Raw genomic sequence first — 121,896 nt, 5'->3', positions numbered from 1 at the left:
GATGATTTTAAATTCTTTATAGTATTTGTTACACACAGCTATTGTTTTCCTCAGGTTTATATGTGTTGCTTAACATTTTAAAAACAAAGGAAAAGTTAAATATTCTTTTTCAGTTTCCATTGAAAAGAAGATCTGGTGCAGGTGTTCATTTTGTGATAAAAGATGCTGGCTCATTTTTGTAAACTTACTTGTTTTAAAAGGTAAGGCACATAGAATTTCTACATCCTTTCCACTTTAATCTCAGGGTTAATAAATTACATGTTTAAAATTTTGACATAATTTTTATTGTCATTTGGAGAACTAAAACTATGGGAATTATTTTCATCCCATTAATTTTCATTTATTTATAGGGACCTGACTATTTTTTCTTCTATTCAGTAGTTGATTTCTTTTCTAAAGCTTTCCTTTATGTACATTACAGGTATTTATGTAATGGAGTCATGAATGCCTCAACACACACGTTGACTACCTTGGATGAATGTAAGTCATAGCCAATTAATGTCTTATGCTAAAGGAACTCTAGATTTTTTTTTGAAATGTAGAGTAAGCAGAATGGACTTCTGAATCTCAGGGCCCTGGGTTCCTAGCCTGGCTTGGCTCTTGACTAGAAAGCAGTTGACCTCTCTGGGCCTCTGCCTCCTTGGCCATAAAATGAGATTGAGAACATCATGCTCACAGCTCTATTAATATCAAATGAGATGAAGTATCTGCACGGTGATGCTTGATAAATGGCAGAAATATTGTTAATATAGTGAAGTCAACATAACTTAAGGTCTGTGATGGTCCACATAGTAGAACCGTGGAGATCATCTTGAGTGTGCTATCCCTAGTGTTAATATTCATCCTGACTTTAAGAATAAACTTGTAAAGTGCCCTCTTTTTTCTCATTTTAGAAACTTCCTCAATTTCTCCTATAACACAAGGCAAAAATGATCCCAGGAGAACCGAGAACTGCAGAATCTCATTGGTTATTGAAGTGAATGTGCCACTCCTCAATTTTTTAAATAAGATATGTTTGGAATGGGAGTTATTAAACCTAGTAGGAGGTTTTATAGTCAATCTAAAAGCCCCATTGCTTACATAATAAGCCAAGTATCTAGTTTTTAAAGTAAACAGGAAATTACACAATATCCATCACCCTTATAAGATCTCCTCCCCAGTTCTCTGTGTTAGGATAAATATTATTTTCACCCTTCTTTTTAAGTACAATCCCTTTTCAGAAGCCAGTGAAAAAAGAAGTTTGGTAGATTTAATAGTCTTTTAGGAGAAAGTTGGTGAGATTAGACAGCCAGGTTTTTTTTGTTCTTCCATATTACATATTATTTCTCAAGCAATTCATATGAAATAAGTTGGAGAAACATAAGGTAGATATTGTATGTACTACTAGTGATTAAACTTTATTACTTTTTTTTATTTCTAAGGAGTGAAGAATAGGGAATTTTCTTTTAAAGAGGACTTTGGCCAAGCAATGATTACATATGACTATAAAATAGGCTTCAAGGTCTTCGAATATGTGGCTCTGAAAGTTCAGTTTGAGATTTTGGTTAGAGTTCGGAGAATAGAAGTTTCTATTTGGGATACTGTATCATGTTTTTCTTTTGTATAATGGAGGATAGTGTTTTTTGTTTGTTTGTTTTTCCTCACCAGAGGAAATGCTTATTGATTTTAGAGAGAAGGGAAGAGAGGGAGAGAATCATCAGTTAGTTGCCTCTCATATGCATCCCAACCAGGGACCAAACCCGCAACCTGGGCATGTGCCCTGACTGGGATTCAAGCTTGTGACCTTTTGGTTTATGGAACAACCCTCCAACCAACTGAGCCACACTGGCCAGGGCAAGCATAGTGTTTTTTGTTTTGGAGTTTTGTTTTGTTTTTTTTGTTTTGTTTTAACTAGACAACTAGAACATGTAAACCCAATTTGTAGGTTTGTACATTGGATAGGATAAGCTTATAAAACATTCTTAGTCCCCACTTGCTAATAAAATATTTTGTGGGTATTTTAAAAGAAATCTTTTCAATGACCTAAATATTGGGAGCTAGCAAAGGGTCAAGAATCTATCACCCTTAAACATTTAAGAATTGAGATCCCAAATAATGTGTTTATAACCACATGTGCATTAGTTATCATTTGCAGACAGATGCACTCTTGGGAAAGTTGAGATGGGAAGCCCTAAAGTGGGAAAATCTTTGATATGTTTTCATTTATGACTATGGAGCTAATTTTTTATGATACACTTATCATGATGTTGCTGCTTAGAGAGGTTACCTATTTTTTAACTTGTACAAATTTTAAAAAAGTCACTAATTATAATACCTTAACTTTTCACATGAGGATTCTGAATACTGGACAGACTAGAAATTTTGTTACTAAAAAATTTGAATGGGATTGCAGAAAATGTTCCAAATTTGAAGGAGGAAAAAATACGTGAGTGCCGCAATGAACCTTTCCTGTACTAGGGCCAGATATTTAGTTTCTCTAAATATGCACGGTCCGGCAGAAGTAACGCCTGCTTGAGTGTGGTGGTAGGGTAATAATATGGGTATAATAATTTATAGTTTTAATTTGAACATTTCACCTAGAACATCATAGTGTGATTGACTGCAATATTGTTATGTTACAGAATTACATGCTTCTGATTTTGTAGTCAAAGTTTTTATAATAAAAAGGGGCATTATTTGTGCCATAGCTTGTATTTCTTCATGGGGATAATATCTTCCCCACGTTGTCAAAAGTCAAAATATTTAATGAACGTGAATGTTTTTAAAGTTTTAAAGCATAGACCATTGTTATTATATGTTGGATAAACGATGTATTTATGGCTATTTGATTAAAAGTTATTGAATTGACCGATACTGTCTAAACATACTCTGTCGTGTTCCTGGTATATAACCCTGGAAATGAATCATTTTTACTAATCCAAGACTTTATTAATGAATAACATATATCCAATTTTCCCAAAAGCATGAGATATATGATTTTTTATTTTAAGGTGCATAATTTTAATATATACACAATAGCCTTGGCTAAACTGGTTAGAGCATCATCCCGATAGGCCAAGTGTGTGGGTCGATCACAACCTTAGGGCACATACAAGTATCAACCAATGAATGCATAAATAAGTGGGGCAACAAATTGATGTATTTATGTATGTATATATCTATATACCTTTCTATCTCTCTCTCCTGCCCACTTCTTCTCTCTCTAAAAAATCAATAAATTTTTTAAAATTTAAAATATACACAATAGAGTCATTAAAGAATATTTTCACACTCATTTCCAAGTATGATCTTTCCACCATTTGATGATATCCACCAAGATATCATCACTGTATCTTGGACCTACCCATTTTATAGAAGATGGTGGCACTATTAAAATATCATTTTATTTTGTTTACATTATGGGTTCTGTTACTATGCTGAAAATAATATCAGCACAGGAGTTTTGTTAGTGGCGATGTGAGTAATGGAAGGAAAGGAGAAGGAAGGGATAAAGAAGGGAAAAAGTTAGTTTAAAGGAAGTCTATTCTAATAAATTTATACCATTGCATATGAAAGCTAAATATGGGCTTCCTCATGCATGTACTTGTCCAAACATGATTGACATGTATTGCATTCCATGTTTCTCTGTATACTTACCTTTTCCTGGAATGTCCTTTTCTCCAGCATGTCCCTAGGTTTTTCAGCCTGCAAGGCCTAGCTCAAATCCTTTATTCTTCACATAGTTTTCTGTTTAATGAGCTAATATGTGTTAAAGTGCCTCTCATGGAAAATACCTAAAACACTCAGAAAATAGTAACTATTATTAGTCAGAACTCATCTTCTAATGCTTATAAACATTTTTATCTCTAGCACAGCATTTTTCAAATGTTATGTATTGTTAAAAAGCTAAAACTTTCTGTAGTCTAAAAGTAAGTTATTAGAACATGGGCTAAACACAGTTAAAGTGATTCATGATATGTCAGACTTATCAGAATGATCAAAGACAGCAATATATTATACATCTTCACTGAGTATAGAATACTGTTTTCCAAACCCAATTCAAAAATACCTGGTGAGACTCAAGTTCCAAGGAATACATTTTCAGGAAACATGCCTCCACCATTCCAGATTTTGATCTGAGAAAGTCAATTAGCTATATATTTTTCTCCCCAACAGATTTTGAGCTTCTGGACAGAAGGATTGGGCTTTGTTTAGCTTTTTAGCCCCATAGGATATAGAAGATATATCACACAGAAGGTCATTATATGCTTTATTTTTCTTATTGAGAGAGAAAGTTTTGGGTTTTTTTCCACTAAAGGAACTGGATAGGAGTTGAAAGCAAGGAAGGTAAAGGGGGAGTATTTTATTATTTTTGAAGAATTACCTGAGCTGTGAGTGGTAGAATAGAAACCCTCTGTGCCTCTCCCACTCTGCAGGAAGTGTGGACCTGGAGAAGGAAATATTGGGCCAGCTTTTGGCACACCCACTGTGTTGCAACAAAATAAGTTAGCTGATATTGCAGGGTTAGGGTGTAGAGGAGAAGCTAGTCCTTTAATGGTCAAGTATGTTTCCAAGTTGGCTGTTCTCATTTGGAAAGTACTTGTACATGGACATAGTTTAGTATTCCAATAACCTACCGTCCCTCTAGCTCATTATATTTGATCAAACCCTGTTCATCTACTGTGAGTGTGACATGGTATCATTCCAAAAACAATACTAAATAAGTCTGAAAATTCTTAATTTTCTTTTTTTTAATTTTTAAGTATATTTTATTGATTATGCCATTAGAGTTTACCCATTTTTTCTCCCCTTTATCTGCCCTGCACTCTCATTCCCACCAGAATTCCACCCTCGCCTCAGTTCATGTCCATGGGTCATACATATAAGTTATTTTGTTTCTCCATTTCGTATACTATTCTTAACTTCTTCCTGTCTATTTTGTACCTATACCCCCATTCTCTCCCCTCCCCACTGATAATCCTCCATGTGGTCTCCATTTCCATCATTCTGTTCCTTTTCTAGTTGTTTGCTTTATTTGTTTTTTGTTTTTGTTTTTATGTTCAGTTGTTGATAGTTGTGAGCTTGTTGTCATTTTACTGTTCATAGTTTTGATCTTCTTTTTTTAGATAAGTCCCTTTAATATTTCATGTAATAAGAGCTAGGTGATGATGAACTCCTTTAACTTGGCCTTATCTGGGAAGCACTTTATCTGCCCTTCCATTCTAACTGATAGCTTTGCTGGATAGAGTCATCTTGGATGTAGGTCCTTGTCTTTCATGACTTCGAACACTTCTTCCTAGCCCCTTCTTGCCTGCAAGCTTTCTTTTGATAAATCAACTGATAGTCCTATGGGGACTCTTTTGTAGGTAACTCTCTCTTTTTCTCTCTTTTTGCTGCTTTTAAGATTCTCTCCTTATCTTTAATCTTGGGTAATGTAATTATGATGTGCCTTGGTGTGTGCTTCCTTGGGTCCAACTTCTTTGGGACCCTCTGAGCTTCCTGGACTTTCTGGAAGTCTATTTCCTTTGCCAGATTGGGGAAGTTCTCTTTCCTTACTTTTCAAATAAGTTTTCAATTTCTAGCTCTTCCTCTTCTTCTGGCAGCCCTATGATTTGGACGTTGGGACATTTAGAGTTGTCCTGGAGGTTCCTAAGCCTCTACTCATTTTTTTTGCATTCTTCTTTCTTCATTCTGTTGTGGTTGAATGTTTATCTCTTCCTTCTGCTCCAAATTGTTGATTTGAGTCCTGGTTTCCTTCCCTTCACTGTTGGTTCCCTATATAGTTGTCTTTATTTTGCTTTGTATTGCCTTTACCTTTTCCTCTGTTTTGCAACCATACCACCATTTCTGTGAGCATTGTAATTATATCACCAAGGTTTTGAACTCTGCATCTGATAGGTTAGCTCTCTCTTCATCGCTTAGTTGTATTTTTTCTGGAGTTTTGATCTGTTCTTTCATTTTGGCCATATTTCTTTGTCGTGGCACTCCTTTGATATTGTAAGGGGTAGAGCCTTAGATATTCATCAGGGCAGGGCAACCCAGGTCGCTGCTTTGTGGCACCATATGTGGGAGAGGGGTCAGAGAGAGAACAATACTGCTTGCTCAGCTCTCCTCCAGCCTTCAATCACTTCCCCGCTACCCATAAGCAAATTGGGCCCTTCTAGTGCAGATTCCTGGGTGAGTGGGTTTGTGTTCATTCTGGGACCCCATGGGTCTCTCCAACGAACTCTCCTGTGAGGCCAAGAGTTTCTCCTGCCACCACAACCCCCGCAGGTTTTTACGAGGTTTTGAGGCTTTTTTTTTCCCCCATGCTGGAACCCAGGGCTGCATGGTGTATCTCACTCCCCAGTTATTCCTCCCGGTTTATCCGCATGCAAATGTGGTACCACCCGGTCCGCCAGCCACTGCCTTGTCCAGTCCTCCAGCCACAGCCTTGTTGCATATCCTCTCTGCCCAGGCTGCCTGACTCCACCCCTCCTGCCAGTCTGGGTGAATGTTTCTTCTTTAACTCCTTGTTTGTCAGACTTCCATACAGTTCGATTTTCTGGTCGTTCTGGTTGTTTTTGTTTTTAAATTTATTATGGTCCTTCTTTTGGTTGTGTGAGGAAGCAAAGTGTATCTAAAGTCTCCTGATTTTAAATAGGATTTAAATTTTTAAGTTTGGAAACAATCTAACCCAATCCACTGAAATCGATGAGCCATCTTCAAAGTTACCAATAATCTCTGATAAAATTGGGAATAAAACTTTCATTTTCTGACAATGAGTGAGTCTTTTAATTTAACACAATTATTTGAAAGTGGTTTTCAAAAGAATTTAATACTTAAATAATTTATCATAGTAGTATCATACTATCTTAATCGAAGGAAATTAGCCATGGATTAATGTTGTACATTTGAAGTTGGGGTAAAGGAGATGCATGAATAATAGCTGATTGTTATCATTAACTTATTGGGCCTTACTCTAAAATGTTCAGGCATAAAATTATTAGAGATCATAGTCATCAGCATATACAAATTTCCAGCAGGAAGCTACCTGAAAGATCTATTAGATTCAACTTTTTCTTTGCTCAGCAAGTATTAATGTTTACTCTTTCTTAAATGGTATCTGTGAGTTGGATTAAAGTTTTATTTGCCCTCCTCATGGCATTATAAGGCAAATCTCCCTGTCAGTTTATTATCATCTCAGGTACTAAGTCTTCGGATAGTTACATAAAAACAAAATTAAACAAATTATATGAGGCCTGTTCAGAAGGTATCCAGCCATGTAATATGAAAAGTAGAGCCATGTTTTTAAAAATTTTATTTATTTTTAGAGAAAGAAGAAGAGAGGGAGAAAGAGAAGGACAGAAATATCACTGTGTAGTTGCTTCTCACCTGCCCTTATCTGGGAACCTGGCCTGCAACTCAGGCATGTGCCCTGACTAGGAATCGAACTCTGCCACCCTTTGGTTCACAGGCCGGCAATCAATCCACTGAGCCACACCAGCCAGCACTAGAGGCATTTATTAAAGAAGGTACAAGAAACGTGTACATAGGACAATGATACCTCAGTCCCCTTCAAAGTAGGCACCTTGAGATCACACACAGTTCTCCCAGTCACCATCACCTGCCCTGCCATATTTTCCTGAATCTCATTAAAGGTCTGACATCTCTTCCTTTTCAAAGCTGATTTTAGTTTTGGGAAAAGCCAGAGTCACAGCCAAATCTGGGCTGTAGCGGGGGTTAGTCACCTGGACAACTTGATGTTTCGGCAAAAAATTGCATGAGATGTGATGCATGAGTGGACATGTTGTCCTGATGAAGCTGTCAATCACTAGCTGCCCATAGTTGTGGCTTTCTGAATTACATGGATAGTTTCAACAGAGGAATGTTCAAGCTTAATGCAAAATTTGATGCAGATTCCTTGCTCTACTCACTCAGGCATTTTGAATACAGCAGACACACCATACACATTCTCACTCAACAGCATCTACTGTCCCCACTGACTAGTACACTGAAGTTGTCATTGTTCACACATGCATATTCCAATCCACTCTCCTTGGCTGCCAGTTTACATCAATGTCACGCATACCTTTCTCATTGTATTAACAATGGCTGGACTTTTTCCAGACCTCGTATTTTTACTACTACTATAGTTACTTTTTATTTATTTCAAATGTTTTTATTTTTCAATTACAGTTGGTGTACAGTATTATCATAGTTTGAGGTGTACAACAAAGTCATTAGACATTTCTATAACTTACCAAGTGATCATCCTGATAAGTCTAATACTTGTCTGGCACCATATATAGTTATTAGAATATTATTCACTATTTTTCCTTTGCTATACTTTACATCCCTGTGACTATTTTGTAACAACCAATTTGTGCTGGTTAATCTTAACCTATTTTACCCATTCGCACAAACACTCTCACTCCTCTAACAACCACCAAAATGTTTTCTGTATATGAGTCTGCTTCTGTTTTGTTCATTTATTTTGTTCCGCAGGTTCCATGTATAAGTGAAACTGTATGGCATTTGTCTTTGTCTGGCTTATTTCACTCAGTACAATACACTCTAGTTACACCCATGTTTTCAAAAATGGTAAGATTTAATTCTTTTATGGCCAAGTAACATTCCATTCTATATGTGTATTATATATTCTTTATCCATTCATGTATTGATATGCTTTTAGGTTGCCTCCAAATCTTGGCTATTGTTAGTAATGCTGCAATGAACTTATTAATACATATGTCTTTTCAAATTAGTGTTTTGGGTTTCATTGGATAAATACCCAGAACTGAAATGGCTGAGTCCTTCGTCTGTTGTTACAACCTTTCTTTTAAAGTCTATTTTGTCTGGTATAAGTATTTCTACTCCAGGTTGTTTGTTGCTCTTGTTTCCAGTCTCATGAAATAAAGATATTTTCTATCCTTTTACTTTCAGTCTGTGTGTGTCTTTCAATCTAAAGTAAGTTTCTTATAGACAGCATATATAGATGGGCCTTGTTTTCTTACCCATTCAGACACCATGTGTCTTTTGATTGGAACATTTAATCCATTTGCATCAAAAGTAATTGTGGGTAGATATCTATTTTTTACCACTTTATTAACCATATTTTTTATCTTTTTCCTACTTCTTCTTAAAGAAGACCCTTTAACACTTCTTGTAATACTGGTTTGGTGGTAACAAACTCCTTTATCTTTTTCTTGTCTGGAAAGTTCTTTATTTGTCCTTCAATTCTAAATGATAGCTTTTCTGGGTAGACTAATCTTGATTGTAGGTCATTACTCTTCATCACTTTGATTATTTCCTGTCAATTCCTTCTGGTCTACAAAGTTTCTGTTGAGAAATCAGCTGACAGTCTTATGGGAGCTCCCTTGTAGTTAACTGTCTTTTTCTTGCTGCTTTTAAAATTCTCACTGTCTTTAACTTTTGGCATTTTAATTATGAGGTGTCTTGAGGTGGGCCTCTTTGGGTTCATCTTGTTTGAGACCTTGTGAGCTTCTTGGACTTGTGTGTCTATTTCCTTTACCAAGTTAGAAGAGTTTTCAATCATAATTTTCAAAAATATATTTTCAGTTCTTTGCTCTGTCTTCTTACTCTGGTATCCCCATGATGCAAATATTGGTATGCTTGAAATTGTCCCAGAGGCTCATTAAACTTTCATCAATTTTTTTTTAATTCTTTTTTTTAGGAGGTGGGAGATGTTTTCTACTACCTTGTCTTCCAAATCGCTTATTTGATCCTCTGCTTCAGGTAATCTGTTGATTACATTTAGTATATTCATTTCACTTATTGTATCCTTCACTTCTGACCGATCCTTCTTTATGTTTTCTATGTTCATTTCTATGTTTTGTTTCTTTCTGTTGAAGCCCTCACTGAATTGATATATTCTTCCCCTAAGTTCATTGAGTATCCTTATTAACCAATGTTTTGATCTCTGCATCTGGCAGATTGCCTGTCGCTGTTTTATTTAGTTCATTTTCTGCAGTTTGTCTTGGTCTTTCATCTGGGACATGTTTCTTTGTCCCCTTACTTTGCCTGCATCCCTGTATTTGTTTCTATATATTAGGTAAAATTGCTATGTCACTTGGTAGTGTTAGAATGGCCTTATGCAGTAGGTGTCCTGTTGGGTCCAGTGGCACTGCCTCCCAGTCACTTGGGCTGAATGCTCCAAGTGCACCCCCTGTGTGGGCTGTGTGTACCTTTCTATTGTATTTGAACCTTTATTGCTGTTAGTACATCAGTGGGATGTGGGAAGGACTGACCCTCTAGGTCCACCAGCTATGAGTACTGACCACAGCTGCCGTGGAGGAGTTGCTGTGCAGAGCTCACTTCAGCAGGGTCCTGGTGCCTGCTGAGTCCACCCCTTGAGTGTGTCACTTTTGGAGGTGGCTGGGTGGTTCTTTGACATGGTCTGAAGCTGTCTGAGGGGTGTGCTGGCTCAGGGGCTTCCCAGGAGGTGCAGTCCGAGGTCAGCCACTGCCTCTGCCTTGCCCAGAGCCACATGGTATGAGCTACAAAATGATCTGCAGATGGTGTGGAGCTTGTTCTGGATTTGGAGGCGCCCAGGAGAAGCCCAAGCTGAAAACCAAGGCCGACTGTCACTGGTGCCAGGTTTGGGGCTGCTTTGCAAGAAGCTTAGAGCACACCAAAGGCAGATGCAGCTTGTTTGGGATTTGTGGACCTTTGAGAGATGTTAAGAAATTCGGTACCATGAAACAAGATAGCACTTTTGTATGGCAGAGCCACTGGAAGCGGATTGGGTGGGCCCTGCAAGTTGGGTAGGACCAGGTCTCGGAATCTCTAGGGTGGAGTGAACAGTGTTGGCCAGGCTGATGGAGACTTAGATGTGGGTCCTGCCTGTCAGTTCTGTCAGAGGAAGGCTCAGCAAGTGAACAGTGGCCTCTTTTCTGTCAGCAGTTGTCTGGAAGAAAGCTTCCCCTCCAGCTCTTACCCCTATGTCAGACAATTCAGCTTTTCCCTGTGTGTCCCCGGCACCTCCATAGCTGCTGCCCCAGTCCTAGAGCTCAGAGTGGGAGAGTGAGAGTAAGTCTGTGTGCGGGCCCTTTAAGAGGAACTGGATGGGATTTAAGAAGCCTCTATCACACGTAGCCACAATCCCAGCCAGTTTTCATAACCAGAAGTTATGGGAATGTTTTTTCCCTAACACTGGAACCCTGGGCTGGGGAGCTTGGTGTGGGATTGGGAATCTTCTCTCCTCAGGGTGCACCTCCGTAGCCTAGATAGCCCTCCGATATGTAACCGCCACACGTGGGTGTGAGACCAGCCCATTTTTAGACATCTCTGCCTCTTGTACCAGTCTGGACATGATTTTTTCTGTATATCCTTAGTTATGGGACTGCTGTTCAGCTAGACCTTGGATGTTTCTCAATGATGGTTGTTCCATATTTAGTTGTGATTTTGATGATTTTGGTGCCATCATGGGAAGAAGCAAGTATAGTATTTCCCTACTCCATAATCTTAACTAGAAACTTTTACTGTGGCTACTCTTGATACAAGTGCCCTACAAAAGCTTGATTAAATGTCTGTGTAGTAGTGATTGCCCTATCAGGTCATAAGACAGAACCATTTTTTGTGCAGTTTAAAAAGTGTTTGGGCATGTACAGTCAGTTGGAAAACTGTGATTATAAAGGACATTCAATAAATGGAAGTGTATTACAAATCGATAAATTTAGATTAGTAATGAACACTATTAAGATGTAGTGTAATTTTTTTAAAAGTACAAAGAGTAAATAAATTAGGGATTAGCCTACATTTTTGAGACTCAGTAAATAAATGTAACAGATGAAAGCACCTACACCCACATTAAAATACGTGGCTCACCCAGGCGCATCAGCCATTCAGTTTAGTTGTCAGCAACCAGGGCCGTTTCACTTATGCACATGCAATGCAACAGTGACACCACGGGGCCAGATTTATCTCACTGCTGGAGCTCCAAGGTCGAAAAAGGAAGTTAGATACTCATGAGAAGTAGAGGCAGCTGGAGGAAATATGTATATGGTTATAAAACTAAGCTACAGAATTTGGGGAGCTGGGAGGGGAGTTTCCAGTATTTTCATAGAGCTGTATCTGTATCTGGTTTGCTTCCTTAATGGCCTAAAAAAATAAAGGACCAAGTCATAATTATGAATGATGAAGTAAAATATAGCTGCGCCTGAAAATTTAGGAAACGTCGTCAATTGGTTAAAGACCTTTTCATTTAGTATAAACTCTCAAAGGGAAAATAAAGCCACCACAGAATAAAGGAAATCCATGAAACATTTTAATTTTCTCTGGAGTACAGCCACTAGAGGACAGTAGAGTCCACGAGACTTCACCTTTGTCCTACATTACCCACCCCTCTGCCCCCCACCCCCAGTCCATGCTTCTCATTCTGAGTGGCTGAATGAGAAAAGGGGCTGTTTTTTTATTTCCAAAATATAATACATTTTCTCATAAACATACTTGAGGTGCAGTACAGTAGAATGTGAGATACACTCTTTCCAAATTTGAGGATGTGATTATTTTTGTTTTGTTTTGACTAAAGATAGCTCTTTTCAAAGTAAATAGTTAAGGCATAGAGAAGGGTATGTCCACAAGCTTTCTTGTGGTTATTGAAAAAATTAATTATAATACCAAGCACTACGTCAGTTCATTCTAAAGTCAATTTTTAAGAAAATTTCCCTTTCCTGAAAATCTAACTTTAAGAAAATACAAAAGGGATAAAGCCAAGCTGTTTGTATTCTGAGAATAAATTTTATGTGAAGTACATAAAATAATAGCCTCAGAAAATATTTGATACTTAGAAGCCCGGCTTTCCATTGAATTACTGTTGCATATAATTTTTAGAATTTAGAAGGAAAAAATGACTTTTATTTCTGGTAAAGTGAAAGATTTCGCTGAAATTTTCTTTGACTCAAGTTGAAAATAGATTTTATGAGTGCTTAGTTTGTGTTTTATCCAATAAGGAACAGTTATGTTGTGATATAACACTAATAAAAGTAAAATCATTTTTCTAGTTTCTGCCTCCAGCACTATCAGTGATTGTCACTGCAGTCGTCAGCATTTTGTACATAAAATTTTCACTGCAGGGGGTAAAAAAGTAAACTTAGCTGGGATCATTGGCTTTGAAATACTTAGAATTATTTTTTTTTTATAAATATACTGAAAGTAGTAGTTTTACTTGCTAAAGATGGAATCCTATAGAGACATTTAAAGAAATATAAGCTTTCCTTAGGAAACTAGATTAGACATAGTTAGACATTCACCTATACTTTGGAGTATTTATTCCCCCAAACAGTACTGGGCATAGAACAGAGACTCAATTTGTTTGAACAAAAATTAGCATTTGTTCACTGATCCTAAATTCCAAACACTATGCTGAGAACTCTTATCCCTTCCTTATCGGAGCTAAAATTTCTAGATTAATAAATGTTTGCCATTGCTAATTTTAAGATAAATTAATTTTAACAGTCCTATTTGCTAATTTTTGTTAAAGTTTCTACTGTCCTCACAAAAGTTCTGCCTGCCACATATGTTTTCCAGTTAAAATTAACTGAATTATTTCAGTGGAGAATTTTTAAACACAGTGTAAAATTGTAAGCAAACTGAGTGTCTTAAAGACAATGTTGTCAATTACTGGGGTTGGTGATGAATATTCTCTGGATTCCCTATATGCTGTCACTAAAATTTCCTTTGGTAACTCCTACAGATAGTTTTGGCATGCTGCGCCTCCTGCACAAATTCACTTTGGAGATTTGCAAGGGATTTGATTCTGGATGTGGCCTAGGGCTTGACAAGCAACTTCCTGGAAAGGCTTTGCAATAAGAGCTTTTTTGACAAAAATCTTCCTGTCTCAGTTTAACCTTCTCCCTTGTGTGTAAGGCTGTTATTAGTCATGCGATGTTCAGTTATCATTGGCCTTAGAGAACTACAAGGACATGGTCTTAAAGAGACAGTGCGCTCATATCGAAGCAATCCAATAATATTTTAGAAGGAAACTCTTTTAAAAGACAGCCATAGAGAATTCTAACAATTATTTTTTAAAAACCCAAGTTAACCTCAGATGTGTCCCCTTTATCTCCTTAGAGCAGAATACAAATCCTTAGACCTTAAAGAGAGCATTGCTATTTTAAGTGAAGTGATTTTTCCAGAAATGGAAACCTGTTAGAACTTCTGTTTATCTCATGAATGTTGCCCAATTTGGAAAAGATGTTTATTTGGCAAGTTTTACTGAGGGAGGTTTTTTTAGGGGGAGACGGGTATCTTTTCTTCCTTTCTACTGATAAGATTATGCTTAAATGAGATACTTGATAACATTAAGCTGGAAAGAGGGTGACTTCAGTTAACACAGTGTTTAATCCAGTTTAACGTTCCAATTTGTATTACTTTGCCAAGATTCCCTCTGTTGAACTTGAGGGCCAGCCTGCCCTGGGGAGTAACAGTCGATTAATCCTCTTCTAGTGTAGTATAGTGCAGTACTCCAGTCACACTCTGTTAGCTGTAGCATTATTTCTGGGTGGCATCCAACATGTTAGCATTTTGCACAGGACTCTGATTTGCTATTCAACCATTACCTATGCTGGGTTTATGGTGACTTGATTCACTCATAGGAGTTATGAAACTGAATACTTAAAACACTCGTGTGGTGGGAACAGTGATCTCCATTTTACAGATAAGGAAAATAAAAATCATATAGGTAAATAATTGTTTAAAGGTCTCACAGTTTGAATAGGGGCAAAGTGAGAATCAAAGCCACATCTTTGACTTCATATTCACTCTTGCTTTTGCCAAAGCGGTAGCTGTAATTGCATCCCAAGTAGGGGAAATGGTGTATAACCTGGACTAAATCAGGGATTGAAAGCACAAAGCCAAAATAAAAAGGTCATTGTTATTAATGGGAAAAATTGCATAGTCTTTTTGCATCTATAAACTCTACCATTCCCTCAAACACATCATTAAAACTCAAAATGCAGCTGTTCTGCTAACGCCTTTAAACAGGAGGGTTACACCGATGTTCATGCCTAACAAGTGCCAATGATACTGCAGCTATTTAATAGAGCAGCAAAACAAGTTTCAGCAACCCAGATCTTTATCTTCTGCAGCTGAAAAGGCCAGTTATATTTCAATCTCAGTTATATAAATGATTGTTTTGAAAGCAAGCTGGCACATCTCTCAGATGGTTTTTTCTATTATTTCTTTGATGCCCATTAATTTTTTTTTTTAAGTAAAGGACAAATTGAGCTACATTAAGTACAGAAAATGATGTAGCCCTGGCTGGTGTAGCTCAGTGGATTGAGGGCGAGCCTGTGAACCAAGGGGTCACCGGTTGGATTCCCAGTCAGGGCACATGCCTGGGTTGCAGGCCAGGTCCCCAGAGAGGGTGCGTGAGAGACAACCGCACATTGCTATATCTCTCCCTCTCTTTCTCCTTCCCTTCCCCTCTCTCTAAAAATAAATAAATAAAAACTTTTTTTAAAAAAAAAAGAAAATTAGGTAGATCTCACTGTGGCATGGGTGCCATGGTCAGGAGTTAGAAAAACCACAGCCAAAATAATAAGGCATAATTTATATTCAATAAAATTGTGCCTGATTTAACTGTAGATCGTAGCATGTTCTGACAAATCTGTATGTCACTTACTTCCAATATCCCCTAAAGTTCAATTTTTTCCCTGTTCATCAAGTTACCCTCCCCTCAGTTACCATACCTCTTCACAGGCAGCCGTTGACCTTTTTTCTGTCACTACAGATTAATTTTTCTCTATTAAAATTTCATATGAATAAAAGTCACATAAAGTATATATTTTCTTTGTGTTGGTGCTTTTTGCTCAGCCCGGTTGTAAGATCATCTGCGTTGCATGGAGTAGTAGCTCATTTCTGAGATAGCCACAGTTGGTTTATTCATACCACTACAACAGACATTCGTTTCAGGTTTTCAACTATTATGCATGGAGATGCTAAGAAAATTCATGAAACAGTTTTGTGTACACATAACATTTTTATTTCTCGTGGTTAAAATCTACAGTAGAATTGTAGGATCATAAAGATATAAAAGTATATATATCTTTATATATATATATCTGACGTACATATGTGAAATTTCAAACTGTAACATACTATCAAATATGAGTTTCAGTTCCTTCATATCTGTAGTGACACTTGATATGGTCAGTCTTTTTAATTGTCATCCTAATAGGTATGTAGTGGTTTTACTTTGCATTTCTCTGATGAATAACCTTGTTAAGCAAAAGTTCATGTGCTTATTTACTATTTGTATGTTTTCTTAGGTCAAGTGTCAATCCAAATCTCTCGTGATCATTAAAAAAATTGGCTTGTTTATTTTTATTATTGAGTTTTGAGAGGCCTTTCTAACATATATTTTTAGATATAATTTATTTAATATCATATACATATGAAATAAATACATTTATATATGTATAAATTCTTCCTCCTATTTTGTGGTTTTTCTCTTTATTTTCTTCCCAGTATTTTTCAAAGAGTAGAAGTTTTAATTTTGATTAAGTTCAATTATCAATTTGTTCGTCTATGGATTATGAATTGGGTGTATATTTAAAAGTCTTAGCCTAACCCAAAGTCACAAAGATTTCCTTCTGTCTTATCTTCTAAATGCTTAATAGCTTTTAGTGTATATTTAGATCCTGATTTATTTTGAGTTTTTACCTATTGTGTGAAATATCCCAATGTATCCCAATTCATTTTAGAATATGGATATTCCACTGATCCACCTCCTTTGTTGAAATGACTATCCTTTTTTTCATGGAATTATTTTTACTCCTTTGTGAAAAACTGTTGTCCATATATGTGTGAGTTTATTTCTGTTCTATATTTACATTAATATAAATATATTAATTATAATATATTTACATAATGTTTACATTACATACTGTCTTGACTATTCTAGCTTTAAAATAAGCCTCGAAATGGGGGATCATCAATCCTCCAACTTTGTTCTTAATTTTCAAAATGCTTTTGACTATTCTAAGTACATTTTATTTTTATATGAGTTTTAAAATTAAACTTTCATTTTCTATAAAATACACCTTTGAAGATTTTGAATGGAATTATGTTGAATATATAAATCAATTTGGGTTGAAGTGACACCCTGACCACAGTGATTCTTTTGACTCAAGAACAAAGTATATTCCTTCCTTATCTACGTCTCTGGTTTCTCTGAGCAATCTTTGGTAATACTGTAGTTTTCAGAGTATAAGGCTTTTGCATCTTTTGTTAGATTAAGCTCTCCTAAATTTTTTGATACTTTTGTAATTGATGTTTTTTTTCTAAATTTGAATTTCTGGTTGTTGTTGCAGGTATATAGACACAAAATTGATTTTGTATATTGATCTTGTATCCTGCAAACTTACTAAATCACTTATTAGTTTTAGGAGCTTCTTTGTAGGTTACATTAGATTTTTTTGTATAATCATGTCATCTGTAAAGCAACAAGCTTTATTCTTTCCTTTTCAATCTGGATAATTTTTATTTCTTTTTCATGTCTCATAGCATTAGGTAGAATCTTCATTGTAATATTAAATGGAAGGTGAGAGCTTACATCCTTGTCTTGTCACAAAGTGTCTAGTTTTACACAATTTAGTATGAAATTGGATGTAAGTTTTTGTTTATGCTCTTTAACAGGTGGAGGAAGTTTCTTTTTTTTCCTCTAGTTTGCTGGGAATATTTATCAGTTATCTTAAGTTTGTTCCTTGATTTTTCTGAGTCAATTGAATTGATCTTTTTAATAATTTTATCAATATGGTGAAGTAACTTTATTTTCAAATGTTCAACTAACCTTGAATTCTTGGAGTAAACCCAACTTGGTTATAATGTATTATGCTTTTTATATATTGTTCAGTTAAACTTGCTAAACTTTTGTTCAGAATTTTTACATTCATGTTCATAAGGTATATGAGTCTGTACTTTTCTTCTCTTGCAGTGTCTTTACGTTTTCATATTAGAGTTTTGATATCAGAGTAAAATTGCTCTCATAAAATAAATTAGATTTCACGTAGCATAATAGACTGTCAGTTGTAGGAGCAAGCGGGGGAGGAGGCAAAGGTGGAAGGAAGGGAAGGAACTAGTCAAAGAACATGTATGAATGACCCACAGACATGCACAACGGAGAGGGGATTGACTTTGGGAGAGAGAGTGGGCTGGGTGGAGAGGGGCAAAACGGATAAAAATTGGGACAACTATAATAGAATAAACAATAAAAAAATAAAGAACTCTCTAAAAATTTTTGGTCTTGTTTTCTATTTAAGGCTAAGAATCATTTTTTGAGAACGCTTGGCTAAAGATATGGAATTTTAATGTATAATATTACCAATATCTTTAATTTTAACATGTGATTTCTGGTGTGATTTATTAACCCAAGAGATCATGAGAGATTTCCATTAAATTTGTATTTGGATAGAAAAAATAAATAAGTAAATTGGAGAATATTCTCTCCTCTCAAGTTTCTGAAAGTGTTTATGTAGAATTTGTATTCTTTCTTTCTTAAAAGTTAAATAGAATCTACCAGTGAAGTCATGTAGGCCTGGATTGTGTGTGTGTGTGTGTGTGTGTGTGTGTGTGTGTGTGTGTGTTCCATGGAAAGGATGTTAAGGACGACTTAATGAGCATTCCATCCTTACAGAGTGGGGTGGTCTGTAAATCTCAATTAGGTCAAGTTGGTTGATAATGCTTTTCTGGTCTTCTGTACTCTTAGGGATGTTCTGTTTACATTTTCATTTAATTTTTAATAGCATGATATTTCAGTCTTTTACTGAAATTTTAGATTTGTCTGTGTTTTCTTTGTGGATCTATCAGCTTTTGATTCTTGTATTTTGAAGCCATGTTATTAGGTGTAAGAAAATTTAAGATTGCTGTATCCTCTTGATGAATTAGCCCCTTTGTCATTCTTAAATGACTCCTTTTCTCTAGTGATATTCTTTGCTCTGACATCTGTAATGTCTGATATTAATATAGCCACTTTGGATTTTTTTGATTAGTGCTAGCATTATATCTTTCTTTATCATGTTACTTTTAACCTGTCTTCCCCCCCCCCAAACTTTAAGAGAAAGTTTATTGAGAAAGTCACAGAGGTAGAAGTGAGGGGTAAAAGAAATGGACTCAGAAAACAACTTATGGAGGCAAAAAGAAGGGGGACCTTGGAGCTTAGGAGAGAGCTTAGGTAGAGGTAAAGCTCCTTGGGGTTGGGGGGAGAGGGAGGGAGGGGAAAGGCCAAGTGTGCCCTTGGGAGGGAGAGCTCCCTGGGTCCTCTGGCCTGGGGCTTTTAAGGGTGGGGATTCTAGGAGAGATCTCAGGAGAGGACCTCAATAAAATATTCATTAGCGTTCCAGGTGTGTCCATTCAGGGTCTAATTGTCTTTTTTAGTGTAGTTCTTGTAGACAGCATATGGTTGGTATTAATTTTATGTCAAATCTGACAATTCCTTCCTTTAAATTGGGATATTTAGGCCATTTATTTGGTTTTCCATACATCATCTTGCTTCCCTGTGATCATCCCCTTGGTTGTTAAACTTGTCTATCTCATGTATGATCACATTACCAAAAAGTAATTTTTTTTGCCATTTTATAATCATAAAAAATAGTAGACAAATTGCTTAATGATTGGGTTTTTCCCACAATTTTCAACATTAGGGATTTTTTAAAAATTCTGTTTGCAAATTAAAAGGTTTGTTATTATTTCTTTAAAAAAAAATACTGTACCATATCCCTATGCATAAAGGGCTTCTTCTATTTATAAGGTTGAAAATTCTGGATAATCCTTTTAGAATTGTTTGTTTATACTTCTTTTTGTATTAGTTAAATATTTCTTATAATTATATTTTATTTCCTTGTTAGTGATATGCTATAACTATCTATATTGTTATCATGGTGATTTATAGTATTCATCCTTATTATACTTTATCTTCAAATTTCATTATACCATTTTATTTTTAGTATAAAAATTAAACAATAATATACTTTCATTTTTCCCCTTCTGATCTTTGTGCTAACATTCTCGTATAATTTTCTTTTACATATGCTATGAACTTCCCACTGCATTATTATTTTTAAGCAGTTATGTTTTGAAAAAAATAAATACAAATAAACCTAAAATATTTATACATGTAGTATAATTATAAACCTTTGTTAATCATAAATATAGAAGTATAATAAATATAAGTATATATTTATATGTTTATTCATGTAACTATCCTTTCCATCTTTAGTTTTTTTTAAATAAATCCATACTTCCATCTAGTATCATTTTTCTCCTGTTTGAAGGACTTCCTTTAACATTTCTTTTAATGTGGGTTTGCTCTGATAATTCAGCTTTTGTAGTATTTTTAATGTTCATTTTGCCTTTACTTTTGAAAGATATTTGTACTGGATATAAAATTCTAAGTTTGTTGGGGGGGCGGTTCTTTTACTATTTAAAAGAATTTATTCCACTGTTTCTTTCATTTACACAGCTTTGATCAGATATATGAGTCATCTTTATCTCTGTTCCAGTGTATAGAATGTGTTTTTTTCTTCTTCCTAGATTTTTTTCTTTACTATTGGTGTTGAGCAATATTTTTAATATTTCTTATACTAGGGGCTCATGGATCTATAAGTTTATCATTTTAATACAATTTAAATAATGTTTTAGCCATTATTTTTCCAAAAATGTTTCCTCCCTTACCCTCTCCTCCAGGGACTCCAGTTAGACTATTGATTTTGGGTGCTTGAATTCATCCCTTTGTTTGCTCTGGTGCTCTTTTAATTTAAAATTCTCTCTTCTCTAAGTCAGTTCTGGACAGTTTTTACTCATTGATTAATGTTCTCGTTAAAGGTCATCTTTTTCTACCTTTCTATGTGCCTGGTAATTTTGGTTGGATGTCAAATATTGTGAATTTTACTTTGTGAGGTGCTGGATTTTTTTTTAATTGACATGAATATTTTTGAGTTTTTGTGGGGGACACAGTTAATTTACTTGAAAACAATTAGATCCTTCCAGAGGTCTTGCTTTTTAAGATCTGTTAGATGATAATGGAACAGTGCTCAGTTCAGAGCTAATTATTCTTTCTTTGTGCTTTACCCAATGCCTCATGAATCATGAGGGTTTCCATGTGGCTTGTGGGAACATGAACTCTTTCTGTCTTTGAGGGAATCCCAGGCATTATTACCTTAATTCTTCTAAGTAATTCCACCATCTCAAGTAGTTTCTCACACACATACACTGATAAGTACTCAGCTAAATACTTGAAGGTAACTGCAGATTCCAGAGTTTTCTCTCTGTGTAGCTCCCTCTTCTCAGGTATTCTGTCCTGAAAATTCTAACCACTTCGGTCTCAACTAGACTATCACCTCTATCGTCTGAATCAGACAACCCACTGGGCTATGCCTGGGTTTCCCTCCCTCCATCGCAGCATGGAAACTCAGCTCATTTGATTCCTACCTCTCAGGGTTATTGACCTTTGTTACCTCAGGTACAATGTCTTACAAATCTTTTTTTTTTTTTTAATGTATTTCATCCGCTTCATATAGTTTCATGTGGGAGAATAAATCTGATCTGTTACTGCATCTTTGATGGAAGCACAATTCCTTCATTTTGTATATCTGAATTTTTATCTCATATTGTTTTCTTTACATTTGAAGAACTTCTTGTAGCACAGGCCTAATGAATCCTCTTAGTTTTTCTTTGTATGGTATGTTTTTATTTTCTCTTTGTATTTAAATCATACTTTCACTGGTTTCACAATTATAGATTAAAAGTTTTAATTTACATTTACCATTTCAAAGATGTCATTTCATTATTGAAGCCCTAACCTCCAGTACCTCAGAACGCAGCTCTATTTGAAGATCGGGTCTTTAAAGAGGTGATTAAGGGAATATGAGCTCCCGTGGGCCTTAATCCAATATGACTGGCGTCCTTATAAGAGGAGATTTATACATAGACATAGATAGAAGACCTTCTAAGTACACTAGAAGGAGATGGCATCTATGAGCCAAGGAGAGAGACCTCAGAAGAAACTAACCTGTCAACACCCTGCTTTTGGGCCTCTCGACACCAGAATGGTGAGGAAATAAATTTCTGTTGTTTAAGCCACACAGTCTGTGGTATTTTGGTGTGATAGCCATAGCAAACTAACACATCTGGCTCGCACATTTTCTGTCTAGAAATATGGAAGTATTTTCATCTTCATTGCTTAATATGTAGTGTGACCACTTTTCTCTAGTTGAATTTGAGAATTTCTCTTCATGGCTGTTTTCTGCAAGTTTATTAGGATTTGCTGCCGTGACGTTTTCTTTTGGTTTATGTGCTTGGTATGTCTTACATTTATAGATTTCATCAAATTTGAAAAAATGTTGATCATTATTAGTGAAATATTTTTTCACCACCCTCCTTCTGGGACTCCACTTAACATGTATATCAGATCACTTAATATTATACCACAGGTCCTTCGATCTCAGTTTATTTTCCCATTTTTTTTTCCTATTTGTGCTTCTGTCAGTCAGTTTCTATTGCTGTACATTTAATTTTAGTGGTCCTTTCTTTTGCTGTGTCTGTTATTCACCATGTTTAGTGACTTTTTAAGTTTCAGATATTTTTCAATTCTAAAAGCAATATTTTCACATCTCCCATTTCTTTTTTTATGAGATTAAATCATCTTTTAAATCTTGAGTAGATTTATATTCATTTAAAGTCTTTGCTAATTCTACCATTATTTTTGTTTCTGCATTTGTTTTCTCCTAGATAACGGCTATATTGTTTTGCTGCTTTGCATGCTTAGTAAAGTTTGATTATATGCTAGTCTTCTCAACATTGTTGTTTTCATTTCCAGAAGTTCGATACATATTTTTTTTTACATATAAAGATTTCATTATCTTTTTTAAACACTAGTGAAGTTGGTTCTGATAGGTAGTTAAGTGACTTACCATCGGCCTGATACTTTAGAATCTTGCATTTAAGCCCTTTTAGGGCAGGTCTACAATAGCTTTTACTCTGTAGCTAGTTTGACTCTATTACTAAGGCATACATTTATTAGGGTCAACACTGAATAGCCTAGAGCTTCCACAGGGACTGTACTCCGGCAGACTATGTTGCCGGCCTGCCCCACGGGAGCTCTGAGAAGCTTTCGTTTTACAGGACTCCCGTGGTTCCCTTGTGGAGTTTTAGCCTATGCAACATGCGATGTTACATTCAGGAACAGATTCAAGAGGACCCCTGTTCAGTTTCCTGGAGATATTTTCTGCATAGCCCCCATCTCTCTGCGTAAAATTCAAGTTGTTCTAATCTCCCCAAACCCCAAATTTGTTGTCTGCACTCTGCTTGAGCTCTGTTTTCCTGTACTATGGTCCATAAAAAATTCTTAAGGCTTTTATCATCAGGGTGAGTATAGGAATCATCACAATTGTTTTTTGCCTCCCAGATCAGTCCAGTACTGCCTGTTCTCTAGTACCTGACTATAGCTGTGGCTTGTATTTTGTTCAGTTTATAGGTTATTTTTCCTTGAACAGCAGAAGGGCAAGTCTAATCCCAGTTACTTTAACATGGCCAGAAATTGAAAGCCTACAACTGTGATTTCATTTTTAAAAATGTATGTGTAAGTTGTATTATGGAAAGGCAACAGTTCTAGAAAAACTCTGTTTTAGGTCTTTCTTAGATTTTTTTTTATTTCCAGATACACTCACACATGTGTTGAAATATGAATCAATGCTGAAATTTAAAAATACACCTAAGTATTCATTTAGATAGGGTATATAAAAATTCTAAAAATTCACATGATTATGTACTATAATAATTATCTTCACACATAGCTGAACATGTGACTAAAGAATACAGTGAATAGCGCAAGATATTAATATGAGAAGATTTGTAATAATCTTGGAGAAAATAAAAAGAGAAAGGCAGTTTATTTTGTTATAGTTTTAAAATTGATTTTAAGACAAGAATAATACTTTTAAGGAGGAAAAGGAGAAACAGAACAAATTTACATCCTGTACCACATATGCTTTTGAAAATATTTACTTAGGCTTAAAGGAAATCTATGTAAAACTTAAAAAAAATTCAATTAAACATTTCTATAGCACATAATATGTTTAAATAAGTGTGGTACTATGAGCCAAAAGTAGAAGATACATATTTCCTGACTTTAAGAAATTTACTATTTAGTTGGGGAAATAAGACAGGAAAAAGCTCAGGTAGTGCCAAATGAGTGTAAGCATTAGTTGTATATTTAGGTCTCTGTGCTTTGTGGGGAATTCAGAATTATTAATATACATTATATCCCCAAGATTCCAATGGAATTCAGTTATGATAAGATACTTTGTTAGGACCTTAAGCAGCAAAGCCATAATGCCCTAAAACCTCCATGGCTGAATGCCATTTTCATTCTTCAAAAGGCGTGTTGTTGTTCTCAGTGGCATCCTTTCTCCTCTCCGTGGGCAAAGAGACTAAGTTATTCAGACAGAAGTTGCATTCTGAACTCTCTGTTCTAGCTTGTGCTTCAGACAGCCACAGGCATGCACTAGATAACTAACACTCATTGTTTGAGTAATCCATTTCTAAATCACTTATCTGAAGTTTTTCTGTGTAAAGACTTAAGAGACACTCTAGGGTGAATTTAAGTACAGAAGGTGTGGCTGTATGTGAGCAGAATCCATGAGAAAGGAGTTTTGTGAACAAAGGATATGTAAGCTTGGACTTCAGACCACACTAAGCAACAGAGATGATCACCGCAGAATTGTTTTACACATGAAGTTTATAGCAGAGTATCATTTTTATTCTATGGGAAAATGATGTTAGCATGACTATAATACATTTAATTTTAACCTAGTTCTAACACTATTTATTTCACCAGGAATAAGGTGCCTTACAAATAAACAGGTATTACTTCCCTACCCCTTCTGTCTACTATTATCCAGCGCATTTCTTCTGTTTTCACCTTGTCCCTTCTGTCAGATTCCTGTTTCCTGGCGCATCATCTCTCAACCATTCTTTCTTTTAATGTGTGCATCAGGGAAGGGTTAATATTTCTGAAAGATTTAATTAAAATCAATATTTGACCATCTAAATGAAGGCATTCTTCCACATAGTTATCTTGGGAAACTGCAATATGCTAATAACATTGTCATTGCTCATAACCTTTTAAGATTCCATCTTTCACAAATAGGTTACCATTCGCATAGTGACGAACTTCTTGATTTCTTCCAGTTTTTGATGACTATGAACAAATCTGCATAACACACATGTACAATTTTGTATGTGGGCATAAGTTTTTAACTCAAATGAGTAAATACCTAGGAGTACAAATGCTAGGTCATGTTTTAAGACTGTTTAATTTTTGTAAGAAACTGCCAAACTTTCTTGCGCTAGGCTTGTTCCATTTTGTTTTGCCGCCAGGAATGGATGAGAGTCCCTGTTGCTCTCTACCCTGACTAGCACTTGCTGTTCTCAGTATTTTGGATTTTAGCCATTCTGATAAACATATAGTAGTATCTCATTGATTTAATTTGCAGGTTTTCTGATGAGATATGATGTTAAGAGTATTTTCATCAGTTTGTTTTGCATCAGTATATCTTCTTTGGTGAGATGCCTGTTTGGATCTTTTGCCCATTTTTAAATTGAGTTGTTTTCTTTTTTGTTTAAGATTTTATTTATTTATTTATTTTTATTTATTTATTTTTTATTTTATTTGTTTTAGATCAATGAAATATATTGAGCATTCTATAGACAAATGTATATATCTGTCTAACAATGTAATATATGATTCAGTTGATATTTCAAATCAATGGGTAAATAAGGCTTATTCAACAAATAAGGTGCATAGACCACTATTACTTGAAATAAAACAAATATAGAGCCCTATTTCACACATTAAACAACAAATATTCAGGTGAGTTAAAAATCAATATCTAGAATCTAAGGAGTTTTGGGGGAAAATACAAACTAATATTTTTCTTACCCTGAAATAAAATATTGAAACCCACAAGCTATAAAGTAAAATATTGACAATATGACTATATTAAACATTTAAGGCTGTACAGTAATATACCTATAAAAAAGTTAAAGGACAAGTAATAGAATAGGAAAGTATTTGCAACACATCTAAGAAAAGGTCAATGGTTTGTTTTTAGGGAAAAAAATTCTACAAACATTTAATCAAAAAATGGATAAAGAAAATCAAATAGTCATTTAAAGCTTTTTAAAAATAATAGAACTAGGCAAGAAATATACAAAAACAGGTTTAGTTTCAACAAATAATAAAGGAACAATTAAGATAATACATCATTGTCAAAATCAGATTAATATGTATTAAAAATATTGGTAATATCAAGTATTGGCAACTATGAAAGGAACAGGGTATTTGTAGACTCTTTTTTTCCTCATCTTAAAGCAGTCCCTTTAGAATATTTTGCAGTGCTGGTTTGGTGGAGGTGTATTTTTTCAGCCTTCTTTTGCCTGGGAAACTCCTTATTTTGCCTTCCATTTTAATTGAGAGCCTTGCTGGGTAGAGCAGTTTTGGTTGCAGTCCTTTGTTTTTCATGACTTGGAATATTTCTTGCCACTCCTTTCTGGCTTGCAGGGTTTCTGTTGAGAAGTCAGCTGCTAGCCAGATTGGGGCTCCCTTACATGTTACTTCCTTTTTCTCCCTTGCTGCCTTTAGGAATTGCGTTTGTATTTGGTATTTGTCATTTTAACGATGATGTGTCTTGGAGTGGGCCTCATTTGGTTCCTCTTAAATGGGACCCTCTGTGCTTCCTGGACTTGTGTGACTTTTTCTCTCCTCCAATTAGGGAAGTTTTCCATCATTACTTTTTCAAACAGGATCTCTATCCCTTCCTCATCCTCTTCTCCTTCTGGTATCCCTATTATACGGATATTACTACGTTTCAGGTTGTCCTGCATTTCCCTCAATGCCTCTTCATTCTTTTTGAGTCTTTTTTCATCTTTTTGCTCTTTCTGGGAGCTCTTTTCTACCTTGTACTCGAGCTCACTGATACAATCCTCGGCTTCATCTAGCCTGCCTTTGATTCCTTCCACTGTGTTCTTCAGTTCAGAAATTGTATTCTTCATTTCCTCTTGTTTCTTATTGATTGTTTCTATGCCCTTTTTCATGCTGATATAGTTTGCAGTAATTTCTTGATAGTTTCCCTGTAGTTTTTTGTAATTCTGAGTTCACTGAGCTCGTTGAGCTCCCTTAGAACTGTTGTTTGGAACTCAGTATCTGATAATTTACTTGCCTCCATTTCATTTAGTTCTCTTTCTGGGGATTCCTCCTTTCCCTTCGAGTGAGGGGTATTTCTTTGTCTTCTCATTATTTGTGAGACTCTTCTTTTTTGCTTCTGCTTCTTAAACTGATCTGTCTTGATTTCCTGACTTTGTGGTGTGAACCTCCGTGGTAGGAGACCGCTGTTTTTACTTTCTGGATCTCCCTCAGATGTCGTCCTTCTCTGACCTTAGGCAGTCTGTTCGAGACTTCCAGGAGTCTATTGTTTGTGGCTGTCTCCTTCAGCTGTTAATCTAGTCACTCTGCACTCAGCAGGCAGGCTCCAACAGCTCAAGGCGGGGTAGAGTCTTTGCTGGGGACAGGGTTGTTGGGTCCTCTCACGCTGCCATATGGGGGAGGAGTAGGCACTGGGATCCCACCAGCTATTCTCTACATTCTCTCCTCAAAGCCTCTGTCCACAGTCCGTCCTCAAGTATCCTCAGACCTCTTGGTGTCCCCTTTAGCTAGGGATCTATTATCTGTGGCCGCCACTCTGCACTCAGCAGGCATCTTAGAGAGCACAAGGCTGGGTGGAATCCCACCTGGAGGCGGGGCTATTGGGTCTTCTGATGCTGCTGCATCTCAAGGGGAGTGGTCTCTGCCTGAGCAAGATGGCTGCTGTCGCATGGGGGATGAGTCAGCACCAAGATCCCACCGGCTACTCTCTCAGTTCTCTCCCCAAAGCCTCCTTCCCCAGTCTCTCCTCAGGCGTCTCTAGCCCACTCTGCCCCCACCTTTGGTGGAGATCAGGGTAAGTGGCTGCAAATAAACATTTATGCATTGGCCCTTTAAATGGTTCTTTGCGTCTCCAGCTGCCTGTGTCTGGCAGAGAGCAGCCCTGCCGCTTTTCGCTGCTGGCTGTTTTCTGTGTACTTTTTGGGCTCTGGTGCTGTGGGCTAGAGATCCCCGCTTTTGGTTTAGACCCCGCTCTTGTCAGGGGGACCCAACTGGCTGTTCAATATCCTTCTGGTGCTGCCGCCCAGGGGCACCCCCTCCCCCACCTTCTCCAGTCTCTACCGCACTCCTTACCAGTTAGATTGCGCTAAAGCCGATTCTTCTGTCTCTGAGGGTGCAAGGGTCCTCTCTCACTATTGTTCAGTTGTCTGTTCCAGGTGATTTCTCCACAATTTAGTTGTAATTCCAGGTTGGTCCTGGGAGGAGGTCAGTGTGACTTCCACTCACTCCTCTGCCATCTTGATTCTCTATTTATTTATTTTTAGAGAGAGGTAAAGGGCGGGAGAAAGATTGGTTGCCTCTCACATGCCTCCAACTGGGGACCTGGACTGCAACCCAGGCCTGTGCCCTCACTGGGAATCAAACTGGTAACCTTTTGGTTCACAGGCCCACACTCAATCCAATGAGCCATACCAGCCAGGGCCAATTTGATTTCTTATGGTTGAATTTCAAGGGTTCTTTGTCTAGTTTGGGTATAAGTCACTTATCAGATAAGCGTTTTGCACATATTTTCTCAGAGTCTGTGCCTTGTCTTTCATTCACTTAACAATATCTTCCAGAAAGCAAAAGTTTTTAATTTTAGTAAAATCCACTCATCAATTTTTTTTCTTCTATTTTTCTCATATTTTTAGTGTTCCATGTAAAAACTCATTCTCAAACTCAAGGTCACCTATAAGTGACCTACACTATCTTCTAGGAGTTTTATAGCTTTGCATTTTACATTTAGGATCACAATCCATATTGAGGGTTTTGTGTGTGTGTGTGTGTGCGTGTGCACGCGCGCGCGCCTGTGTGAAAGATATAATATCTGTTTAGATTCATACTTTTGCATATGACTGTCCGATTATTTCAGTTCCATTTGTTGAAAAGACAATACTATTTCTATTGAATTGCCTTTGCGTTTTTTTTTAAATAAAAATCATTTGGCTGTATTTGAGTGTGTCTGGTGTTTTTTTCTGTATTTAATAAATAATACTAGATTTTTAAAAAGGAAATATAAATAAGAAAACACAGGTGGGTTATAAAGAGAAGGCTTCCACTTGGTAGATGATTGAATAAAGCTGGCTTTGCTCCCTTGTTTCAGCAGTCACTCCAAAACAACAATGATAATGGCAGATGCAGACACAAGTTATAACTTTGATGACAGTAGGAGATTTTTCTTTTTACTTTAAATTACAGTATCTAAGAAAAGGGTTGCCAGATGTAGTGCTGGTTAAATGAGGATGCCAGGATACACCTAGATTTTTTTATGTGGGGCTGTGAATCTCTAAACAGCTGGAATTCCCCAGAGTCTGCACAACCTCCTAGGAACAATGCATTCTTTGGAACAAGAGAAATGGGTAATTGGGTTAGTGGCAGAAACTTTTCTGCAATCTATTATATTCCACAAAGAGATACACACACACACACTCCATCCTGTGCCATTAAGCAGCTCCGTATAAACTGGAAAGACTTTCTCCAGTTTGGAATGCTGGCCTCTCGTGTGTGAACTTCTTTAATTAACTGGTAGAGGATAAATTCACCTTATTCAAAGATGACTAATAATTATTTTAAAATTTGAGATATGGCAAAAAGTCAGAAAAGCAACAGAGAAAGTAGCAGCCAAAGAGCAGTAATAAAAATATTGCCCCAAATATATGAAAATAGTGATCAAACATAAGCATGCATTTTAAAAATTTAATAAAACATTTGCCTTTTTACATAAAAGTCAAAGCAGAACTATGAAGGCTCAGGTAGATTGCCATTTTCATAACTTTGATCTAAGTGGCCTCAAGGAAATGGGAATACTATGAGCCACCGATGATAGAAGCACATCCCAACTCCTTCGCAGATTAGGTACAATAATCACTTAAATATGATTTAAGAAGTATCAAAATCAAAGCCATCCTCCTCTGATTTCTCCTCCACCTGCCAACCATGGCGTTATCTTTTCCTTCCACTTAACACAAGTCAGAAGTAAGGATGCTCCTCTAGGTCAGATGGGCACCTGTGTATCAGCATAGACAGGGCCACATGGAAGCGGCTGCTCGGATGACCCGAAGTCTTCTTGGGAAGGCAATACCTTTTGTTCCAGCAACTCCAAATTTGAGTATGAGACTCTGCTGGAGATCAGTTGTGTGACCATAGGTAAAGTACTCAGCCTCTGGAGCTAGCTTCCCTCTCTGACATGTGTGAAATGTTTGCACTGTAGGTTGTTAGCTGTTTTCGTTGTCATGATGTTTGGAAAGTACTTACATATAGTGTCTAGCCCACAGTAGGCAGCATTCAGCCTGGGATGCGCAGTTCCACAGTGAACCATTCTCGGTGTGGACGGCACTCGAGGCTGTGGAATGGGGAGGCCCTCGGCAGCCAATTAGGGCAACTGCTGTTATTACTGGCTTCTCATTTGAACTAGCATATGGAAATAAACTCTGCTCCTTCTGTTTGGTTACTGTCACTGTATAGCCTCCATAGGCAGCATGATGCATTTAAAAAATGCCTAAGCTGATAGAAGAGGTTCCCTGGTCAAAGTTCCCATTTTTTTTCTTCACTAATTTGGGGAGGCAAATTAATCACGGGTTCGGGTCCCCAGTTTCCTGTCGGTCAAATGAGAGAGACCAGATGATCTGTATTGCTCTTTCCAGGATTCTCTGACTGACAGCCTGGGTCCCCTTTAATCCTTTTATCACAGTACAATTGCCCACAGAAAATCTTCTTCTCAAAATGGCAGTGAAATTCCTTGAATATGAATTCCCAGGGGATAGAGGAAACGGGCCAGACTTCTGCAAATATGTGGCATGTAGTCCTTGGCAAGAAAAGGAAGCTGTCAGACTCAGCTTAAAATATTCCTCTTCCTTCATAAAGTATTAATTAAATCTGCTTAATCATTACTGCAACTGTTTCACAGAGAAAACTTAGGTACAAAGAGCTCAGGGAGCTAGCAGGTCAGGGAAAAGCATGAGAAGTCACGGGCAAAGTCATGTTCATACTTAAAGTAGAACCTCTTCCTCCTCTTTCTGTCCTCTATCTCATCTTCCTCCTCCTCCTCTTTTTAACTATAAGGAGTTGACCAGTTGCTTAAAGAACTTGGAGAGCAGGCTGGAGCTCTGTCCGCTTGGAGTGCCGCCCCCTTCCCATCTCCCCCAGCAGTTACCCGCGGGAACTGATGGAGAATGTGAGCACACATAAGTCCCTTTGAAAGGAAAACCATCATATCTACTCCCACTTTCCTAACAGGTTTTCTAAATCTTCAGTAAGTTTGTATTAGCTGGGAATGAATGTCTGAATTTAGGCTTCAAAAATGTTTCTCCCCCACCCCAATCTGTATAATTACTGTTGTTTTCCTGAAGCCTTTCAAAATACTATAATTAACAGATTGGCAGATAACCCATATAACTGCAGTTAAGGCAAATATAGTATGCAGCTGTCTTTGCATTAAGTGATTAAATCAAATAACATAGTTTTGAAGTACATTTATAAAGCATAAATTTACCTCCTGGCAAAACTGTCTTAAGTAACACACCCTACACCATCTGTTCACTCAGTATTAATACCATATTTCCCAGGACTATAGCTACAGAGAGCAGAGCTACCAGCTGTGCAGAACCAAGAGGCGCTGAGGGACCCTTTCGAATACTCAGCAAGTTTTGGATGCTCTTAAGGATGCTCACAGTGATTGTGCATCTGAAACACACACACACACACACACACAACTACAACATGCATACAGACACATAGGCATGCGCATACACCCAGGCGCGAGCACACACATGCTTATGTGTGCACATGCACGCACATATATACACCACCTCAGGATACAGATGACTGTACAGTCATCCTTCCATGAACAAATCGGTACACTGGTATGAGTTTGAATGTATTTATCCAATGACTCATTCCTTCATTCAATTATTTATTCAACAATGACTGACTCATTTTCTCCACTGGCCTAAGTGCTGGGTGGTAGGGATACAAAGGCGAACACTGATGGCCCGCACTGCGATGGAGCTCCCAGCCTGGGACAGGACAGGATTCTCATTAGTAGACTACAGCAAATGGCGGTGGTTTTAAGACAGGATAGAAACCCAAACAAACCCTTACATCATTTGGAGTTTATGAAATCAACAACTATATGTATTTTGCCATTCAAGAATATGTGCAATAAAAAGATCTTCAGAAATTTTTCCAGAACCTGCCTTGAGCAGTGGTAGACTCAGTCATCAACACAGAAAAAGGCATTTACAATCTGGTAAGGAAAACTGAAGTAAGCAGTAAAAAGAAATGCTAAATTGGATGATTCAGAATATTGTGCAGGGTTTTAGAGGCCTGAGCAAGTACTGAGAAATGGGAGCCTGAGCAGGTTCATGGAGCAGTGGTTATCAGCCCTGGCTACACATGAGAATCATCTGGGAGTCTTTTAAAAATATACTTGGCCAGGTCGCTCCCTAGATATAGCGGATTAGAAAATCTAGGGACAGGGCTTGGACATGTCTCTCTCATTTTTACATTCTTGAGGTAATTTTAATGCGCCTTGGAAGTGCAAGGATAGAGCTTACAAAGTCATAACTTAACAGTTTGGAGGGAATGCACAAAACATCCAGGCCAATAGTCTCACATGCAGAGACGTAAGTGAATCCCCATGGTCTCACAGCTCACTCAGGGCAGATATTTAACCAGCTTTCCAGGCTCCAAACTGGGGCCCTTTTATTACATAGCACTTTCCAGATTTTCAGCATACAGTGCAAATCAAAGCCAATTGCAAGAGGTTAGCTTTTTCATCGAAGTTTTCAAAATGAGAGTACTTTGGGGATGAGAGAAAAGAGCAAGTGTACAAATAATCATATGGAAATAAAAAATCAGATACTATTATGTGAAGGAAAGCAGAAGTAGACAAATTTTTTGGTTTTCATAAAACCATGAATGCAAGCATCTAAGGTCATCTTTTATTGCAGTTATTATCTGATAGTTTCTTTAGCAGTACCAGTAATTTGACCTTTTGGAGGACAGCATTACAAAATCTTGTCTCCCCCAGAATCCATTTTTCTCATGTGAACTGTAATGCATTTTTATTATATAGACATGGGCTTTCTGTTGTTGCTTTTTAATCTAAAAAGATAAAGACTTTCCCCTTGATTAAAGTCTGAGTAACAGAGCTTCCAGAATGAACTGAAAGTTGCAGGTTGCAAAACAAGATATTTTGAGTTTTGTTTTACATCAACATTTATTACTGGATAAGCAAGCTACATTTGATGTGTGTGTAATTTATCAGTAGTCTTTATCTGGAGGCCAAAATAGAGTCCATAATTCTTATGAATCACATATCCTCTGGGCATTTTTTTAATCTAACTTTTGTTTACTATCACTTGTAAAGAACATTCCACCTTGCGATTCATAAAGAAGACGTTCACAGAAGACTAGTATCTGGTCTACCCCAATATTGTTCATTTTATTAGTCAATGGGAGTTGGCTTTATACTATCCAGCTTATAATTTATGACCGGAACAGACAATTTAATCATTTTAGGATGTGTTCAAGCACAGCTCAAAGTTTTAACAAGGCCGCTCCCTTTCTCTCAGAGCTCCTCCCTGTCAACAAGGCTCTTGCATTTTAACAAAGCCAACAGTCCTTCTTTTCAATTGTCCTTTGAGTTAAAATGTGTGTATTGAAACACTTTATTAGACCAGTAATGTGAGAAGTAAAGTGAGTCTCCAAGAGGCAGGGCAAAAAAATGGGAGTCCCTTGAGGTCACATAAAAATTAAGTGAAAAGATGGCACAATTATTTTGACAGCAGGTGGGATCTCTAAGCTGTTAATTAAGAAACTAACCATTAAGAACATGAAGACTCAAGTTTCTAGAGGTTTACTGATTCTTTCCTGGTATTTTGAGAAGCTTTGATTGTATGGTACTATTTTTAAATGTCATGTTATAACTTTTAAAAAATGGCAGAGGAAGCTAACAAAATGATCATCCCTGAGGGGACAAGTATAAAACCACTGTATGCCGGATTTTCATTTTACATAACTCAGAACTATTTACCCTATGGACAAAAGACCATTTATTATGAGAAATAGGTGATAAAATTAAACATGCCTATGCTAGGCCAACTAATAAATCAGGCAATTTGCTGCCCTCGGCGGCAGAATGGTGGGATGAATAGCTGGATGGACAGACTTAGGAATCAAGAGATGGCAGGCAATATTAGTACTCATGTAAACAAATGCAACCTAATCTGAGCTGGATTGTGTCCATCAAATAGAAGGAGGCCAGAAGAACCAAGAGAGCCGCAAGCCGGTGGATGGGCTTTGCCCTCACTACTGACAGTAGGAGCACCTCAGGCAGCACCCTGAGTCCTTCCGGCAGGAGCTTTGTCTTACTCTTTATGTCCTCAGCATCTTTCATCGTTCCTCTCACTCAGTAGCAGTAGTTCAATATTGTTAGAAAAATAGAGGTAAAGAAAAGGAATAAGGAAGGACTCTCAAGTGCAAATGCTATCCATAAGAGTGAACAAGAATGTGATTTTTTCATTAGAGTTGAAAAGATCTTGATATAGCAGAAGGAAAACAATTAGATTAGAAACAAGTGCTTTAAGGTGTTATTCTGGAAAGCAGAGGCCTGCAGAGGCCGTAATGAAGGAGAGGCACGCTGGAGACAAGGCTGAGGAATGGGGGGAATGCACAGGCCCTGTAGCTCATGACCAGCCTGTGGGCTTCAGTTTCTTAGATGTAAAATGGAGAGGTGAACTAATTTACCCCTTAGATCCTTTCAAAGGTCTGAAGGACATTTTTCTAATGCCTGTGTGCCATTCTTGAAATCCCATGTCTGACTCCTTGAAAATAAAGATGAGTATTTTCTCCTCTGGGCAAAGGGGGCAGAGAGCAGAAATATTGGTTATTATATTATTTTTCCAATGATGTTATGGTTTGAAAAGCTTTTCATGTTTCTCAATGTGATTTTATTATATGCAACTCTAAAATGCTAAGTCTCTGTAGGATTTCTTAAAAATAGCGCCTGGAAAAATGTATTTGAGACAGAAATTGCTTAAAAAGAAACTTCTCTAAAAACGTCTGTATTTTGGTATGTATTTGCAACCATGTATGTCAAGTGCCAAAACCTTTGTATTCTTTCTTTTTTAATGAAAATCATTCGGCAATATTCAGCCTGGGGCTACACAGCAGAGCCTTGTGTTTCCTTGTCCTAAGCTTTGAGATGAGGAATTTCCACCTCCTCACTGAAGAATCTGGTGAAGCCCCTCCTTCATCCCCGGACTTGGCATTCTGCAGTTTCCAAATGCAATCCATGCCTTCGCAACCATAGATTTCTTTCCAGATGTTTACATTGATGCACACAGTGCAGAGTACTGGGTACCTGTGCTGCGTACTTGTTTCTATTCTGTAAAAGGCTGACAACAAACGTTTCTGTTGGTAGAAAATGACAATTATAAATTGATATTTTAGGAGAGGAAATGAAGACTAAGGGAGACATACCAAAAGTCAACAAGAGGCATGGTAAAGGAAAACAGGGCAGATTTATCCCACTGTAGGAAAGCTTTGAAGAGAAATAGAACGAAGTGAAATCTGCTAACTCAGCACTGGGAGGGGGGCCTGGAGGAAGGGAAAAGCCTGAGGTGAAAGGGCTCCCTGAGGGTTCACCATAAAAAGGCTGCAGTGGAATCGGGTTTGCCCTGGAGTTGGTCCTCAGTAGATCACGTTATGGGGCAGTGACATTAACTTGCAGAAATAGAAGAATGGAACACTTTATCTTCTTAAGGAGAATCAATCTATAGGCTTGCAAGAGTGTTTCCCATGGATCATTGAGCTAGGAGCTTGCTAGATGCACTCAAAACAAACAAACAAACAAACAAAACAGGAATCTTCTGAATAGAGACATTTCAGGTCCAATAAAGCTGCTATTGGTTTTATTAGTATTTTTAATCATAACTACTAGTTTATCATGTGACCAAGGATGTTTATCTCTGCTTTCCAGATAAAGACACTGAAAAAGAAGGAAGTAAAATAACATTTCTGAAGTTATGCATCTGGTACGTTACAGGATAAAGGTTTCAAATCATGATATTAATGTGAATGTTTTAAATTTTTGCATTTTTATACATAGTGTATATTTTTATTTTTATTTTTGGATTTTTCCCAATATTATTTAAAACCCATATTGACAAAGCTAGAACCAGAGTTTTAATAAGAAGATCCCAGTGTTTTTGTCTGAGACAGAACCTAATAAAACTGATTAAAAGCTGGAATGTCTCACTTCAAGAGTTGGGGGTGATGGTGGCTGCTTTGGGCGCCAGAATCTGTTCATCTCAAGGGGACTTAAACTCACTGGGACTGATTGGTGGGCCATTTCTTAAAATTACTCATTAGAAAATAATTTGAAACTTACAGAAAAGTTGCAAGAGTAGTAAAGGATGCTCTAACGCCCTTTACCCACATTTACTTAATGTTTATCATTTCTCCTATTTGCTCTCTTTCTGTCTTATGAAAATTTTTCTTTGTCCCAGACTTTTGAAATTCAGTTGCATACATCATGACCTTTGCTTCTAAATACTTTGTGTGTATTTCCTAAGGAAAAGAATATTTCACACACAGTTATCAACTTGAGTAAGTTTGACATGACATTCTATTTTTAACTTACCTACCATCTCTACTTTAATTTTGTCAGCCCACCCAGAATGTCCTTTACAGCATGTTTTTTTCTCTAGTATGGGATCCACTCAGGCTTACATATTGTACTTATGTACTGTGTTCCTTTACTTTCCTCTAAATTGTGTCCCTTTAGTCTCCTCAGATGTATCTGTCTTTTAAAGAGGATCAACAGATGGTGACTTTTTAAAAAATGCGGCCAGCGGGCCATTTTTAGAGCCTCTTCTTCTCATCTGGACATAATTTTCCTGGAGTTCATTTTTGCTGAAACCTCGAAGGGTATTTTTAGATATGGGAGTCTTCTGGCCTTTAAGATCAGTCAGGGATATAGTTAGGACACAAATGATAATGCCAGAGATAATGCCAGGATGTGTGGAGGGAACGCTGAAGGGAGAGCCGATAAGGGGAAGCAGAGCCTGAAACCTAAGTCCATTCTGGGTAGGTGACTCTGGCGGTATTAATGGTATAGAAGCAAACCGTTCATATCAATATTTCAATGCCTATATCAATTTCACTATTCAAAATCTATCAATTTCACTATTGATACAGTGAAAAAGAGGAGCTGTCAACTTTGCTGAAGCTTCACCCTGGAATGGGAAAGATTTGAGAATCCTGGGCAAGGTGACTGGTTAGCATTAACAAAGGAATTGAAAAAAGTCAAAGGAAATGATAGAGTGCTTGAATTTTCCACTTAAAATCTTAAGAATTAAGACCATAAGTAGTATGAATTTCTTAAATGTCTGGCTAACATGGGTAGATAAAACAGACATGTACACCATGATATAAAGGACCCCATCAGCTGTTTTTAACGTATTTAATATATACAATTTGATAGGTTTGAGCATATGCATACACTTGTGAAACTATAACCACAGTTGCGATAATAAACATATTCATCACCTGGAAGGTAGTGCTGAGTCCCTGAAAACCTCTGATCAGCCGCTATCCATCTGCGCTCAAGGCACCAAATCCCATTGAATGGAGCATATATGTTCCTAACGATCTGAAGATTGTGTCCTTCAGCAAAGGACTTCCTGGTGGAAATACCAGCTGAAAACCTCATGCAGGAAAGCCTTCGTTACTTGAGTTTTCAGGGAAGAAACAATGGCAAGTTGTTTTTACCCACTTTAAAAATGAATAGCAGAGATAGAAAAATGATCAATAATTCTGTCCAGAAAAGCATATCATTCATGAATAATGAAAGTCTGCAGCCTGCCTGGAGAGGAGTGAGCATTACGTCACAGATTCATTCTTGTCTTTCAGCATCAACCCAGAGCCAGGAAGAGGATCCAAGGTGGGACACTGACAGGTAAGGTTCTGCTCATTCAACTCCGCGCCTTCCCCTGAGGACCTAGGTCCTCAGTCTGTGTGCTGTCAGTTTTTAGAGGGAGCCCTTCTCAGAAACAAAGCCGTTAGAAGGGACCTCCAAAGGAAGGACACCGGAACCTGGGACGCTCTCCGATTCCCTGCTCTGACCGCGGGAATGGGAGGATGATGGAGCTGGGCCGCGGGGCTGCCCGCTCGGTGATGGTGTGAGATTCATTGTGCATTAGTCAGGGCGGTCAGACAGACAGAACCAAAAGCACGCCTACGCACAGAGAACTCTATTTAAGGAAGGGGCTCACAGGATTGTGAAGATGGCAAGCACAGAAGCTGCAGGGTGGGCTAGAAGGCTAGAGACCCAAGAAAGAACTGATGCTGTGGCTCAAGTCCGCCGGCCAGGTGCTGGGAAATTTCTTCTTGCTTGAGGGGATCGGTCTTTTGTTCTATTCAGGTCCTTTAAGGGAATGAATGAAGGTCACCAGCATTTTGGATGGCCGTATTCTTTCTCAAATGCGCTGATTTAAATGTTAATCTTATCCAAAAGCACCTTCCCTAAAACATCCACTCTGTATAGGCAGCCACGGTTCCATAGTCATATATCTTAATTGTTTTTATTTTATACAACTATTTTGTTTTGCCCCAACAAATTTCAGTTTCCACTTAATATATTTGTGACCAGTCTTTTTATTTTTCCTCTTTATTGCTCCAGTCATGTTACTAACTTTATCTCTGCTTTGGTCTTTATTTTAAATTATAAATTTTTTTCATACTTATGTAGTTGAACTAGAAAAATAGTTAATATTATCATTGTAAAAGCATTCATTTTAATTTATCAATTTAACATACACAGATATGATAACCTATAATGTTTTCTTAAGATACACAAATAAACACGTTACAGTATTGAGTTGATGCATAGAAAACAAAAGGCATTTGAGCCCTGGCTGGTGTAGCTCAGTGGACTGAGTGTCGGCCTGTGAACCAAAGGGTTTCTGGTTTGATTCCCAGTCAGAGCACATGCCTGAGGGTTGCAGGCCAGGTCCCCCAGTAGGGGATGCATGAGAGGCAATCACACATTGATGCTTCTCTCCCTCCCTTTTCCCCTCCCTTCCCTTCTCTAAAAATAATAAATAAAAAAAGTTTTTTTAAAAAGGCACTTAAACTGAATCCATTGGCGCTGGCTATATCAACAATGTGTTTATATATAATACTAGAAAACATGCACCAGCACCTCACACACAGTGCAATACATTACAAGATACAACAGAGCACAATGAAAGACTAGCATTGTACTAAATTAAAAAATAGTTTACACTGTCTATTGATGGACACTTTGCTTCCATGGCTCTGTGAACAATGCTGCCAAGATAATGGGAAAGCAGGCTTCTCTTCAAGACCCTGATTTCAGTTCCCTTGGATATGTATATATTCCCAGAGATAGGATTGCTGGATCATATGGTAGTTTTATTTTTAATGTTTTGAGGATCCTCTATACTGTTTTTCTAAGGTGACTACATCTGTTTCTATTCTCATCAACAGTGCACAACAGTTCTCTTTACTCCACGTTCTCTCCAAAGCGTGCTGTCTTTTGGAGGGGTTTTTTTGTGTATTTGTTTGTTTGTTTTTTGTTTTGATAATAGCCATTCTTCTCTAAGGAAGACATACAGATGGACAACAGATAGATGGAAAGATGCTCAGCATCACTATTCATTAGGGGAAAGCCAATCAGAACCATCCTGAGATATCCCCACCTCAGCTTTGGGACAAGGCCACACACTCTCTGGGAAGTCCCCAGCCAATGTATTAAGCATGCGGAGGGACTCTTGGACTGGGCCATTTTGGTGGGATGTGTGCAATCAACAATCTTCTAACCCCAGTCCCGTGTTGGGTTAGCTGAGAGTTTGTCCCCTACTCCTCTGCCCCATCCTTCCCCCTCCCTGCTCTCTGCCTGCTTCCCTGTCACAAGGGTCAGCCTGCGCTGTCGTCTAATGGGTCCCCTTGCCCAAGCCGGCTTCCTCCTCCTTCTGTCTCCCACAGGCATCACCACGCCTTCTGCCCCAGCAGACCTCCTGCTGTCTCAACTCCATTTGCACGTCTGCTTGCAAGGAACACAATTCCGTAGATTATTTCCCTGTTCTTCCTCTCTGTGCTTGAAAATTTTAGTGTCTCCCATCCATTCTTGGGGACATGTGTATGCTTCTGGCAGTAGAATCCCACATATTTTTATACATAACTGAACTCTACTTTTCTGAAGTCTATTCTATATGGTCAGGACTCTAAGATGTCTTTTATCCTTTTTTGCTAGTCATCACAAATTTTAAATGTAACTTAAATAATTCTAGAGTTGTAGCCTCCTGGCCCAACCTCATTCTTTTATAGATGCTATGATTTAGCTGAGGGCCAGAGCAGTTAAGTGATTCATCTCAAATTGCTAGAACTATAAAATGAATTTCCTTTACAAGTTAATTGTCTCAAGAGAATTTCTTCACTCTCATGACATTTCTAATCAGAAAGTGTCAGATCCTAGCACTAAGCTGCTCATTTACTCATCTTATTAAATTACTTTCTAATATATTTAAATAAGATTATTTTACTCACTGAGGTCTGATAGATTAGCTTCCTCTACATGATGAATACTTTGCCTTGAGAGTTCATGTTCCCTGTATTCCAGGGAAAGCTTTGTCATTGGCTGCATTAGCAAGGAACAAGATGACCATGGAAAGCCCACTCCTATATATATATAATATATTATATATATATATTATTTAATGAGGCTAGGCCAGCAAAGTAATATAGAGTTCAGTAACAAAAGACATGAAAGTACTAATATTGCGAAATGAGTTTATATCATCTACGGAACGTTTTCTGAAAGTGTCCTTTGTTTCTTTGTTCTCTCCACAGGCCCTGCCTCCTTTGTCTTCATCCAAATGGCTACTGCTCTGATTGTCCATTATTCGATCAACAATTAACCCCAGGGAACAGAATCCAGAATTTCCTAGCAAGGCATTATTAGCCTCCTTTCCTGCAGACATTGTGGTGCATCTTGGGAAAAGAAACTCAAATTAGTTCCCAAAAGGTAAGATAGAACTGGGGGGGTGCCTAGTCAGACTTGGGTAGGAGGCAAGGGGGTTGGCAGTTTATAACAATTATACTTTATAGTCTTGAAAGGATTAAACACATACACACCCAGTTAATTTGCCCCCAGGAGGCATGCAAGCGATTATCTTCCCTTAAGTAATTCTGTCAAATGTATCCATGTTTTCATTAACTGCTGAAATAATTTTTTTTGTATTCATTGTAGGGTTATACTGTACTTTTTTTTCTTAATAAGTATTTATCCTCTTACCTTATACTATTACAATCATTAACTGTGGTGTGTAAATGTACTAGTTATTACTGTCTAACTTTTGTTGAAAAAAAGCACAGTAAGAGAGTGAAGGTGAAAAAAACATTACATGAAAAGCTTGCAGCTGAGTTTGCTGCCAAGTAGCAGGGCACTGAATTCATGACATTTAGTTTCTGTGCCCAACAGCTATGTCCTGTGGTTTCATTGAAAGGGAATACTCATCAGACCAGGGGACATAATATTCTTGAGAAATGCACATCTTGGAACTGAAAAAAATGAGAAAGTGGAGGGAAAATATCCATGAGTTTCTTTCTTTCTCTATTCCCTTCCTTTCTCCTGTCCTTCCTCCCTCCTTTCCTTCCTTTCTTAATGGAAAATTTTTCACTGTGAACCAGGAAGGCATCAGATGTAAAATACAGGTAAGATATGGTAGCTTCTGGTCAGCAGTATCTATCTGTAAAATTGGTTATCACACAGAAAAAAACAAAAAAAGTACAATGTAAGAACTAACCATAACCATAAGGAAAAGTGAAATTTAATGCTGCTAAGCGATACCAAAAAGGGGGTAGTGATGGTAATGCATATATACATGGCTCAGTTACTAAAAAAAAAAGTCTTATAGCTGTCAAAGCACTTCAGGGATGTTGTGGATAAGCAATATCTTGAATATGACTTTTTTTGTACACAATATTTTAAATGAAACAAAATCTGGGGAAAATGTAGCAAGTGCCGCCTTTTCACTATGCAGTATGTTAATGTGTCAGATTGGTTGTGTAGTTGAACAGCTTGAGGGAATGACAGTATTTTAATAATATTATATGTTAGCCTGGCCTTTATAAATAATCTGTTTACCTGCAAGATGTTATTAGCTTAAGTACCTGAAATGTAACTTCAATAGAGAGATTTATCCCCTGTTGTTTATTATTTGAATGAGCAGAGTAGCATTGGTCCTTTTCAAGCAGAGGAATTCAGTTAGATTTGGAAGAGGGAGATGTTGATTATGGAAGAATAAAAACAGTGTGACTGTAGAGTTGTCAGGGTTGATCCAGTAATTATTTATCATTTCATATTTTGTGACCATAAAAATGAAAAAGTTGTTGGCTCAGTTTCTTAATATTTGCAAACTAAAGGCAACAATAATGGAGCATCTTGGAAATATATATGTCATATGTGGTCCTGTTTCTTTGCCTTTTGTTGTGTTAAAGCCATTTCACACACACTGGTCAAGAAGGGCCATTGGCACCTACCAAGAACCTGCAGCACAGGACGGTGTCTGTGCTGAGCTCTAAGCTGCATTTATCTATGCTGCTTGTACATGCTCTATTCAAAAACCTACATGTTCTTATGACAGTTTGGTGTTTCTTTTTTCTTTTTTTTTTTTCCATCAAAGGATTTGTCTATATAGGAACAATCTACGTTGATTGATTTAAAAATGCTCTAATCCAAATGTCATTGGGAAGCGACTCTGCCCCTCCCTTACCTCTCAACAGCATTTCCTCTAAAACTGATGTAGGTCTTGTCCACTACAATAAATTATGCATAACTGGAGGGCTATTTCTTGGCATGAAGAAAAAGTGACGTAGTCGATTAAAATTAAATATTGAGTAGGCTTTCTCCTAGAGACATGAATTAAAGAAAGATGCTTCTTTTTCAAGAGTGAAGTATGGGGGCCTTCAGTCGTATGTGCTCAAAGGAATTTAGCTGTCACAACGTGGTGCTGAGTACGTCAGGCCCAGCTCAGCCCAGCCCTCCGCTGCTGGTTGGTTTCAGAAGGAAGTCCCAGCAGTTCTCAGAAATGACTGAGTGATCAGTCTGTTCTGATGGCTTTGCTACTTTTTCACTCACCTCTTCTGGCCTTTTGCTCAGTGGGCTTGCATTTAACCCACAGGCTGTCATTAGGGGCAGTTCTCATGAAAGTTACAACAATAATGATGTCGACCACAAAAGTGAGACTAAAACTCCCCTCAAAAAACCTCTTTCCCTCCTCCCTCAGGGAAATCCAGGGAGCAGGCCCCCCAAAGAGCAGTGGCCTGGGAGGGTCCATGCAGGGAGAGCCAGGAACCATGCTGTGGGCAATTAGCAAACCTCAGAAATTGTCAACTCCAAATTTAATGTGCATTTATAGCTTTATATCCATATTCATTTTGCTTCCCTCTTTTTAGTGACACGTTGGAAGAAAATTAAACTATGGTCTCTACTTTTCGAAATGAAATAAGCCAAACATCAAAAGGGAGTTTATTAGGGAGCGCCCACTGCAAACTGGACTCTTCCAAATGGAGTCAGTCTTTGCAAGACCCTGGATTAGAATCTCCCAGATCCTTCTCAGGATGCGGTAGCTGACGTTAAATCCTGAGACGGAGATCATTTCTGTTGCAGGGGTGGGCATGTGCCTACCTGGGGGTCATTGCTCAGCCAACGCGTTTTTCTGCACACACAGGACTGCTGTCTCTGGGGCGTTCCAGTGCCCCCTGACGGCTTCTCAGTGTAAGAAGAGCAAACAAAAATGCGGCCACACATGAAACATTTCACTCTACACAGCAAAGATGGGGATGTGGCTCAAAGGATCTCTGAAGTAAAGATTAGCTGCCAGTCATCAGGAAATCCAAAGTCATTTAAAGTAAGAGGTGCCACAAGCCAAAAGATAGAAGCCGTAAACACATACAATATTAATAAAGCAATTACAGTAAGTGCTATAACATTCTGCTTTGCAAATCTCTTGCCACTTCAAGAAACATCTGTCTCCGCCACTAGAAATTACTGTCTAAAAAACCAAACAAAACAAAACAAGCTGTGCTTTGTGTTTTAGCTTTTCATTCAGTATCCTGATCAGTCAGTCTGCTGCCAAAGCTTCAATACCAATTTCATAGTCTATTCCCTGGGTTGGTTTTCCAACCAGTGTAGTCATTTGTGCTTATAGTGAGCAGAGGAGCAATTAGTGGATCCACTACATTGTGCAAACTGCCTGAATCCAATCACACATAATGTCTCGGGAGGGTGAGAAGGAAATTCAAGTGACCAGATGAATTCTTATTTAACAGAAACTGGCTTGAGCCTTAGCTTCTCCAGATCCTGAAATTTGTTGGCCCCTTATTGTTTAAACAAGAAATTCTCATGCTTAGTTCCAGTGCGCATCAGTGACTTTGTTACTGTCAATATAATTCAGATCTGGCTGGGAAACGGAAGAGCCAGAGACACCAATGAACATGTTTTCAGAAAAGCTGGGGGCTGTCCCTGTTTGAAGGGAAATGGCACAAACCCTTGAAAGTTCCTTTGTCTTCATTTGGGGATAAGGAGTTTAATTTTTCTCCAGCTGTCTCGGGGTCAAATGGAAATGTTTGTGGAAATGCTGTGTACACTGTAGAGACCTGTAACAATGTAAAGACTTTCTACATGGAGAGACTGGGACACTTTATCCTGGAGTAGCACCTGGTTTCTTGGAGAAGAATTGACAAAAAAGGAAGGCATACCTATAAGTTGTTATTGAACTAAAGCAGGCCTTCCATTAAAAAGGAAACAACAACAAAATAATGTGATTCTGAAGAGAAAGGATAAAGGTTTGCTTCAATTATAAAGAAAACAATAAGGCAGTTATGATTTCTTACATGAAAGATTATAACAAGATAAAATTTTAAAAGTCCACTTGGGGTTGTAGATCTGAGGAAGCAACTAGGTTAAAAAACCATTTATTCAAATATTTAAGTTAGAAACCCTTAGAGTCTGCTTAGATTCCTTTCCACACATCAAGAAATTCTGATTTAATTGGACATCAAATCTCTCTTCTTGCTATGTCTTATCTCTTAAAATGGGCTTCCTCTTTTCATTCTCCTTCCTGCTGACTTTGATTCAGGCTAACTTTATTGTTTGCCTAGACTACAGCGGCCTGCTGAATGATCTTTCTGCCTGTGGTCTCTTTCTCCTTTAATCTGTTCTCTCCAAATTGGTAGCAGATGTCTTTTTAAAATTCACCTGATATGTCATTTCCCACTTAAGTTCTCTCAGCGGACCCCCTCATCACCTACTGAAAAAAGGCCAAGCTCTTTATGTGGCCTGCAAAGCCCTTATGATACATGGCTCTTTCCCTACCTTTTTGGCTCCATGTGTTACTGTTCCATTCCCTGTCTGTTCCTTCCACACTACTTGCAGTTCCTAGAAAATGATATTCTTTAGAGTCTGGCAGTACCTTCCCTTCACTCCTGTCCACAAGGCCAGTCACTTTGTAACTTCTTCTGTCTAGCTTATTAGATGACCTGGAATAGGGTTGGCTAGTTACTTCTCTTGCTACATACTAGCATTAAAGCGCCATTCTTGATGTATATGAGACACAGCCTTGTAACATAGTGCAAAGAACAGAGGCTTTGGAATCTCTTGGGTTTAAGTGCTAGCTTGCATTCTTGGAACCCTGTTTTTCAATTTGTCAAATAGGAACAGGAATGCCAAACTTTCTTTTGAATATTGTATTTTTTTATGTTATTACAGTTGTTCCAATTTTCCGCCTTTGCCCCCTTCCCCCAGCACGCCCCCCATTCCCACAGTCAATCCCTGCACACTTGTCCATGTCCCTGGGTTCAGCCTCTGTGTTCTCTGTCTAATCCCTTCACCTTCTTTCAACCAGCCCCTGCCTCCCCGCTCCCTGCCCACTTTTCCCAGGGATTAGCAGTAACACATATGAGATACCCAGTGCAGTACCTGACTCACTATAGGGGCCCAGCACATGATGGTCACAAGATACTATGTTCTCACTCCTTCGTTAACCAAATTGTCTTCATCTCCTTTAAACTATCATTTCCTTGTAAAAAGGAATTGTATCTTTTTAAAAAAAATCTTGTTCATCTTTCTGGCCACAGCCCCTAGCAAAGTACCTGACACATACAAGTGTACAATAAAAATTTGCTCAAAGGATTACCAAACAAACAAAATAATGAAAACAAATATGAATGATGAAATCTCTAAATCTGTGCTACTTGAGAATTTGTACTATAGTAGGATTGGAAATAATACCATTGGTAGTGTCTACAAATCTCAAGCAGATTTAAAACATCACTTGATTTGCTGCTTCTTGAACTTTCCTGTGCTGACACATTAACACGTGTGCTAGCTGTGTGTCTTCTAGAAGGGCAGATGCCTACCACGTGAAAGGAAGGCTCTGTGAATAGCATGGTCCAGTGTTGTCTTTCCTACTCTCTCCGGTTTTTGAAGATTCCATCTGTGGTACAGAAATGGCATTGCACTTTGACATTGAGGTGGAGCATAGCACGTGGAGCCGGAAGGGGGAAGGTTGCCATAACCAGCCAGTTGTAAGCCGGATAAAGGAGTGCCGTGAAGTTCCTGTGCGGAACTGGGACATCATCCTGTAGGGGATTTATTAAAGGGCTTAAACAGGGATGTAACAGAACCATGTGTCTGCTTAGGAACATTTCGTATGGAGGCTGTACATAGGATGATTCCAAAGGGAGCAGATCTAAAGAAAAACACATTGTTTAGGAGGTGGTTGAGTAACAAGCAAGGTGACGAAGACCTGAACTAAGCAGCTGCCTGGGCTGTGACCTGCCCAGCCACAGATGGGCTCGTACTTAGAAAGGCCCTGTGCTTGATTTCATGCTCTGTTGTCACCTTTTGAAACTTCTAACGATTTCTGAAAAAGGGACCCTGCATTTCCACGTTGGCCTGGCCCTGCAAATTTTTTATCCGGTCCTGGCAGACGTTGTAGGAGAGAAATCGTGAGAGATGGACGTAGGGACGTAAGGGCTCCACTCACCTCTGCTCTCTGTGCGCCTTGTTTGCTGGGTCCCTCGGATTAGCCCCTGCCTGACCCGAGTGAGCTGGGGGTGTTGGGGCGAGAGGAGGGGAGAAAACTTAAAAACTCTTCTAGTGACATAAAACGAGAGTTAACATTTAGCCGTGCTCCTTCAACTAGGAAGTTTCGAGGCCTCATTCAGGCAAAGGGAAGTCAAAATTTATTGAGAATGGAAAAAATTATCCATGTTCTTTTTAACTTTCCCTGATTAAAACGCAGATTTTTACTTCACGCTTCAAATAGGAGTAAAATGATGTAAAGGATGAGAAGCCCAAAACCAACCTTCCAGCCTGAAGGATTGTGACTGGAAGATACCAAAGAGGGGCTGCAAGGGGAAAGCGGCCCCCTGGCAGTGAGGTTCCCACGCCGGGCGGCAGTCCGCCTGCCCCGCGAGCACCGCAGACTCAGCGGTGACTGTGAGAGCCCCAGTCGCAGCGTCTGCGTGGCCGCCCGGTGCGTGGTGCCCGCGCTGCTCAACAACCCCCGACCCCCGCCCCCGCCCCGCCCCGCCCCACCCCGCTTCTCTCACCAGCCAAAGCTCCAGGCTCTGTGGCAGCATTTGACCTTGGAGCAGATGAGAGAAAGTCCCAATCCCAATGGCATTTCCTGACAGCCTTTTGGGACGAGTGCTTGGAGTCAAATTTAATTTAAAAAAAAAAAAAGGTGTTATTTCTTTTACCTGAATATGAAATTGAAAATTCCTACCTGCTGCATGTGCAGAAGCCGCTGTTTGGCACTAAGAAAACAGAAATATGGAGACAGACTTCATCGGAAGCAGTTCTGGGCTCCCTGAAAATGCCAGCAGGTGGCACCTCCACGTGGACGCTATGGGGCAAACTCTGGTGAGACCTGCAGGTCTCTTTGAACCACTGTGATGCTGTAAACAATAATTCTTTAATTTTGCAGCTCTCATCACTTTGGATTTGAAAAGATAAAACCCTGTTTTGTTCTAATTCAGGTATTTTATGCATTGAACACTTGGGAGAGGTTGGGATAAAGTGACAAGTACTTTCTGGGAAGGTCTGGCTGTTGGCTGAATTGCTTTCTTCAAAGCATGTCACTACCATGGGACAAGATGTTGGAAAGAAATGTAAAGGTAGGACAACAATTAAGGGTTTATTTTCAGGTTTTTACTTCCTGGACACTGAGTATTTCATGTGGAAAGAAGCACAAAGATGACTGAGAATCACCCAGAACTGAAAGCATTTGAAAAGTAAAATGTGCGAGGTGCTTCCTTCCGCATGGTTCACTTTTCAAACATTTTGTGTATGTACATTGCAAATGTATAATTAGACTGGATCAGGGAATGAGAGTAATGTGCTTAAAAATAGATTTGTTTTTAATTTTATTAATTTGAATACACTGGATTAAAATAACCAGATAGTATTTTTTTTATCAGAGCTAGTCTAACATGACTATTTAGAAGCTAACAGTTAAATGAATGTGAGAATTAATTTTCTAAAGCTCCTAAAACATTATTGAAGTTATGCTTTTACTTATCATAAGTATGGACATTTTTTCTAATGTCAGAAAAATTCTTTCCCAGACTTGAATTATTAAAAAGTTGGGTTTTTTTTTTTTCCCCAAGGAAGAGGAGCTTAAAATGGATTGGATGATTTCCAAGATTTTCAAAATAAAATTTTATCTGGCTTAAGTATGTTACATGTATTTTTTCAAACTTAAGGCAATTTGGAGAAAATTTAAAAGGTTAGCAAGAAATGAATTTTGCAAATTAATTATTTAAAGAGCTAGTTAGTACATGTTCAATTCAGCCACCAATAAAATTCACATATTATTTTCTTTTTTGGTAGAAGTTAAAAAACTAATTCTGAAATGTATAGGGAAAAGAAATGGATCTAGAATAGCAAAACTATGCTAAAGAGGAACAAAGTTAGAAGACTTATACTACCTGATTTCAAGACTTACTAGAAAACAACAGTAATTAAAACAATGTGGCAAGAATAGGTAAAATCGTTGGAATAGGACATGCACCATCAATTAATTTTCAGGTATAACTGAATAATGGTATAAGAAGAGGCTTCTCAGCAACAGGGCCAATGTGAACTAGATGAATGTGGGAGAAAACATGAACATTGACTCTTATTTAACTCTACATACAGAAATTCATTCAAGATGGGCCATAGACCTAAACATAAAAGCTAAAACCACAAAGCTTCTAGAAGAAAACGTAACATCTTCACAGCCTTGGGTCAGGTAGATTTTGGGGGGGCAGGGGACACAAAAACACTAAACATAAAAGTTAAAAATTAGATTTTATGAGAATTAAACTTCAGTTTCTCAAAAGACATGAAAAACAGAGAAAATAAAAAGATAAAAAGTAAAGTCACAGCCTGGGAGAAAATATTTGACAATACACATATCTGACAAATGATTCACACCCAGATTATATAAATAATTCCTACAAATCAACAACAACAACAAAAAAGGACAAGCCAATTTTAAATGGGGAGTTATCTTAGACAACTTTACAGAGGAAGATACCTAAATGGCCAGTAATTATGTGAAGAGATGCTCAACATCAAGACATAATGGAATTGCAAACTAAAACCAAAGTGAGCCCTGGCCTGTGGCTCAGTTGGTTGGAGCATCATCCAATACACCAAAAGGCTGCAGGTTCAATCCCAGATTAAGGCACATACCTAGGTTCTGGGTTTGATCCCTGGGTGGTCAGAGCACGTAAAGGAGGAAACCGATCAATGTCTGTCTGTCTGCCCCTCTCTTCCCTTCTTCTTTCTCTAAAATCACTATATATATCCTCAGGTGAGGATTTTTGAAAATGAGATTATGCTACACACATATGAGAATGGCTAAAACTTTAAAAAGTGACCATAACTAGGATTGTCAAGAATGTGGAACAACTACTCCCGTAAACATTGATGGGAGGTGTAGAATTGTTCAACCACTCTCCTTGGTTGCATAGTGTTCCCACCCCCACATTCATGTCACCTTGGAACCTCCGCATCTTTACAGGTGTATTCAAATTGAAATGAGGTCATAGTGGATTAGGATGGGCCCTACATCCAATGACTGATGTCCTTAAGAGAAGAGAGAAATTGAAACACAGACACAGGAGACAAACAGGAAGGAAGCCATGTGGAGATGGTGGCAGAGGTTGAAATTTCGCTGCCACAGCCAAGGATTGCCAGCAGCAGCAGAAACTGGAAGAGGCAAGGAAGGGTTCTTCCCTAGAGCCTTCAGAGGGAGCTTGGCCGTGACATCTTGACATCATATGACTGGATGCCTGAACCCTGAGAGAATACATTTGTGTTGTTTTAATCCACCCAGTTTGTAGTACTTTGTTTTGGCAGTCCTAGGAAACTACTATTACCACTTTAGAAAAATGGCAATTTCTTTTAACCTCAAACATATATATCTGCTTAGTGCCCAGCAAATCTGCTCCTAGGTATTAACCAAAAGAAATGAAAGCATATGGCCACAAGTACTTGTATAAAGATGTTCATAGCAGCAGCTTTACTTCCAATAGCCAAAACCGGTAATAAATCCAGTGTCTAAGAAGGGAATGAATAAAAAGTGTTATGCTCTTATAGTCAAATGCTATTTTGCAATAAAAAAGAATGAACTGCTGATATACTCCATAGCATGGATGAGCATCAAAAACAAAACCAAACACAAACAGCAGAAGAAACCAGACACAATGAGTTTTTATATTGTATGAGTTTATTTATATAAAAGTCAAAGTCAGGCAAAATTTTGTTCAGATAATAAAAGCCAGAGGAATGAGGGGCAGGGTTGATTGGAAAGGACCTGAAGGGACTATGTCAGGTGTTGCAGAAGTTCTGGGTCCTGACTGGTGGTGTTTACATTGGTGTATAGACCTTTGTCACAACTTACTGGACTTTTTACCTAAGTGCATGCATTTATTAAATGTCAATTTTATCAATGAAATTATTAATAAAAACAAATCTTGGAGCATTTTACCATATATAATGTTTCTATTAAAAAAGAAAAGGAAATCCTAGTTTGATTTAATGAAAATATTATCCCTTTTCTGTTTTTGAAAATTACATTAGCTATCTGCTTTCTGAATTCACTTTTAATTCTTAACAAGGAGGTTATTGTCATGTAATTTATTTTTGTTCTCTCAGTTTTCCAATCTACCTTAAATGTGGGCATCCACATGCCTTACTCTCTGCAAGAGTACACTTCTTTTTATATCTTAGCAAAGCTTTGGGTCTCAATTTCCTTAATTGGAAAGATTTTAGTAACTCATTGGGACATAATTTGCTCTGTGGCCTCCTTTGTTTAGGAAGGAATAGGTGACTTGCAAGAGCCAATCAAGTGCAAAATAAAAAGACCGATACCTCAAACTAAGAGCGCACAGCTTTAAACAGCGTTCAAAATGTTCCTGGATACTTTTTCAGATTGGAGGAATATGCAGAATTTAGTCTGTTGGAGAACAAAGAAAAGACCAACTTCAGGTGGGCAGTACCCAGTTCCGGTCTGACAGCTTCTTGGCAAGTATTGTGAGTATGAAGGAGGACTTGAAGGGAAACACAGCCAGAGTGGGGGCAGGGAAAGGAGGCCGGGAGGCACCTGGAGGGACCTAAGGAATCCACACTGCCCAACTGCTTCTGTATTTATGGTGCAGTGCCAGCGCCATCATGTGGTCATCGCTGGAACTTTAGAGGAAGAAACCAGTTGTTTCCCTACTGGGCTTAAAAAAATGGAATAATAAACTGAAGTCATCCAAAGGGCCTGAAAAACCTCAAGAAGGGTATCTCCCTGTAATTCTTTTTCATCTAAAAGCAGAAGGGATTCCTGACATCTTAATTAGTAATGCATCTGGAATCATGTTTGCTATCCGGGTACCTATTATTTGTTCCTTTACTCATCAAATATTGATAGAACTCTCTGTGCCAGACACTGTGCTAAGCAGGAGAAAAGGAGGCATTGTGTTCTAGTGGGGAAGAAAAAAAACCCTGTAAACTAAACATTAGAGCAACGTTGTCAATTCTCTAAAGCAAGAATGATGGGGACAAACTGTTCCAGGAGCCCAAGGGGAGCACTTCAGATTTGTCAAAGATGCCACCCTGCCCCTTCCTCACCTGGTGCTGCAATCGCTTGTTGCCTTGAAAGCCTGTGTTGGTCCTATTACTTGCATCACTTTCCCATGCCCTTTGTAAAACCTGGCTATAATTGTTAATGAATTGATTGGTTTGATTCAATAATTATTCATTGAGAATGCACTGTGTCAGGCACTTTTATAAGTGCCAGAGCATACAAACACGGGGGGAAAGACGGACCATGTTTCCTCTGTCATTAAGCTTATGTGTGCGAAGTGAACCATCAAGGAAAAAAATATTATGTATGCTATGTATAAAACAAGCTTTTTTACATTTTTGCCTGTTTATGTTTTTTCATTTTTCATTTTTCATTATTAGATTGTAAACATTTATTTGGAACTATTTCAAATTAGCTTGAGATTTGAAGTCAACCTAACTTCCTCAAGGGTTTTGGTAAATTAACTTCCCTTTGCTCTGAAGGACGCTTGGGTTTTATTTATCACTTTAGCCACAAAGTGGGAATTTAGGATGAGACTACTAACTTTGGCTCTATTAATGTTTCATTTGTCAGATTTCCCTCCCAATCTCAGTCTCTCCTGGCTGCTTCATGGTCATGCAAATGAGAAACATGAACTGTCTGAGAATTTGATAATCAAGTGAGCAGATTCCAGGCAGTGGGGAGTAAATGCATGTCCTTACGGGCCTCAGTGGCCACAGGCATCAGGAGGGGACGAAGCCTCAGCAGAGAGGGGGTTCGCGCTCTTTCTTGCTGCTGCTCCGACCGTGGGGAATCAGAGCAAGAAAGAGGGACTCTTCTCGTAGCCTAAAGTTGAGAGAAAATGTGAATAATCTGACTGAACCCACGACCAAGCTAGAAAAAGATATGGTGTGCATGAACAGAGTATGTATATGTGTTAAAATTATTGGACAAAGAAACCTATTGTATGGTCCGCTCTAAAGGAGTTGAGACTCTTTAGGAAACCATGAGTGCCTCTCGTGTTAGGGTTTTTTCACTACGTCTTGTTCTCCCATGCTCAGCCTTTATAATTGGTGTTTATAAAGACCGTCCCTACTAAAAAACTTTGGAAATATTCCTTCACTCCTGCTTGTGCTAAATCACTGTGGACTTCACATCAAGAAAGAGGGCACAAGGAAGCCCAGGCTCTCCCCTTCAGACTCAGTGACACCGCCCCGCCCCTCCCCCCAAATTAACCAGCCCAGTGCCCCATGTCTGTAAGCTTGTCAGTTTCCTGGAAGATTCTGAACAGAATCTTCCATTCAAATTTGCAAGGAGATTTTTATTAAACTGAAGGGAGAGGTTATTTGTTATTTCATGTAAAATATAAATTTTATACTGTGGCAACTTTCTTTTTTAGCTCCAGGTGTTTCAGACATTAAACACCAAACCATCTTTATGGTCTTTATGAATTTAAAGAGAAAACACCTTCAAATGCACAGTTCTATGTAAGTGGGAAAAAAAAACCATAATCTTTAAAAAAAAAGCCACAAAGTAAAAACTTAGGATAAACAATGGGAAATATTTCTGCCTAAATATTTCTTTTTCTTTTCCTTTTTTTAAAGATTTTATTTATTTATTTTTAGAGAGGGGAAGAGAGGGAAACATCCATGTGTGGTTGCCTCTCGTGCGCCACCTGCTGGGGACCAAGCCAGGTGCCTTAGACTGGAAATCGAACCCACCGAGATGAAGGCTGGCACTCACTGCACTGAGCCTCAGCAGCCAGGGCATCTTTCTATATTTATCTGAGCTGGTTGCCGTTACTAAAAAATGTACAGTCTACATACGTTTGATAACAAAATTGAGATTTAAAAAAAATTCTTCCATGTATCTCTGTTTTAAACACTTTGAGACATAAATCTGATCTGTAAATGTACATAGGGTAGAACAGTCATGTATCACTGGAATTTTAAACAGATGTCATTAGTCACTATTAGGAAAAGTTCAGTAAAAGAACTGGGTGTTCATTTAAAATATGGATTAAAAATATTTTTTCAGACACTAAAAAGTCACCTGAAAGCATGTCTTGCAATTTTATTTTTGAGGTTTTTGCATATAAAACTCATTCACAAACCAACCGTTTTCCCTTTTGAAAGAGAAACTGTGCTGTTCTCACATGAGCTTAGGCCTCTTCAGGGTAATAACTGCTTCCAGAAAACCATCCTCAACTGAACTCATGAAGCTTCACAACAGAACTGGATATACTGACGAGATAATCCTTTCCTTTGTGAAGGGCCACCCTGAAAGACTGTCTGGATTAACAGGCATGAATTTCTTAAGTGGCAGTTCACAGTCAGCTTTGCAGTTTTACTGCAACAGTAACTGGTGTATATTCCAATGTAAAATAAATAGGCTTTTCTATTAAAAATAGTTAATATTCTCATAGTCATGTATTTTGGGAGAACTTACTGCTTTAAAATTTCCCTCACCTAAACCCTAACTCTAATGTGTCTGAGCTGAGTCTGATGAAGATCATCAATAATGTAAACAGCTGAAATAGAATCGTCAGAAATAAAGTGATTTTTTTTCCGTCCACTCATTTCTTTGAGACTCTGTGTGTTACAACAATGGTCTAATTAATCAACTGTCACGAAGAAAGAAACATTGTTTTGTCCACAAGGCAACAATATAGTGTATCATGGGTTTAACATGCTTTTTTTTTCTGAGTTTGGGTTTGAAAATCAAAGTGTAAACTCCATAGCAATATGCATTATTTCCTCATTCTCATGAAGTATAAAATGGCTTTTATAATTAAATACTGAGAGTAGGAAGAGTCATTGCAGATTATTACTTCAGCTCATTGCTTTAGAAGTCCCTCATCCATATCATTTAATAACAATGATTACAACAATAAAAACAATAATGTAACCATGGTCCTAGAAAATACTGTATGTTAGCCTGCTGTTTTCAATGTCTCACATATATTAATTTATTTCACCCTTGCAACAATGTTACGAGGTCGGTATTATCCCTGTTTTATACAAGAGGAAGGAAAGTTGCAGAAAGGTAAAGTAACTTGCAGAGTTACACAGAGGTCGCAGAGGAAAGACAGAGTTTTGTCAGACACTTAACTTCTATGCTAAACTCATCCTCGCTTTCATTTTTATCTCCAGGACTGAAATGTCCCTTCCACTTCAGACGGGGCTGCAGAGCATCTCTCCTGAATAACCCACCAGAGAGTCAAACACAGCGTGTTTCACACTGACTGGAGACTCTGCCCCAGGTACCTGCTGCCTCCACCCTTAACTTTAAATTAACTCTCTCCTACCTTCCCAGTTCTGATAACGAGTCCATCGTATCTGTCTCTTCTTTCTCTACCAGTGTCTGCTCCACAGCCTGGTCCCAATCTCTTCCCGGACTCTACCCGTGAACATAGCTTCAGCCTCTCTTTCCTCTTTCCTATTCCCACATTCCTTTCTCTCTCGGACGCTGCTTATCTTTCGGCTGGCCTTGGGAATTTACCTTGATGGCTCTTTCTCTCTCCATTCCCCCTGATTCATCCTGTACACTAGCGCCCGATGCAACTCACTAAAACATACTTCAAATTTTTCCTACTAAGAGGACCTTAGAAGCTTGCCTGTATAAAATGAATAGTGAACACCTAAGGGGTGCCTCCTGGCCATTCCTATCATACTTTGTTTCAATCTTCATTGCAATTTCATCTCTCTATCCTTGCCTATACTTTGTTTGTGTGTACAATGTTATCTAATTTTCTTGTTTTTTTCTGATCCACCATCTCAATACCAACACACTGCTTCCAACTCACTAGTTAGCATTTCCCCCATATTCCAGATGAGGGATCCACTTCCTTGGCAAGGTCTTTTTCCTGATTTTTCACGTCTCCCCCTTTATCTTCACCCGCTTTGCTGTTTCTTGGTTCCAGCACTCCTGGTTAAGCTAGAATAGTAGTTTTCTGACTAGTTTTCCTAGTTCTATGTCCTCCTTCATTAAACCCCACTCAGCATTATCATTGTCAGGGTAACAGTTTCAACACACATAATTTTTCCTTGTGAATTTCCTGTTCAACAATTAAAATAGTTCCCGTTTGCTATAGATCAAACTCCAAACAGGCTGCCGTATGGTTCAGCTACAGGGAGCCACATTCAGGTTTCAGTCTAGCAGAGTCCTCAAACTCGGTTTGTCTTAAGCAGTATTTTGAGAACCAATAGTAGAAATGTTATTCTATCACAGCCTGCCCCTCCACCCCCTCCACCCCACACACAGATCCACTCCACCCACGCGAACACGGTCGTCATGTTCAGGCATATTGGAGAACATCGTGTTAAACAGGTTCTCTTTACTGTAGGGCTTTCGAAGGTCTTTAATGAGCTGTGTGTTATGAATCCCCAAAAAGTGGATTCCACAAAAAATGTGGAGCAGTAGTTATGTGGACCAGAAGCAGGGGGAAGAAGGCTTCATTCTGTCCTGCAGAAAAGGAATCGAAGGAGTATGATCTGCCATGGAAGGAGGGGATGTGGATCTTTAAGGGGAGCAAAGGAAAAGTTGCCTCTTCTCAGTCTCCATATAGGTATTTGGCACTTAAGTAGCAATTTTGTTAAATGTATGGGATGTACTGTCTAATGAACATGTTTCTTTACAAAATGATTTATTTACACTATTTTTAAATGTTTCTACACACAGTATTGCATATACAGTATAACGGGGGAAATATGAGAGACATAACAGATCAAGTAGTTCTGATGGCCGAGAGATTTCACAAATTAAATATAATACAATGGATTCTGTGTGAGTGCTGATGCTACACATTCCCACCTGTAAAATTTTTCTTACTTTCAGAAGAAGTAGCCACAATTGGAAGGAGTTGGGGCAAGATTATATAATGAAGAAGTATGGGGAAAGGGGAATTTGGGGTCAGGTAATACAGTGTGATTGAAAAATCTCATTTCACGTAAACATAGTCTTAAATTCAGCAGAAACAACATAACCGCTCTGACATCAGGGACCTTGGATTGAGATGATACTTCCTGTAACAAATCAATAACCATGTGCATTTTTATTTAAGTTACTTAAATGTTAATCCATCTTTAAAATCATCGCAGCAATTTCATTTCTTCCTTTTATTTAGAAATGAGATGTTCTTTGTTGAGACAGGTTAAAGTATTGGCCCTCCATCCAAATGATGTGGATTAGGAACATCTGGAGAATCTACCCTTGTTTTTATTCGTGGAACGCTTGGAAGGCTTAGTGATTTATAACTTCTGTGCATTTTTACACACTGTCCAATTTCTTCAGTTGAATTTTATTTCATTTGGAACATTTATGTGATGATGTAATATGCCACATATGAAACTTGTCTAATGAAAAAAGCCAATATATCTGCTACATGTCAGATCCCATTGCCGGCAGGAGCGTGATTTGGAGCAGACTCCACCTCTTCTGGAAAGTCTTGTCGGGGTGCTCAGTTCAGCCTGTCCCAGACCCTCTCAGCCTTGCCTGGGACCTTAGGATTGAAACTTCCCACAGGTGGGCTCTGCAGAGCTCTAGCGCTTTGAGATACTCTCTGGAAAAGGTGCTGGATCATCAAGCCATTTGAGGAATTGTGAAATTTGAAACCTTTTGGAAACTCACAGGATTATTAGTGCATTAAGGCTTTGAAAAGTTTCTAGGGCTCTGCAGATTTGGGTCTATCCTGTTCCCTCTACTGCCCTGACCTCACTTCCCTCGTTTCTCTTTTGCTCTCTGGCCTTTCACCGCACTGGCCTTCTTGTCACTCCTCAGACAGCCCACCCCAAGCTGCCTCTGCACACCTCATCTGCCCCATCTGCGGCTCTCCCCCTTCCCGCCTGGATACCTACTTGGGTCCCTCTCTTACCTTCTTTGTCTTTTGTGAAATATCATCTTTTTAGTGAAGACTTCCTTGATTACCTCATTTAATTTTGCATATTATTCCCTGCTGGCACTTCCTGTTGACCTTTTCAGCTTTCTATTTCTCCATCACACTAGTCAGCATTACTGCAATGGTGCTGCATAACACGCAACCTCAAATTCTCATGGTATGCAATCGTAAACGTTGATTTAGCTTCACATGGATAGCATTTATCTAATCTGTTCCGTGTGCATGCCTGTGTCTGTGGCCAACCGTGGATCATGCAAGCAGTTCTACTGATACGGGCTAGGCTTGTTCACAGGTCTCCCAGATGTTGGCTAACGTAGAAGGGCCCCCATGAGATGACGGGCACATCTTGGCTCTGCAGCATATAATTCTCATCCTTCAATTTGCTCATGTCTTATTGGCCAAAGCAGGTCACATGGCCAAGCACAGAATCAGAGTGAGCATTCACTACAGTGGCACATAGTTAAGGATGTGGAGAGAGGAAGAGAGAAACAAGTTTAGTCATTTTTGCAAACTATCATACTCAATGGAACTTTCACTTAAATTTATTTTGTTTCCCTCTACTAGAATATAAGCTCTATGAAAGCAGAGATTGTTTTTAATCTATTTTGTTTACTACTTTATCTGTATTCTACTTACCTAGATCTGTGACCAGCACATAGGATGCACTCAATACGTATTTGTTGAATGAATGGATACCTCAAAATAAACCCATTTAAGTTTATTTAACATTTTCTAATGTGTTTTACTAGATTCCATTTTTAGTGTAAAGATATACAGAATCTCATTTGAAGCCAATAACTCTTCAAATATCTTATGCCTTTCTTACTGAGAATGTAAATTCCAGTCATTAATGACAAATTATGACTTTTATTAATAGGAAAAATCTATCAGTATTTATTTTGCCTTCTTTCATTCAACTAAGTCTTAGTAAGTGACTTTTATGTACAGGTTGTGTACTGATGCTAGTGATGATGGAAAGAAGGAACCCAGCCCCAGCCTCTGGGAAATCTCAGTTGAGTTCAAGAACAAATCAATAAATAATATTGAGTAATATGATATGCTCCATTATAATATTATTGAAATAGTTCCCATGTACACAAAGGAAGAAATATCAGGTAATAATGTGCCATTATATATTAGACAGAGTGCCTAACTTTGACCTCCCTAACTCTTTAGTCTGATAAAGTTACTCTTTTAATACGTTCTTATTTCCAACATTTCTGTTCACACCATTTAGTCTCTTCATTCATTCACATATTTACCTTTATCCTCTGTTCTCTCTGAATCCTCCCCATCCTTTAAGTCTGACCAGCAATGGAACGTTCTCTGACTGAGTTTACTTACAGTTTTCTCTGAATTTATCTAAATGTCTTTATATTTATGGCCTGTATCATATTAATGTATGATTCCTAGAAACATCACTTCTACTCTTTTTTAATAGGCTACTTTTTAAGCCCTCACTAGGGATATATTTTTATTTTTATTGATTTTAGAGAAAGAGGAAAGCAGGGAGGAGGGAGAGAAATGCTGATGTGAGAGGGAAACATCAGTTGGTTGCTTCCCATACACCTCTGACTGGGGATCAAACCTACAACCTAGGTATGTGCCCCGGCCAGGCATTGAACCAGCAGCGTTTTTGGTTTATGGGATGATGCTCCAATCAGCTGAGCCACCCGGCCAGAGCTAGTAAGCTATTTAATTCTTCTCTTGTTCATCTTTTCACATGTGGATGTCTTTTTAAAGAATTCATAACCATCTTGAGTGTAGAGATTTGGTTTCTTTCTTGGGATTACTAAATATAATGCTCACCATACTAGGTACTCCAATCATTAAGTGGAAGAATATACTGAAAACTGAAAGTTTTAACCATCATCACCATTGCCAGGTTTTGGTGAGTTCTGATAATGCACATGTGAACTGTTGACTGGTGGTATAGAAATATTTCTATTTAAGACTGGTGTTTTATATACCATCCTTATCTATGTTGAAAACCAGTGACTGCTTTATATAAAGCTATATCCACAACCAATATTTTTAACAGACTAAAATAAAACTGGCAATTTTAATAGAGTTTGGAAAGGAATAAGGGAAAATTTTAAAATGCCAAACTATAAATGGACAAGAAATAAAGAGATTTCTCTACTGGCAAAGAAAATGTTGGAAAAAGGAATAAAGAAAAGGAAAGATGAATTACCTGATGTTCTATGGCCCCAGGGCAAAGCGGCAAAGCATTTATTTTTCAATTAGTTTTAAAATTTCTACACACCTGCATTACCTATCCATCATCCCCATAAAATTGCCCTTTAGGGGTAAATTCTGCTTAACATGGCACTTGATGTGTGGGAAACCCCCCACATAAACCACAAAACTAACAAGTCAATTCATTTAGAAGAATTTAAATCTTAACATTTGACTTGGATGCCTTTAAAAAGGCGGAAAGCAATTCCATGAAATATTTTGAGTATTTACTGATAAGAACTATGCCAAAAGTCATGGTAATGATGACAAGAGAAGGGAAATTATTAATTTATTCATATTCACAGTAATTAAGACATGATCATCTATTCAGGTCCTATTAAGGGCTGTATCTCACTCAATACATCTCTGGGCAGGTATGAGGCTATAGACATTACAAACTCCTTTTTATCTAATTCTGTGTTCTCTAAGGAACTTCTTACACTCATTCATGGCAATCATATATTAGGGAGGGGATGCTGTGTACAGCTGACAGATTAAATGATTGTTTATGAACTTATTTCCCAGTTTAAATGAATGTATTTGATTGGAAGTCTCATTGGCACTTGCATGGTATGAGTCATTCATCTTTTATTCCTTTTAGAATGCACTGACTACAGATGTTTCCCACTTGCATGATTGAGAAAACTGCTGCTGGACTCAGAGTGATTTCACAAACATCAGAGTGCAAACCTAAAATTATTTCTTTACTTCAAGAACTGGTGTCAGCTATAAACGTAAGTGAAAACACACATTTGCTAGAACACATAAAATTTTAAAAAGAGGTTATTTTTGCCATATTTTATAAACTTGAACCTCTTTCATGCTTTTCTTTCTTTTACCGTATATGTAGATATTATAAGGAAAAAATTGAGTTACCTGATTGCGTTAAAATAAGTTCAGTTCCAGCTAATACAGTAAGACAAAAAAAAGGAAACAAAAGGTATATAGAATGGGAAAGAAGAAATAAAATTATTATGGTTCACAGGCAAAATAGCCATTTATGTAGAAAATCCAGAGAATTAACAAAATACTCCTGGATCTAACGAGCAATTATAGCAAGGTTGTAGTATTCAAGGTTAATGAACAGAAGCCAATCTTTTCCCTATATACTAGTGATGCAAAAGTGGAATTTGAAGTTGATGACAATACCATTTACATTAGCACCCCCAAAAGTGAAATACTTACATTATACATCTAACAAATATGTAAAAGGTCTATATGAGAAAGCTACAAAACTCTGTTGAATGAAATCAGAAGAAGAACTAAATAATGGAGAAATAGTTAATGCTCATGGATATGAAAACCCAATATTGTCAAAATGTCATTTATTCCCAAGATGATAAATAGAGTCAGTGCAATCCCAATCAAAATCTCTCACTGGTATTTTGTGGGTATTGACAAACTGATCCTAAAGTTTGTATAAAAAGGTAAAAGACCCCATGCAGCCAACACAGTATTGAGGGGGAAGAATGAAGTTGGAGCCCTCACACTACCTGATTTCAGGATTTCCTACAATTACTGCAGTCCAATCAAGACAGTGTGGTATTAGTAAAAGGATAGACTAATAGATCCAGAGAAACAAAGAGAGGCTAGAAAGGGGCCCATGGAGCAAAGATAATCTTTTCAACAAATTGTTCTAGAACAACTGGGCATCCGCATGTGGAAAAATGAATCTATACACAAATCTTACAACCTTCATTAAATTAAAATTGCTCATGGACCTATGAATGTAAATGTAAAGCACGAAACTATAAAACTAGAAGAAAATAACAGGAGAAAACCAAGATGACTGAAAGAACTAATCAATAAACTGGAACTTCATTAAGATTAAAAACTTCTGATTCATGACAAAATGATGACAGGAGAATAAGATGAGCCAGGGACTAGAAGCAAATATTTGCAAAAACGCGTATCTGGTAAAGGACTGTCATACAAAGTATACAAAGAGCTCTTAAAACTCACCAATAAGAAAAGAAACAGCCCAGTTAAAACATAGGCCAAAGACCTTAGCAGACTCCCCACCAAAGAAGATATACAGATGGCAAATAAGCATATGAAAAGACGTTCCACATCAGCTGTCATCAGGGAAATGCAAATTCAAACAACAATGAGATACCACTGCACACCTATTTGAATGGCGAAAATCCAGAACACTGACTTCAAATGCTGGTGAACATGTGGTGGGGATGCAAAGTGGTACAGCCATTTTATAAGACATTTTGCCAGCTTCTTACAAAACTAAATACACTCTTCGCATATGATACAGTAATCATGCTCCTAGGTATTTACTCAAAGGAGTTGAACAGTCATGTTTGTCCAAAACCTGCACACGGATGTTTATAGCAGCTTTATTCATTATTGCCTAAACTTGGAAGCAACTAAAATGTCGCTCAGTAGGTGAATAGATAAACAGCTGTACATTTAGGCAGTCAAATGTTATTCAGTGCTAAAAAGAAATGAGTTTTCAGGCTGTGAGAAGACATGGAGGCACCCGACATGCATATTACTAAGTGAAAAAGGCCAACCTGAAAAGTCTGTATGCTTCAGTCATGACATTCAGCAAAAGGTAAAACTATGGAGACAGTACCAAGTTCAGTGGTTTCTGTGTTGTGGGGTGGGGGGAGGTACTTAGGAAGGGTTGCCTAATAGGAACACAGAATTTTTAGGGCTCTGTTTGATATCATATTTTGGAGAGCATTTTTATACCATATTTTATTTTTATTAATTTCTGCAAACTTATTATGAAACATTCAGTTTGAGATTTTTAAGACGGAATGGAGAAGTACAACTTAATCCTTTCATCTCTCTCTCTCCTCTATAAAAATAGAAGGTATTAAAGTCATTTAAGACCAGTGTAGGAAAAAATATATGTATACACATCGTCTATAGTAAATATTTAGATACATGAAGAAATTTATTTTATGTATTATTTTATCTTGCCAAATGGCAAGGAGCTCCTCGAGGAACTCCAAAATATTCCTGCTGTGTGCTCTTGGTTTACTGTACCTCCAAGTTTCTGGCATAAACCATTGAAGGAAATTAAAAGAAAATATGCTCTAATCTGATAGGAACATTGCATTTTACAGAAAGGTGATTTACATATTATATATTTGACTTTAAGCTTTCAGACTCCTTTGAACTTTTCACTAATATCACAGGGCAACTTGAGGGCCATTTGGTTACTCGGCCGAGTCAGGTAAACTTGGCAGTCCCGGGGAGAGGGGTGTTCTAGTGGGACAAAATAGACACGTGGGCGTGAACTGGACTGTCGGGACTGATGTGCATGTGGCCCAGCCGGATGTGTCAAGCAGTGAAGCATCCTGGATCCCACTTGCCAAAGGCACATTTTGAAGGCCATGGATTATCATTCTTTAGATGTATTATTTCCTAACAGCAACCTTGTAGCCAGCTTTGAAAAGAAAACATGGGGGAAAAGTTGCGGGGAATAAGAAGCATAGTTGGTGGGTACAGAACAGACGGGGGGATGTTGGGAATAGTATAGGAAATGGAGAAGCCAAAGAACTTATATGCATGACCCATGGACATGAACCAAGGCAGGGGGTTGCTGGAGAGAATCGGGGTACTGGGCAGAGGAGGGCAATGGGGGAAAAACGGGACAAGTGTAACAGCATAATCGATAAAATATGCGTACTAAAAAAACATGACACATAAAAAAGAAAACAAACTTAGGAACTTGGAATTTGCAAAACAGGATAAAAGGTATCTGTTCCCTAATCCAGACTTTCTTCCCCTTAGAATTCTTAAACTATAATCTTTCTTTGTCTCTTTCTTACATCAGTCTTTGTTGGTGAAGTTTCTAAATTGGAGAGGACAGTGAAAATATTGCCTGGAAAACACTGTTTCCTCAAAGAATTTGTGGTGCTTTCCTCATAAAGTAAATTTATAACTGACATATAAATGTCCTAATTTAATGATAAGTGCTGTCTTTCATAAGAGGAAGTTAGCATGCTTAATTAATTAACAATAATTAAGCTTGAGGTGACATATATTTTATGTTCAATTTAGAGGTGGGCAACCAGAGACACTGAAGTCAGACAGACACTCAGGCTTGGCATCATCTCACCTGGAAGGCAGGTATTCTGTGATGAGTGCCCCAGACAACTCTCACCCACAGAAACCTAACGAACTTCCCTAAAATTAGTGTCTGCTCTCAGGGAGCCTAAGAAAGTCCTGGGAAATTTGGAGAGGAATTACACAAAAGGGATGAAAGCATTTTAAGGAAGAGGCTTATGAGTCTCTGGGGAAAACAAAGATTTACAAAGTCCAAACTGTAAAATAGCAGACAGAAACATGTATAAAATGTTAAGAGGAAATTCCATAAACATTTTCACTTAATTACTGATTCAATATATGTGAGATTAATGTCCTTCCTCTCTTGGCTACACCCCTTTGAAAACAGGGGAGGAGGTGGGGGTGTGGTGCTCAGCAGGCGCAGATCAGAGGTATTTTCCTGAAGATTCTGAAGAAAAAAAGCTTGTCTGAAGCCAAGTACCTATGATCTTTGCTTTACTTAGAAATAAGAAAGCAATTTTTCTAAAAATCACTTTGCTGATAGGCCCACTCTTCATTTCTTCTTAAAAGACATTATTAAAAATCTGCAAATGTCAGTCTACAAGGAATGCCGAAGTATTTTGGAATATCTAAATGCTTCCAGCTGCTATCTTAATTTTAAAATATTTCTTCAAGGGGATTTCCAGCTTGTTGGCAGCAACAAAATAGAATTTCTCTGTCTTTTTAAATTCTTGTTTCTGTTTCTATTATTGGATTTCACAGAGCATCATATGATTCACTTTGGAGTGACAATAAAATGCATTCATGTAGAAATTTATAGTACTTCTTAATTACTCATTAAAAGTATATTTGTACATTAGAGTTGCTCATGTTAGTGGAGAATGATGCATTAAGATACAATGCTCCCCAACTGAAGCTAGAAAAGTCAGAAGCAGGAGGAATGTATTTTGCCAAAAGGTGTCACATACGGATATAAAGATAGAGATTAAACTGGGGATAGAAATCAGACATCTTGCCCTGAGCCCAGAGATACTCCAAGGTTCAATCCTTTTGATGCCCAGCAAAGAGTGCCCAGAACAGAACGAGTTCCCAGATTCCTGGAGATGATGTGTAGAAAACAAAGCAAAGTTGTGTGACTCAGGAAATTTCCTCTGATGTGGGTCCTAAAACTCTGATTAGCAAACCTATAGACTGAAGTTAGCACTGCATCTCAAAAATCAGAGGAGTGTCTGTCTCTCTGCCACAGTTGAAGCACAGTTCTCTCTCCTTCCCACTCCACTTTCTTAGGAGAGGATCTGAAAAATCTATAATCCTGAGATTTTTCTTCTGGTTTAAGCTGTCTGCATAAATAGTAAATACCAGGCAAAAAGGATGGGTAAGTGGTCTGTCTCATGAATTTTGAAATATGACCAGTAAAAGAATGAATTAGTAATTTATGGAGAACTGAGGAGGAAAATTATGTAGTTCCTAGGATGAAGGCTGCCATATTTGGTTGGCATTGATAGTGAACAAAGCAGTCAAGCCACAGAAGCAGAAATAACCCAGGAGAAGTAGAGGTAAGAGACATACTGTTCTCAAGATGTTCCTGAGTGCTGACTGTGTTCCAAGGTCTGTGCTCCAAGGTGGGCAATGGTTGAGGTCTGGAGTAGGCTGGTTCGGCTCCCAACAATATGTCTGTGTCCTAATCCCTGGAACTGGCAAATGCTACCTGGTTTGGATAAAGGGTCTTTACAGATGTGATGAGAATCTTGAGATGGAGAGGTCATGTTGGATTATCTGGGTGGTTCCTAAATGTCATCATAAGCATGCTTATAAGAGAGAAGCAGAGGGAGATTAGACCCACAGAGAAGAGAATAAGGCAGGGTTACCATGAGGGCAGAGATTGGAGTGATCCGGCCACAAATCAAGGAATGCTGACAGCCACCAGAAGCTGAAGGGTCAAGGAACAAATCCTTCCCCAGAGGCTGTGGTGGAGGGGCAGCCCTACTGACACTTCAGTTTTGTCTCAGTGAAACTGATTTTAAACTTCTGGCCTCCAGAACTTTGAGATAATAGGTTTCTGATGGTTTAAGCCACATGGTTTGCGGTGCTTTGTTACAGCAGTCATAGGAAACTAATATAGTGGGGGTTTTTTTAAGCATGAAGTAAAATATATTTTCTGCTCCCAGGTACTTCAAAATCAATTAGATGAGGACAGCCAGTTAATTAAAAGAAGTAATAATTTCCTTATTAAAGGGGTTGGTTAACAAATGACACAAATTGACAGGAGAATGAACAAACAACATCTTCCTCTGAATTCGAAGACATGGTCAAGATGGAGGTAGAACTGAGCATGGCATCAAACATATTTCGTTTGAACTGAGAATACTTTTTTCTCTTTCTATTTTTTTAATCCTCACCCAAGGGTATGTTTATTGACTTATAGAGATGGGGGGATGGGGGGAGAGAGAGAGAGATTGCCTGATGTATGAGCCTTGACCGGGATCAAACCTAGGTATGTGCCCTGGCCAGGGCTTGAACCATAAGCCCTTTGTGCATGGGATGACTCTCCAACCAGCTTAGCCACCTCGGCGACAAAGCCCGTAAGTGCCTGATTAATTGGTTATGTCTTTTCCTCTCCTCCAATAAAAATATGTGTGAAAAACAGACTGAAATTAAACTGAAATATCACTAGATGCTAAGCAGGGCTATGGGCAGTGATTACTGTGTCCAGTGATAGAGCTATGAATGTCCGTCAAATCTCTCCATTTACAAAATGCAAAGTAACAGTCCTCAGAATGAATAGAATAGATCAAAAAACAGATTCTCTTAAAATTTGGTTTTAGCTTTCTTTTTTTTCCTCCCAAAGGTGTGAAAATTCACATTTGACATTATTAAACCTGAAAATGACTTTTCCTACCTCATATATCTTTTGGATTATCTCAACTTTTCTTGTGGCTGATTAATTGCTTCCTCTTTACATGAAAGAAGAAAGGGTTATACATTTATTAAAAAGTAAAATCAAATGCAAAAAACACATTAGTGGAGGAGGAATAGAGCTCAAATTCATAGTAAATTTAAATACATTACTTTCTGATCTTGAAGGCTGTGAAACTCGTGTGCTGTTGGAAGGCCAGGACTGGAATTTGTAAGGCATAAGCTTACAAATGTCATGGCCATGGAGCACTCCCTGCCTGCAACCTTCCAGGGCTGCCTTCTACTTATGTTGTCAGTTATGTTGCTAGTACGCTAATCCTGTCCTGAAAGGAATTAGTAAGTAATATGCTTTAGATTAAAAAAATGCCAACATGAAACTACACGTGGAAATTCCCAGCGATTCTGAGACAAGTCTGGGTTGCGTAAGATAACAAGATGCAAGGCCAAATTCCTTAGAAACTATTACAAGAATAAACGCCACCACTCCAAGATAAAAAAGAAAATAAAGCATACTGATTCTGATGAACATTATAATGTTTACCAATATTCAATTATCTTTTCTTCCTGTACATATGGAGGACTACCCTTCCCAGACCCCTTGCAATTGGTGGGTGGGAGGGGGCACAGAACATTGACTACATTTTGTCCATGAATGTGAGCAGAAAAGCCTTAGTGCAATTTTCTATTTCTACTTTTTCACTGAAAGGAGTTCTTAAACCACATTTTTGATAGTGAGCTTTTCCATTCAGAGTTAACAAAAAAATAAATCTTTGTTATATAGTAAGACACTCAGATATCAGTAGTCATTTTTTTACTGCAGCATAACCTGCAACATTCCCTGACTAATATACCACTCAACCAAATATATAGAGAAACAAAATTTTATGTTTAAAAAAGACTGGAAAAAATGTATTTCCCCTTTAGTAGTGTGACTTTGCATATACTTTCTCAGTCTTATATTTCAATATATATCTACATATTATATACTTCTTTTGTGAATGGACAAATCATACTTTAAAAAGTCATTATCTCCAAAGTCCTCCTGAGCACAAAGGGAAGACAACCACCTTTTTCTGTTAGAGGTCTTTGTATTCAGCCTTCTAATCATGTTCCTAGATGTCTGCAAACAGGTCCGACTCTGGAGGTAGGCTGGCTTTTGTCTAATGCCAGATTCAGATTTCTTATTGGTGTTCTCCATGTGCTTCTTTAAATGGCTCCAGTCTTTTCTTTAAAAACACATGATATTTCTTGGCATGTTGGCACTCAGGTTGTTTCATTAGCTCTAAAGTAATGTTTTACATAAAAAATAGAGGAAATTGCTGAAAATAGTTAGTTGAAGCTTGGCTTGGACTTCCCTTTACTCTTGTCCTTAGTCATGGAAGATCCCTCTGGGTCCTCTACTGAGGGACTTGGCATCACGTGAACCTTTTCTGCTTGTCTGGAAGTGGCAATTTCACCTTGGAAGTAAGAATACTTAATCAATGTAGAGATGTTTGTGTGTGCGTGAACCAGTTCTATTCTCAGGTTCACACCATAGTTGACAAATACTACTACGCATTACTTCTCCATCTCCGTCTTCTCACCTCTGCCTATTTTGTGTTAATAGAGTAGGTCAGTTGCATTAAAGATTAAGTTTAAATTGTTAAGTATGAAAAATATAGCAGACATTTAGGTCACCACCATTAGTATCCGGAAACTATTAAGACCTCCTGCTAATCAATTAAACATGATCAACAACCCAATAGAAAAATAGACAAAGGACATGAACAAGCAAAACAAACAAAACAAAAGACATGGACAAACAAAAGAGGAAACTAGAATGCCCATATGCATATAAAATGATGTTCACTTTCATTAGTAATCAAGAGAATGCAACAGAGAAGTGCCGTTTTGTTGTCATAAATTTAAACATATTTATAAAATCTAATATTTAGCATTTGGAACATTGAATTATAATACACTGTTACTGGAAGTGAACATTGGTACAACCAAGTTAAAGCACAATTTGAAATTATTTAGTGCTGTGGGTTGAATTGTGTCCATACTCAAAAGGTTATGTTGAAGTGTTTATCCCCAATACCTCCGAATGTGATGTTATTTGGAAATATGGTTATCGCAGATGTAATTAGTTAATTTAAGAGGATGTCATACTAGAGTAAGGTGGGCCCCTCATTCAACATGACTGATATCCTTACAAGAATATGGCCAAATGAAAACACAAGAAAAAGTCATGTCAAAGTGAAGGACAAACGTCACGATACAATGGAGGCAGAGCTTAGATTTATGCTACCAGAATTTGAAAGAGGCAAGAAATGATCCTGCCAACACCTTTTTAAAAAAGTATTTATGGTAGCTCTTATTTTACTAAATTTTTGTTTCTTGTCTATTGTTTAATATCATTCTCCATCTTAACATACAGGTTCTGTTAGACAGGAATTATCCTTCTTATTAGTGGTTGTATCCCCAAAATCTAGTAAAATGTCTGGCAAATAATAGCTGACTAAATGAAAGAATGAAAAACTTAAATCCTTATCTGCTCATTAGGGAACATCTACTTTGATTGAAATTATGTCCACCTCTCATAATTCTCAAGTTACCGCAGAGACAGAAGCAGCCGGTGACCATGGCGCCAGTTCCCTCACCACGGTTCACTGGCTCGTGGACCGGTTGCCACCCTAACTGCCCAAAAAGCCTGTGCCTCTAGAGTTTATACTTGGCTCAAGAGAGAGTTGGTCTGCTCTTTTTCTGTATGGCTGAAGCTGTGAAATGTAAACCTTGAGGGTTCCCAATGACCTTATTTTTTACTTTTTGTTACTTTGGAGGGATCAAAAAAAGCCTACACTGAAAAAACTTTTCAAGGGAAAAGTAGGAAAAGGAGACTTCTGGGGCTGAGGATAGTAGGGGCAGCTGAGAGTATGCAGTTGGCAAGTCAAGGCTAAAGAGGAATGATATTTAGGAAGTAGTTTTTCATATTCCCTTATTTTCACTCATGTTACCCATAGTTGGTGGGGTCTGAGGACAACTGGGTTATCTATCTGAGCATTGCCCTGACATAGACTTTGTTCTGGTTCTTAGACATGAAATTATAGTTTAAGTCCTGTAATCACAGTTACTTCTGGTTGAGGAAAACAAAAGGTCACGCATGCTTCACACTGTCACTCTCCCTTATTGAAGGCCTAGTTCATCAACAGGTGCCAAAAATTGCTCACAGCACTGGGGTGTTAACAGAATAAAGTTTTAACAAGCGAGCGACCCTATATTATAATGAAGTCCCTAAGCATTCTTTTGTGGTGGTGTTTTAAATACACTGTTGGTAGCCACGGAACACAAGATATTTGTCTCAAGATAAGAAAACAACATTTACAATCTTTCCAACTCAAAGGTGCAGTGTAAGTGTGTTAGAAGAACACCATCAATAAATAAAGCAAGCATGTTATTCAATTAAAAGTTAGCAGGCTTAAGAAAACGACAAACTCGTTAAGAACATTCTCCAAGAAATCCAGACCTCAGTGACAGGGACCTGACCCTGGCCCCCAGGCTGTGATGCTGCTGTTTTTTTACCATTCAGCTTCCTGGAGTCTGCACATCTCCAGGCGCAGAGCACAGCCCTTTGAAGGTTCTCTGTGCTCAGGTTATCAGTGTTTGCAAATCAATGCCTGTGGGAGTCACTCGGACCAGCGCACAGCCAGGCTCCCACGTCAGGTGCCAGGTGAGGGCCAGCCCGGAACACCCTGCTGTATGCCGAACAGGATGACATTGCCTCTGGGAAGATTATTTCTGCTTTTATTCAGGATAAATTCACATATATTTTTCCCCAAATAGTCCTACAAGCACATATCTGTAGAAAGATGCAGGTCATGTCATGAAAAGTAGGAATCCTTATATATCAGCTGCAATTTTATTTTCTTAGGGGGAAAAGTGGCATGAAAAATTCAGAATAATAGGTTAATATTATCATCTAAAACTCCAGATCTCTCATTCACAAACATTCCCTCTTTTCTCTTTCCATACTTTCCCCCCGAACCTTTGCTTCTCTCTGTCTCTTTCTTAAAAGTCTGTTGCAAATGATGTTACAAATAAAAGAAATGACAGAAGAAGATAGGGTCCATTGCTGAGAAAAGAAGTAGTGTGCAAGCAGCTTTTTATTCAAACAAATTCCTGTTAAAGAAAATACCAAGTAAATCTTGTGTATTCCTAGTGTTCTGCCTTTAGAATCCTTGATTGATATTGAAATGAGGGTCCCTATGACTTTGATTACATTGAGCTGTAAGTCCTAGCTCTAGAAATCATACCCCCACCCCTCACCTTTCTCTAACCAGCAGAGACCTAGCCTTTACCCTGGATAATCAGCAGTTCCTGAGGCAGAAGACAGTAGTCTGGACCTGAGTAACAGTCACATGGTTGGGACCTCCGGCAGGCTCAAGATAACATCTTGACCTAAAGTTATTCAGCTCCGAGCCCTAAGGTGGAATGATCCCCTGGCTCTTTTCCCATGAGAATGAACAGAGGGATGCCAGAAAGACCTCAGAACTGTCCTCGAGACCTGAAGAAATGATTCATTACCCTGACCTCACCTTCAGCCCATCAGCTCCCAGCAGCACCTTGAACCCCTAACCCACAGTGCCTTGTGATTTTGCCCAATGTAATCTGTAACCTACACACCACTGAGGAGGAATTTGGTCTTTTGAGCATTAGCTTCCTGTTTTCCTGGGTTCTCCACTGCAATGCTGTGTTTAGTGTTTGGCTCTGCTAACATTGTATGGATGAACCCTTTCTGTTCTGAAAGAGTATTTCAATTTAGATTATAATTCAAATAAACTTACTAGTAGGTAATAGAATATTAAATGAGATTTTCCTGCTGTCTTGGAATTTCAGCTAAGCCTAAAATTTAGGATAATAAATAGTAATAAGTCCGCATTCCAGAAAGCGCTCGCTCCTAGATGCATACATGCAGGACTCATGAACAAGAGAAGAACTGGTCCAGTGACTGTTATCCACCTCTGGAAATCCAAGAGGGGGATCCTTGAAAGGCATTTTTGTAGGAGTAGAGAGAGCTTTGACTTTTCGCTTTACAGGGGCAGAGAACTGGAGAGTTGTCTACCTGATTTCCACTCCCATTCAGGCCAAAATCTGGGAAGGCCTAAGAGAATCCAGTGTAGAAGATGGAGCTGCCTAGAAAAACTAGGACCTGACCCCTCCCAGATGAGAAGGAGCAAGATTAGCCACTCAGTCCAATCTCTGTGGAGCTGGGTGACAGGAGATTGCTGGAGAATCTGACGTGTCCCCAGGAATATGGGAGTGTAATTGTACATCAGTGCCTCCTTTTAGCTAGAGAAGTGGTAACTGACTGAAATAGACACGTGGAGAGAGAGGGGCTCCTGGTAGGGTACGTTGTAGATCCAGGTTTGGTGGGGCAAAAAATGCAGTGGGTGTTAGAGCCATCAAGTAGGTCCTGCCTGCAGGTCCCTTGCTGTAAGTGGTTGAAGATGTGCCCAAACTAAAGAAGGATTTAAAGAGGTCAGCCAGTGAGTGCACTGTCTACATCGGGGACTCTAAAGAGCCCGCCTGGTGCCCCATTATGCCATTGTCCCTTTCTGTCATCCCCTGTCCTCTTGCGTTGATGACAGCAGATGGAAAATAAATGTATGAACAGAACCCATTTTGAATAAAATTGGGCCAGACTTGACATTTTAATATCTGAATGTGGCCAGAAAGTGAGGGGGTATCTGTAAGGGGTGGAAAAGGGGTGCCCACAGCATTCTGAAGACAGTGATGGGAGAAAATCAAGTCTCCTGTGTATACCCTAGACGGGTCCAAATATTGTCACTGTTCATTTGTGGCCACTGAGTATCACAGCAAAAATACACAGGCTGAAAAACTGTGAGTTAACATTTTGACCTCAGGAATTAAATGGTGATTTGATGACATTGTTTTCACTATTTGAACTCATTGGAACAGAAGATAAAGTCTGCTGTTTATCCCCATTTATGTCTTCTAGTTATCAGTTTGTGCGAGGCTGCACACAAATACGTGGAGGGACCGAGGCTGAGGACATGAGGAGTGGACAGCCTTCACTTCCATCTGTCCTGAGGTAAGCACCTGCCCCACATTTCTGGCAGGCCCTGGTGGACTTGGCTTCTCTGTCTACAGTTTGCCTGTTGTCCCACGGACTAATCCTTTACTGTATTTCCTGCACGAGCTCTTGTGTGTGCCTCAGCCTCAAGGCTGCCGTTTCTGCCCCACAAACCAGTGCTGGTGATTTATTTCCACAGTTTTACACACAGTGCCTGGAGTGAGGTTGATGTCTCTGTTTCTGTGGCAGAGACGAGAAAGGCAGCAACAGCAGAAAGCAGCCCCTGTTGTGTTATTGCTGTCTCAGACCTCATTTTTAAGAGAGAAAAGAGACATCCTGTTGGGTTATTTATGTATTAATTTTTTGTCTTGCTCTCTGGAATGTAAGCTCTGTATTTCATGACCTAGAAAGGGGGTATCTCTAATCTTTGATGATGAATGAATAAAATCTCTTCATGGTAAATATAATCATAATCACAGATATCATTTATTGAAAACCTAGTAGCACCCAGGCACTGAGCTAGCCACTTTACATGTAGGAGGGTCTTAATTCACACTCACTCTTCAAAGTATGTGTGTGGGGTATATTATACTCCTTTTTATAGCTGAGATAAGTGGGGCTTGGCAAGAATAAGTAATTTGCCGCAAACTACTCAGCAAGGAGGAGGACTAGTTGGATGAACCCAGCTAGGCTTTCCCCACAGATCATGCTGCTCTCGTATTGCAAACAATGGCTCATTTATTTGTTTTCCTTATTTAAAAAATCCCAAGAAGTCCAGAAGTTGTAAGGAATGACAAATGAAAAATTCCAGTGATGGCATAGAATTTGGGACCATATGTTACATGCTAGCTAGATTCTTAACAATAATGACAAAAGAAGAAAATACTAGCATTCTTATGCACAATTTAATTTTCTGCCAATTGGTTTAATGAAGTTTAATCTCTCAGTTATATTCTGCTCAAGATGAATCAACTGTTTGAAGCACTAACGTAACTATGTATGACGCATACATCTTAGAAGGTGGCTAGTAAAGATCGTGCACGTATTCACCTGACATACAATTGAAATTTTTGTCCAAGTCTTCAAAAAGTTTAATGATAAGATAGTAGAGGCATGGCAGATAGCTATTTGATAGCGGCATTATTTTGCAGTAAGCAGAGGCATTTATTGCCCTATGAAAATCATCAGTTCAGTAAGTTCTTACTTAATACCTTCATGAGAAGAGATATGGTCTCAGACTTTAAAAAATATAAAATACATGGAAAATGAAGATAATAGTTAAACACATGAGGCAAACAGGGTGTAGCGTTCCCCTGTGTACGTGCTCTGAGAAATGTTCTCTGCCTTGACCTAGGAAGTGAAGACTGTGCAGGTCAGTCCTGTGGAAATGGCAGAGCTCCCCAGTGTAAAGCGCACTATGAGTACAAAACTGGAGCCCTTATGAAAACTGAGGAGTTATTTTAGGGAACGAAATATTGCTTCCATGTAGCCCATTTAGCCAGTCTTTTTATAAAACAATAGGCCTCTTTTCATGTAAGTACTGAATAGGAAAATCTAAGGTACATTTAACCTTTGTTTTATTTCAGAATTATTCCCTGTGATATTTTAAGAGGGATACTTAAAAAAAAGACAAATGCAATAAATAGACTTAAGCAGAGCAGTTTCTAGTAAATTGAATAAAAGCTGGATAAATAGCTTTTGAAGTGAGTAAAATAAACATACTAGGAAAAATTTTGTATACAAAAAGTTCTTCATGGTATCTTTAATTCATGTTACTCTTTTAGAGACTTTAAGTCTTTAGATGCTATGTTATAGATTGGTGATCAATAAAATATATGTTTCTGTTGCATGAAAAATAAATAGCATTTTAGCAAAAAGAAAAAAAATGAAAAGGTAATGCTGCTGGTCAAGTGTTTTGGTTTATTTTCTTTGATGAAGATTTTACTAGTAATCTACTCCACTGCCTTTCCTCACCGGCTCTTAAGCTTTCATTTCAAATCTAAAATCATACTCAGAGAGAGAAAGAGAGAGAGAAAGAATATGTCATGTATCATCTGAACATTTTCTAATTAAGCCAAAACTTCCTATGTTGTAGAAACCCTTTCATGTAGAGCCTAAATGGGGGTGAGGGTGTAGCACTGTTTTATGTGCAGTCAGTGCTGTGATAAACAGTGAGAATCATCTTTTTAATAGAATAAAACAGTAAAAATTGATTCTATATACCCTGGTACCTACTGATTTATTCTGCACTCATATTGTGAAATGCAGGCTCAGATTAGCTTTTAGCACTATTATGAAGCAACATTAGTAGAGTAACACAAAGTCACTGGGAATCCATTTGATACAGATAATGATAGGGTCAGTCTGCCTTACCTTCAAAGCACAATAAAAAATCTGGCCAGATTAAATGGGACAATCTCAGGAGACTACAATTCTTATCCTATTTATCTAGCCACCTTCTTCTAGTACTCTTTACCTGTATCGTTTCTCTGCTCAAAAATTCCACTTTGCACTGTCTTTAGGATGAACTCCAAACCTCCCACTTGTCACTGAACCCTACAGTGTCTGACTTCAATTCACCTATTATTTTAGGGTAACAAGGACTCACATCACATGTGTTATTTATGCAATATGACTTTGACATTTCCCTCATGGAGGGGTGAGATCTGTGTCCCCTTTCCTAGACACTGTGTGGCCCTTTGTGACTACTTCAGCCATTAGAGCATAGTAGAAGTGATGTTATATGACTCCTGAGGTTAGATCACAAACATGCCATGCACTTCCTTGTTCTTTGGGAATGTTCCAGCTATGCTTTGTGCAAACCCAACCAGCCCGTGTGGCTAGGCCACACAGGAAGGCCGTGTTAACAGGCAGCCAATAGTCAGTCTTTTTCACCAGAAAAATAAGTGGTGGCATCTCAAAACGATTTGAGCCTCCAGCTGTTGATTCACTTCTAACTTTCAAGTCTTCCCAGTAGAGACCCCAGGTGTTGTGAAGAAGAGATAAGCAGTCCCCAATGTGCCCTGTCTAAATTCCTGACTCACAGAATCTGTATCATAAGATGGTTGTTCTATGCTACTGGGTTTTTGGATGGTTTATTATATAACAACAATAACTAGAATAGTCTTTTTCATTCCAAGTAGTGAAACCACATTTCAAACTAGCTGAATTCAAGGGGAGGAAATTCTTGTAAGGACACAAGTACACCTTATCATTAGGGCTTGGACACAGAAACTGAAAATTCATCAGGAACAAAGGTAAGCATTAATTCCATTTTGTCCATGGGACAGCATATCTGTGTGATATCTCATGGTCTCTGATCTATTTTTCTCTTAGCAGTCCAACTTTCTTTGCCTTTCAGTGTCCATGGTTCTCTCTATCATCTCTACTCTGGCTTCAGGGAGACAGAGATTAGTTTATTAGCCTTTTTTTTTTTAAATTTCTGGGACAGTGGTATTCTCTGAATGTCCACCCAATAGATCAAATTGTCTTATAAACACACTACAGTCCACCTCTGTGACGGGGACAGTTGTAAAAGGAATGTTCTTAGTCAATCTCCTCTGGGAAGTAGGGCCTGTGGCAAGGATTGAAGGGCTAATATTCTATCTAGGAGATGCAAGCCCAGTGTAGAGGGTATAATAAAAGGAGGAGAAAAAAAATATGAAGTTAATAAAAACGTGAAGCAATGTGATGTGATCCCATGCTGTTACCACGTCACAGTACATAGAGACCAAGGGGTCACTTATCAGGGAGGTCAGCTCACGCTGGTGACTTCCCTGGAACTATTCACCCAATGGGAAACATACCTCCTCACATTTCAAGTTGTATCAGATGGGACCTCAGTAGTCACTCAGGGAACGTGATGTCAACGCCCTTAGAGTAGTGTCCCAATTTAGTCCTAACATGAAAAGGCAACCTAAATGACAAAGAGAGAGAAAGAAGGAGGCTGACAAGAGAATCTGCAAAGGTGCTTGTGGTAGAATAATGGCATTCTAAAGATGGCCGTGGCCAAACCTCTGACACCTGTGAGTATATTATGTTACATGGTAAAGGGACCTTACATATGACATTAAGGCTGTGAATCTAAAAAAAGGGGTGGGGTATCCTGGATTATCTGAGTCCACCCAATCTAATCACATGAGCTCTTAAAAATAATGTGGCAGAAGAGGGAGTCAGAGAGATCGGAAGTGTGAGAAGGTCTGTTGCCATTGTTGGAGGAACCATGTGGAAAGCATGAGAAGAAATGTGAGCATATTCTAGGAGCTAAGGCAAGCTCCTGTCTGAGAGCCAGCAGGGAACGGGCACTTCCGTTCTGCAACTGCAAGGAACTAATTCAGTCAATGACCTGAATGAGCTTACAAATAGATTGATCCCCAGAGTCTCCAAAAAAGAACACAGCCTTCAAACGCCTTGATTTCAGCATTTGAGACTCTAAGCCAGGGACTAATCCACACTGTATGTGGACTTCGGACCTATAAAAGTGTGAGAAAAATAAATGGCTGGTGTTTTAGGCCACTGAATTTGTGGTCATTCACTACCACAGCAGTGGAAAGCTAATACTTTGCATGAAGTTTAAATCCCCATGCAGAAGTCAGATACACTAAAAATTGTCTCCTATCTACCTAATGTAACTTCCTACCATTGTTTTGCCTGAATCAATATGGTTTTCTATTGCTCACCAGATAGAAAGTTTGCTGTTACACCCCTGCTCTTGTTCCTTTGCCCACATTCATCTCCTTTTTATTTTTGTGTTGATGAAAGAACTTCCAGCCTATAGAAAATTTTTATAAGAGTTTACTTGAGCCAAAATGTTGAGGACATGCCCAGAAGCAAAATCTTCATGGACTGGGAACATGAAATTCATTCATGGTAGATTAACGGGCAAGAGAAAACAGAGTGGGGAAATCTCTAGGACTGGATAAAAAGCAAAATGGAAAAACACAGGCTGCCTTTACGTTGGTGGGTACGAGAGAGTGAACACTTAACCTTCACAGCACACAGAGACGGTATGTGGGCAACGAGATAACAGTGAGGAGTTTTGTGGTCTCAGGAATGTTCTTATGATCTGGTGCCGGGGGTTATGACTTCAAAAGGCCTGGAAAGGAAACTACTCTGACATTTCAAAAGTATGTTATCCTAGGTGCTTAAGAACCACAAGCAGGGCTCACGTAAGGTAGAAATTGACCTTTGCTAAGGACGCTGTAGGTGAGGGACGTGACTACCCGCCATGGACTGACCAGTTAGGAATTTATGATAAGACTGTCCTGTGTGGTTACTTTTGGCCACTGCCATGCGCCCCCCTGAGCTTGTTGGGTTTATTACATTTGACCCTTTTTCATCCGCAGTTGTTTCTTTTTCCTTTCATTATTTTCTCTCCTTTACCTTCCCTTCCTCTAAAGAAACAAACAAACAAAAACCACAAAAAAAAACCCTCATGGAAGTATGATATTAACTATCCTGAGTTGACATGCCAACTCACTATGGAAATTTTTGACTAATAAAACTACCAGGATACCAGATTTCTCCCTTTATAGATATTTTCTTAGTATACATTTGAATAAATGCATAATAAATTAATAAGGTTAAAATAGTTTAGTTGATAAGTATCATAACTGGAGCATAAGAAACTCAGCTAAGTTCTTTAAAATGACGCTTGCCTAGTGCCTTCTCTACTTCCTGCTGTTGAAAAGGCCCTGAGGTAAATCACCTGCAAAGTAAAATGAAGAGAACAGCACACATGCTCATGGGCCTCTATTAATTCTCAATTGTTAGTCCCATTGTTATTCTGCTCAAGACAGGCTTACACTTGGAAATATTTTTTAGCCTTCCGACTAAAGGTCTTATGTAATCCTCGGGCAGAGTTAATACTTAAATGATTCATCCAAATTGTACTCCTACATATCTGAATATTGTCAAGCATCAAATTAGTATCTTTGAGGATTAAAACGCCCTTATCAGTTAGTTGCCTATCATTGTAATTGTTCAGTTCTTGTTCTTGGACAGGGTTTGACTCCATATTTTTTCAGAAGTTTGTAATAATCCAAGGGAAACTGGTTGATGTCAAAGGACAGTGTCAAAATTATGGACAGTGTCAAAATTATGGCATCCAAGCTTTAAAAAGCAACTTTATGTATGTGTTAGTTTGACACTGTATCTGGAAGAACAGAGAAATTATAATGAAAGGTTTTTTGTTTGTTTGTTTTTTACAAATATTCAAACCAGATACATCAGATTGGGAACAGAGGTAAAAAGTGACTCCCGTGTCATCTGATAAGAAACATTTCTTACACTTGTCACATGAAACATTCTGTTATGCTTTAGTCTGTTGAAAATAATTTCATGTACTGGATCATAGTCACTAGAGGCAATTTTATTTGGCAACAGCCTTAGGACAAACGCCCAGCTTGGAGGTGGAGAATTTGGGTTGTTGTGTAATTGTAGTCATTACTCAGATTGAAGGAGTGAGTCAGCATTGAGAACTATACAGCAATGGAGTTAACCTACTTTTACTTTTAATGACTATTCCTCCCACCCTAAAGATCAAAGAGTATTTGTCATTGAGAAAATTTCAAATCTTTAAAAAACACATTTCTTTTAAAAAAGTTGTTCTCTTCTATATTTATTACACAAGATTTTCAAATATAAGTATTCTGTTTTATCAACAGATTTTCTCAGTCATCTCAGGGAAAGGCTATCAAAGAATTCAAGGACTTCAACTGCTCTTATATAGAAAAGAAAAAGAAAAGCTCAAGTCATCTATGTGTTGGAGTAAAGATTTCTTATGAATCACTAGCCCTAAGTACTCCCTTCAATACTGACCTTGAGAAAGGGGGTGGAATTGAAGGCACACATAGAAGAAGGCACACAGAGAAAAAAATAGGCTGTATCTCTTATTCCCTGATTTTGTATTTTACCCATAGAGAACTAGCAATTCTGATTCTGAGGCTTTTATCCAGACCTAGATTAGTTGAAATTAGTGGCTGAAATATGTTCAGAATCAACAATTGGTTATAACAAGTTTGGATGTAAATAGAAACAGGGAGAAACTGGTTGAGCTGCTACATTTTCCCAACCCTTTCTTCTGTTTGTACCGACCGGAGAACTTACTCACGCATGGCCAGAAAATGTAAGATTGATAAGGGGAATGCAGACTCAGGCGTTTATCACCCCAACTATTATATCCAGAACACTGACAGAATATTTATCAGAATCCATTAGCTAAATAATACTATAAAAATTTGGTGCTGGGACATTACAAACCATGAAATGTTCAAAAGGCAATATACCAAAATTATTTTGAATTTCTGCAGATTATTAAATATGTTTTTTTCACAAAGACTAAAAAAATTAAGGTAATTAATAAGAAGAGGATCCATGTATTTATAAATTATGTCTTTGAGCCTTTTAAGTAGCTCAGTTACTTAAATCAGCGTTGCTATTGGTGCCTGGATTTTACAGGGGCGAGACTTTACCTTGCTAACACTTTTAATCATTAGTCAGACTTGGTCTGTAACATGAATTCCAGTAAAAAATGAGTAGGATTAATTAGACTGTTACTGAGTGTTAGTCAATTTCAAGACTTTCTCTTACAGGCAGAGGGCGTGGTGGGACCTTTTTTTCCTCTTCTCTTGGGTTCAGTGAAAAGACCAGAAATATGGGAGAAAGGTCTATGAGAGAATTCATTGTAGCTTCTCCAAAGGAGACATGGGAGAGACCATTTTCTTCTTTCTTCCAGTTACTCTGTTTGTTAAGAATATTTCATTAATTCACAGGGTTTGCAATGCATCTCCTAAGGAATAGAAAGTAGAAAATACCCAGGGAAGTTGTGGGCAGCATGGAAACCTTGCAGGAGACCGTCTAGCCTTGGAAATGCAAGCTCCATGAGGGCCTGGGTGACCCTGGGCAGGGAGAGCACTGGGAACTAGCATAGGAGCTTCCATGAACCAGCACATGAGATTCTTTAATAGGGGTCTGAAATTATGGACAGTCCACTGAAATCATTTTCTACTATCAATACATGTTACATATTCATGTGGATATCATTTTCTGTTACACGTCTGGGTTGCAGGTCTGGTTCCCAGTAAGGGGCATGAGAGAAGCAACCCATCGATGTTTCTCACATGGATATTTCTCTCCCTCTCTTTCTCTCTCCTTTCCCCTCTTTCTAAAAATAAATAAAATTATTGGTAGTTAAGAACAGACCCTAGCTACCTAAAGGAATTGGTATATAGTGAATCACTAAACAAGTGCTTTTATAATTACACTTACATACTTTATAAGTTTGTGTTTCATGTTAGGAGTTGTACCTTATTTTTAAACAGCAGATAGCCCCAGCATTGTTAGGAAGGAAGAGTCAACTCAATGGTAATGTTCTGTGAATATTTCTGTGAAACTACACAGAAAATTTATGGAGTGTTGACCTTATGCTAATATAGGCATTAAACTACCTTGTTATTCCAGCCAACATATTTATTGTGCCAAATTCTGGAATTTACATTTAGTTATACTAAACAATTCCTTGATAAACCATTCAGCATGTATGTAGAACTTACAGATTAAAAATATGAATTTCTGTATTTATTTTAAATATGTGTTGGCTTTGTTTAATTTCTTTTGCCTGAGAATCTAACTTGAAAGTTTTAATGAGTTTTAGATACTTGTTTTGATTTCACAAGTATTTCAGGTTTACCATAAAAATGAGAAAATAATAAGTAAATGAAAAACTATTGCCTAGAATGCAACCAAATGGTGACCACTGTTAACAACTTGATGTTTGTTCTTTGAAATATTGCACTGCATTCCTTCACCCTTGTGTGCAAACAATGCATCGTTTCTTTCTCCTAAAATTTTATTTCGGTGTACATATTATTATATAACTGTAATGTCTCACTTTGCAATTCATCATGAACATATATGCCCATATCTTTATAGGCTTATGGAATCCTTTTGTAATATTCTATTTTGTGGATATACCATGATCTTTTTAAAGTACTCTCTTATGTCGGGCACTTAATCTGTTTTTAATGTTGCACATAATAAAGCTGACAAACATCAAAAAAAAAAGGTAGAATATTTTATGAAGAACCCCACAATGTCTGATTTCAGAGAATGAAATATAACATAATCTAAGGCTTTTTCAAATATGGATGAGTTAAATGCCCCCCTTACCATTTTGCTTGTTAAAAACAAGGTTCTCAGAGATGGTAAGTCACTTTAGAATATCTGGTAACATTGATAAAAATAGCCATGCCTATTAGTTATGACTTTGAGACGTAAATTCTGATATAGTAAGTTCCTTTTCTGATCACGGCTCATTCAATGCTAAAATTAAGGACTACCAAAGAAAAGAAAAAGAAACACGGACAACTTGTGATTAAACAGACATGTCATTACAAAATATAATCAGATATATATTTTTTTGACAAGCAAAAAAATAGCTTGTGTGACCTAAATAGAACATCAACCATGTATAAATCTCAAGTGATCATTTTTTTCAAGATGATATAAAACTTCATTTCATATACATTCTGGATTTTTTAAATAGTTTAAAAGTTCACTTTTATTTAGTTCAGAAAAATTTGCTCTTAATACTTTGGCTTGTTTACATACCTGCTTAGTGAATACATTTATTTTAATAAAGCATATTTGATGTTCATGGATCTTAGAGCTGGAAGGAGGCTCTTTGCTTTGAGTTTTACTTTACATTAAAGTCAACAAGAAATACATATAATAAAATATTTGCAAATGAAAAAGCACATCAAAGATTTGAGAAGCTGGGAGGTATGTTAAAGGAGAACTGGAAATTAACTCTGGGATGTAGTAAAGCATCTCTAAACTCAAATCAACATTTCATAGCAAGTGATATACATAGTTTATCAGGTTTTCCTAGAAGGGAGTTCACAATTAAGGACGCACGTAATAAATCCTGCCACCTCAGCATTGTTGGCAGCCATGTTCAGCCACATCAAGTCTCCAGATAAATGTGTTCTGCCTGAACCAACCCTGACAGAACCCAGGCAGCTCACCTGTTATGTGCTTTTGTAATTAGAAAGCCATCCTCCTCCTCAGAGAACCATAACAAGTGTAACTCAGAGCTCCTCCTCCCACTTTCGATCTTGGACCCGGCCCCATGCTGCGGCCAACATAAGGGTAAGAGCTTATCTTATATACCTACTTTATACCTTTTATTATAAATGAAAAAAAAAATCAAAGACCTATTCTTTTGGGTCAACTTGTCTTTCCATTTTTAGGGATTTTGCAGAAAGTGAAAGCACAGACTTGAAATTTTGTTTTGCTAAAACCTTTAAGGAAACACACATAACACCAAATTAGGCTTGGCTGAATTTATGAGGATGCAGGGTAGTATGAAAGAACAAAGCTAAGGAAGTTTACTTCTATCCTAAACTTTGTTTATTATTTCTCTCTGAGAGCCTCATCCACCAACCTCCGATGTTCCTCTGCCAACCTGTGTTCTTATAGTTTTACTAAGCAATTACATATCCTGTAGCGACAATTGCCTTCATTAATCCTTTTGGGCAAAAGTAATATAAGATAAGTTACACCTGCTTCCCTGAGTTAAAAGTCAGGATGAACCTGGTCCATCTCCAACGATAATCCGTGGCCAAGAAATTTCAGATTCAATGAGACAGTCGGTAACCCCTACTCATACACAAATGCAACAGTGTTTGCTAGGCTGTTGCGGTGTTTCATAACCCTGGGTAAAGAGGGTTGTATATTGTAGGTTTTAATTTTTTTCTTTCTTGTTATCGAGACAAAATTCACATATAAAAAGTCCACCTACAAGTTTGACAAATGTATACAGTTGTATAATGTTGACTGCAGTCAAGATAACGGAATTTTCGTCACTCCAGTAGGGTTCCTCATGCCTCTCTTCAGTCAGTGCCCTTTTTCCATCTCCAGCCACTAGAAACCACTGATTTGTTGTTTCTGTAGTTCTGATGATTCTAGAATGTCATATAATGGAATCATACAGTATATGTCTTTTGTGCCTACCTTTTTAACTCAGTGTAAGACTTTCAAGAATCATCCATTTTGTTGCATATATTAGTAGTTTGTTTCTTTTTATTACTGAATAGTATTCCATTGGTGGAGAAATCACAACTTTTTTAACTCACCAGCTAAAGGACATTTGAATTGTTTACAGTTTGGGGCATTTAGGACTTAAGCTGCTGCAACAATTTACGTATAGGTCGTTCCTTTTGGGACACATGTTTACTTCGCTTGGCTATATATCTGGCTTATTCAGTAAATGTATGTTTGCCTTTAGATTAAAAATGACCAGGTTGTTTTTCAAAGTGATTGTATCATTTTGCATTGCCCTGGCAGTGAATGAAAGTTTGTGTTTCTACACCCTTAACAAGATTTGGTATGATCAGCCTTTTTATATTAATAATTCTAGTGTTTGGATAGTAGTTTCTTGTAATGGCTTTAAAAATTGCCTTTTCCTAGTGATTAAGGATGAGGGAAGTCTTTTATGGGCTTATTTGCCATTCTTATATCTTTGCATTATTTGCCTTCTTACTGAATTTCAAAAATTCATGTGACTTGTCCTTGCCCCTCTACAAGGCCAGCACTCACACTGGTGCACTGAACTGTACCTCCACTTTCCCACTTAGAATATTACTCTTAACATTTTCCCTATCTCTATAATTTTTTTCTTTTCCTTTGCATTATTTCCATTTGCAGATATGCTACACTATCTCCCATGTTGAAGCAAGCAAAAACAAAAAATGACCAAAAAAAAAAAGCCCTTGCTGTATCAGCTTGGTTTCACTGCACCCCAAAAATTCAGTGACTCAAAACAGCCTTGTTTTTAGCTCGCAATTCTGTGGGTTGGCAATTTCGATTGGGCTGAGCTGGTCAGCTCAGCTCTGCACTGGACTCACTCATGCATCGTGGTGAACTGTCACTTGGCTAGTGGTTCTGCCTCTGGGCCGTGGGTGCCTGGGGTCCAAGTGGCAGAGAATGTATAATATGAAATGTAAAATATCTTAATAACTTCTTATATTGATTACAAAATGAAATCATAATATAGCAGATTAATATAATATTTTGTTATATAATGTGATGTGAGATAATATATGACATATTAGTGGGATAATATGGTAAAATATATGATTTAAATCAATTTCACCTTTTTAAAAAAATTTTACAAAAGTGGCTACTAGAAAAACCTTATTACATACATGGCTCACATTGTATTTCTATTAAACCATGCTAATCGAGGGCTTGCTTCTCACAGTGTTCTTTTGGAATAGCAGATTAGACAACACCTACGAGCTTGTTAGAAATGCAGAATATCAGTGCTTCTCAGGTCAGAATCCACATTGTAACAGGATCCCCAAGGATGTATCTTATATGCAAATTAAAAATTAGGAAGCAGTGATCTAAGGGACATACAAGATGATAGTTATGTGACAAGGGAGATAGGAGAGTGGAATATAATCTACTCTCAGGGAATTAAGTGAATGGGGTTGTTACTCTTGCTTGAGCACTCTTCTAAGTGCTTTATGTCTATTAGGTTGTTTGATAGGGTACAATGGAGAAATACATTTGTGATGATCAGTAAGCATGCAGAAAAATTTACATGAAAATTCACATTTAGAGAATAAATATTGTAAATTTTAAAAATTCTTTTTAAAGTTGTTGATCATAATTAAAACACTGAATGATACATCTGACATAATGCAATGCAGATGACATAAGGATTAATGGAAAGGAAAGTGATTATTAAACAAAAATGGCAGGAAAGAAATGCATATTTCAAAATAACAAACCATTTCCTAGATTTTTCAGAAAAGGGGCTTTGGAAGTCCTATAAAGTATCACAAATGTGCAATTATTTAAATTGCTATTTCCCCCAGGCAGTGCTATAATGCTGGATAAAAACAGTCTTCAAAATAGAAATTAGGAAGTTTGAATTTCCTCCTGTAGCTCTAGTCCAAAGGCAAATATGAAGCATATGAAGCACACATATATCCTTGGAAAAGAGGACCAGGTGATATAAAAATTCCAGAGGAGGGCAGCAAAGATAGAACTCAGGTGGAAAGAACACATTCTTGTTTTACAAATTCCAAATTATTCACAATAGTAAGCATGATTATGACAGATCACTTATTAGCTTCAAATTATTAATTTGTTTCCTAAAATAAGAAAAAATTGAAAGCACACATAGTTAATCTGTCTCTCTTGGGCCGTCTGTTTCATGCCTTTGAAAGTCCTGTACTTGTTCATACTTCTGGAGAGTATTACAATAGACTTATCCCAGCTGAAAATTATGCTATTTCAGTTCTTTATTCAGTAGATATTATTGACTGTTTATACTAAATGCTTACATTGTGTTAGGTGGTAGGTATAGGATGCACAATTTCATTGGAAAAAAGTAATGTCTAATTTCATAAAGTTTACAGCTGGTTAGTGAATTATTTATTTTATCTATAAATTGAAATGGACTGATCATTATATCCATAACAGCACCATCTTTGTTCCTGTATGCCCTGATATGAGCATGGAGGGAAGCTATGGCTGGCAAACGAGACTCGGATTTAACTCAATATATCCATGGGAAAAATGGCTTGGGGACCATTTTATAATGGTAAAAACATTTAAAAAGTTTAAAAACAGGGTATTATAAAAGATTTAAATTTGTATCAGTGTCATTAGACAGCAGATTGGTTATGGTAAATAACACTAAACTGAAAACTTTGGTAAGAGAGGTTGAATTTTAACTTGATTCCCAACTCTTAGCAAGTTTGATACTCTGAGATATGTCATAGTTTCTTCTGAGCCTTAAGATTATAAGCTTATATAAAATTAAAAGGCTCTTTGGTTCTACTTCAAATTCCAGACTAAAGCATGCATTTTCCCCACTGTGAATGGCTGCTTTGTTTGGGTGGTGATATCTGTATTTTGCTGTCAAACCATAGAATCCAATGGAGTACATCTATGTAATACTGGATGCTCATAAGGCCTGGAAAACATGTTAGTATGATGTTATTTAATACATGTATTGTAACACCAATAAACCTACATAGGTGGGTATACCATTGTATATATTCAACTGTCTCCAAACTTTATGTCCATTCTGTATTATGGTTCAAATTTAATCATTCTGTATTTGATTGACTATGCTTTTTTCTAATGAAGACTGATAGAAGTAGAGTCAAAATCTACTTTTTTTAAGGGAAGTTTGTAAAATACAAAACAACATACATTATTTTCAAAATAAAGAACAGGGAATACAGTACAAGTTTCTTACTATGGTGTTCAATCCTTTCAAGAATGAGGTTGATTCCTGAATCTCCAAACTTATCTCCCACTTTACCCCCCGTTTACCTCACTCACTCGCCTTCTTGGGCTACCTGCTTTGAGCCTCAAATAGTATACTCCCTTTTTTCCCATAATTTACCTCAAGCTCTTCTTATGGGCCTGAAATAACCTTGTCCCTCTTTTTTTTTTTTTTACCCTTTGAAATCCTTTGTATCCTTCATGGCTAAGACTAGATGTCACTCCTTCCAATGTGGGTCATGGTAAAACATTTTTTCCAAAATTCTAATCGATCTGTCAGTCAGTCCTTCTCTGTGCCCCCAGGTCACTTGCCTGGTCCTTTCATCATGAGATTTATTTAAAAGATTTTAGCTTCTTGGTGGAAGAGTGTTTATGTTCTTCATCAAGGTGCCTAAAAGTGTCTTGAACAAATGAATAGAGAAACACATGAGACATTTATCCTAGATTCTTTAACCTGTGGTCTGGACACCTATTTAGAGAATGCTTAGGAAAATGGTAGTCACCTATTTTATAGGGCAATCTCAGAGACAGGGCAGAAAAAGCAAGGAGCAATTTAGGCGTTGAGTCAGAGGGACCTGAGGTCACACCCTGGCACTGTCACTTCCTGGCAATAAGGCCCAGCAAGATACTTTACCTGTTTGAGCCTTGGTTTTCTCAAAATGGGGATCATACATCCTGCATGTAAGGCTTATTGTGAATATTAGAAATAAATATACAAAATTCCTTCCTAGCAATGATAATTATTTTATTAAGACTGACCAGTTAAAGAATAATGTGCTTGGATAATAGAATGTGTCTGTTAATTGAGAATTGTAAATTTTTTAAAAAATAGAACAAAGACTCTTTGTTTTCAAATAATAAGCTCTAGAAACACGCTTGAATAAGTAAATCCATTAATCTTGAAGGAAGAAAAAAAATATGTTCTTTTGAGATTTGGCTGGTATCATCTGAACTATAGGTTGCAGCTCATTATTCATTTATTACATTAATAAATTTAGTAGGTTAAAACTGGCACTAACATAATATAATAAATTAGCATTTAATAGAAAATACTGTAGTGCACTTCACTTAATGATAAAAATGGTTTTATGGGTAATGTAGTTAAACTATATACCTGTCCACATGTGTGTTTTGGATAGATAAATAAAGTGTGTTAGTCATTGGGCATCATAGTCAAAATGTTTGCATAATACTTTCCTACAGGATGTTAAAAGAAAAGTCAGTAGTTGCTAGTCAGTGCTTTTCCCCAGAAGCAACCTTTCAAGGGGAAAGGGTTAAGCAGCCCTGGCTGGTTAAGACATTAGCTGGTAGGGTGTGCCAGCAGTATTTGAAATCCTGAGTTTCCAAGCTAAAAATACATTGTGCATAATTCAGTTTTTTTTTATTTTTTGATGAATCACTGATCTCATATAAACTTTGTGAACCACACAGTCATTATTATGATTATCAATTATTAGTATACAGCAGTTTTCTGGGCAGTCCCTTTATAGTAAGACTCAAGAGTTTCCTGTATATGGATCCATGGACAAAGCCAAACGGGGGGTGAGGGAGAGGATTGAGTGTGGGAGGTGGGCGAGGGGTGGGGCGGGGAGAGTGGTGGGGGGAAAATGGGAACAACTGTAGTTGAACAACAATAAAAAAAGGGTTTCCTGTATATGGATGTAAGCCAGGTTAAAATAAAAAGATTATTCTTTTTCCCACAGTTTATAGACAGTGTGTTGCATGACCCTGAATGCAGAGGAAGGGATTAGTTAAAATGAGTATGTAAGCCCATTTTGCTTCAAAAAATTTGAAAATATTAGATAAAAAAAATAGAAGGCCTGTCTTAGGTCAGAGGGTTCCTCAATGGGGGTTCACAAGCCACATTCATTTGTATATATATTTTTTCTTTTGATACTTTTTTGTTTCAGTGAATTTTTTTTCTTGAAATAAATTACTTTTATATCAACTCATGCTATCAAAGCAACTTTTTACTGAGACAGTGATAAAGTGCTAGGAGAAGCTATTCTATATCTGGATAATTGTAATCATCATGTTATGATGCCACATTGCGTATAATAGATTTTTGTTTACAGGAATTAATTAAAACATATCCTGACATTTAGCTTGTGGACATCTGCTTTTATTTGCATTTGATAAACTTAACTAGAATGTGTTAAAAAGAGAAACAGGAAATAAATTCACATAGTCTATCCCTGAAACCATAGAAAGGCACATAAGATGAGGTTCATGACAATGGGGAAAAGGGCGCTAGTGAAGCTGCTTGTATACAACATGCTTTTCTGCCCTTCAAATATATTGACTTGTGCATATTGTCTCCCTGAGAATTTTCAAATTGAAATTTGAAAAAACAACTCAGATTCGTTGCAGCATTCAAAGTTGGTTTTGAAGTAAAGGATGATTTGTACTTAAGAGCAAGAAAAAAAATATGGAGCACTGCCTTAATCAATCAGTGTCATCGACTGCAGAATTATTGACATTTCTCTTATAACTTGGAAGAAGGTCATAGAAGAATTGGCAACAATTGAAAGAGATTGCTCTTGTTTCTGAGTGAATCCAGCTTCTGACTTTCATCTGCTATGTGCATACTAATGCCATTTAAGAGGAATTCCAAGTTTTGTGCATCTCTTTGGGGATATTCAAAGGTTTTCAAATGGTATAAAGTTTCTTTGCCAAGCAAAATCTTGTCTGGATGAACTCTTGGTATTTTGTGTGTGAAGTAGCACCTTAAGAGCTTGGCAGTCTTTATTCTTCATGACTTTTGTGAAGAAAAAGTTTCATTCACTGTCGTTGACTTAAGACTTTTCTACCTTGGTATACATTGTAATAAAAACACCACTGCCAGCAATCCTGAAATAAGTCTCTTCTCCTTCCATGAAAGGTGCTGGCAATGTGAGAACTGGGACCATAGATCATCATCTTGTAAATAAATGGAGCAGCAAAAACAACCACCACCTTGTTCAAAATATGGATTTTTCACTTCTTCACTCACATGGGTTGGTAACCATTGAAGAGGCAGATGTCATGATAGGCTCCATTGCACAGTCACTGTGCACAGCCTCCCTCACCTGATAAAATGAGCTATAGGAGATCCCCTTCTCTATTGCTCTTATGTCCTTTGGTGGGTCCAGACACTGAGGACTCATGGGCATTAATTTAAAATACAAGATTAACAGAATGTAAACAATTACATAAAATTAACACAGATTTCCATGTAAAAGTCCATGCCTTACTTTATACTTCTTCAGGTTCTAAAATTTCTTCTCTAACATATGCATTCTGGTTTGCTAGGTACATTCAGGCAATCAATAGATATATCTAACAACTCCCAAGAATCCAACAGATGGAGCACTTCAGAGGATTTTGGTCAAGAAAAGTATATTGTAAATTATATATGAAGCCTAAATGATAGTGTTATGTTTTCAGAAACATCTTTTTTGTTCCCTTAAATAAGGGGACCAGTCTTAAGAGAGGGCACTGAATGGACTTGAACTGCAAAGCTGCTATCCAAAGCTCTCAAGGTTGAAGAATCTTGATATACAGTGAAAAAATAATTCTATGTACAATAGCATATGGAAATTTCATGAACTTTTAAGTAACTTTTGGTGTCTGATGTTAGAGATGGATTGCAGAAAGGACCCCAGTCGTCCGCCCCTCCCTGCGTCCATGCTATTTGCTGTTTAACTTCGCAGCTCTTCCCATACAAAGGTGAGATCCACTTCCATACCCCTTGAACCTAGGCCACCCTTATGACCTCCTTAGACTAAAGCATACAGTGGAAGTGAGGGTATGCCAATTCCTAATTGAGGCAACCAAAGACCATCAAGTTTCCACTCACTCTCTTGAACCCTTGCTTCTGCAATGAGAGAGACCGCCACGGTGGAGCAGAGTCCAGTCCTGCAGCTGAGGCCGTCTTAGAGCATTAAGCCTCCGGCAAACTTATCTGCTGAATGCTGATAAGTCCAGCTGAGATCCGCTGAGCCCAGCCTAGGTCAACTACACAGCTGGCCCATAAACTTACAAGAAATAATAAATGATTGGGGTTTTAAGACACCTATTTTGGGGATGATTTGTTACTTGGCTATAGGTAAACAAAACAGAAGTCTAAATAGATTGTAACTACTTAAAAAATAAGAGAACTATTAATAATAATAGTTGCCATGTAAGGTATAACATCTACGAGGCACTTTGTATATATTGTTCTTAACTCTCACACAGGATATTCTTTGCCATGTACTACATTGCATCTCTATAGTGACATACCTGAATTCTTAAGCTTTATCTGGACATTTCCCTCAACTGTACATTTTTTTGAAGAAAGAATCTTATCCAGCCACATCTAAATGTATCAAGTAACTTAAATATATTGAAAGATGTGAGGAAAATGCTTATTAAAAGTTTCACCATTTTGTACATGCTTTACAATATTTTTTTCACCTTGGAAATTGTACACATGAGATTGTTTCACTTCCTACACATACACATAGCAAAAACAAGATAAGTTTCCCAATGAGAAAATGATTCTGGAAACCTTTTACACATTTTACTAAGCCTCAGAGAATTTTTGTAATTTCCCCTAACAGCTAACAAATTTCAGTTGCTCTAAACACATATAACAGCTCACATAATGAATTAGGCAGGAAATACTCTACTACAGTTTTATCTGACATACATCTAACAGGTAATCATGAGCATCTACCTAGGAGATGCCCAATGTAGACTGAATAGAGACACAACAAATTGAATGAAAATAGTAAATTATATTTTCCAAGCTCTTTGGATAAACACTAACAGTGTTTTTGGAAGATAATGCAAATAATCATTTCTGAAGGGGAAGAAAATCTTAAGTGTCCATTATTGCATATTATTCCCTTAGCTTGTCCCCCAAATGTTTCCTTGATTTAGTATGATCTAGAGGAAACCGAAAACCATTGAGAATGTAAACAGACATCAGAGGGAAAGTGGAGAGAAGGGAAGAGGTGGGAGGAGAAACAAGGTTTAACGATTTTCTTAACATGGTCTGGAAGGAAAATTCCTACTTTGATCCAGCAGCCATAATGAAGAATTAGAGAGTTCAAAGCAAAAAAGTATTCTTTCTCTTTATACAGCCCAATGTTAAGCCCACAGGTTCAACTCTAAGTTGGATGTCAAACCATAGTGTTGGCTGGTACATCTATATAAAAAGTCAAGCCTTATTTGCTTTATTAATACTCTCCACAGGCTGAGATTGAGCTCTTACCAATGGGGAAAGCATTCAGATTCCAGAGAGAGATTTCCTCACCCCATGTTCATTGGAGCATTATTTACAATAGCCAAGATTTGGAAGCAGCCCAAGTGCCCATCTGTAGAAAGTGGATGGAAAAGCTGTGGTACATTTACACAATAAAATACTACTTGGCCATAAAAAAGGAGATACTACTTTTTCCTCAGCATGGATGGACCTGGAGAGTATTATGCTAAGTGAAATAATCCAGTCAGAGAAAGACAAGTACCATGTGATTTCACTCATATGTGGAATCTAATGAACAAAATAAACCAGCATGCAAAATAGACACAAAGAACAGAGTGCGTTTGGGGACTGGGTGAAAAAATGTGAGGGGATTAAGAGAAAACCAAACTCATGGGCCTAGACAACGGTATGGTACTTACCAGAGGGAAAGGGGATGGGAGGAGTAGAAGGGAGAGAGAGACTAGTTGGTGATGGGAGGAGACTTGACTTGCGGTGGTGAACACACAACAGGCAGATGATGTGTTATGGAATTATACACCTGAAACCTATGTAATTTTATTAACCAATGTCATACCAACAAATTCAATTTTAAAAAGGAGGCAAATGTCTTGACTATTCAAATTGTCTCTGAGGTCTAAAGGCAGCTTAGCATATTGTGCACTGATTATTAGTTAGAGTGGATTTCAGCCTGCTGAATTGTAGTTTACTTGGATGCAAGGAATTCCCCAGGTTGTATATGTGTGTGTACATACCTATGTACATGCATAAATGCCTTGGGGCTTTAAGTTTAGTTTTCTTTGTTGAACTTCTTGAATAACTTCCCTTCTTCCTTGCCAGGAAAAAAATACATTAGAATTTTGAATCCACTTTGTAACCATATCTGTGGAATTATTGAATCTGAACTGTGTATGTGCTTTTTGAATTCGGATTTTGCTTTTGACTCCAGCCTGCTCAAATGAGTAGGGATTATGTCTGGGGAACAAAATTCTACTTACTGCCAATGCTTTTGTAGCTCATTTAGGGCAGCCTACTATTGGAATTATAGTAGGAACTACAACAGGTTCAGGTTTTGGTTGAATATCTTACTGTAGAAATTCAAGTCCAAATTGGGAATTAGACTTCAATTTAATAGTTATTCCATCTACTGCTCAGGGTTTTGAATCATGTTGCTTCTGCAGAACTCTATTCTGGTGCAGGGAGGGTAGAGGTCTGTTTGTCCAGTGGTTAGTCAACAGCTTCCCTTTTGAAATTCTCAAAGACCTCTGGAGGGAGAACATGTATCAATCTAAAGACCAGGGAGTAAGAAAGTAGGCTTTGAGAAATGCTCACAGAGTTGGGCTCTTAGCTCTAGCACTTTCTTGTAGTGCTTCCTTAAAAAATCTAAACATCTTGCATCCCTATGAATATTACCTATAAAGCACATATAATAACCTCTAATTTTGGAAGTTATTAAACTGATTAAATTGCATAATGTACATACAGTTCAAGCACATAGATTATGTTTAGTAAATAGTTAATATATTTATATGTTTTTTAAATATCGAATTCCACTTAACATTAATTTTTATACTTTAAGTAAATCACTGCCACAGTTCCCTGCCTTAAATATTGGAATTTTTATTTATTTCAGATTTTCAAGGATTATTTTTAATATATTATTTAGAATTCAGTCTAGACTGCTCTAATAGAAAATTGGCTTAAACAGGAAATGAAATAAATTTCATTTACCCATGAAACAAAATGATTTCTTTTACTCAGGACAAAACCATGTGATAGAAGAGCAAAGTGTCCTGCAAAGCTATGAGGAGGATGGAGAGTGTTGCCTTTTCATTCATGAGGCCCCTAGTAGTTCTCACCTGCAGGTAGGGATGGCCTTAGTTTGAAAAGTGAATACAAAAAGCCATGGGAACACAGCAGCTGCATGACAAAGACAGAGAGGGAGACAAGGGCATGGCACCCCCATGCACCAACTGGCAAACATCTCTAAAATCTTCAGTAACCCTTTTTCTGCCAAGATCCCTTTTAGGCTATTCAGCCCTAATAACCTAAAGAGCCCCTAGATTCTCATATGTAGCCCCTTCTACCCATAGTGTCTAGCCCTGCTGTTCCCTCTTTCTTCTCTATGACAAATTCCTTCTGTCCCCACAACATTTTTAATTATTTTACATAGTCATTGTGCTAGTCCATAACAGACAGGACAAAATGTCTGGATTTTGGAGTGAGCTGCTATTTCGCATAAGTTCCGATGAGCACAATTACCATTATATTTAGAAATACCTTTTTGGGTTTTTTAAAAAAATCATACCAGTGGTTACTTCTTCTGTGAAAAGTTGTTATTTTCCCCATTTACTTTCTAAACTTTCACCAAAATTCCTATTGACTTCTTTATACCTTTTGAAATAATGTAGTTTTTGTTGCTATTGTATATGTATTTATTTCATCCCCCCTGTGCCAGCTAAGCCTTTAACAGTTATAACCACTAGAGCTTCATTACGTAGATTATAAACTGCTGAAATGAAGCCCTGTGCCATTTCCTTACTTTTCTTGCCTGCGTTCCCTGGCTGAGTCGGATGAATAAGTCTTAGCCCCAGATCCTCTTCCTCTCCCTCCCATATGAGGATGTTTTATCTGTACCAGCAGCTCCGTTCTTTGCGCGTCTTCTGCTTCGCCATAGTCTCCAACCAAAGCACGGAACGCTTAAGCCTCCCTCTCTCCATATCCTCCCTTGACTGCCAGAGGCGTCTCTGTTCAGAAAAATCCCCCACTTAGCTTTGTACTTCTGGTACTGTTTTCTTATAACAAGACTGCCCCTGACTGTCCTTAAGGTCCCTTGGACTCACAGCCATAAATGGCACATTGAATATATTCTTCAGAAAATGGTCTTGTCCTAAAAAAAGAAAGGCTGATTTGTTTATTTTTCAATTGGTTTCCCTGCACTAGGAGCTATATCCGCAGAAATACATGAGATATCTGAAATTTTACTGCCTATGTTTTCTTTTAGGATTTTTATGATTTCACAACTTTTAAGTCTTTTATCTCTTGTGTATGGTATAAATTGGTGGTCTAGTTTTATTTTTTTAGCATGTACCAGTCCAGTTTTCCCAATACCAATTATTGAAGAGACTGTCTGTATTCTGTTGTATGCTCTTGCCTCCCTTGCCAAATATTGACCATAAAGATGTGAGTTTATTTCTGGGCTCTCTATTCTGTTCCATTGATCTATGTGTCTGTTCTCATGCCAGTACCAGACTGATTTGGTTCTAGTGGTTTTATAGTATAGTTTGATATCAGGTATTGTGATACCTCCAACTTTGTTCTCCTTTCTCAAGGTCGCTGAGGCTATTTGCAGTCTTTTTTTTTTTTTTGGTTCCATATAAAGTTTTGAAATGATTATTCTAGATCTATGAAACATACCATTGGTATTTTAATTAGAATTGCATTGAAACTGTAGATTCCTTTGGGTAGTATGAATATTTTAATGATGTTAATTCTTCCAATTCATGAACATGATATATGTTTCCACTTATTTGTACTTTCTTCAACATCTTTGTTCAGTGTCCAATAGTTTTCTAAGTATACTTTTTTTTACCTCCTTGGTTAAATTTATTCCTAGGTACTTTATTTTTTTGTTGCAATAGTAACTGGATTTTTTTCTTAGTTTTTCCTTCTGATAGTTAATTATTGGTGTGTAAAAATGCCATTGATTTCTAAATACTGATTTTGTATCCTGCTACTTTGCCAAATTCATTTATTAGGTCTGGCAGTTTTTTGTTGGATTCTATAGGGTTTTCTACATATAATATCATGTCATCTGCAAATAACAACAGTTTTACTTCCTTTTTTTCAATTTGGATGCCTTTTATTTCTTCTTCTTACCTGATTGCTATTCATAGCAGTGTTATTTACAATAGCCAAAATCTGGAAATAGCCTTAGTGCCCATCAGTAGATGGGTGAATAAAAAAGCTGTGGCACATCTACACAATGGATCCTACACAGAAGTAAAAAAGAAGGAATTCTTACTTTTTGCAACAGCATGGATGGACCTGGAAACTATTATGCTAACTGAAATAAGCTAGTCAGTGAAAAACAAATACCATATGATCTCACTTATATGTGGAATCTGATGAACAATATAAACTAATGAGAAAAATAGAAATAGAGGCATAGAAATGTGGAACAGACTGACAGCAATTGGAGGGCAGACGGCCAGGGGACTAGGTGAGCAAAGGTGGAGGGATTAGCCAAAAAACATATACATGACCCATGGACACAGACAACAGTGTGGGGACTGCCTGAAGAAGTTGGGGGGGGGGCGCTGAGTGGAGGTGGGCAGAGGGGGAATAAATGGGACAACTGTAATAGCATAAATGAATATAATTTTAAAAGAAAAAAAATTTTAAAGGCTAAATGCCTGTTACAGATTAAAGGGGACTAGAGACACTAACAACTCAATGCAGTATGTGCCTCTAGACTGAATCCTATAATGGAGGTCTTTAAAAAGCCACAAAAGACATTATTTGACAAATTGACAGATGCAGAATATGAATGGAAAGTTAATTAAAAATTTTGTGCCAAATGTTAAATTACTGAAGGGAATAATTGTACTGTATGCAAGAGAATCTTTTTCTTAAAAAATGTACAATAAAATATTGAGAAAATGCATGATGCATGAACTCAAGTATGCAGGAATGCGTGCATATTTTTCATATATGTGTGTGCATTCATATATATGGAGAAAGGGGACCGAGGGAAGGAGATAGAAAGAGACACACACAAAGAGAGAGAGACGAGAGAAATCACCAATGTGCTAAAATGTTAGTAGGTAAGTCTGGATAAAGTGTTCATGGTTTTACTGTGCATGGAACTTCTCCACAAGTTTAATTACTTTCAAATAAATAAATTTTAAAAGTGGATGGTTTCCCTGAAGTCTACCTGACCTTTGAGATTTCCGGCTTTGATTCCTGCAGCTACTACCACCACCACTCCCAGACCCCAGAAGTGTGCAATGCCGGCTCTAGAACAGTGCCTCGTTCTGTCCCAGGAAGGAAACCACTGCACATTTGAAACATGATAACTGTTCAAAGGGATTTTACCAATTATTGGAGAAGGTCACAGTCCCCCAAAAAGAATAAAATATTTTAAAAAATTATACATAATATAAAACAAAAAATAAAAGAACAATAAATTCAAGATTTTTACTGCATGGAACCCCTCATTTCTTGCCAGGTGCTACGGGTGTTGGTCTTGGGGGGTTTTGTGGTGTGAACGGGTTTGCCAGCACTTCCTCTGCCCTGCTCGTCACTTACCTCTCCCCACCTGCATTCCCGTCTTCTCGAAATGAGTTGACATCTTTTGTCTTTCCTCTCCTCTGTTGTGATTCTCAAGTACTTATTTTTTTAAATCCTTTACTTACTCTAACTTTATTTAAATATAATTCACATACCATATAATTCACTCATATAAAGTGTGTAATTTTATGATTTTAGCATATTCACAGATATGTGCATCCCCAGTCAATTTTGGAGTATTTTCATGACTTTAAAAAGAAACCTTATAACCTTTAGTTATCAACTTTCTCCTTCCCCTCCTTTCTCCCCCTCCAGCCCTAAACAACCACTAATGGATTTTCTGTTTCTCTAGCTTTCTCTGTTTTGGATATTTCCTGAAAATAGAATCATATATGATCATTTGTGACTGACTTTATTCACTTAGCATCATGCTTTCAGGTTCATTCGTGTTGTAGAATTTATCAATACTTTTCATTGTCAAAACGTATCACATTATATGGATATACCATATTTTATTTACCCATTCATCAGTTGATGGACCTTTGGGTTGTTTGCAGCTTTTGGCTATTATGAATACTGCACACTACTGCTATGATTATTTGTTTAAAAGCTTTGGTACGGACATGTGTTTTCATTTCTTATGAGTATATACTTAGAGGTGGAATTGCTGGGTCATATGTTAACTTTGTCTGACATTTTGAAAAAGTGCCAGACTATTTGTCAAAGTGGCTGTACCCTATCTCATTCCCACCAGCAATGAATGAGGGTTCCACTTGCTCTGCATTCTCAGCGGCACTTCCTGACCTTTTCATTGTAGCCATTTCTTTGTGTGTCTGTTGCTATATCATAGTGTTTTGGATTTGCATTTTTTTTCTGAAGACTAGTGATGTTGAGCATCTTTTCCTCTAATCTTTTACTTTTAATGACATTTTGGGAACTAAGAGAAAAACAAGTATGTCTGGTGTACTGTGTTTAAGTCGTTTTCATGTGTGACAGGATTTTCTTCTTAATACTTGAAAACACACATAGCAGTGCCAGTTCTGTAGTTTTCTACTTCTGTACATTTAGCATTTTGGTCCATTTACTGTGGAATTAAGGAACAGCAATACTGTGCACTGGATTTACTCTGTAAGATTATTTCCCGCGTGGAGTTGAGGGAAGAAGTCACTCAGATGACTCCTCAGGGCTGACTACAAGGCAGAGCAGAGCTGATTGCCAAAGCCTTTAAAGCTCGATGCGCTTTACATCTATGGTGCATAAGCGGGTTCTACCCGTGATGAATATCAAACAAAAATGAGAACTCTGACATGAACACATATGTCTTAAAGATGGATGGCAAGATGTTTTGATGGGCTTTTCCACTTTATTGTATTGTAAAAAGGGGATGTATTACACATGCAAAATGATAATTGTGGAAGTTAGATAAGGTACATGGGAAGATATATTATTCTACCTGCCCTTAGGCATGTTTAAACATTTTTGCGTTAACAGGCTTTAATAAAATAAAAGATGTGCTGCATCTCATAAGGAAAGGGAGGGGGCAAAGTGCAGCTGGCAAAGTGCATCAGTCCGTCATGACAGGCATTTAGCTGTCTCTCCATCAGATGATTTCAGGAAGTGTCACTCCTTTGACATTGGGAAGGAAACCTCTTTTCATATAATGGGAAGGAAAAAGGAAAGGAATAATGTAAAGTGGTTTTATTAAGTGTTTTGTTGAAAAGTTCCCATCTCATACTTCGAGCTCCTGTGTGGACAGTGGTCCAGCACACCTGTTAAGCAAGTGGAGATGGGTGGCCTCAGTTTGAGGAAAGTGAGATTTGAAATAGAGTTGAGTAGCTTTGGGCAGAGAATGGATTAAGGAAACGGACCTAATCTTCAACTTTTTTTTTCACATGTTGGTAAATATGGGATCATTATTTGTGGAATGAATGATTTTCAGGTAGTTCTACAGTACCAGTATAATCAATTGAGAGATGTAAACCAATAGTGATCAGTTATCTCTAGGAAGGCATTTCTGGAAAAATGCAGAGTTGAAATTTTCCCAGACAGGAAAGATTAAAGGGGACTAGAGGGACCCATTGTAGAGGGGCTTTTTAAATGTTAGTTACTCGATTGGCCATCAAGTCCACCTCAGTAAGGAAGGAAGACAAGAACTTTGTGGATTGACAGGGAGTGGAAAAATGAACGAGCTGGAGTTGAAAAATGAACAGGGGGCATCTCTGCTGGAAGGACAGGGGACGAGGCCACAGAGGGGAAGAGGTCTTCCTGGTAATAAGCTCCGCAGTGTAGCAGGGACTGCACTGGAGTGGAGGTAAAGGGCCCGAAGATGAGATGATGTAGGAGCCGGGAGGCTGGGTCATTGGCTGCTTGATCCCCGTGGATGTTAGGGCCATCCCCTGCCTGCTCGCCTCTCCAAGTTCCCTCCCTTGGGCTCCATTCCACATTTTTCTCCCTACTAGGACTTTCACAAGGTCTGAATTTTTTTCTGTGACCCCAAGCTTCAGATATTGTAGCATCAGTGGCATAACTCTGGACAAGAAGACACAAGTGTGGTAGTGAGAGAGGCTGTGGTGGGCATCCGGTTTTTGTTGTTGCTGTTGTCTTCTGTTTGCTCTCAGGATTCGCAGGGCTTACTAGGAAAACTATCTAAAGTGCTCACTAGGACACTTCATTTTTGTGTTTCAGTCTCTACAAGTGGAGTTGCCTTCCCTCTAGACTGCTATAGGAGGGTGAGTATGTGTGCAGGTTTGGAAAAAAAGAAAGAAAGAAAAAAAAGGCATTCCATAGACATCCATGGAGAGCATTCAGATATATGAAACCCTGGTGCACAGTCTAGAACTCACTTCCGGTTCATGAGCTGCAGGTGTCTGGGAGATTGCAGCTCCACCAAAGCCATGAATATCAGAGGTGGCATCTCCACCCTGCCTGGTGAGCTGTACACACTAAGGGCAAGATCCTGTATATTTCCTTCAAGCATGGGTGGAAGGAAGGCACCAAGTTCCCTTTTCCCAAAGACAGGGATGCCATGCCTGATGACACCCCCACCGATACTGTTTCAGTGCGCGAGGACAGCCCATGGAGTTTTGGTGTGAGGCATCCCCATGCTGTGCGGTGCTCTGATCAGGCTCGGCAGCTGGAGCTGAGATCAGCATGAGGAAGCTGGGAGCAAGACAAGGTCCCAGTGTGGGGCTGATGAGCCAGAAACCTTTGTCCACCTGCAAGGTCGCTCTTCCCCTCTTTACCTGTTCTTACTTTCTCATCCACTCTAAGGCATCTTTTCCTTACTTTCAGCTTTATTTTACCCTGGCAGGTAGGCGGCTGCCTGGTTAACATTCCTACCACTGAGAGCTGAGTGATGCTTTTGCTCAGGGAAAAAAGTCATCAACCCCGAAGCCTGAAGAAATACCCAGAGATGGGAACTACTTCCCCAGGTGACTTTCCAGTAGGCATACATCAGTGTCAAGGTTAAAGTATGCTTCCCCAACACATGAACGTGACCACAAGAAAGATTTTTAAGGAGCATTTATGCTGTTCTTAGACCCAACCCCCACCAGCCCAATATCACCCCAAACACCCTCATTCAGGCTTCACCCACCTGTGGGATCCTCTGATTGTGGATTTCTAAATAATGATTAAGTCACTGTCTCTGCTCCACTAATATCTTCTGAAAATATTCTGTTCTCAACCTTCCAAATATAGAAGGCCTGTCTTCCCTACTGCCCTAAAGGATACAAAACATTCCCTGAGGCGGGAGGTGTGGGCTGCTATCCATGTTCATTAAGGCTAAGCTCTGAGGTAGGAGACAGAGCCCATGTCCTCAAACTTCATCAGGGAGGAAGTGGGCTTTGGGGGAGGGCATATGATATCTATTTCTTAGCAAGAGCTCCAGGGACTGGTCACTTTTGGAAGCCAAAGGAAGCAATCAGTAGGAGCTGAACTAACTTCTTCCTTTCCCTAAGCACAAGCCCTGAGGTACCAAAAACCCATCCCTCCAACACAGTACACAGGAAAGACAGCACTATTAGCACAGAAACATTTATTGGGCAAATCAGTGTTCTCTGCAAGGAAGGAATTACTTGGCAGGGGGTGGGGTGTATTTTTTCCCTTGGAAATTCTGGAGAAGCATTTTCTGTCTAAGTTGTGGACACGGATCTCTGAACACAGTGCCTCCCCCGGTGGTGAGGGCAGCGTGAGGCCTGCAGATGGGGCTCCGATGACGGGTCAGAGTCGCCCTGTGGGGCACAGATTGGGGGTGCGTCTGATATAATTGCTCATCCTTTAATGCCCCAACTTTCTGGGGGTGTCTGCAGTCGCTGCTGGTATTTCTGCTGCTTGTCGGGCTCTGGCCAGCAAAGAAGGCTGCTCGGTGGCAGGACTTACAGGAGGGAGCCCTGGGGTTGAGAAGATGCCCCCGGGCAGGCTCCCCCAAGACCTGCGCTGCCACCTTCTGCTGCGCGGCCGCACACTTCACGGCCGAGGGAGGGGGCTCTTGAGGGCAGGTGGCATCTCCTGCATGCCCACGCCCCACTCTCCCCTCTGGGAACTTCCCAATGGCCGACATGGCTTTCTGGGCTTCCGTCATCCCGACAGAGGAAGCTTTGCTTCTAACTGGGCCTCTGCTCTGTGCAGATATGGGGCTGCCCTTTACCTGGGGCTTTTCTTGCTTTTTGGCTCTTACCCCAGGCTGAAGCCACTGAAAAAAACCCTTCATTTTATTCATAAAAAGACTATCAGGAGGGGACTGTCTCTTCTGTGGCAGGGTCTGGGGAGACTTGCTCCCAACTGTCTCCTCTAATGCCACCTGAGCAGGAGCTCTCTTTCTTCCAGGTTGGGATGTTACCAACCCCGCATCCCCCCCACCAAGCTCTTCCGATTTGGAGCTTGTGGGGCTCACTTTCTTTGTTGCTGGTGGGAAATTCTTATCTGGACACAACATTAACACCTGCTTAGGGACCCAAGGCTCCTGCCCCTGCTCCATGCTGACTGTTTTGTCCTCCAAATGGACATGCAGCACCTGGGCAGCGCCCATGTCCGCGCTGGAGATGCCCTGAGCATGAGGCAGGGAGGCTTTGCTAGTCTCGTGGGACACGTCAGTGGGTTGGCCTTGGTCCTGTCTGTTCTTTATCTTCTCCAATTTATACTTTAACTCATCAATAAATTGCTTGTTAAATTCTGATGATTTAGGATCTGGTATTTTTGGTGGGGGCATTTTAGTGGTTACAGTAGCTGTTCCTTTAGTCTCGTTCACATTTGTTCTTTGGGAAATTCCCACCTTGTTGGTTGTCAAGATGTCATTAGTTTCATGTTGAACAGCATTGAGCTCCTCGGCCTTAACTGTCTCCCTGGACACATTGGACATGGAAGCAGGCTCTGCTTTCTTCTCCATATTTTTGCCCAGCTGCATTTCTGCTCTGTCTCTGGAATTCACGCTCTTATCCTTTGGCTCACGTCCGGCCCCGGCTTGCTTTGCAGGCAGCTCCGGGGGGTGAATGTTGGCTCTTGGAAAGTGTCCCTGGCTTGTTTTGCCAGTGATGCTGTCTGTGACAGGCAGAGGAGTCTGCCTAGTGTCCCCATTTCTGCGAACCTCCTCTACAAGGCTGTGCTTGATATCAGAGGGTGATTGTATTGGCGTCCCCTGTCCTTCCTTGCCCACGAGTGAGGTGGTAGAGGGAGTCGTATTCAGGACAGTGGCTGAGTTTTCTGTTCCCATATTTTCACTGTGAAGGGATTCAGAGCTTCCTCTCAGGGAGGTGAATCCCCCAGATCTGGAGTTTGTCTCCGGCATCAGGTTGGTTGAGGAGGAAGAGTGGGAATCGAACGAGGAATGGGATGAAGAATCTTTCACTTTAAAGATCTCTAAGGATTCAAGGACCTTGGTGGGAAGGCCCCACAATATCCCTACATGAAGTTTGGTAATGTGGGCATCCAGCATCTGCTGCACACCGGACTCAAGGAAGGAGAGCTCCTGGGACATACTCAGGCAGTAGTCCCCATCCACTGATGGTGGCAAATTTCTCAGTTTTATTTCACTGTCTGATTTTACAGAAGAATTCTCCTCAATAGTGTGCCACGAACCATTCACAGTCCCGGGGAGCTGGCCTTCACTGATTTCCTCAAACTTCTTGCTCAGATGTACTTTCAGGACCTGCTCCAGTTGTCTCTGACTTTCACTCTGCCCTGACACCCCTGAGTTTTCTTCTGACAGACTCGTCATGGGTAGGTCTTTCTCCGAGTCATGCCCCACATCCTTATCTGAAGAGCTCTCTGAGTCACTCAACAAATCTTTCGGATCACTCCGTTGGCTGTGTCCCTCACTCGTCCCCTCGTCCTCCTCTAGCTGAAACATTTCTGAGCCCATCTCGTAGAAACTTCCTTGTGGGCTACTCTGGCTCTTAAACACAGAGATCCATGATAGGCCATAACTGCTCTTTGACTCACATATGTCCGAGCAGTGGTTTGGTGGCATCATCAGTGACACAGACTCATAGATCCTGCGGGGCAGGCCCCACCTGTGATAAATGAGCTTCTTTCTAAGGTGACACTCAAATTTCTCTCGAAGTTCAGTGCTGAGAGGAAACTCTACAGTATCAATGGAGATTGCAACGGATGCCTTAGAGGGCCAGTGGCAAGGAGTGGGGGGAGCTGAAGGACAGAAGTCTTCCCCAGACTTTTGAACCATGGAGGGTAAGCCCCACAAACTTTCCTGTTTCTTCTGCAACACATTCCATTCTAAGCGTTGAATTTCAGATGAAGTGAGACATTCTAATTCATTCTGGGGTCCATGGAAATGCACTCCACAGTCCCTATGCTGTGGGGTGGGACTGGATGGTACAATCGGGACTGGGGGTTGAAGGTGGTCCTGGGGTTGGAGCTGAGTGAGAGATTCGGGCTGGGATTGGGGCAGGGTTGGAGGCAAGGGCTGAGGTTGGACCTCAAGCAAGGACGGAGGTAGGAAATAAGGAAGCACAGGGGACTCCTGACCTGGAGAGGCGATAGAAATGCTATTGAAAATAAAGATTGAGGAAGAGTCACCCAAAACATGGAGAGCAGAGGACAAGGACTCACTGTGCAGAGATGGAAGACCCCAGAAAAGCTGGATAAGTTTTTGCTTTAAGTGGTCCTCCCTGGTCTTAGGATATAAGAACCACTTTACCAAGTCATGGTCATCAAGGCTGAGAAACAGGAGGTGCCCAGGGTCTATCAGTTTGGCAGCAGCATCTCCCCCAAAAGAAGTCTTTGTAGAATGGAAGGCAGAAAACTTTTGATGGATTTCACATTGTGCCAAATCTGAAGAGAATGAGCCTTTGGGTTGAGATGGGGAATGGTGCACTGGGAATTTGGATTCCAAGGGAGGAAAAGGCTCTGGGGGCAGAGTTTGACCCGGTGGTGAGGGTGGCAAAAAATTACCCAAGGGGGTCCTTGGGTTGGGGAAGAGAACAGAGCGGGGTGGTAGGAAAGGCTCAACCAGAGGAGGTGGGATTAGGTCTCCTGGAGGGTCTGCTGAGAAGGCAGGGGACTGAGTGAACGATGGCTCAATCACAGGAGCTGTGGAAGGCAGAGGAGACACAGAGGAAGAAGAATCTTCCAGGGCCTCTGAGGATGGCAGCCAACTGAGCTCAGTGTCTGTGCTATCATACGCCTTACAGGACAGGTCTGGACATAAACAGTGGCAAAAGCAGATGGTATCATGACGCTGGCCCAGGGGGCTGCAGGAGACAGGAGGTACAATGTTGAGCCAGGACCAGAACAAGGAAAGAAGGGCCTATTGGCCTGGTGGGGGTGGGACCACCTGAAACCTGCTGCCCCTTCACTTGCTCCACATTCATGACTTCACAGTGCTCTCAGTAGCACTCAGCCCAAGGCATTCACTCACATTCCCGTTCCCATGGCAATCACCTCCCATGACTATGGAAGGCTGCACTGTATCCCTGGAATTGTATAGAACATGCCAAAGAGAGATCAGGAAAAGTGGGGAAAGACTATTACCTTTTCAGTCTAGAATTCAGCTTCCTTTTCTTTTTTTCCCTGTGGTAATATCTTGAACCTGGTAAACCAGGAGAGTGGGTTACATGTAATAAAGGTAGGCACATAGGTATTATACAGGCATCCCTTAATGGAAGACCTTTGGGATAGTAGACTCTGAAAGCCCCAAGAATTAATAGATGAGGTCAAATGATCCATGATATTAGTAAGGTCCCCCCATGTGTGTTACCTCATTTATAAAGTACTTTTATATACATTATCTCATTTGATACTCAAAACCACTCTGTGAAGCAGAGAGGTCAATGGTTACAACAAAGAGGAATCTGACCAGCCTGAAGCCAAGGTACTTTCACGAAGTCAGGAGACAGAAGTTCTGACTCTGCACATCTGCTGGGCACCACCCCTTGCCCAGGTCCATCACTGCTTCGTACCCAGGGACAGCAGAGCAGAGAATCTGAGACATCGCAGGCTCTGACTGTCCTTCCGTGAGCCTCCCCATTGAGGGCTCTGTTTTCTGAGAAAGACTATCTACTGACCCACAGTGAATGTGGACCTGGTACCTCATGGAAAAGACAGAGAGAGAGAGAGAGACAGAGAGACAGTGTCGCCCTTGGAGAGAGAGAGAGAGAGAGAGAGAGAGAGAGAGAGACAGTGGGGTCGGCAGAACCTTACTTTTCAGTGTCCCCCCTTTCCTTCTCCTCTTGGAACTGCCCCAATGCTGAGAACAAAAGGAAAAAAATGAGGGGTTGAGACTCATTTCTCTTACTCCTCTCCTTAGAAAACCCAGATATTTATCATTTAGTATTTAAGAATAATGTCTCTCTGAGCCAACCAAGATCATTTTAATTAATAGAATTTTGTGTTGTTTTTTTTTTTAAACCAATTTTTCCTTCTTTGAAAAGCTCAAGGAAGGATTTTGTCTATGAGATCCACACTCGATACTCCCCAAGGTCCTCCGCTCAGTCTGGGCATGTAACCCAAGGCCTGCAGTCGCCTCTCTGCTCCCTCAGATGGGACCCTGTAACCGGGGACGGAGCTCAGGCTGCAGCCTGTGCTCAGAGGCTCAGCACTGCCCTCCTGGTCAGCCCAACACAAAGGCTTGGTCTAGTGACGCCTCACAGGGGAACATGCCTCATGCTAAAGTGCTGGTTAACTCTGACGTCCTGCAGAGATCCCAAAGTATCCAGACCTAGGGAATCACTGTGTTTGGAATTTTAGCCAGAAACGTGCCACCACACCCAGATGGTCTGTGAGCTTCATATGGTAACCTGAGTCCTCCCTGACCCGAACCCTCCCTGGTCTCTTCCCCTGGAAGAGTGATGTCCTAGTCTCTCTTCAGACATGCCATCTTTGGTGTTTCTCTAACTCAACCAAACTCACACAGAAATGGAAACAACAGTAGAGAATCTCTGCCGGGGCTCGCTCAGGGATCCTTACCTTTTGAGTTTGTTCATTTTCCCAGCAGGCTGGAGTTGATGGAATTCCCACCAGGAAACAGAATAAGAAGAGGAACAACCACAACACACTGATGTAAGTTAGGCTGCGGGTACTATATAAGGGTTCTGAGAGGAAGCTCAGAAAGAGCTCTCGAAGGCTATCCAGAAATAGGTTGGGTCCCATTTTCAGAATGGCAATGCTGCTTGACGCAACTGAGGTCTGAGAGTGCAGACTCTTTATTGCCAGGCCTGCATCACACAGCATTGAGGAGTCACAGAGGGTTTCTGAGGGTGGGGGAGGGTACACCTTGAAGAGGGCGTGTCCCCAGCCCCTCCCTGCACCAGACCAGCAGATTCCCTTCACGCCTCTTGGGGCTCTAGGTCCTTCTGCCCTACCCTGCTGTCCTATTTTCCAGTCTGCCTGTTAACTTATCATATGTTTACCTTAATGAACGCTCTTCTTGTTTCCTCTGTAACCCAAATATTACCTGGGTCCGCTTAAAAGTTTGGAGGCCTTGACTTTGGTCTCACCTGTCCACTACCCTGCAGGACTGAAATACTACCTGGAAATTTTGTACCCAGACATTTACACTCAGGATCATATATGTCCTCAAATCCAACTTACAGGAACCCAGGTACAGAGCTTAAAGTTCTTTTAGACTTACTTAATTTTGTGAATGTTAAATAGCAAATTTTAGGGGGTTTTTTTCAGTAAATTACAAATGAATAATAAAAGCTTAAAATATCATCCATCTCAGGAATGCATCTCACATGTTTTATATATATCTCACCCCCAAGTTTGGTAATAAATCTGTCCCGAGAGCATTTCAAGCAGTCATGGAGGTGGCCAAAGTGGCGTTTGGTAGAGTGAGACTGCCATATAATCAACTGAGGTACATCACCCCACAGAAGTCTGGTCCCAGATTTTACACTTCACTTGGTTGTACAGTCTTCAAGGTGGAGTGTTTTCCAAAAGCTCTATTAGAATAACGTGCTGCCATTTGAGGAGACTCATTGGAGATAAGTCATTGGTTTAGGATTCCCATACATTTTCAGTTTTCTAGGGACAGTCCCCAGTGCTCTCTCACTCCCACCCTGTTCACTGTCCCTGGGCTTAACCTCATGGGCACAGCTGTTTCCAGGATCCCCAAAAGGCGTGTGGTTCAAAGGAAAATGGTGTCGCCTCTCAGGGCTGTCAGCACCCCCGATGACTTAGTCGTAGACAGAACATGCTGGCCTTGTACTGGCGTTGAGTCTCCCTGAGCTCTCACCATCCCGGGGCCACTGGAACTCTGTGCCAGGCGGCTTCCCAAATGCTGCAGGTTGGCAAGGAAGGGCAGGTGCTCACGTTGTGCACATCCCCTCTGCTCATGCACATGTTCTGTTGTCTCCTAGGACTTCTCTCAAAAACTGCGTTCTAAGATAAAATTATTAAGAATCTCAAAATGGTGACGGTGGAGCATTAAACCCAGCACTGAGTGCTCCCGAGTGTGTCCCCTGCGTGACAGCACAGGGGGTATTCCTGCGAACCTGCTCCGCGGCTCCATTCCTCACCTAGGTTCACATCCTGGTCTGAGCACATTTCCACTGTGTGAACTTAAGGGTTTGGTTAACCTCTTGAAACCTCAGTTTTCTCATTGGTAAAATAGGAATGCACATAGTGCTTATTTTCAGCATTATTATAAAGCATTTTATCAGTGTGTATCATAGTACTGACAATAGACATATAATGTGAGTCAAAAAAAGCCAGTCCCAATGTACTGCTATATTTTCTGCTAGTCACCTTTATAAAGCACAGTCTCTGATCTTTTTCCCAGGTATTTGCTCAAAAGTAAACAACATGGAAAACCCTTCCCTGACCACTCTACCTGTAGGAGGCAAAATTCTAAGGTGGCTCCATGACCTCCATGCCCCTGGTGTCCTGACCCTGGGCAGGCGGAACCCGTGATTCAGTGCGATCTAACTCCCATGATTAGGTGACAGCCCTTGACTCCGAGTGGAGGTCGCAGACATTGTCCCTCTGCCGCCACGAGTTCTGCAGCTGCAAGAACTGAATTCTGCCACCAGCACTTGAGTTTGGAAGAGGACCCCAAGCCTCAGATTCAACGCAGCCGTGGCTGACTCTTTGACTACAACCTTGTGAGACTTAAGCAGAGAATCCAGTGAACCATAGGCCCTGATCCCTGACCATGGATAATGTGAGATAATACATTGGTGTTGCTTTCAGCCATGAAGTTTGTGGTGATTTGTTATGCATCAATAGGAAACTAATATCTAAAATATACTCTCTATTCCTCTCTCCAATATTATTTTTCTTCAGCGCATTTTGGCCACCTGAAATCATAGTATGCAGTTACTTACTTGTTTAGTCTCATTGTCCCACTGGATCCTAATCTCCACCAGGGAAGGGGCTCTGGCTTGTTTACTGCTGAATCCCCAGCTCCTTAGAGAAGTGCTCGGGCCCCAACATAAATATTTGTCCAAAAATATTTGTTGAATGAACTTATAAACATTTACAGGGTGGGGCAAAAGTGGGTTTTTAGTTGTGAATACTTGAAACAAAGAAAGTTTACTATCAAATACTGTTTTTAATTATTGTATTATTTTCCATGCAAGCAATTATAAATCTACTTTTGCCATACCGTGTATATTGAATATTTGTAAAATTTAGAAAGAACTGCTTTATTTGTAACATTGTTGATTTTTTATTTAATTCTAATAGATTTTAATCAATTCCTCTGAGTTATAGAGATGTAATCAAACATACACAGATGTTTACATATCATTTCATTTCTTTTAATAAGTTATGTTTTTTAATTTTGCATCGTGCCTTGTTAATAAGATCATCAAAGCAATATTACCTGTGTAAGATGTAGAGAATATATCTATTTATATTAAGAATAGCCTTAATATTACATTACATCTATATAATGTTAATTATTTGTTTTGAGTAAAGATTTTTAATGTTGAGAAAATGCCCTTCTATTTCAAATTGTTAGTAGCTTTATTATTAGGAATAAATCTTGAATCTTGTAAATGGACTTTTGCATTTATTTAAATAGAATTATTTTTTTATTAACCTATAAACTATTTTTTTTTTTACTTTACATGGATTTTCTAATAATAACTGATATATGTCCTGGATGTTGTAGAATATCAATTTTATTTTATTTTTTCCATTTGTATTCATCCCATGTGAGATTCTTCCTTCTATTTTTTGACAGATTTTATAGTAGAATGTAATCACAGGACATTTAAGCTAATAGCCTGCACTGATTCCTATGAAATGGTGAAGGACGATTCTGTATTCCAGGACTTCTTGAGATGTCAGAGTGGTTTTATATGATTTTATGTATTTTCTTATAATTTTTAAAAATTTCCTTTAAACTCTCAATTCCTCTCCTTTTATAGTCAGATTTTTAAAATAATCCTTTACATTTTTCTTTCTTTTATATTTGATTTTCTAGAACTTCATTTATTATTTGGTGTTCTCCCTAGTTTCTGCATTAATTTATAAATTCTGCTTCTGTTTTATAATTTTTTTCTTTGTATCTTTTATTATTTCATTTTCTGTATTTTCTGAGGTGACTTTTTGTCCTTTTTCTAACCTTTGCCTTTTGGTCTGAGTTGGAGAATAAAGTGATTTGTTTTTTTCATTTTTATATTAAAATTATTTAAGGACATAAATTTGTTTCTGTCAACAATAATATTGGTTTGCAATATTCCCTTTAATTATTTTCTAAATAATCTTCCTTCGTTATCTCCTAGACATTACTTAGGACACTGTTCAGTGCTTTAAAACAATTTTTTCTTGTTTTATATGAGGCCTGTCCATAAAGTATCCAGCCATGCACTATGAAAAATAGAGATCTTTATTAAAGAGGATAAAAGACACAAGAAACATTCATTGTACAAAGGACAATGATGCCTCAGTCCCCTTCAGAGGAGGTAATTTGGGACTTCATTCAGTTCTCCCAATCACCTTCAGCTGCCCCATTGTATTTTCCTGAATCTCATAGTCTGAAATCTCTTTCCATTCAAAGGTGATTTTAATTTTGGGAAAAGCCAGAAGTAACAGGGCATCAAATCTGAGATGTAGTGTGGCTGAGTTATCTGGGTGATTTGATATTTCTCCAAAAACACTGCACAAGACAATGCATGAGTGGGTGCATTGTTGTGATGCCAATCACCAGTAGCCCAGAGCTGCAGCCTTCTGAATCATCTGAATAGTTTCTGCAGAGGAATGTTCAAGCTTAATGTATTTGTTGCTCCACTTGCTCACTCATTTTGAATGTAATAGCCACACAGTACACATGCTCACTCAGCTGGCATCTACCATGCCCACTGACTAGTACAGTGAAGTAGTCATTGTTACATTGATGTCATGCAAGCTGTTCTCATTGTATTAACAATGGTTGGACTTTTTCCAGACAGACCTCATATGCATAACTAACCCAGATCTTTTTTGGTTGTGATATAAGGATATGGATAAACTATTTTGAAATAAATCTTTAAATATATTTTATGTTATAGTATATAATTAGTTTTGTAGATGATGCATGAATATTTGCAAAGAAGGTGTATTTCTCCAAGTAAACACTTTAATATACTCCATTATTCAGATATCCTGATATTCTCTATATTTTACCTATATGACTTACCATGAACTGATACTATTTTAAAATTTCACTGTTTTACTTGTATTTCTATTTATACTTAGTTTAAATACTTGAAGTTTCAATACTTGCTTAAAGTTTCAATACTGCTCTATATTATTCATTCTAACTTATTCTAACAACACCTTTATCCTGGTTTAAGCTTTTTTGCTTTAATTTTACCTTCATAACAATATATGCATGTTTTCTTGAATATATTTTTTATCTGTTAATGAAAAACTGTCCTGTACCATCTTGAATGTCCCTCTGTATGCAACCAATTACTGAATGTTGTTTTAAAGCCAATTTCACTTTTCCAGACAGAGTGTGATGTTTTTCAACCTAGTTATAATTTATTTTATTGCTGTCATTTAAAAATTACTTAATACTATCTTGCTAGAAACTGCTTTATTTTTTTTATTACAGTGGTTTGGAAGATAAACATTTGGTCAAAATAATCATAAATCTCTAGTAGCCTAATAATTTAAATATTAGTTTTGACTACCTTTAATGAAATATTAGGAATGTTGTGCTTTTTTATTTTAATTTCACATTACTTTTTAATTTAAGTTATAAATCACATCCATTTTTACATAATTCATTTTAATAGTTTTTATTTTTATGTATTTAATTATAGGAATAATATTTATGAGCTTTAGGTTTTCATGTATAATTTTAATTTTTTAATTTAAAAAAAACTTTCATAAGCTCAAATCAGCATGTCTGGTTCATTTCAGCTCCTTCACTGCCAAACCTGGGGGCAGGGACTGCTTCAGTTTCTCTGCCTTCTATTTGTGCACGATGACCAAGGTTTAAAGGTATCTGCTGCATTGGACTCTAAACTTTACATGATCCTCATTTTTCTTCATCCTGACAGATTTAGCATTCCTTCTTCCAGCTGTGAGCAGGAAGTGTTGTGAGGCATGGCTATGAGGGGGGAAAAGATAATTTTACCATTTTCTTATGATTTATTTATGTTTATATTCAATTCTTACTACCGGCTCTTTGCTACCACAATTTCCAGTCTGCAGTGATTACTTAATTCAGTTTTCTTACTTGGATAAAAATGCATAAGCAATTTTAAATAGAATAAATGCATGGGTAGCATATCTGAAATTTATCATATCTGATATCATATCTGAAATTATCATCTTGGCTAGGTATACGATACTTCTGGCCTGATCATTTTCTCTCAGGTCCTGGTAGGAACATGTCTTTGTTGTTATTTTATTATTGAAATAAAAATATGATGTTTTTTCTATTAGGAATGAGTGATGTTAGTGTGTATTCTTAATCTTCAAAATGTAAATTTTCATTAAATCATGCACTGGAATTAATCTATATTGTTTTATTTTTCTTAGATGTGTGATTCCTCTTAATTTTCAATTTGATATATATTTTTCTCAAACTGGGAGTTTTCTTTATTAGATTTTTGCTATTGCTTACTTTCTAAGGAGAATACCTGTTACTTGTAGATTTGCTCTCACCTTTTTCAATCTGCATTAATATTTTCTGCCACTGACTGTACTTTCAGCTGATCCCCTTCAATCTTCATTCGTTGTTTCACTGTCTGAGGTTATTTATGCTTTCAATACTGATTTTATTCGTTACTGTAATTTAGTTTTCTTATCCTCTTATTACTTTGGTCTCCTCTTATTTAATACAATAACTATTTATAATCTTGTTTGTATCTAAAGCAGACACTTTCTACCTTTCCTGAAAATCAGCATATTTTTGATGGGGTGGTAGGTTTCTTCTTTGCACTTTGTACTGCTTCTTTTGCATGTTGCCTTTTTAATACAAATCATTCTATTTTAATTGTTTGAGGAAGACAGTTTTTGAGGATTTATATCACCTTCTCTGTAATTGGCCTGATTGTTGTCTCCCAGACCTGGAGCTGGAGCTGGGTTGTTATTTGATGACCCTCACAGAGTTCCTGCACAGCTAGTTCTCAGCAAATTGAGAGGCCTTCTACATGTGCACTGATTCAGTTCTCCAGACCATATTCAGTACATCCTATACCCGCAGGAGTCCAATGACTTATTTCAGTGGTTATTGGACTCTAAGGCTCTCTACAGGGAAAACCGAGGCTACCCAAAAGAGGATTTTTCCTTTTAGTTTTTAAATAAGTTTTTATTTTACAAATGAAGAGTCACATTCTGCTTAAAAATCCAAGAGGCATTTTTTCAAGATACAGACAAAAGGAAGTAAAGAGACACAGATGAAAAAGACCACTGGGAGGCTCAAAGATAATTCAAAACTTCTTTAAATTATGGGCAGTATGCATGTTTACACATACAAAAATGCTATGAGAATGAAAAGAGAAAAATTTACAGTTTCTTGACTGTTCAGAGTTTTCTCTATCTTCCATATTCTTTATGTTTTAAATGCTCCAAGGAAAAATCTAATCCTAAAATTTCAGGGAATCATAGATGTCACCTTTAAATCAATTATTCACAGGCAGAGTTTAAAGTTATATTTGATTGTCTGTTTCAGCACTGAGAGCTAGAATAACAACTCATGGTTCTGGACTCGTATGTTCAAGACCTGCAGTATCTTGAACACCTACCTAACCTCAGCTTTCTCTCCTGAACTCCAGAACAACAACCAAAGAAACATGTGAAGGAGTTCTTATGCCATTCTCCTTACCTTGCTTTATTTATAGTTCTGAGGTCTCCCAGACAGAACAAAGTAGCAGTAAAGAAGTCATGTTCGTCATGACAATTTTCATTGTTGTTTTCACTCAGACCTTATGGAGGGCATCTGGAATTTGGTACTGATAGTGCCTCCAGAGTTCCTCTGCAGCTTGGCAACACTCATTGAGTCAATCAAGTACTATCCATGGGACAGGGAGGGAAAATGCCCTGATTGGGTTTCCATGTGATGGGTACTTTTTTCTTCTTTGGCCTTGTTCCAAATCCTGATGAATATTCCAGGATCCTAATCCTTTCCTTTCACTATGGATGTGCATCTCAAGCAAAAAGGCCTGTGTTGGGCTGGAAAAAATGATGGCTTTCTCCTCCTAAAGCTCCAATTCTGACAACTTTACAGCATATTCAGTAGAGCCTAAAATTCTAAGTGAAGGATGATTCTGGTAGTCCTGGAAGCTCATCTTCCTGAGGTTCCCATGCAGAAATGTTTGTGCCTAGTTTCCTAGAATGGGAATTGAGAGAATTTCATCAAGGACCTTGCAATTTCTGCAGGATGTCCCAGTGTGGACAGGCAGCAGAATTGTCCCTTCTCCTGTCTTCACATTGGCAACGTGTAGGCCCTCCTAGCACCATTGTATGTGGCATGTTCCAAAGGCAGTGTTGCTGCGTCCATGTGCTAGTTGTGACATTATTATTATTTTTTTGGCATTTGGATTGCAAAATCTGTATCAGTTCACAAAGTAGTCAACAGAACTAAAACTCCAAACAGAACGTTTTGCCAGGGTCTAAATGCCCAAAGGGATTTAGACAAATGAAAATGATGGACAAGGCCTCAGAAAATAACTAATTATAAGCTAGATTAAATATATGTATTCTTATCAAAATTTATTTTTCTTTTTTTCCTCCCTATAGTTGCTGAGGAAATTGGATCAATTTTATTAAAATGTTTTTCTCTTAATTATATTTTATTGATTATGCTATTACAGTTGTCCCAATTTTTCCCCCTTTGCCCCCCTCCACCCAGCACCCCCACTCCCTCAGGCAATCCCATCACCATTGTTCATGTCCATGGGTCATGCATATAAGTTCTTTGGCTACTCCATTTCGTATACTGTACTTTACGTCTCCATGTGTATTCCGTAACTACCTATTTGTCCTTCTTGATCCCTTCACCTTTTCACCCATTGCTGCACACCCCTCTCTCATCTGGCAACCTCAAAACACTCTCAGTGTCCGTGATTCTGTCTCTGTTGTTCTTGTTTGCTAAGTTTGTTTTTTAGATTCAATTGTTGGTAGATATATACTTATGGCCCTTTTATTGTTCATAGTTTTGATCTTCTTTTATCTTTTTTAAACTCTTTAAAACTTTTTTATTGTTGTGCAGTTGCAGTTGTGCCCATTCTCCCCCCATTACTCTCTCCCACCCTACCCTACCCATGCCCACCTCCCACAGTCAGTCCTGCTCCCTCCATTGTCACTGTCCATGGATCTTTATATGACCTTTTTTCTTAAAGAAATCCCTTTAACATTTCATAAAATAATGGTTTGATGATGATGAACTCCTTTAGTTTTCTCTTCTCTGGGAAACTTTTTATCTGCGCTTTGATTCTAAATGATAGCTTGGCTGAGTAGAGCAGTCTTGGCTGTAGGTCCCTGCTTTTCATGACTTTGAATATTTCTTGCCAGTCCCTTTTAGCCTGCAAAGCTTCTTTGGAGAAATAAGCTAACATTCTCATGGGAACTCTCCTGTAGGTAACAAACTTCTTTTCTCTTGCTGATGTTAAGAGTCTTTATCTTTAACTTTTGCATTTTAATTATGATGTGTCTTAGTGTGGGCCTCTTTGTATCCATCTTTTTGAGACTCTCTGTGCTTCTTGGACTTGCATGTCTATTTCTTTCACCAAATTAGGGAACAACTTTTTCATTATTTTTTCAAATAGATTTCCAATATCTTGCTCTTTCTCTCCTCTGTTTGGCACCCATTTGATGTGAATGTTGGAATATTTGAAATTGTCCTAGAGGCTGCCTACACTATCCTCGGTGTTTTGGATTCTTTTTTCTTCTTGTTCTGATTGTCATTTTTGTTTCCTTGGGTTCCGAATCATTGATGTGATTCTTAGCTTCATCCACTCTACTGTTGTTTCACTATAAATTGCTCTTCATTTCAGTTAGTATATCCTTCATTTCTTCTGACTGAATCTTTTTATGCTGTTGAGGTCCTCACTAAGTGTTTTGAATTCTGCATCTGATAGATTGCTCATCTCCATTTTGTTCAGCTCTTTTTCTTTAGTTTTGATCTGTTCTTTCATTTGGACCATATTTCTTTGTCTCCTCATTTGGGCAATGTTATTGTGCTTGTTTTTTATGTTTTTATGTATAAGTAGAGTTGTTATGACTCCGTATCTTGGTAGTATGGCCTAATGTAGTAGATGTCCTGTAGGGTCCAGTGAAACAGCCTTCCCTTTCCCCCAAGCTTGGTATTCAAGATGCGCCTTTCATGTGGGCTGAGTACACCTTCCTCTTGTAGTTGAGCCTTAGTTGCTGTTGGCAGGTCAGCGGGAGATATTTACCCAGGCCAGTCAGCTGCAAGGACTGGCTGTGACCACTGACCCCCAACCTCCACCCTACATGGAGGATCAGCTCTGGAGGGGCATGGTGGTGGTGCTCCCACGTGGTCTGTAACTCCAACTTGGTCCACATGGTTCACAGGCTCTTGGGTTTCCTGGGTGGTAAAGGCCATTGTCAGCCCCTACTTGTGTTCTGCCTGGGGCTACCTTGCCTGAGCTATAAATCAATCTGAGATGGCTGCTATGTGTGCTGGGCTTGAAGATTCACTGGCAAAGCTAAGCTGTGAATTTAGACTAGCTACTGCTGGTGCCAGGCCTGGGGCTCACTGAGGCCAGCTGTTGCTTATTTGATAGGTTTTAGGAAGTTGTGAAGCATGAGCCAAGACCTGACTTTCATATGGAAAAGCAGCGTGGGTAGTCTCGTAAGTTGGATGGGGTGGAGTCTCTGGGAATCTCCAAGGCAGGTTAGCCAAATTGATGGAATTTCAGATATGGCACCAGCTTGCTGGCTCTGTGTGGTTAGGGTTTAGAAAAGGGACAATGGCCTCTGCTCCCCTTGATGCCTGACACTTCAGTTCCTCCCTGTATACCACTGGTGCCTTTCAAGCTGCTACCCCTGTGCTGGAGCTCAGGGGGAGTGAGTCTGAGTAGGTGAGTCTGTGTGTTGGTTCTGTAAGAGGAACTGCTTGGGGCTCCAGAAGATTCTTCCACCAACTCGATCTCCATGATTTTCATAGCCAGAAGTTGTGGGGACTTATCTTCCTGGCACTGGAACCCTGGGCTGGGGGGCCTGGTATGGGGCTGGGACTCTTCGCTCCTGAGGTATCCCTCCCAAACTTTTATCCATCACATGCAAGTGAGGGGCCAGCCCATTCCACTTCTGCAGGCCTCCTACCAGTCTGGATGGATGAGGTTTCTTTAATTCTATAGTTGTCAGACTTCCATTCATCTTGATTTCTGATGGTTCTAAGTGATGGTTGTTCTACATTTTAATTGTATTTTTGATGTGGTTGTGCGAAGAAGTGAGCCATGTCTGCCTATACTGCCATCTTTACCAGAAGTAACAATAATGAATCTGATTTTGGATTTTTGAATGATCTTGAGCAAATCACTTAACTTTCAGAGAAATCATATGAACAAAAAAAAAAAAAAAGGAAGAAAGAAAGAAAAAGAAAAGAAAAGAATAGCAATTGGCAGGCTATTCTGTTCTACCAGAAGGTAAATGTTTGGCTCTAGGAAGAAAATGGGAGAGAGGTCAAATGTTAAAGTTGTATATTTTTCTAGTTTTATTCTAATTTTACCCTACTATTAGACTCCCATGATATTAGTTAACTATTGACAGTTAACAAATACTGAACTCACATCATCTGGACTGAGACATTAGGCAGTGCTAGGCAGATGTGTCATGCTATTTGCAGATGACCCAAGAGAACAGTACATTGCTGATGCCTTTGGTAGTGTGGTGCTTTACTAAATTGTTGTACCTATTTATAATCCAGTAAAATTAATTACTTTTGCTTCTATTGAAATAGAAGCCAAAGAAACAAGATCACTGAACTTAGCTGCTTTGAAAGCACATTATGATGAAGGAAATGGTTGTAAAATTGATCCTTGGGATTCCAGGATGGTCATTTTCACTGCTCTGTTCCAGCTGATTGAAATTTATAATAATATCAAATTTGTTGTTTAAAAAAAGATTAAGCATATGGGGCAGGACATAAAACCAGTAGCCTTCATTGAATGCCAGGCTCTGTGTGGGTTCAGGTAATAAAGATGCAGCTCCTGATTAAATTGATTACCTTAGACTCAATGAACTCACTCTTATGGTAGGTGTTATGATGGATGTGTGTCTATGTGCTATTTTAACAAGGAAACATTCAGACAGGGAAAAGCCTCCTAAATTTCTATAATGGTGCTACTCAACCGGATTGGCTCTCTTAGAACAATAAACCTTTACTTTATTTGACAATGATAATGACAAAAATTATATACAATGATTAATATATTGTAAACAAAAGGAGGAAAGGAAAAACAGGGAGATATATTCCTTAAAGTCCTGTTGTCCCCCAGAAAAAGGTGATGTTTGAGATGATTCAACCTATGGTTACTTGTCACCAACAATATTTAATACTTAATAAAAGCTATAATTCAATAGGAGCTGTTATTTATCAGGTCTTACTATGTGCCTGGTGCTGTTTAGAAAAATTAACTCATTTAATTGTCACAATAAACCATGGGATGGCTTCTTTTACATCCATTGTTCATATGGGGAAACTGAGACACTAATAGCCTAAATAACTTCTCTGAGGCCCCGCACATGAAAGATGGCAGAGCTAGGACTCAAAATTAGGGAGTCTGGTTGTAGAAACCCTTTCCTTAACTCCTAGGTCCATACGATGTATTGCTTTTCAAGTTCATTTTCTGGTTTATATTCTGGTGTGTTCCATGTCTCTCTGTCTCTTCTGGGATGTCAGCTTCTTGCTTTGAGACCTTTCTTTGTTAACTCTAGAAGGTCCTTTCTTTTTGGCTTTTCAACTGCTCTAAGTACAGTCTTTATTTAAGAAGCCTTTATCAGTCTGTGGGAGGGTTTTCTTCCTTTTAAGACAGTCCGCCAAATATGGAATGCTTGCTAAATTGGTTAATAATAATGTCTGTGGGGGCAGCAGCTCTCTGTCCTCCAAACCTGATTAGAATTCTATGACTGTGTTTCAGCTCTTGCATAGAGACATTTTCCCAGCAGGTTCATTCTTTGTATTCTCTGGTGTTAGGAGGACATTGGAAACTTATTTTGGTGGGATGAGAAAATTCCTGTTGGGACTGTGATATAAAAATATAACCCACCCATTACTCAGGATCATGATTCTTGCTCTGTGACATCACTGTAACACAAAGGCTTATTCCATAGCTAACCTACCAAACCAAAAGCAGGACCTCTGCAGAGAAGACCATAGAGGAACCCCTTACTTGGGCCTGCAGATCATTCAGTCAGCTGTGGTCATCTGCTTTTGTTTTCCCTCTTCTTTCTCTTGTGCTCCAATTTCTATTAGTCTCTGTTCTTTACCTATAAAGTTTCTTGGAAAGCCCTTGTCCATCAAGAGAATGCCAATGTTCAGGTCACAGTTCTGTCTCTCAATGTTCCCTGACTTTTTCTTTTCATGATGCCAGCAGTGTGTTGGGTTCTACTCAGAAGTAAAAGGAAGGCTCTCTTCTCCCTTTGTACTACTTATCTCCTCCTCTGTACCCTCCTTGTTCAGATACCCAAATTTTTTTTATTAAAGAGCTTTAAAAACTTATGCATTTCAGCACTTAATAATATTTGTCAAGATCTGACCAGAGGGCTGAAGAGCGGGGACAGATAACAAAGCCTCGACCCATTCTCTCTTTTCTTTTTCTTGGCCTTTCTTTTTCTTTCATTCCTCAGTTACAACATACAAACTGCTAGACATATGAAAAGAGGTAAAAAGATGCCGTGGGATTGCTGGAAGAGGAAGTATAATCTAACACAACCAGCATCTAGCCAGAAATGTCTATTTATATCATTCAAGTTTCCCCAGAAACAGTAGCTGGAAATAGAGTTTTTAACTGCTTCACTTCGTGCCCAACAATATCAGATGGACTACGTCATGAGATTACAAAGGATCACAAGGATAGAACAAAAGAGGAAAAGATATGGGCCTTTATTTATGACCTTTTTTTGTCAATGATGTTGGTGACAATTCTTAAAAAAATGGCTAAAATTTAGCTAGATAGAGGACTAATAAATGAAAACACAGAAATATGCTTTTCTTTCTTTTCTCCTTTTTCTTCTCTTATTCCTTTTTTAAATAAATCTTTTATTTATTCTTAACTTCTAAAGTAAAAGCTTAATACTCATGTTAGACATAACAATATAAAGTAATACTACCCCAAGACATAAAGTGTTGCCCTTTTGTACAGAAACCCAGTACTGTGTAGCATCATCAAAGTTCCAAGTATTAATAATTTATACAAAATTGCTATAAATCAAATACATTTAATTTAATGGTTCAGAAAAATTTTTTTACTGTGGTGTTGTTTCTATTTTTGCCATTCTCTTTATGTTGAAAGATTTCAGACCAACAGAAAAGTTGAAAGAATAATGCAAAGAACACCCATACAGCACCCTTTGCCTAGACTCATTTGCTACCTTTTAGCCACATTTTCTTTCTATCTATCCAAATACACACATAAATACACATGCACACACCTTTGTGTGTGTGCGTGTATGGCTATGTCTATATAATTTTTCTGAACAATTTCAAAGTAAATCGCAGACCTCTTGATGCTGCACCTCTATATTCTTCTGCAT

At 38.5% G+C, this 121,896-nt stretch overlaps 1 long non-coding RNA gene across 1 annotated transcript; it reads left to right on the top strand.

The window, feature by feature from the left end:
- Nucleotides 1-511: 511 nt before the first annotated feature.
- On the top strand, nt 512-107,752 carry LOC129078325 (uncharacterized). The gene is made up of 8 exons (XR_008529952.1): nt 512-967; nt 36,141-36,195; nt 38,075-38,120; nt 41,036-41,210; nt 61,032-61,164; nt 73,377-73,469; nt 76,592-76,708; nt 107,723-107,752. It is a non-coding gene; the product is annotated as an uncharacterized LOC129078325 (long non-coding RNA).
- Nucleotides 107,753-121,896: the final 14,144 nt, after the last annotated feature.

Source organism: Pteronotus mesoamericanus, unplaced genomic scaffold (genome assembly GCF_021234165.1).
Source record: "Pteronotus mesoamericanus isolate MK-2021 breed Mesoamerican mustached bat unplaced genomic scaffold, CSHL_Meso_final contig_73, whole genome shotgun sequence".
In the NCBI taxonomy this organism is placed as follows: Eukaryota; Metazoa; Chordata; class Mammalia; order Chiroptera; family Mormoopidae; genus Pteronotus; species Pteronotus mesoamericanus.
Note: the sequence above shows the minus strand (reverse complement) of the source record. Positions and strands in the feature narration are given on the sequence as shown.